General features: G+C 43.4%; 11 protein-coding genes across 12 annotated transcripts in view; 6 read left to right on the top strand and 5 right to left on the bottom strand.

Moving 5' to 3' along the window:
* Positions 1–3,798: 3,798 nt before the first annotated feature.
* il17c (interleukin 17c) lies at positions 3,799–4,992 on the top strand. The gene is made up of 3 exons (XM_083681121.1): positions 3,799–3,899; positions 4,132–4,379; positions 4,746–4,992. Exons 1-3 carry the CDS (start codon positions 3,891–3,893, stop codon positions 4,978–4,980), a joined length of 492 nt encoding a protein of 163 aa, XP_083537247.1. The 5' UTR covers positions 3,799–3,890; the 3' UTR covers positions 4,981–4,992.
* Positions 4,993–7,950: 2,958 nt separating this feature from the next.
* Positions 7,951–10,047, bottom strand: LOC310812517 (beta-1,3-galactosyltransferase 1-like). The gene is made up of 2 exons (XM_083681120.1): positions 10,009–10,047; positions 7,951–9,126 (listed from the first exon to the last, which is right to left on the bottom strand). The coding sequence occupies exons 1-2, from the start codon at positions 10,038–10,040 to the stop codon at positions 7,962–7,964; spliced, it is 1,197 nt and encodes a 398-aa protein (XP_083537246.1). The 5' UTR covers positions 10,041–10,047; the 3' UTR covers positions 7,951–7,961.
* Positions 10,048–14,547: 4,500 nt separating this feature from the next.
* Positions 14,548–18,189, bottom strand: LOC310812138 (voltage-gated potassium channel regulatory subunit KCNG4-like; the record flags this gene model as incomplete). Its single annotated transcript, XM_083680558.1, has 3 exons — positions 14,548–15,378; positions 16,786–17,007; positions 17,647–18,189. The coding sequence occupies 3 exons, from the start codon at positions 18,187–18,189 to the stop codon at positions 14,548–14,550; spliced, it is 1,596 nt and encodes a 531-aa protein (XP_083536684.1).
* A 9,307-nt stretch (positions 18,190–27,496) lies between these two features.
* On the top strand, positions 27,497–35,506 carry LOC310811933 (heat shock factor-binding protein 1). Its single transcript, XM_083680283.1, has 4 exons — positions 27,497–27,702; positions 33,009–33,075; positions 34,794–34,917; positions 35,104–35,506. Exons 1-3 carry the CDS (start codon positions 27,658–27,660, stop codon positions 34,913–34,915), a joined length of 234 nt encoding a protein of 77 aa, XP_083536409.1. The 5' UTR covers positions 27,497–27,657; the 3' UTR covers positions 34,916–34,917; positions 35,104–35,506.
* Positions 35,507–40,447: 4,941 nt separating this feature from the next.
* On the top strand, positions 40,448–52,312 carry kmt5b (lysine methyltransferase 5B). The gene is made up of 10 exons (XM_083680276.1): positions 40,448–40,561; positions 42,805–43,125; positions 43,427–43,574; positions 44,040–44,205; positions 44,308–44,417; positions 44,751–44,917; positions 46,821–46,840; positions 47,022–47,158; positions 47,298–47,497; positions 47,711–52,312. Exons 2-10 carry the CDS (start codon positions 42,933–42,935, stop codon positions 49,387–49,389), a joined length of 2,820 nt encoding a protein of 939 aa, XP_083536402.1. The 5' UTR covers positions 40,448–40,561; positions 42,805–42,932; the 3' UTR covers positions 49,390–52,312.
* Positions 52,313–56,726: 4,414 nt separating this feature from the next.
* Positions 56,727–72,603, top strand: LOC310811932 (tumor protein p53-inducible protein 11-like). 2 transcript variants are annotated; one of them, XM_083680281.1, is made up of 7 exons: positions 56,727–56,798; positions 66,492–66,650; positions 68,454–68,512; positions 68,792–68,840; positions 69,408–69,498; positions 70,827–70,928; positions 71,860–72,603. In XM_083680281.1, exons 2-7 carry the CDS (start codon positions 66,522–66,524, stop codon positions 71,994–71,996), a joined length of 567 nt encoding a protein of 188 aa, XP_083536407.1. In that variant the 5' UTR covers positions 56,727–56,798; positions 66,492–66,521; the 3' UTR covers positions 71,997–72,603. The 2 variants fall into 2 exon arrangements, with proteins under 2 accessions (XP_083536407.1, XP_083536408.1); XM_083680282.1 differs by lacking the exon at positions 56,727–56,798 and adding an exon at positions 57,632–57,678.
* Positions 72,604–74,482: 1,879 nt separating this feature from the next.
* On the top strand, positions 74,483–91,262 carry LOC310811930 (CD82 antigen-like). The gene is made up of 9 exons (XM_083680279.1): positions 74,483–74,572; positions 80,747–80,819; positions 81,637–81,709; positions 85,175–85,299; positions 85,691–85,765; positions 87,447–87,545; positions 88,598–88,783; positions 88,941–89,024; positions 89,425–91,262. Exons 2-9 carry the CDS (start codon positions 80,754–80,756, stop codon positions 89,500–89,502), a joined length of 786 nt encoding a protein of 261 aa, XP_083536405.1. The 5' UTR covers positions 74,483–74,572; positions 80,747–80,753; the 3' UTR covers positions 89,503–91,262.
* Positions 91,263–92,982: 1,720 nt separating this feature from the next.
* On the bottom strand, positions 92,983–96,527 carry LOC310811926 (uncharacterized protein). The gene is made up of 3 exons (XM_083680275.1): positions 93,553–96,527; positions 93,258–93,348; positions 92,983–93,133 (listed from the first exon to the last, which is right to left on the bottom strand). The coding sequence occupies exons 1-3, from the start codon at positions 96,517–96,519 to the stop codon at positions 92,988–92,990; spliced, it is 3,204 nt and encodes a 1,067-aa protein (XP_083536401.1). The 5' UTR covers positions 96,520–96,527; the 3' UTR covers positions 92,983–92,987.
* LOC310812137 (uncharacterized protein) lies at positions 96,524–99,407 on the bottom strand (the record flags this gene model as incomplete). Its single annotated transcript, XM_083680557.1, has 8 exons — positions 99,160–99,407; positions 98,878–98,957; positions 98,174–98,246; positions 97,883–97,998; positions 97,723–97,759; positions 97,258–97,595; positions 96,639–96,811; positions 96,524–96,594 (listed from the first exon to the last, which is right to left on the bottom strand). Exons 1-8 carry the CDS (start codon positions 99,175–99,177, stop codon positions 96,524–96,526), a joined length of 906 nt encoding a protein of 301 aa, XP_083536683.1. The 5' UTR covers positions 99,178–99,407.
* A 2,087-nt stretch (positions 99,408–101,494) lies between these two features.
* LOC310811928 (cytochrome P450 2M1-like) lies at positions 101,495–113,137 on the bottom strand. Its single transcript, XM_083680277.1, has 9 exons — positions 112,882–113,137; positions 109,166–109,328; positions 108,733–108,882; positions 106,687–106,847; positions 105,504–105,680; positions 104,937–105,078; positions 104,124–104,311; positions 103,872–104,013; positions 101,495–103,519 (listed from the first exon to the last, which is right to left on the bottom strand). Exons 1-9 carry the CDS (start codon positions 113,071–113,073, stop codon positions 103,329–103,331), a joined length of 1,506 nt encoding a protein of 501 aa, XP_083536403.1. The 5' UTR covers positions 113,074–113,137; the 3' UTR covers positions 101,495–103,328.
* Positions 113,138–117,399: 4,262 nt separating this feature from the next.
* clip3 (CAP-GLY domain containing linker protein 3) overlaps positions 117,400–123,596 on the top strand; it is a gene marked incomplete at both ends in the record, with an annotated part of 11,794 nt that continues 5,597 nt past the window's right edge. The window contains 4 exons of the mRNA XM_083680278.1: positions 117,400–117,532; positions 117,969–118,108; positions 121,832–121,925; positions 122,438–122,599. Of these exons, the coding sequence (XP_083536404.1) occupies positions 117,400–117,532; positions 117,969–118,108; positions 121,832–121,925; positions 122,438–122,599 (529 nt within the window). The remainder of the gene's footprint in view (positions 117,533–117,968; positions 118,109–121,831; positions 121,926–122,437; positions 122,600–123,596) is intronic.

Genomic DNA, 123,596 nt, shown 5'->3' with positions numbered 1-123,596 from the left:
GAGTTTCTCACACACTCTCTCACACAATACTGTTCATGTATCTTTGTCTAAATAAAGACGAGACACTCTTTTATACTGAAACCTGGTGAGGGGGAGGAGACTTTTACATTGTTGCATCACACCACAGCTATTGCTGCCAAGTTTTTTTTATAATGAAGGATTACAGAGGCTTGAAGAATGTGAGGGGTAGGGGTGCTGGATCGGCATATGGTGCTGGATCGGGATATGGTGCTGAGTAGGGGTCTGGTGCTGGATAGGGGTCTGGTGTTGGATTGGGCTCTAGTGTTGGATAGGGGTCTGCTGATGGGTAGGAATCTGGTGCTGGATAGGGATCTGGTGCTGGATGTGGGTCTTGTAGGGGTCTGTTGCTGGATTGGAGTCTGGTGCTGGATCGTGGTCTGGTGCTGGGTAGGAGTCTGTTGCTGGGTAGGGGTCTGGTGCTGGATAGGGGTCCGGTGCTGGGTAAGGGTCTGGTAGGGGTTTGGTGCTGGGTAGAGGTCCGGTGCTGGATAGGGGATGAGGTGGCAGCAACCAACCTCCTTTTGGAGTTTCTCACACACTCTCTCACACAATACTGTTCATGTATCTTTGTCTAAATAAAGACGAGACACTCTTTTATACTGAAACCTGGTAAGGGGGAGGAGACTTTTACATTGTTGCATCACACCACAGCTATTGCTGCCAAGTTTTTTTTACAATGAAGGATTACAGAGGCTTGAAGAATTTTGAGTTATGTTACCTTGAGATTCACTTCATACTGATTACAATGAAATAGGGTTAGACAGTGACAAGACAGGGGTGTAGGGGTGTTGGATTGGGCTCTGGTGTTGGATAGGGGTCTGCTGCTGGGTAGGGGTCTGGTGCTGGATAGGGGTCTAGTGCTTTATAGGGGTCTGGTGCTGGATCGGAGTCTGGTGCTGGGTAGGGGTCTGGTGCTGGGTAGGGGTCTGGTGCTGGCTAGGGGTCTCGTGCTGGATAGGGGTCTGATGCTGGGGAGTGGTCTGGTGCTGTATAGGGGTCTGGTGGTGGGTAGTGGTCTGGTAGGGGTCTGGTTCTGGGTAGGGGTCTGGTGCTGGGTAGGGATCTGGTGCTAGGTAGGGGTCTGGTGCTGGGTAGGGGCCTGGTGCTGGATAGGAGTCTGGTGCTGGGTAGAGGTCCGGTGCAGGATAGGGAATGGGGTGGCAACAGGAGGCTTCACAACAACCAACCTCCTTTTGGAGTTTCTCACACACTCTCTCACACAATACTGTTCATGTATCTTTGTCTAAATAAAGACGGGACACTCTTTTATACTGAAACCTGGTGAGGGGGAGGAGACTTTTACATTGTTGCATCACACCACAGCTATTGCTGCCAAGTTTTTTTTATAATGAAGGATTACAGAGGCTTGAAGAATGTGAGGGGTAGGGGTGCTGGATCGGCATATGGTGCTGGATCGGGATATGGTGCTGAGTAGGGGTCTGGTGCTGGATAGGGGTCTGGTGTTGGATTGGGCTCTAGTGTTGGATAGGGGTCTCCTGATGGGTAGGAATCTGGTGCTGGATAGGGATCTGGTGCTGGATGTGGGTCTTGTAGGGGTCTGTTGCTGGATTGGAGTCTGGTGCTGGATCGTGGTCTGGTGCTGGGTAGGGGTCTGGTGCTGGGTAGGGGTCTGGTGCTGGGTAGGGGTCCGGTGCTGGATAGGGCATGGGGTGGCAGCAGGAGGCTCACAACAACCAACCTCCTTTTTGACGTACTGTCTCACACAATGCTGTTCATGTGTCTGTGTTTAAATAAAGACAAGGCACTCTTTTATACCGAAACCAGATCAGGTGTGGGGGAGGAGACTTTTACATTGTTGCATCACACCACAGCCATTACAGAGGCTTAAAGAATTTTAAGTTATGTTACCTGAAGTAAAAGAGGAAGTCCATAGGTCAGGAAACTGCTGCCTGTTGAGATTGACTTAGTCATAGTGAAATAGGGTTAGACAGTGAATAGATACTGTACACAAACACACACACACACACACACACAAACTTGACACACACAACTTGGCAGTGCTTATTATCTATTAGGAGGGGAGAATCCATACCTATTGGTTGTACCAGAACTCAGGCCGCACCATTGGGTTTCCCCACCCAAAGAAGTCTTTGTTCATGGTTGATCTAATATCTCATATCACAGTTTCACCCCCCCCACTACCCTTTCAGCCCCTATCTTCTTCCCTCTCTCTCCCTCTCGTCTCTCTCCTGCTGTTTTTTTATTTGTATTATTCTGTTTTTCAGACCTCTTACTATCTATTCCCATTCATTCTATCCATGACTGTATTCTGTATTCCTTCTGTGTTTTGTTTGCTTGTATACTAAGATTTAGTGCATTATTGGACAGTGTCCTTGGGATCTCGAAAAGCGTTATAAAATGTAGCCTATCATTATTATTATCATCATTACTTTCACCCTTCAAGTTAATCAAGGAAATAATCCTTCTTTCAATAAACATAAGAATAATTACTAAGCCTTTATTTTACAACCTGGTATTAGGCAGGTACTTTGTCTACTTAATGTACTCAAGGTCAAAGGGTTGTACACATAGATTAATAAATGGGTGAACAAATATGAAAATGTGTATGGATGGATAGGGGTCTGGTGCTGGATAGGAGTCTGATAGGGGTCTGGTGTTGGATTGGGCTCTGATGTTGGATAGGGGTCTGCTGCTGGGTAGGAATTTGGTGCTGGATAGGGATCTGGTGCTGGATCTGGGTCTTGTAGAGGTCTGTTGCTGGATTGGAGTTTGGTGCTGGGTAGGGGTCTGGTAAGGGTCTGGTGCTGGATCGGAGTCTGGTAGGGGTCTGGTGCTGGATCGGAGTCTGGTGCTGGGTAGGGGTCTGGTGCTGGCTAGGGGTCTGGTGCTGGGTAGTGGTCTGGTGCTGCATTTCATTTATTTTGTCTATTCATGTGTCTACTGTATTTATTTAATTGTTTCTTCATTTATTTCTTCATGCATTCACACCGTCATCTACTTAATTCATAGCAACTTCATCTATTTAATTCACAGCAACAATCATCTCATAATATGAGGCCAAATCAAACAAATTATCCCGTTGTTAGGCACCTCCTAACCTACTGGTAGCAGTAGGTTCAAATCAACCATACGTATGATAAATGAATACAATCGTATGGTTGATTTGAACCTACTGCGCCTACTAGTATGTTAGGAAGCGCCTGCTGTTGACTTTACAACGGGATGATTGGGTTTTGATTTGGTCTATACTGAGATGATTGGGTTGTGATTTGGCTTATAATGAGATGATCGTTGCTGCATCTTCTGTCCAGATGGTCCGCTGCCCCGCGCAGCAAGGATGATATGTGTGTGATGTTTGTATTTATTTCCTTAGACATTTTCGTATTTCCACGCTCATGTATTTATTCATGTATGTATTTGTATGTATGTATGTATGTATGTATACAAGATGTACACTAATGTACAATTATTTATGTATTAACTTCTGTATTATTACGGTTGGTTTATCTCACGTAGCACCAAATCACGTTGTTCTCAGGCTTCCACTGGAGGTCTGGACAAATTTAGATTACCGATCAGACTTCAATTGAACTGTAGATTCGTTCAAGTAAGATATTTGATTGGTTGGTCGACCCCTTTGTAGCTACTTACATATACTTCCTGCAAAGGATTTTCGCCATGCTTTGCAAAACACGAGGTAAGGTCATCCTTTGGCTGCGACAGCGATCAAGGAAAAGGAAATCACTTATCTCGATTCCCAGCCCCCACCCGGATTTCCCCAGAGAGCACACCTGACTGTCAGGACTATATAATGAGTTTCGGTAAGATTATGGAGCATTGGGACATTGGCGCGACTTGTTTTATTCCTTCATAATAACTGTTCGGAGATGACACAGGTTAGTCTGCAACTTTTGAATTATGAAATATTATATGTGATATGACTGGGAAAGGTGACAATTGTTTACAGTTGTTAGGCCATTTATATTTTTTCTTATTTTAGAATAGAATTATTCACATTGCAAATGATCGATTTCATTGCATTATTTTGGCACTTTTGTTATTCGTAAATTGTTATTTGTGTCACACACAAAAAACGACTGAAGTAAACCCGTTTTGTCATGTTCTCAGATTTCGATCCTTTGCATCCTCGTTGCTCTGAGTTTTGCTCGCAGTTCCTCCCATAAGAGGTGTTTTAGCCAGAAGAACGTGAATATGCGGACTGGCAGATACATGAAAACTCCTTGGAGTCGTGTTGTGACGGCTCTGAGTCAGGACTTGAAGGTGAGACAGCGCTGGGAACGACAGACTTGCTCCAGCTTCAAACTCCAAACCTCAGCAGAGTATAACAACCGCTCACTGTCCCCCTGGCGGTACAGGTAAGGTAGGCCTACTACTATGGACAAAGATTGTTACCAAAATATAATTAATAGAACCGATATTACAATTCAACATTCCTGATGGGTGGCTAGCACTATAGAAATGTAATTCCAAAGATTTTCTGATGCTGAATTCCAAGTTGACCACTCAGGGTTAAGAATGATGGGGTAGTGTAAACAATCTGGCGAAATTCCACCCAGCCTATCAGAGGGCAAGATCAATATTACCATAATGCTTATATCTATCAAATCCTCTCAGAGCTACGCAACAGGAGTACAGGACTATAGAAGCCGATTTGGAATTCAGCTGCAGTCTCATGATGAGAATGCACTATATTGACTAGTTTGCCTGCTTGTCACTTGCAGAATAGATGAAAGAGAGGACAGGATTCCCTATCAGATCGCTGTTGCTGAGTGTCTGTGTGGGGGCTGCATCATCAATCAGCATGAAGATATGAGCTATAACTCAGTGCCTGTGTTTGTGACCGTGAGGATCCTGAGAAAGACTGTATGTCCAGACGACCCCCAGCAGTACCTGATCAAAGCAGACTCTATCACCATCCCTGTGGCCTGTACCTGTGTTTCACCCAGGAGCATCTGATCCGTCTGGAGGCAGGTGGACCTTATCCACATGAAATAGAAAACAGTTGAGTAGTGAGTTTTCTCACATAAAGTTGTGTTTGTTTTAGAACTCACCTTAACCAAAGCCTTCTATTTGGTTCCATTTATACACGGATGGTAACTCTAAATAGTAGAACACATCTATGCATATGGATGATGAAATGTAATGACATTTGTCGTAACTTCTTAATTCTTCAGATTTTAGAGTAAATTGAACATTAGATATGGGTGGATTGGCCAATTGAATTTGAATGGGACTAGTAGTAGGCCTAATTGGGGATATTGTGTATTTATTGAACTTTTTGATATATTTTAAAGGGGAAATCTGGGATTGGTACATGCATTTTTTGTCTTACCCCATCAGAACCCAATATATAAGCTTGTTTTACTCCATTGTTTGTAAACAATGTGATTGTAAACAAACACCGTATAGCTTCAAAACACGGTTAAAACTATCATTTTAATCTCATGGATGGTCAGTCTTTGCATCCTTTGCTCCGTCTATGAATTTGAGATGAACATTTCTGATGAACATTTCTCTAGCCCCTCTGCTGTTTACAAAACAAAAAATGGCTGGGAGATGACTTTGTTATTGTTTGAATGTCAGATTGCCCCTTTAAGAATGGCTTTGTGTTCTGTCTCCACCCAGTATAAACAGAGTGGTTGGTATTCCACCTACCATTTATCTCAATTGAGTGCTAAATTGCATATGGATGTTTGCCTTGCATTGACCTCTTGAAGCTAAGCAACAAATATAGGCTGTGTTTCTCATACACAGAAGCTTTCAGAGGCATATGTCTTATCTCATGATTCATGTCATGACTTCATTGTTGATTATGAACAAAACGATAAATCACCAGGAAGCAAGATGAGAGAAGTTGTGTTTGGCTTTATTCAGCTGCCTTGTCACAGGTGCAGGGTATGGTGTCAGGCCTGTCTCTTGTCTCCCCACTAGGTGTCGCTGCTGGACTGTATTAACAACACACTAAATTACAATTTCACAGCAGAAAAAAACACTTTTAAACAAAGGTCTTACCGTTATCAGTGTTCAACTAATGGAAAATTGCTTTATCTCCAACTACCATAACATAGATAGACTCTAATCCTGTAGCCTTTATGGGAATGAAAAAATAAGTTAAACAAAACGACATTGTTGTTGTGAAATGTGTTTGGCATTAATAAAGACTTCGGGAATCACTGCACACCAATCTCACTCTCATCTCTCATTGATATCTTTGGCACAAAGGTGAACCATTGTCCTGATTTTCTCCTCCCTGCAAATGTGTTCATTCAAGAGAGCACAAAGTAACTGTATAGCATGGTGTCCCTGATATGAAGGCTAGAGGTGTCCCTGTGTAGAAACAACCCAAGCCCGTTCCCTTAGCACTCCAGAGATCTGAAATAATGACAGTAGTATAAGTCATATGGTGGCAGCTAAACCTGACCCTATGTTAGGCTATGTGGATTTCTAACATCAGACTTACCTATCCAGACCTTTCAGATTCATTCGTTACATAGAAGAAGGTGCGAAGGCTTGTCATGTTTCCTTTTCAACAGATGAAAATGATCCTGACTTGCGAATTCCCTACACTTGACACTCCCTAGACACTTGTAGATTGGATAGAATCTTTTTGCCCTCTTGCTTTTACCTATCCAAGCCAATCAGATCTACCTAGTGCCTGGGGAGTAGTGTCTAGGGAGTACTGTCTAGGGAGTAGTGTCTAGGGAGTAGTATCTAGGGAGTAGTGTCTAGGGAGTAGTATCTAGGGAGTAGTGTCTAGGGAGTAGTGTCTAGGGAGTAGTATCTAGGGAGTAGTGTCTAGGGAGTAGTATCTAGGGAGTAGTGGCTAGGGAATGTTTCTACTGTATACAGGTTCCATGAGTCACAACTCAAATCAACTAGTTTGTTTTTTGACCTGAGACAATTTGTTTGGAAAAACACACAGACATTTTTACACATTTCCTTCATTTGTTGGCTCCTTCTTATAATAATCATTATTTTATTTTTTTTAAAGCCAGAAAAACAACAAATGGGGAGTGGTTTGTTTCAACAGAATAATTGCATAGTTACATAATTAATAATTACATAGTTACATTAACATATTAATTTCACTCAGCAAATATTCGCTTTGTTATTACTATAGTTATTTAGTAGCCAGCTTCAGCTACATGTTTGCTCTGTTTAGCTGAAGTTAACCATTGATTGAGTTTGTTTATTTATAGTGTAATAATTTATACTTTTTGTGGCTCTTCCAGAGAAGGATATTCTGTCAGAAAAAGGGGGACGTTTGTCTCATACTTATACTTGGGGTGTTGCCATGTCACATTTACTACAACAAACCGTTCAACCAAAGCAGGTAAAACCCTGCCTTTGAAAATGTAAGGATAGCAGAGATGTTATTATTCTCCTTAATTACAGACTTCTTTCTGACTTTCTAGCTTTAGACTGAGAGTGTCAAAATACTGTGTGCCCGGTTATTGTTTTTACAAATGTTGATTTTGCAACAAGAATTTATGAACATGACCGATAATACAACCATGGGTTTCAACTAAAACAGTAGCTAAATTCCCAATCTAGCCTCCCTTCCGTGGCCACCTAAAACAAACAATGCTTTATTTGCCATGAAATCAACTCATCACTCAATTGTTGCACACACCCTGCCCCATAACAACACACATACACTGCCATCCGGGGCAGTTCGGGGTTAAGTGCCTTGCTCAAGGGCACAACGGCAGTGGTAGCCACCTTAAATATGATGCCAGCAACCCTCCAGTTACCAGCTCACATCTGGCTCCCTCCTGTGGTGGGTATCGAACCAACAACGGGTAGAGAATCAGACCATAGCCCAAGCAGAGTTCATTCTCAAGGGCATCATGGGAAGCCCTCACAGTAGCAGGTTCTTTCTCTGTCCTTACATGTGCTTTATAATCAACAGTTAGAACCAGGTCTGTGCTGTATGATCAACAGTAAGGGCCAGGTTTATTTAACTCCCTCCAGACCCTAACCTGGTCTATGATGCTGTGTGTGGTGGTGGCTATAAGCCTAGAGTAGCTACATCGATTGTAAGGCACTGGGAAGACATTGAACAGGTTGCCACTTGGGGGATCAGTAGGACGGATGCCCAAATACATCATACACAAGCCCAGATAGACGTCCTCAATGTAGACGGCTTTAACCTGCCTGGATGCTTTCACTAGCTTGATGGGGAGGTCCAATGACAAGACATAGCCCAGTCCCAAAGCATAAGGTGGGTAGTATATCTCAGAAAACACCTCCCTTGGGAGATACCATTTGGAGTTGTGGTCCCGAAGAACCTTACCCCATTTGGCCACCAGTCCAGTCATGTAGTTCTGCTTTGGCGCACTGAGCAGCATGTTGACCAGGTTGTGCACATTGAGGAACATGTCTGAGTCTATCTTCATGGCGTAGGAGGCGTTGGGGCAGCGAGAGCTCAGCCACTCCAGCATCACCATGGTCTTGATGGTCAGGTTTTTGTAGCTGTCCTTGAAGTCACTCTGCAGCAGGTCCCGCTGCTCTCTGCTCTCCTGCAGCACCTCCTCCTGGACCTTCTCTCTGCCCTCTCCACTGGGCAGAGCTAGTAAGAAAAACAGACGCACCACTTTGCCCAGTACCATGTTCTCCTTGCCCCAAGTATTGCGGACAGCGTCTCGAGCTGCCCTGTTGTGGGGCGCCACTGGAACCATCAGAACCAGGAAGAGGTTCTTCTCCCGGCATTTCTCCTCCTCGTCCACCAGGAAGTGGTACCGATGCGGGTATTCAACATAGTAAGGTCCCGGTGACAAATAGGGGACAGGGGTGGGAATCAAAGCCTTTCCCTCTGTAGTCAGACTAATGGTCTGTAAAGTCGGGGTGGTGGTGGTTTCATTAATCAGACTAACGGTCTGTACAGTCAGGGTGGTGATGGTTTCATTATATGTTTCCCTAGCAGTTGATTGTATTGCAGTTTGATTGTATTCTTTCCACCATTTTGGGGCCCAGTCTTTAGCGAGTCCAGAGAGGTTGTTGCTATACAGGAGGAGTGTGGTGGCCATGAGGAGAAAAAGGAAACAGCAGCGATACTTCGACCAGCAACAGTACCTCTTGCTCTCCTGCTGTGTGCCCTGGCTGAGAGAGGAGAGGGGCAAACACAGTTTAGGATCCTTTTAAAGGTACAGTTCTCTCCGAATCAAAGTTGGGCAGATGTTTCCATGCCTCATAAGTGCTCTAGAAATAATTTCACTTACCACAGCATTTGTTGTACAGAATGAGCTTTTAGCCAAAACTGAAAATAATTTGAATAATTGGAGTCTTCTAATTTCATTCAGTGCACATCGAAACCATCTAAACATTTTACTCCTTTTAAGGTCTGAAAACATCTTGAAACAGATTCTGGAGTGGATAACCCCTTTCATGCATACATGTATTTGTCTAAGCACCTCTACCCCTTAGCACACACTTTTCTTTGGAAAGGCAAACAGTGTGATACCCTCATACCCAACCCAAGTTTCAGTTAACAGTCAACAACAAGAAATGTTTTACAGTCACATAACATTTAACAAACAGTATATTATTCAATATACAGTGTATTATTGACCATTACTGTTTCAAATGTCTAATTTGTTTGTTGTTGTTGTGGAGTTTATGTTTATTGCTGATATAAATCGAAATAATCTGTATCACTTGTATTTCCATAGCTGTCAATAACACTGATGTAATTCATTCCAGGTTCTACAACAGTGACAGCAGCAATACTAATTATAAGATATGATTTACTAATTAAATCAGAAACTAACAACATTCAGTCCAAAGCCAATGTTATGCCATGAAATCATGTAGACATACATGTATAAGTAAACACATATTTCAAGTCCTGGAGTGACATACATCTTTAGCCACAGGTGCTCTGAGGAAACTGTATAGAGTTCTCCCTAGCACTATCCCTGCTTTGAATTAAATATATAAAACTTGATATGAGTCACATGAGAGAGAAGAGAAACACACACATACCTTTCTCCTTTCTTAATGCTGTCCTCCAGCATGTTGAGATCTTGTAGGTAGATCTTGTACCCGACAGGTGCTCTTATTATGCCACACAATACCCACATCAGTAGTATGCCATGGGCAGGACTCCTCTACTGGCTGTACCTGCATTTCCCGTTTCCCTGCTTGTCCTCTATTTACAATGAAATGTACCCACTGCGTGTGTGTGTGTGTATTGAACTGTGTGTGTGGTAAGGAACAATACACCCGGGACCTGTACTTCCTGTAGATAACAGTGTATGCTGTAAGAGGACTACCTGATAACACATTGTGTTCCGCTTTATGATGTTAATTGTTTTAATATTAACTGTGTTACTATCTATATTATCTGTAAAGATACATAACAAGATGTTTTGTCTTCTGAGCTGAAGCTGGTCTTTTCAAATCTGCCATGATTTCATTCTTATGATGCAGCCTTTAACTCATACACAATGACATATCCATCACACATTACCATGAGAAACCAGTCAGTGACAACTAAAACGTTTCAAAATGAGTTGAGTTGGTTTACTGACTTCACTCCAGCCCACTAAGCCTTAAGAATAGATACACACCCAGCATGTGAGCAGCTCTTGATCATTAGATTTTCCTTCAGTAGCTTTGGAGATTTACATCCTCTTACGTAACCATGGGATTGTCTCAAGAGTTTCAGGGTATGGCCGTTGGGGCATGCAAATGATTCTATGTAACCATGGTGACCAGGTCGAGCCTACCTGTTATGAGGCCACCTCTTTGTTTGTTTCACTGTATCACAAGAGCTTGCCATTTTTTAAGAGGAGGATCTATTGCAGGTGGTTTTGTGTGTCTTCTTTGAGGCTGTGATCAAAAGCTTGTTCTACTGTCATCACATGTGTTTTGCTAGCACTTTGCTGGACATTGTACTCATTATTATTTCTATATATATGTGTGTGTGTGTGTGTGTGTGTGTGTGTGTGTGTGTGTGTGTGTGTGTGTGTGTGTGTGTGTGTGTGTGTGTGTGTGTGTGTGTGTGTGTGTGTTGCCTATGGGTTACAAAACAGAAGCCAAATATAAGGAATTGGTAGTACCACAGACATGTGGCACAAGTTGAAAGAATACTCATGTATTTGTATGTACTCATGAATACAAATGTATTTGTTGTAAGTCGCTTTGGATAAAGGCGTCTGCTAAATGCCATAAATGTAAATGTACTCAAAGCTTGAACACCACCCATTTGTTCTTAAAACCCTTGTCCTAACCACTAGGTCATATTCTATTACAATAGTCATGTTTTCTCTGAGGTCTTGTCCATACACTTACAGAAATGTGTCCACTCACAATGACCGATACTTCACTTGACTGACCATGACTTAAACCAGTTATTTGCTTGCCAAATGCAATTGCCCTTGTTTGACCAGTTCAGGGGACCTGCTGTTGATAAAACTGGAGGGAAAAGTTTGCAAAATTGCAGTGGAAATTCAAGAGATGCGACAGGATTTTTGTGGCTAATTCTCAGATTTTGTCTTAAGTGTTGATAGAATTGATAAATAAGACAGTAAACTGCTTCAATTGTAGTCTAGGAAACTTCTTAAGTAAGAGTAAAAAGTATCTTATTAAATAGTACTTAAGTAAAAGTAATTTGCGTTACTTGGCATTTAATATTTCACATCTATCTATCTATCTATCCTTCTCTCACCTAACCTTCTCTTATCTATCTAACGTTCTCCATCCATCCAACCAACCAATCATCCATCTAGCAACCAACAAACCAACCAACCAAACCATCTTTAAACTGTATCCGCTACCATAATAAGACTCTCACTTTCACTTTTCAACTACCCAGCAAATCGATCTATGTCGTCCAAACCATCTTTAAGCTTTTTCCACTACCAAAATACGACTTTGCAAAGTTTCTTCTCGAACTTATTTTTCTAGTTATTAGTGGGCTTGCTATAGCAAGTCCAACTATTGTTATTGCTCATACTTATTAGAGGGCTTACTTCAGCAAATCCAATTATTGTTTTTGCTCCTACTTATTAGTGGGCTTGCTATTCACACCAATCTAACCGTACAATATGCAGAGAGGTCTTCACCCTTCACTCATCTATCTATCTATCTATCTATCTATCTATCTATCTATACTGCAAGTTATGTCTATCTAATCATGCTTCATAGAACATGTACACAAAATAACCCATATAAGATCCAACAACAAAAACGATTTGGTTGCTCTAATGGCTTGATCAGCACTGGATGGGTTTGTGTACTGTTGCCATTACGTGCATCACGTCAACCTCACAAGTCAACCTGTGTACAATTTGTGTGTGTAGAGGCTACAGTATTAGAGCTTAAGCGATACTATTTGTGTAGAACATGTCTTAATACATATCAAATTGTAAACCTATGCACCTATATGTTGCGTTGCACATTGTCCCAATGAAAATAGAAAGGTAGCCCGACCGGCCGTTAGAGGGCACTATTTCATACCTTTTTTGCGTGTGTAGTCCGCTGAAGCATACATGACTGGTCCTTCAGCTGCAATCACACATTATTGACTTCAGCAGGTATCTGAAGTGGATCTCAACTTCTCCTACACTATTGGGACACCCTTCAAAATGGCTACACGAAAATGTATTTCTGGGTCAAGAGGATAGTGGTAGTGGTAATCTTTTTTGAGTAATGGGATGCACATATTACAATAATGTTGTAAATAAAGCCAAGAACTTTAACAGGAGTTTATCAGTATACATCATCATTCTATTTCTATGTGTGGTAACTGGTAGTGAAAAGGTGAAGTGAAAAGTTTTGGGACGCACCTCCAGTGTTCCTTTGACTGATCCACTGACAATCTTAAAGCATGTAGTTTTGTTTTAAAATTTTAATAGTCAATTAACAGTAAACATATATAAACCCTATATATTGTCTGGCAAATAACCTTGTTGAGACCAGGCTTTCCTAGTTCGAAAAGCCTGGTGAAATCCTATGCAGAAAGTAGCTACAAAGGGGTGGAAACCAGTTTGAAATTAATGACACCTCGCCACACGTAAAACCAATCAAATACCTAATGCCTTCAACTAGATTTTGTGTATAGAGCACAGTTGTGGAAAAAATCTAATTCCGTTTTTCCATCAGGTTTTCTTCAATTTTGCAAGACAGCATCTAGCAACAACTCTGCAAAATAGTCCTATTTGGTCAGAAAGGAGTCAACACGACACACATAACAACAAGCAATCATTTACAGGCATGTAGGGGAGGGTTCTTGGAATGTAACATCCAATGAAATTGCGAGCATATTCTACCATATGCATATTGTTCAATTCAATCCAAGCCAGATCGCTTCATCAATTCTGCAGTTATCCAAAGGTGAGAACAATGCGATTTGGAGGTATGGCTATGCGAGACTAGCTGGCAGGTTTATTGAGATAACTGCTGCTGGCATGAGCCTGCTCTGAAAGACAGGTACAAATACAGCATCTTTGCTTTTAATTTCCACACATGCACAGAGACCATTTTCTAAACTATTATTTACAAATATTCATGCTCATTTAGACAGCCATGAATTCCGTGTTTCCTAGGTTCACAACGTGGGTCCATTCTTGACATTAAATAATATTTGACTTCTCAACATTTTCTCAAGTGGTTGTCTTCAATTATTATTTTGTATATAAAAGATAGGCCTATACATATTTTGTATTTTCAAGATTATACAGAGGCCAACAGCCAAGAAGCAACTGATTGCATACCGATCCCGCCCCTAGAGTTCAATTACATAAATGTTCATGAAGCCTGACAAATAAATAAATAAAAATAGCACCATCAGTCCACAACTCATCTCAACGACACGTTCAAATGCAAAATCTCACTCCAGTACACTTCATTGGGCGACTCATTTTGTCTGAATCCCTGAATGACTTTCGTTGCATGATGACAAGTGGAACAAGTGAGCTGGATGGTTTCTAAGTTGCCCATTTCCAACACGACTCTGCCGCAAACTGCGCATATATACAGTATATATATATGTGTGTGTATATATATGTATGTATATAGAGATAGATAGATAGATAGATAGATAGATGGATAGATCAAATCTTACCTGCGAAAACAGCGTGGCAACCTGGACAGGTAATTGGTAAAAATATGAACGCAGTATGAAAGCGCCATCATTAAAGTCGTTAACTCATTGTCAGTCAATTGGCTGATGATGAGTGATCTATGATTCAGACCATGAGCATAAACATGAGAAACCAATGGACATTGACATTCAGCAATTTGAAAACCTCTAATAGCATGTCATTCATATGCAGTAGAGCAGTTTCTTCTGACCAGTGTTTGATTGATACTCCTTTTATGATTGATGCCTTGCACACAGTGTCATTGGGCAGCACATTGAGAGAGAACTGTATCCAGTGTGGTATCAGCTATGGTAGCTCAGTTGAATAGCCTACTCTTATCTGAGACTTAGCATATTAAGTCAATCAGTAAATTGTCTTGAAAAACTGTCTACTATTCTTAAATAAAGATGATGTATGAATGATGAGCAACTGTCAGTCAGAAGGCAGCGGCTGGTAGCGTGGGCCGGTGAATCTCATTGGACTCAAACGCCTCTAGACAGGGCCAGAGATTCTCTCCATCTCTCTCTCTGCTCTGCTCTGCCTCAGCAGCCAGAGCTGCGCCTCTCTCCTCCTTCCACACTCTCTCATTCTCCTGCTTCAGCTCCTGGTAGGAGCGAGAGAACACGTGGAAGATCGACGTGGCCGGGAACGCCATGATAAGGATGCCGCTCAGGATGCTGCTCAGCGCCACCACCTGGCCCGGAACGCTCCGTGGCACCATGTCGCCGTAGCCCACCGTCGTCATGGAGATGATGGCCCACCAATAGGAGGCGGGGATGCTGCTGAACCTGTGCTGGGGGGCGGTGGCAGCGTGGGGAGCCAGCTCACTCTCAGCCAGGTGGACCAGCGGGGAGAAGAGCACCACCGCAACGCAGACGAAGAGCAGCAGCAGGCCGAACTCGCGAATGCTGCGCTGCATGGTCAGCCCCAGGGTCTGTAAACCCAGAGAGTGACGCGCCAGACGCATCACGTACAGGATCCGCAACGCCCGCATCAGACGCAGGACCAGGCCGAGCTTATCCAGGTACCCCCTTCCCGTCCCGGCCCCTGCTTCTCTGTCCTCCAGGGCCTTGTCCTGGTCCTCTATGATGGCCAGTGATATGTAGTAGGGAAGGATTGCGATGGCATCAATGATGTTGAGGGGCTTCCGCAAGAAGTCTAGCTTGGTGCGAGAATGGAGGAACCGCAGCAGGAACTCAAAAGAGAACCAAGCTACACACACCGTCTCCACCACAAACATGTTCTGACACTTCTGGGAACACTCGCCCTAGAGAGAGGGAGAGAGAGAGAGAGAGAGAGAGAAACTAGAAAATCATGGAAATTTGGATTTGAGTAAACTATCCCTTTAACCCTAGCCTATTGGTGGGGGGCATCCACACACACACACACACACACACACACACAGACATAGTCTCCTAGCAAAACGTCAATGAAGAAACGTTAGTACAGCCACCGTAATAATCTTCATGTTACTGTAGCGGGAAATCTACAGGTTTCCACAAAGCACTAAAAAAAAAAAAAAAAAAAACTATAATAGCCAACGCAACCGACTTATGTGGCAGTAAGGCAGTATTAGGCATACATTTCAAGTGGTTATGGTCAGGGTTAGGGTTGGTCATTAACTGTGAGTGGTTAGGGTTAGAAAAAGCTTCAAAGTGCTTTGGGTAGGTGTAAGTTGTAGGGGGAAGGTATTAGCAAACATTTAGCCACAAGAATTAGGGTTAGGATAAAATTAACTTTGTGTGGTTAGGGTAAGAGTAAGTTGTCAGGGGAAGGTATTAGCAAACATTAGCATTACCAAAAACACTAAGAGGTGGTTTCCTGGACAGAGTTTAATTTAAATCCAGACTAAGCCTAATGCTACTTAAATTAATCCAGAGTAAAAAAAGTGGATTTCTGAAACAGCGCTTCATTTCTGATTACATAGTTTTGGACTATGGAGTCCCTGACTCAAAATTGTTAGTTAATTTGAAATAAACAGACCTTGAAGCTAACTATGTCGAAACATATTGAGAAAGATCTGCATGATTCTGCAACAGAAGCCAAGTAAAAGAAAACCTGAACTACACTTTGCATGAACTCAACACAGATGTAAAAGCAGATGAAGCCTTTTAATCTTGGACTAGATTGCACCTCTAAAATGGTTGCCCTATGTGGTGTTCATGGGTCATTTTCCAACATTGCCATGGAGTAACTACACTAATCTGAAGTTAAACCTGCCTCTGGTAAAGTCTAATTAAAGCACTCATTTGGTTCTGCATTAGCTCTAATTTTCATTCTGGAAATCAGATTTATTTAACTCTGATTATTGAACGTCTTGGACCATGTCTGAGAAATGCAATTTTAGTTAGTCCAGTTTAAAAGTGCAATTTAGTCTAGGATTAGGCTTAATCTGTGTTTTAGAAACCGCCCTAAAAGCACAAAGCACAACATTTCCCCAAAACAGACCTGAACCTGCAATGTTCAGGTTAAAAGTCTTGGTTATACGCTGTCCCCCAATTTACCACCTAGCAAAGCAATCTTCATTTTGTAGTCCTCTGTTGGTTGCTATTGCCTGACACATGCATGCACACACACTTAGCTGGTAACTATTATTGTGTGAAGGCACATGTATCCTCTAAGTGACTGGCCTTGCACACACACACATACCCTAGACACACACATACAAACTCACCCTGGTCTCCTCCTCACGTAGTTCGGGCATGGTGCTAATACACAGGCTGATGACAGTCACAGCCACCATGACCACAGAGAAGCAGGCGAAGACGATGCCTGCCCAGCCAGACTGAGGGTTGTCCACCACCTCTCTCAGCACGCTCATCAGCCTGCGGTAGCCCGACTCTGCCACCAGGGGGCTACTCTTCAGCTCCATCCTCGTCTGCCTCCACTCCGCCTCCTGCCATGCAATTTGATTGAATTAAAGATCCACTATAGGCAGTGAATACAGTAATTGAGGTAGGAGTTATAAAGAAGAGCTGGAGAGGACAGTTTACCTTCATTGTGATTAGGTTTCCAAAATTCCGGAAATGTTCAAGATGTAAACTTTCCATGGGAATTTTCAGGAATTTTTGGAATGTATGGGAATTTATGGCTTTTTTTCAAAACATTTTTTAACACTGATTGTATTTATCTTTGACCTTTTATTATACTTCGATTACAAATAAAAACAGGCTCCTTAAAACTTCATTTAGGTTAACATTTCAATAACAGAATATAATCACCCCCTCCCAAAACAGACCCATTCAATATAAAAAATAAGACAAAGTAGTAATTATCCTGAGGACACTACTGGTTCAGGATGAAGGCCAAATGACCAATAACATCATTGTCACATTGAACGTCCTTTATAATCAAGAGGGGAATTCATGTTTTCTATTTCACTTGTTTTCGTCTAGAAATGAAGTGGATAGGACTGTAACAAAAACAGTCATACAAACTGCCCAACTCCATTTACCATGTCCAGTTTAGATCATTATCTGATGATGTAACAATATATTATGACACAGGTGTAGGAGTAAAGTACCCAAATCTTTACCTTGCGTTCCTTCTCAGCCACCTCCTCCACGCGTGTGATCATCCGTCGCCGGCAGCAACGCTCCATGTGGGCGGGGTCTACCCCCCAGTAGTCGAGCTCGTCGTGCAGCGACACGGCACACAGCGAGCGCAGGAGGCGGAGCTTCCCCGCCGCCAGGAAGTTGAGGATGACTCGGAATGCGGCAGGGTTCCTGTCGAAGAAGAACTCGCGGCGTGCTTCGTCGTAGTCGTCGCATAGCCGAGCCATCTCCTCTGCACTACTGCACATGCTCAGACGGCCCAGCCGGGAGAGGGGGAACTCCTCTAGTGTGCTCCAGGGGAAGGTGTAACGGTTCCCCCCCACGTTGATGAGCACCTGGAGGGTGTGGTCAACCATGTGCAGGGCCTCTAGACCGTGGAGCAGCTGGGCACGTTGATAGTACACACCCTTGGTTGTCTCAGTCTCAGGTATCTCTGTGAACAAACGGTCAACACTGCTGTTGTCACTACTGAGAGAGTAGTTGGCGCCAAAGTCTGTGTTGGTATTGCTGATGATTGCTGGCATGGTGGCATCGGGGAGGGCAGGAGAAGGAAGGAGGAGGTGCAGGTGTCTCTGTTGGACTGGAGATCAGGAAGGGAACAAGGCAGCAGGCAGGCAGTGTGACCTGTTGGGATAGATATTAGAGAGTTCTGTTTCTCTATGTTCTCTTGTTTACCTCCCCTCCCGTTCCCAGGGTTGATCGGCGTAAACATGGACTAAAGGGAGTGTCCACCCTATTAGTGGACATGTGATATGGAGTGAATGAGTGCATATTTGTGAGAGGAGGAGATAATTGGAACACAATCCTTAGATACAGCCTCAGAGAGATGGCTCCCCTTTAGAGCTCCCTTGTTTGTCATGGTTGTGGCAACCAGCTGAATCCAAGTTTTCACGTCAAAAGAACATTTCACTTTTTGTTAGATATGGAATGGTACATTTGTTCAATAACATAACCTTTCAGTGTTAAGAATTATCATCATTCACCTTCCAGATGATTCCTATCGTATACAACTCATTACTGTAGGCTATTGTTATCACTATTTGTGATAGTAATAGTAAACATAGTAAACATAATCCGCTAGTTTGAAAGCCTATCATCATTTTGCCAGTTGGAAACATTATCATAACTAATATCCTGACCACGTGTCATGTTTCAAGTCGATTCCAAAACATTAGCTTGATTAAATTTGGATGCTTAAACCACAGTGAAAAATATGATACCTTGGGCCCTTCTACTATTTCAGTAACGTCCATAGATGGATGTAAACGTATGAACATGTATAGAAAGTAGTTTACCAAACTTCATTAAAAGAATTTTGACAGTTTTTGGTGATTATTCTGGGAGATATTGAAATTCTAGTATATGTTCCATCCCATGTTTTTGAAGCACTCCGAAAGAAATAAAGTGCTACTCTGGAGATTAATTTAAGAATAATTAGGCATAGTCCTGATTTAAATTAAACTCTATATGGCATATAAAGGAAATGTTGAATGCAGATATTTCACTTCTATAACCATTTTCATTTGTTTGAATGTTTTGTCTAACAGTATAAAGACAACCAACGTGAGACATTTAAACGTTTAAAGTGGTAATGAACAGCCAAAATGAGACATTTCAAACGTTTAAAGTGATAATAAACAGCCAAAGTGAGACATTTCAAAAGTTTAAAGTGATAATAAACAGACAAAATGAAACATTTCAAAAGTTTAAAGTGTTAATAAACAGCCAAAGTGAGACATTTCAAACGTTTAAAGTGTTAATAAACAGCCTACCACCGGTTTACCGTGATGCGTTGATGTTCTCTTATCTTTTGGGGAACACTGACTACCATCCAGACCTGTCACTTGTCCATCCTAGGCCTAAACATCCCCTGGACTCAAAGACTTTTCCAAACCTTGGAGAGAAATTTAAAACCGGGAAAGAAACTAGGTAGTTCACAGGAAATTGTAGATGGAAAATTCTACTCAGCTTGCTTGTCATAAGAGTGCTGTTAGCCGTGAGCGCACGGCGCCGGTGAAGTTTGCAGAGAGCTCTTTTTCAATAACAACCGCGCATCTTCCGTAACAGTCTACTGTAGGTTCGGCGTAGAAGGCTTTTGCAACTAATCTGATTTTTTTCATCATTTTTAATACCATTCCATTGGTTCGCTCTGGGGTTAGGGACAGGCGGAAACAGGAGCGCTTTGGAGGAGTTGGGAATAAAAGCGATTATCTAACGGTGGTGTCCTGGTGTCCTCCGAAAACCTGCTGTTGGGTCATCTCAACTCGCTGACTCGCTGCTGATGCACTCTTTCGCTCTCTGTCTCTCTCTCTCTCTTTCTCTCTCGCTCTCTATCTCTCTCTCTTTCTTTCTTTTCCCTCTCTCTCTCCCTTTCTCTGTCTTAGGTGGCTATTGGATGACGATTCCATCACAATTGGGCAAGTAAAGCCTTTGTTTTAATGCATGTAAAGTTAGTCGATTTAGACATCCAAACAGTGAGAGGATTAATAAAGCACAGAGGAAGCAAGGCCACAAACCCTTCTGTATCAATTTAATTTACATAAGAAGATATCTATCTTGCTGCAACCACTGATGTATGAACACATGCATGCGGACACGCGTGCACACACACACACACACACACACACCCACACCCACACACACACACACACACACACACATATGTAGGCCTACGTTTTCCACATACAGAGCCGGACTGAGCTGAGCCAATACTGTGCTGTGGGTATGCCTGGTTACACGTCCTGTAATGGTGCCAGAAAGGACAAAGTGACAAGACAGTATCAGATCTAGCGCAGAGTGTGGTTGGGGTCAGCCCCATAGTGTGGAACGTTTCATGCTGTCTTAATGCGTAATAATAAGTCAGTCAAATGGGACACAGAAGGACTGTATTTTAGTTATAACAGATAAGTCATTTTGAAGATTAGCAACACTTGAGGTAGGAGAGGTAGCTAGTTTTAGTGATAGATGTCAGGGGCGGCGAGAGCCCCTACACACACCTGATTGACAAGTGTTCTATCCCTCAATGTCAGGAAGACAAAGGAGATAGTCTTTCATTTCTGGAAAAATAAATCTGACTACACCCCTGAAGATTCCCAGTGGGGTGGTGGGAATCGTGACCTTGAAACATACGTTGACAATAACTTAAACTGGAACATGAACACAAAGAAAACCTACTTCAAATCAAACTAGCGTCTGTACTTCCTGTGGAAACTCAGACTCTTCCTGTTGACAGAGGCATTGTGTTAGTGTGATACAGTCAGTCCTCAACTTCATCTCTGTCGCTTGGCTACATGGACTCACAAAGCAAAACCTCAACATTTCATTCATTAATTTTAAGTCATTTATCAGACGCTTGTATCCAAAGTGACTTACAGTACATTTGTCTAAGTAAGGGAATCAACTATACAACAGTCATTGTAAGTAAAACCTTCGATAAGAAGAAGTGCCATTGGCAGTCACAGTGCTAGAGAAAGGAAGAAACTTTATTGAATTTAATTTTTTTCAACAAACTCCAGAGTATCGCCAGGCAGCCAGTCAGGATCTGGAGTGTGTATCAGAGGGCAATGTTTGAGAAATGAAAGAGCATCACAGCTGATAACAGCCATCCCCTGCAGACAAAACACCTTTAACAGGGCAGGAAGGATGGTTGGTTGCCTTTAAAACTCAAGACAAACCACTCCAGAAACTCCCAGCGCGATCCCCTTTTTAATCAGGGTCACTCAAGATAGGGCTTTAAAAAATAGGACTGAACAACTTTAACGCTGACACTATACGCTACACTTTTTTAATTGTACTTGCTGCTGTTTTAGACGTTTTACATGTTTGTTTGTTTTGTATGTTGTTTTACATGGTTGTGGTATTGGGAAGACACTTTTCATGTTTCTTGTGAATGTGACTAATAAATAACTCTTGACTCTTGTGTAGACGAGGACAAATGAGGGTGTGGATATACGTGTACATGTATGTATGTTTGTGTGTGTGCGTGTGTGTGTGTGGGGGAGGGTGGGGGAGGGGATGGGAGGGAGGAGGGTGGAGGGTGGAATAGTAATAAGTTGGCCTGTGATCCCAGAGCTGATGAATATCAGGATTAAACTGTTAATCCACGCAGACAAGAGATGATGCAAGCAGTCAACCACCAGGCATGATGGAACAGAATGAGACAGGAGCGGAAAGAACACTTGGAGATTTGACCACATGGATCGGTTCAAGAGGCTTGTGTCCACCTCAGGCAGACAGATCATACCTGTTGCACAGTGAAATGACAGATGGCTGTGTTTCTAGATGGAAGACCACTGATTTAGGGTCAGATGTTTTTTCATCCCAGCATTGGGGTTGGGAGAAGAATAATCACATGGTAGATATGTGGATAAGGGACAACTTGTACTGTTGAGCAGTGTTTACGTGAATAAGGATATGCTTATATGCTTATGGCTTCACACTCGTTCAGGATTGTACAAGGACAGCATTGGATGGAAGGGGAGAATGGTTTAGAATGCAATCTTATTTAGATGTTTACAGATCTTTTCATCCCCATTCTCTGGTAGCTTTCAGCTTAATAACATCACTTGTGCACCCTCATCATTTCCTTATTGGAGGTTAGCATAGTTTAGTGAAGCCTTTATAAAAAAAGGCAATTTAATCTGACTCCAGAGGGACTGCTCTACTCATGCCAAATTGGCAGGGGACCGATGCAACGGCTCAATTTATGAAAACATTTCCACTCTCTCAGTCTCTCCTGATTCAGCACAAACAGGTTGTTCCCCGACTTCACCAAGTACGTGTCAGTGCACGCTTTGTCCTGTCTCAATCCCAAATGGACGGTTTAAAAAGCAGAAACAAAAAAAAGCATGTACATGTACACATACACACACACGTACACACACACACACACACACACACACACACATACACACACACACACACATAATGGTTCATTATACTTCAGTGTAAACATAGCCTGTGTGTTAAGCATTGATTTCCCCTTCTCTTCTTCTCTCCACCCCTCCCCTCCCCTCTTCTCTTCTCTTCTCTTCTCTTTTCTTCTCTTCTCTTCTCTTCTCTTCTCTTCTCTTCTCTTCTCTTCTCCTTTCTTCTCCTCTCCTCTCCTCCCCTCTTCCCTTCTCTTCTCCCCTGCCACCCCCACCCTCTCCCCCCCTCTCCTCCCCTGTCCCCTACCACTGTGTCTCAGGTTCCCTGTAATGGGATGGAAGGAGGACACTCAGAAATCAGTCTCAGATGGTAAAGACAGGGGGTAATTTTACACCTGACAGCTAGGTTCTTCCTCTCCGCTCCTGCCCCTGACTCATCTTACCGAGGCCAGTTTGGTGAATGTTATCAGCAGAAGTTACCTACACCACTGTGATGCTACTGTTAACAGTTGAGACACACTATGTCTCTTTGAGGAAATTGCGTAGGTTTTATACTGCAGCATAAGCAGCCATCTCCTGAAGGTGACTGGGATCATTATTGGACCCTCACTGACACATATACTCCAGTAAAGACCAGTCTGTGTGTACATCGGCTGCATGGGAGGCTGGTGGAGGTACAAATCAGAGGCCTCATTGTAATGCATGTAATGGAAAGAGGAATGGTTCCTCTGATTTCCTCCGATTTCTCCCCTGATCGGCTGGCTCCTTGCTAAAGCCAATATGAATGTGAAATGGCTGATCTAGCCAAGTTGTGGTTATTGATCAGTGTGATTTGGTTATCGATCTATTCTGGGTTCTCCCAGCCTGATTAAGACATGACTGAGTGACTGACTCCCTGGACTCTAGCATTAGGGACCCCGCTGCCCAACAAGAGCCCTGTTTGAGTACTCTTAAATGGATCCTTCCTTCCTCCACGTGCCCTGATCGATGAAAGACATGCATTAGAATGCTTGTTTTGAACATCCAATCACATTGATCAGTAATCCCAAGCGAGTGAGGAATGAGAACAGGGCCATGGTCTCTGGTGAGATACCCGCTGATCTCCTGAAACCGTGGAATGATGAGGTCCTCAACATACAAAAGAGAATTAAATAAAAGTGGTCAAGCAATGATTGTCAGAATGCCAAGGAGAACCTCCAGACATGAGAGACAGTCATCACTGGTATGGGAGCCTTGAATTCTTTCATGTCTGGCATTCCCTAGGTAAGATATACATTGGATGTTGAAAGAATGGTTCTCATTCTTTTTTTATAGTGGAATATATATTTGTTATATAACTTATATGACTCTGATATGACTCATATTTAGCCTTTGTTCCCAGACCCCAAACATACCCCCTGATTGGCTCTCCATAACACATCCAGAAAGTAGAATCATTGGATTAAAGACTTATTGTAACACGTGTTTGATACCATTCCTCATGTCATTCCATGCATTATAATGAGCCCGTCCTCGGATTTCTACCTCCACCAGCCTCCCCTGATGTGTGTGTTTTGTAAAGGAGTGGATGTGAAGGATATATGGCTGTCGGACTGCATCTCTGTAGACAAGAACAGATGGCACCCCGCCCCTCCTACACACACAAAATGGAAATGTAATTACATCACAAGCTCTCCTCTCCCCCTGTGGAATGAAAGACAATTCCCTCATCCCTTGTATGTCGACGTAATCTCATGTTACTGTATTTACACCATACCGGAGATGAATAATCCTCAATTGTTACAAGCTTACCAGTACTGAGGGCTGTACTGCTGCGTAACCTATATTAGACTTGGGAAGCTTAGCGTCTCCAAAAATGAAGAAAAAAATAATTAGCCAAGATGAAAAAATTGCTCCTCAGATTGTGATCTACAGTCATTTCTCATTTGTCTCACTAATTACTTCTTGTCCGTCTTGCCCCCACTCCCATCCTCCCTGAGCTGTCGCAGTGCTCAGATTCCTACTGTACATTACTATGCACACTCACTGATCCACTGTAACCAGGGACATTGTCAATGGTGTCTTAGGTCAGCAGAGGGACTACAGTTTGAGTTGACTGATGACACCACAAAATGTTGATTTGATTTTCACTCATGGAGGCAAAGACACACAGAACCAGAAGAGAATAAAAGCGATTATGTAACGCTGGTGTCCTCCGAAAACCTACTGTTGGGTCATCTCAAGTCGCTGACTGGCTGCTGAGAAGAGGCACACAAAAAAAGGATTCTCCTGCTGATGCTCTCTCTCTCTTTCTTTCTTTTTTTTTTTCTCTCTCTCTCTCTCCCTCTCTCTTCCCTAAAGCACTGAGAAAGAGGATGCAAAGAGACAAACCCTTCTGTCTCAATTGAATTTACATAAGCAGATCTTATGTAAATTCTGAATTTACACACACACACACACACACACACATACACACTTTTTATTTCAAAGTGAATGCACACAGATGAAAATGAAGAAACTAAGACATCATTTCATACTTTTTCTTTTAGTTAAAAACATATTTTCATTGTCCATTTATCCTGTGAGAAAGAATGAGACAGGAAGCAAAGCAAGGAGAGGAGGCTCCCCACAATATTACATTAATAAGCAACAACATGGCATTACAAGAATATGAGGAATATGAATACTAGTACAATAACTCAAAATAGTGTATATACTGTAGAATTACCCTACACACGCTGTGCCTTGCATTGTGGCATATGGTCAACCAATAAAGGTAAAATATACAAACCAGATACAGCATTACATGAAAATCTAAGAAATACTTACAGTAGGTGTCCTCATTAGAGCCCGACCAATATTGGATTTTTGGTTCCAATACCGATGCTGATTTATGGGTGGCAAAATTCACAGATAACAGATATATCTGCCAATTATGGTGTTTTTTTTGTTTTTTTACATAATTCCTTTTTAGCACAGTTTTCATAGGAAAAACAAAAACATGCTCTTAATGTTGATTTGGCAAAAATCCAAATCTCAATAATGACCAGAAATTATCTCCATTGATAGAGCAACATTTATTTATTTTATGTGCAGTTACTTGCCAAATGAGAATTGCACATGCACACAGTGCACTGCATATTGTTATCAGTGATTTGCTGTTCAATCTAACTTGCTGTGACACAGTTTGATCATTGACTCAATTATTGTTGTTATATTCAGTTATATTTCATCTACAAAAATATACAAAAATGCACTGTGAAAAGTATTCTTAAAACATACTGTTAGAATACCCCCACCAACCACTGTAATTTCCACTAATTCCACTAGTTTATTCCAGCCCTCCCCAAGACAAACTTTATTGAAGTGGTAAATTCCACTCTCTTCACGAGAGTAAACATACAGTACGGTTGATTGGAACTACACACCCAAGCTGGTTGTGACAAAAGTTAGCTAGAATGTCTGACTCTGAAATTCATGGATACAAGCGAGCCATGTTAACTGGTGAAATAAATGATCGATAAATAATATCTTACTATGTTCTTATGCTGAAAGAACTCTCTTGTTCAGTAACATGCTTTTAGTTAGCAACTGTGCTACTGCAGTCCAAAGATCGTTACTAAAACTCTAGTAACAGGATATGCTTTTTTCATGAATGAAGTTTATTCATTCATAAAAACATATACACACGATAGACAGATCAATGCTGACCCAATACAAGTGGTATTTAACAGGCTGTCAAGCTATTTCAGTATCAGTTTTGCAGTTGTGATTTTCTATCTTCAAATCAACACTGTGAAGGCACTGTGAAGAGAGAGAGGGAGAGAGACTCAGAGAGAGAGAGAGAGAGAGACAGAGAGAGAGAGAGAGAGAGAGAGAGAGAGAGAGAGAGAGAGAGAGAGAGAGAGAGAGAGAGAGAGAGAGAGAGAGAGAGATCAATATCCCCCTCTAGTGGCAGGACAGCGGTACATCTGCTCAGGTGCTGCTGTATTTGGTTGTCAGGTGGCTGTCAGGTGGTTGTCAGGTAGCTGTCAGAAGGTTGCCATCAGTCACCTGTGATGTGGTGCTGTTTGGAGAGAGAGAGAGAGACAGACAGAGAGAGAGACAGGCACAGAGTTAGCAAAAAAAACAGCAACCCCAAACTCTGGGTAACCTTTACCGTCAACTACAAACAGAAAAGGATGTGGAGGATATTGATGAGCAGCACCAGGCAGGTATGTGTGGAGAAGCCATCTGTGTTCCTGATCGTGTAGACCTGCTGGCCCTGTGGAGCACAGAGCACTGCTCCTCCACACACCACAAGAGGCCATCAAGCCCAGCCAGGCCCATACGGCCTCCCTCATTGTCCAGTCCCAGTCCACTGTTCATCGCCCACCACAACTCATGGGACAACTCAACTTTGGTAGGCTGGACTTAGACACAGCTCTGTACATATAGAAAAGGGTTTCGCTATTGATCAATTTAAACTAAGTAAATGTAACAAATCTATGTCATGACTGAGCTCTTACAGTAACATTTGAGCTGAACGCAGAAGAGGAAATCTAGTAATGTGATTCATGATTGGTCAAATGGCTCCCACAATGATGGTGGTTGCTGCTAAATGCAGCCTGTGGGAAGTAACTCCAGGTCTGCACAGCGCTTCACTCTATAAACTGTGTGATCCTAGATCCCACGACTCGTAAATCTCAAGCACCCGAAATTCTTGAGCAAATCGGACAGATTGTATCCCCATCATGCAACAGCTATTGAAAGGCGCTCATCGGCGCTGGTCGGTAACTGCTCAACATTGATCCTCTCAAACATCGCCATCGTCTAAACCAAAAGCGAAAAAACATCGATCCTCTCAAACACTGCCATAGTCTGAATCAACATTGACCCTCTCAAACATCGCCATAGTCTAAACCAAAAGCGAAAAAAGAAGTTCCTGCGTAAAAGCTCGCGAGGTTTAGCCCACGCATGCTTCAGTGTTTACTGGCGCTGTGGCTTGTGTGTGTGTAGTCGCTGGTGGACCGTAGAGCTGTGCTCATTCATTATAATACCATATCTTGGTACAGTAGTCACTTTTTGAGCTCGAGCTTTCATAGAAGGAAACTTTCAGATTTGTCAGAGCCAAGAATAGTGCTACTTAATATTACTACTACTACAATGTCAGAGGCTGATCCGAAATCTGTACAGGACCTGACTGGGGTGGTGAGTCTGTAGCAACCAAATCATTTAGCTAGCTCATTTATCATTTAGCTAGCCAGCTAGCTGGGTAATGTTAGCAACCCAACAGTGCAACACTTGGCTGTGTTCGCAAATGAGCCAGGCGTTGCCAAGCTGAGGAAAGAACACACACGAGAGGGTGTGGAAATGGCGTGGTGTGAACACGGCTGTGCTGCGGTCAAAGACAGTGCTGAAGACCAGCTCAGTCGTCCTCAAACCATAATGTAGCCCTACACACCCTCTCGTGTGTTAATGGTTTCATACAACGGTTTTACATCGATAGCAAGAATTTTGACAACTAGAAAAGGAAGTTCCTGAAGAAACTTCGTTAGGCTTGCAAAGTGTTGATATGGCAGGGGATACAGTATAAAGTTGGATTGGACTGTCAAGTTTAATAGATGAGAGGAGTAGCGTTTTGAGTATGACCATATGCATGATGTATGCTGTTGATGTATCATCATGATCATGATGTAGGAACTGTATGCTCTTCGTTGGTAACAAATGTAAATTCATGCAACATTAAATGCTTATAGGTTTAAAAAGTCTGAATATTATCAAAAGTAAAGTATAGAAGTTCTTTAAGTTGGGTTAGTCTACACATTTTTAAAGTTTAATTGAGGTGTCACGGTTAAAACATTAAAGAGGAGATGCATTTCAAAATGTAGCATGTGCATTTCAAAAAATAGGAACCTAGCCGGAGCGGACCTGACAGCTGTGTGTATGGGGGGGTCCGAGGTTCCCCAATGTTGGCTGCCGAGGGGCGGTCTTAACGTTATACGATATCCGATTGTGATACCTTTATTGTGAGGTATATGTAAGGTCTGCTCGGGCTAATAAGAGCCCAATGGTTGGTAGATGGATGGATGAGACAGGTTAAGAATACATAGATAAATAACATTTGGAGGTTAATCAGTACGAGTTAGGTTGGTTGTATAGAAGGTTGGGTTCGTGGAGGGGTTAGAGAGTTGGATGAGTGGTTAAGAGTGGTACAGTAGTTGGTTGGTTGAGAGTGGTTTCAGTGGGGTAGCCAAGAGAGCATTATGGTGTAATCATTCTAAGAATGCGTTCTGCAGGTCTCCTGTTGTTTTTATTCAAGAGTTCTAAAAGTTCCATAGAAGTTGCAGTTTCAACATTGTATAGTTTAAAACGTAAAATGAGTTTCAACGCGAGTAAGACCTCACTGTACGTTTTAAAGTTGGATTGGTCTGAATACCTTAAAAGTTGTAGGCGTAGGAGTGGGAAAATTGGCATAAGAAGACTATCTAGGACTTTACATAAGTGTCAGAAGAAACCTTGTGGGCATACACAGTCTTGTTCTGGTTGTGGAAATAGTGTAAAGATGGTTTGGATTATAGATAGATTTGCTGAGTAGTTGAAAGAAAGTGAGATAGTAGGATGGACCAATACATAAAAGATGGTCAGAAGGTAGCATTTAGGCACATATGCATAGACAGATAGATAGATAGATAGATAGATAGATAGATAGATAGATAGATAGATAGATAGATAGATAGATAGATAGATAGATAGACCGATAGATAGACCGATAGATAGATAGATAGATAGATAGATATATGAAAGAGGCAGGGTTCTCCCCAAGTTAAATACACGCAACTGAAGTCGGACCTCTCTGCACGTTTTAAAGTTGGATCGGTTTGAATAGTTTAAAAGTTGTAGGAGGAGTAGCAGGTGGAAGAATTAGAATCATAACTAAAAAATAAAAAATAAACATTCTAGAAAAGACTTTGTGGGCTTGTGAAATCTTATTTTGGTAGTGGAAATAGATAGATTTCATGTTAGAAGGTGATATATAGATTTTAGGGCTGGGCAATATTGCCTAAATATCATATCACAGTATTTTCTAAATATATGACTGTATTGGACAGGCGTACATGTCTGTCATCGTAGCCATGAAGTCTGTTAATCATTCAGAGTAGAGGATGACATAAGAAGGGAAATTATATTTTTATTATATGTAATACAGATTGGCACAATCAGAGTTGCAGAATCTAGCTGTTGTATAAGTTACCTCAAAGAAAGTCTTTACAAAAGCCGCTTGGAGGACCATTTGGGCTGTCGCTGTAACCGTTCCACCGCACCACCACGGCTGTGTTAAGGCACCCGCGGGATTAGAGCAAACCACCACCATTGTTGCATTTCTTTTTTCTCCAGTTTTTTTTATGTTTTATTATTTGTGACTTGCTCCATAATTTTCGGTCACGTGTACCCCTAAACATTTATAGAATTCTGATGAAAAGCTAAGAATGTTGAAAGGCTGAGAATCTTAGCTTTCTAACCATGCCAAACCTGTGTCAGTAATGAGTGAGAAAGCCGGTTACAATGTGAGTATTACTTAACACAATATCGCATTCTACTCGCGTAGCGTGGAGAATCGCAATGGCTCAAATGAAGACAGGCATTTTTTGTCTGACAATAAGCAAATCACATAGCTAGCTGGCTGTGTTCATAGTTCAGCTAATGAATTTGTCAGCTTGATGTTTAGCTAAACGGTAATGCAAGACAGCCAGTTAGCTTGCCTATGACTTTACAGTTGCTATTGTAAGGAGCTTATGACAAACCCCGGGGAGTGTGGAGTTGCCACGAAACCAAGCCAAATAATAAATGAGAATCACAACCAAAGGAATGAGATCTCAATCTGAGTTTTATTGAACTTTGAAGGGAAAGGGGAGGGGGAGAGAGTCAGTGGTAGTTTTCAGGAAGTCCGTAATCCTGGAGAATTGTCATGGGTCAAGAGCTGGGGTCGGTACACGGGGAGATTCTCTTGCGGTCCGGGTCGGGTCTTTCAGCGGGGTAGTCAGACGGTCAGGTACGGTACACAGGCGGGTTCTCCTATTCAAACAAAGGTCAAAACGATGAATGGCACACAGCACGGTAACTTCACTTCACTTGCTACTCACTCTTTCCGGGTGGATTTCCCTTGCAGTACTCTCCGGGACTGAGTGCCGTGCCCCTCTTTGTAGCACGGCCTGTCAGCCCGGTGATTCCTATCAGGTGCGCTGGGATTCTCTCCCGGTACAGCTCGTTGAGCAGGAAGCCCCAATATGGGCATGGGTTGGAGCCAGCGTGCTGCCACATATCTGCCCTCTATGACCATACCCCTCCTTACTCCCAACCGGCTGCCACAAGCTATTAACTCCATCTCCAACATCCAGTAGTCCCCGGGGCCGTCTCCCATACAGCAACTCGAAGGGGGAGAAACCAGTGGAGAAACCAGCCTGTGGCACTTCTCGAATAGAAAACAGGACATACGGTAACAATTGATCCCAGTTTTTACCGTCGGCCTCCATCACCCTTTTGATCATGTGCTTTTAAGGTCTGGTTAAATCGTTCTACCAGAACGTCTGTCTGGGGATGGTACACCAATGTGCGCAGTTGGGTGATTTTCATTAGTTTGCACAGGTCCTTCATTATGCGGGACATAAATTGAGTGCCCTGATCCATTAGGATCTCATCGGGAAGTCCGACGTGTGAAAACAGCAGCAACAACTCACGTTGCCATGCCTTTCGTGGCCATGGTCCGTAGTGTGGAATAGCCTTTGGGTACCTGGTGGCGTAGTCTAGGATCACCAGGATATATTGGTGCCCCCTGTTGCTGCGGGGAAGTGGTCCCACCAGGTCCATGCCGATCCTACTAAACTTAACCGATATGGTGGGGAGGGGAATCGACGGGCTCCGTAGGTGCCGTCGTGGCGCCACCTGGTGGCAGTCCGGACAGCTGTGACAGTAGTCCTCAGCCGCCCTCTTCACTCCTTTGATGCGCTCCAGCATCTTCTCCACTCCGAGGTGGGCTCCCAGCAGGTGTGAGTGGGCTAGATGTAACACAGAGGGGACAAACTGGCGAGGCACTAACAGCAACTCCGGGAGCTGCGCGAATTCTGGTCGGACGAGCGTCACCAAACTCCCGGAATCCAGGAGCACCGTGGTGTACCTTCCCATTGGCCCGCACCGCCTCTGGCTCAGAGAGCAGGTTGGGTCTTTCAGCGGGGTAGTCAGACGGTCGAGGTTTAGTACACAGGCGGGTTCTCCTATTCAAACAAAGGTCAAAACGATGAATGGCACACAGCACGGTAACTTCACCGTCACGTCACGTCACTTGCTACTCACTCTCTCCGGGTGGATTTCCCTTGCGGTACTCTCCTGGGCTGAGTGCCGTGCCACTCTGCCCGGTGATTCCTCTCAGGTGCGCTGTGATTCTCTCCTGGAACAGCTCGTTGAGCAGGAAGCCCCAATATGTGCATGGGTTGGAGCCAGCGTGCTGCCACATATCTGCCCTCTATGACCATACCCCTCCTTACTCCCAACCGGCTGCCACAAGCTATCAACTCCATCTTGAACTGAAATCTCATTACACCTTATTTAAGGCATGAAAAATATATTTACATTATGATTTCGCTTTTAAAACAAAGTGAAATGGATTCCATTCTGTTGTAAGCAAGGGAAGGGAGAATACTGTCCCCTCCAAATATCCCCTTCACCAAGTCAACAAAAAACATCCCTTCAGCACAAAGGGTATCCCACAATTCATTGCAAGGCATTCAACACATCCGAAAAGGTGTTCGTGGTCACTGTTTCATACCTGTATATTGAGGTACCCAGACAGGTGTGAAACAGCCAACACAAACAGCAGTTTGGGCGAACCCTCGCTCAATCCCCTTCACTCAGGTAGGACCCTCTTCAGAAATGTCATCAAAATGTAACTGAAGTGCTCACTCGATGCAAGGGAGTACTTAAGGGAAGAGGATGTGTGAGTTTGGAATGGAATAGATCCCTAGTCTCCTCATATACCACAATGCACTATGATATTAGCTGTTAATAGCGTTACCCCAAAATGCTAAAAGCCCCACCTCTTGGTTTCATCCTCTTTGGTAACCTTTTCAGACAAGAAATCACTTATCCTGACTGTCACAGACCGATTGTAGTCCAATATTAGCGTCCACATCATGTAAGCTACCTGGCACTGGCAGCAGTTAGTTGGCCAGCTATCATCTACATCAGCATGACCTAAAGAGGTTTCTTGCATGCAAATCATGGTTGTTTCCATGGTGATGGTATCAGCTTTGGAATCAGCCCACATGTTTGTTCACCACCCTGTTGAGTAGGCATCGGAGGCAATCTTGACGCCTGCAAAGTTCAATCAAGATTTCACAGCTTTGTAACATGCTCCAAGACAAGAACTTGTCCGCCCACATCATTGCAAAAAAAAACAATCCCTAGCTAGTGTACATACTGTATGTTCTCAACAGTCTCCCTCTCTTTCTTACCCACTCCAGGTCCAGACGTTGCTGCAGCAGATGCAAGATAAATTCCAGACCATGTCGGACCAGATAATTGGGAGAAATATCCTTTTTTTGGGGGGGGGACGCTGGTAAAGGGGAACATCTCTGGAGACACCCAAACAAGCGTGCACCGCTCTAACACTGACATGACAATGCTGTCAAACTTGATCCCACAGTAATAAAATTGAGTAATGTTGTTTATTTCGCTTTCTCCATCATCCCAGAAACAGAGTGTGAAAAACTGCAGGTTAGAAGCTATGTTTGTCTCCAGATATTTCCAATGTCATGGTATTTGTTGATTGTCATGCAATCATTTTACCGGTGTATGCTTTTTTTAATTCTCTATTACATGGCATGATATAAAGTTTATAACCTGACAAAACATTTATACTGTACATATGGTATTCTGTATGTAATTAACACGTTCATTACATACAGAATACCATATGTGCAGTTTAAATGATAGCATAATGTATATACAGTACATAACCAGAGGTGGATAGAGTACTGGAAGTCTGTACTGTAAAAGTACTGTTACTTAGATTCAATTTATAAAAAAGCATCCGGTCAGAAAACTAGTGCTAGTTAAAAATGTAGTTTGGTATATGTGATCTATCTGCCACTGTCTCACCCCCAATCATCGTGCTATATCTGGACTCAAGCCCCTCCCCCCAAAACGCATGAGTATGATGCCATGCCATGGGAATGGCTTGGCTGGCAGAGTTGGAATCAACTGTCAATTGAGTATAATAACATTCAGTTTGCACTTGTATTACTGGGGATGTCAGTTATGCTAAAGTTCTTTTTAGTTTTAGTTTAATTTTTTGTGGCAGACCACTGAATTGCGTGATGAATACATAGATTTAAAAGGCTTAAAACAATAACAAACAAAAACAATATAGTACAATACACACAGATTAGGAGTTGGCATTCAAGAGTTATGTCATGTAGGGTAGGGGATAGCAGGTCTTCTGTGAAGTTGAGGTTGAGTTATAGTGAGTGGTGTGTTTCCCTGCCTTGTTTAAAAGTAGTTGTATATTTCTTGCAAAACACTGATGTCGAATCACACTGGACTAGTTTTAACACGTTTACCTGCCGTTATTGTTACAGGCCTAAAAACAGGAGGTAGGCTAAAAGAGGCTGGAATTATTACAACCGCAGTCCGTAAAAATTACTGGCATGGTTGATTTGCACAGGACCAAATTTGCAGAGATGCTATGGTACTGACAACGTTATTGTCAGAAAAAAATCTACAATGTAACTGAAGTGAATTGGTGAAAGTAAAAAAGTAATAACTTGAGGTAAGAGAAGAGCGTAAGAGAGTAAGAGCCCATAGGAAGGAACTAGAAGAGTACTAATTCCTCAAAACAATTACTTGAGTACATGTAACTTGTAGGGTGTTACTAACCACCTCTGTACATAAGATGACAAACACATATACATGATCAGGTACACACACACAGACAGAAGTCCATGTAAAGCCCAGCTTCTGTGAAAATATCAGAATATCAGTGTTGCATATCATATATATGTTTTTTTATGTCCCATGCACCAACCTCACCAAGTCAATTTCCTGTATGTGCAAGTATACTTGGCCAAATAAAAGAATTCTGTACAGTGGACAGGAGGGGCCAAACATCAGCCATGAAGGCAGATTGTCAAGATCAGAGACAAATGGTCTGAGAAATGTGCAGATATATGGATGGGGGACAGGGAGTATTTGGGATGGGGATGTTCTATGCATTGTTGTACTCCAAGCTTCTTCCTTGACAAGACCACTTGATGAGATGAGCACTCGCATTGACGATCTGGAGAAGAACATCGCTGACCTCATGACGCAGGCGGGTGTTGAACAGCTAGAGGGAGAGAACAAGGTCAAAGAGGACCAGGGCTCTGCTTAATGGTAATGATATTAACACTGCACACTTAGTCATTCTGAGTCCCATATCAACACCTACCCAATACTCCCTAGGCACTGTTGTAGGTCTCAAACAAAGGGAACGCATTATCAGAGTGCAGGCTAAAGGTAGCCTGGTTTAAAGGCTTTGTTTGGATCTCTGTTTTACATTGAATCTCTTTCCTTCCCTAGGTTGCCAAGTAACAGATGGTGGAGACCAAAAGGGCAGCATAGATCTTTCAATGTGTTGTATATTTTTGTCTTGTTTTTTTATTGTTATTTTAGATTTGCTGTTTATGTAACATGTTTTATATTTACAGTCATATTAACTCTTGTAATAATGATCACAGTCTTGAAGTGGACTTTCTTCTGTCTGTCTTGAATTGATATTTGACCTAACTTTTGAAATACTACCCAGATGGCTCATTCAGGTGCTAAGGCCAGTAACTGAATATGTTAACTTGCCGATTTAACATCAAGAATATTTCATCATGCATCGATGAACCACTATTGAATTTATTTCCTACAATAATGCGTGGTTTTGAGAATCAATGTACTGTACTTTGTCTTTACAATAAACCAGGGTTTGAATATTTGTGGACCTCCTCTATAACACTCAACAACATTGCATCCAGGTTTTCAAACAACTTCATATTTTTCTAGATGTGAGGCATGAACAGTATAATTGGAGATATCGGACAATATCTACTTAGATTTCCTTATCTCTATCTTGTAACACTACATCATTAGACTATCTATAAAACATGATTCTGCTCACAATTCTGTTTACATCTGACTTGTTATGTGATACACTTAAGCGCATTCCTATTTTGGTAGCTACCTGCCAAATGTGGGTGGACACATTTTGATCTCAATAAAATGTATTGTATCGATAGTTAAGGAAATTAAACGGGTATAGTGCACTTTAGGCGGCTGATAAAGCAAACATTTTGTGAAAGACTCGATAAAAAGGAGACCCCTGATGATGATCCCTAGGCAACTCTTGAAGTGCCTATTGTCCTCTATGAAATAATAACCACACACAAACAACCTTTTAAAAAGTCCACAGGTAGGCTTATACTATGGTCCCACCCAGGTGACATACTGATTTTGATCAATTCAGAGCCTTGAGTCAAATTTTACCTACTGTGACTAGGTTCAGTTGAAGTTTACTAGTAGGCACACAGTGGTGCACTCAAAAAGTGTTGTAATTTCTGAATGCTGAAACCAACAAATACCATCAAATAAAGGCTACGATTCTCTACTTTAACCTCATAGTAATGGTTTAAAATCCAAACTTTTGGACTGTAGAAGAAGAAAAAATGCTTCTCTGTCCCATTACTTACACCGGGCACTGTATATGTTGATATAGCCAGCAATGGGCATGGAATTAATTCACTAGGGGAGCCAGTAGTGATATATATTCGGATATATTTTGAGTAATCGTTAACTTTTTTATCAAAGCACCAAATTTGGCACAGGGTACATTTATGCACTTTAAAAAGATGTCGATCATAAGAATCCCTGGGGACCCTGCCACTATTTTACGATGAAAGGAATACATGGTGAGTGAAGTTGACACCTGACCAAATAATCACTCCTGCTAGGCTTATGAGCACAGAGTGAGGGACTGGGAACCAAGAAAGCAAACACGTAGATGCAATTCATTTAACATATATCATACTGTGCATCAGATTGCATCTAAAGCTACAGATATGTAACCATGTGTACTTCCACTATATGGGTCATTCCACAGAAATGGTGCAAATGTCTGTTTGAAAGAAATTGCATTCAAATATTCAGAATCTTCCAACACATACAGTATCTAATCAACAATATGTCAGTTATATTTACCTGCTAAAATAACAATTCTGAGTAATTCTTGTTATTAGATGTAATTATATTGTATTATATTAATATATCTATAATTATTAGAGACACCCCCCCTAAACATAGAGAAAAACATTTGACATGATTAACAATTTCTTTTTCACTATGTTGTTAGAGGTGATTTTAAATAAATGTAATTTTCATACATGATACACTAATTCTTTGGAATTTTCAAAACAATTAAGCCTCTTTTCATGGATTAAATCCCCATGTTTTCTTTGCTATCAATGCCTCCCGCCTCTTGGTTCCACTGTCTTTGGTTTTAGTGAGGGACCACTTTTTTGTGGATAAACTGGCCAGTAGATGGGGATAGTATTGGTTTTGGTGAGGTGCCATATTTTGTGATGGACCACTTTTAGTGACAGCTGGCTCCCGGGCTCCAGCTGGAAACTGAAGGCAGAGACACGTGCTAGTATTTACCATTTCCAGTATATCAATAAATCAATCCAATAATGTTCTTACCCGTCACATTGCACTGGAAATCGTCCTTTTGAGCCAAGTAGCAGGCGCCAAAATAAAAGGAAAAACGTGTCGGTAGGAGTGGCCAGATGTGACTGAGGGGCCAGTTTTAGTTTAGCCAGGAGAGGGCATTGGCTCCCGTCTCTAGCTAGATGCTAGTCTAACATTTGATCGTTTCTAACCTGTGTTTCCCTGCTATTTTCTAGGCTAGTCAGACCTCTAAACATTTAACAACAATGGTTTCTGAATTAGTATGAGCATTAGTGATATATTTCAGATGTTAAAGCCATGGTATTCAAAGTTGTCAGGGTTGTCGCAAATGTTTAATTTTAGGATTTGTGGCAGGTCCTACATCACTTTATGACTTGATGTATTTTTAAATTATCACAACTTTGCAACATTTTTATGAATTGTTATGAAAGCTGGTAATCAGATACCTTTAAGGGTTAGTGGAGGAGAGGACTGATCGTTATTTTTCTGGTTGATTTCAAACCAGCACTCAAGGTAAGATGAAAAGAGCTGATCATGGGCATAGGCAATAATGGGGGGGGGGTGACCGATAGGGGATCACTAGATGTAACACACAATACAACTACCCTCTGGTAGTATTCTAAGCATTCAGTATCCTAACTCAGAAAACAATCCCAATTCCTACTCAAAAGGCATTAAAGAAGATCCAGGTTCCTTTAGATATGCTCCTCCAATGCTTTTTGAGAAGGAAGTGAGTGGAGGGTGGAGGAGAGGATGCGAGGAATCAAGTTTCTAACTATTGGGAAAGGGCCCTAGTACAGTATATAACCATTGGTATTAGTGTATGTCATCTGCCCTATGACCTGGAGTAGTGCCCTCACCCAAAGACCATGGGTCCTTTCCACTCCCCTCGAATCCCTGTTTTACCCAGATGTAAGATGGCGGCCAGAAGTGAGGCGATTCCATTTGGTTGTAATATCCCTTTGGCACAAAGAGTATCCCACAATTCATTGTAATTTATTCAAGCCGCCTCTTCCTCCCACATTTTCAATGCAATTCAAATGTGTCTGGCAAGCACTGTACACATTTAAAGGAGCAGGTGTAAGTGTGTTGGAAATCTGCCATCTATGGCCACAGAGGCGAAATTCAGTTTGATGTTCCAAACAACAACATCCCTGTTGTATTTCCATTCTCCTAGAACACCCCTGACCAATTGTAAATAAAACAAGTGTCGCACCAACATTTTAGAAAGCGCTTTTCGGGACCAAAACAGTGTTGGTAAATATATCTAGAAAAGGCGTTCTGGACAGCAACTTCATTCTTTCAAATATGGCGTTGGTAAATAAAATATTTATTTCAAGGGGTCTCAGTCCCTGATAACTACAGAATAAACATCATCAACATAAGTCATTTAGAACCATTAAAAAGCTTGCATGTTACATATTGCACCTTTAAGTAGCTTAGTATATCTATTGTGAAGATAGATCTCTTAGCTAAGAATGTTATACAGTTAAAGCTTTGTATGGGAAGGTATTGGGACTGAGGGAGTTCCATTTTAAACCTCCCGGCGCCCCCCTCCCTGTTCACTTCCCTTTGCTCAGTAAGGGCTTACTCGTAGAAAACATCGCTGGAGGGCTCACTCAATGGGAGGGTTTAAGGGAAGGGGTTGTGTCAATTTGGAATGGAAGGGACCCCATGGTTTTGGTCAAAGAAGGTTGCTTGGTTTTTGGTATGGAAATCTAATTGTGACTCTGCACATACACATATGTAGTATGAGATCACTGAGAGAGTGTGAGTGTATGTCAGTTGATTCGATTGATTGTATGGCTAATAAAACAGTGTTTGTTTGTTTGTTTGTTTGTTTGTTTGTTAAGTTACAGCAGGTCGTAGCATCGATCAGACATCAAGAGAATAGAGGTTGAAGGGTGGGAGGAGTCGCTGTAGTTCAACACTGGACTCCAGGGTCTCCAATTACATTGCATAAGTGTTGTGTTGATCGCTGTTGGCCAAAAGAACAGGAGCAGACTGTGTACTGTCAGATACGAACAATCTGTGGGAAGAGACTAGAATACTGTTAGGGGTTAGTTGTTAATTTCACAGTAGTTGGCCAATGTTTAGGGCCATAATTGTCAGCTACATTGATATCACAAAATTATATATAGCAGGAATACACATGAACATATGTGCATAAATATAGATTAAACCTTAAAGGAACGAGCGTAGCTTCAGTTAATTTAATTGCTTCGACAGGTGCTCACTTTCTTGGTCCAGTCTATGTTCATAAGCCTAGCAAGAGTGATTATTTGGTCTGATTAAACAAATATATTATTGTTCAACTAGTTTATACCTCCAGGTGTCAACTACGTTCAACTTTCACCTTGTATTTCTGAAAAGGAATGGTTTGTAAAACAATGTTAGCCTACCGTTGGCGGCCATTTTGTAAGATGGCTGCCATAGGCCATATCTGTAGTGGATCTATATCTAAATCTTATAAATCTACTTTTGTGCCAGATGTAGTATTTTTATCAAAAAAGTGAACGATGTGTTAGCTTGCACCCCACTACAGGGACAAGCTGCTGAACTTACAGTAATTACCACCACCAACAAGTTACAAAACCCAGAACACACAACACACCCTGCATTATCTGGTATAACAACCGCTGGTATAATATTCCCTGACATGCTGCAGTGCGTGTACATTCCTGCAAAATAGAATTGGGGTACCCATAGATATACAACATCGTCTGTGTCTAGATGTGGTTGTGTTACTAGTTGGGTTGACATTTAAAAAGATGCCACTAGACAGCGAAACATTCTCCTACAACAGAAAAACTCCTTGTTGCCTGCTCAACAGGCTTCCTGCAGACTGACAACACTGGCTGCTGCTAACTTGGTCTATCTGTGTGAGTTTCACTGCAGAGCATAGATCCTATCGTTGTCGTTGAATTCTAAGGAAGCGCTTTAAGAGGTTTGTTTATGCAGCACTACTTTTGTGTACATCCGAGAATCTTTCCAAATCAAGAGCACTGCTATATATATATATCCAAACCACCCGTGTTAACTGAATTGCATGACAATAAGTTTGATAGATATGAAATGTTAAACTATTGCACTTGATTTGAGCGAAAAGACCAGAATGGCTGGAGTATTCATTGGATCTATTTTTTCTGGATGGCTGTGCTGCGCTCCTGTGCTAGCCGCCATCTTGAATTTTAATGTTAATTTCTGAAGAATTTTGTTTCCTCCGATATTTTCGTTTTAGAGTGCCGTGCCAATTCTGGATTGTTTTGAAGGACTAACTGTTTGTTTTTTTCTCAGAAGAAAACATTTAGTGAGTATTTACTGTATGTGTTTAGCTGGAATGGTAATTGTAAAACAATGAATTTGCCCACTTTCCCTACGGGTGAAAAATGTGTTCAGTTATCATCAGTAAAACTAGCAAGCAATAGTGTAGCCAGCCAGCTAGTTCTAGCAAGACCAGCGATGTTTTCGACAATGCAAACTGCGCTAGTCAGCTGGCTGAGAGAATATTTTGGTAACAATTAGTTAGCTAACGGCCTCTGCTAGCTAGCAATATAAGCTACCTGACAGCGGGTATGACTAATCACTGGAACGACAACATTCCGTGGAGTGTTTCACACTATACATTTAACGTTGTACCAAATGCATATATGCATTCGTCTTGAACGTATTGTACATATCGGAAGCTCTCAGTAAATAAGAAATACACTTAATGAATGTGAAACTTTCTTGTGGAACATTGCTAAACATGTTCACATAGTGAACGTTCCATTACATCCCAGCAATTAGACCGAACCCTAACTGCTAGTTAGATTAGCAACCATCATCCACGGGTGTCACTGTCAAGGCAGTCCAGTCCAATTGCTGAAATGGAATTGAACGTCCTAGTGATGGAACTGTATAAAAAATACACGTTTATTAAAGTTTTCTGCTTCTACATTATTTTCGTTAGGGAGCTGCAATGATATCAATAGGGTTTGTATGCATTTTACATTTACACAAGTTTGTTAGTTTTCATGGAACGTTGTTTTTCCAGGTATTAGTCAGACCCGTGAGGCCCTCGGAGTGTTGTTGTCTTGTCTGTTTTCAAACATAGCTAACAAAGAATGTTTGTCGGGAAATTCGAGATACACCTGGTAGTAAGGTTTGTTTACGATCTCTCTTTAAACATAACTAGCGGGTTGCTGTTTTTTTTATAACCACTACGTTGGCTTATTATTTGTAGCAAGCTTGTGTCGTTCGCTTTGCAACATGCGGGATAAACTTATATTGATAAGCGTTCTAGTACTAGCTAGCATGCTAACAAGTGCAAGCTAGCTGCTGCTGTTAGCTACGATCAACGTAATTAGCTAGCTGGTTAGCCGGCTAACCAGGTAGCTTGCTAACAGCTAGTTAGATTGGTTTGTGTGGGATGTAAGCATAACGTCGCTGAGTTGAGCAAATAATACCAATCGGGTTAGCTGCATAGCTAATAGTGCCAGCTAACTGTAACAAATTAGCTAGCTATTTGTAGCTAACAGTAGCTAACTACAGCCAATGTAACGTTACCGACAATGTTTAGTTAGCTAGTCGGTTTCCATTATAATAGATATCAGGCCTAGCTTGAGAAATGGCAAGCTTATCGGTGGTCTTCCGGGTTCCTCTACTAGCTAGATAGCTGTGCCGTAGAATTTGACAGACCATTCAACGACTCTCTGTCGTATTGTGAGTGATTGTTGTTTGTTGGCAATGTACATGTGATTGGCCATTCCATATTGATTGCCACGCCTGTCTTGTGGTCAATGACAACATCGGGTCTTTTATCGCCCCTCCGACCTAGCTTTTCCTCCGGTCTAACAGAACAGGCAAGGATGTCGCTAGCCACATCATTACTGTGTTGATGATCATCACTGATACCTGGGCTCGATGCGATCCGCTTTGTGTACGGCTAGCCAAGTCAGCTACTCGATCAACTCTGTGTCTATTAACTTACACAAACTTCCTTCCTATGTGTTCCTTCCTAAGATTTAGTATGTTGTGGTCGTTAGGTCACCTATTCTTCATCTCATCCAAATGTAGCAATGCACTTGAGCGGGCCAGAGCGACCTCCTGTTACCACAAGGGGCGCTGCAGGTCAACTTGATGCACACTTGCGTCCGAGTCTAGAAATCTGTTAAAGCTTTTCATGTCATAGAAACGACCCTCCTACCTATAGCGATTGGCAGTCTGTAGATACATTCGGAGTATGAAGTGGCATTTACATGTTTCCTCCCATTTCCACAAACATATTCATGTTAATTGCATTGTTGGCTGTCAGACATTTGATGTTGATATGGAGATTTAGATGATGTATGTTTATCTATGGCCCTGGCTCAAGTCTAGGATGAAGACATTGTTGCACATGAAGTGTGTGTGTGTGTGTGTGTGTGTGTGTGTGTGTGTGTCTGTGTGTGTGTGTGTGTGTGTGTGTGTGTGTGTGTGTGTGTGTGAGAAAGAACGAGAGTGGGAAAGAAACATGTCTGTGTTTGTGCAGGGTCACTAACAGGTTATTAACTACCACTCTGCCCATCACAGGAGACCAGCCCTACCCTCCAGCCCTACCCTCCAGCCCTACCCTCCAGCCCTAACCTCCAGCCTTCCCCACTGCAGAGCGCCCCCTCCACTCAGAGACTAAATGCACCTGGACCGGGGGGCTTGTGGGTATGAAGTGGCTGGGCGAATCCAAGAACATGGTATTAAATGGCAGACGACACGGAAGCAGCAGGTTCTCCAGTGAGCAGCAGCCCGTGAGCCAGAGCCAGACCCGCTCCCAGGCCCAGCAGCACCCCCAGGCCCAGCGCTCCTCCTCCCTGAGGCCCAGCAAGAGTCATCCCAGCAGCAGGAGATGTAGCCGCCGTGAGTGGACCTGCTGTACTGTACCTGCTCTGACATACACTGTAGTTAACTAGAGACTCTACTATACCTGACAGATATGCTGTAGTTAACTAGAGACTCCACCAATGATGTAGATTAGTTAAACAATCCTTTTCAGCAAACACTTCTCAGCATTTCCCCCTCATGTTTATCTTCTCTTGGCTGCATTCTCATTTTATATTTTTTGTGACAATGTTTTTACTACTCATTAAAGTAGCATTAGCCTAATTTTGTGTGTGTGTGTGTTTGCCCTCATGTCCTGATGTAGCTCTCATGTCCTCAGGGTTCGCTGCGGCCAGCCTGGAGGCAGAGAGGCGTTATGTACCCTCTTCAGGGATGACGGCCAAGGAGCTGTGTGAGAACGATGACATGACCACCAGCCTCATCCTCGACCCCTACTTGGGCTTCCAGACTCACAAGATGAACACCAGGTCTGTGGCCCCTCACCCTGGTCACGGGGCAGAGTAATACTGCTGAATCACAATAAAACCTGATGGGTGTAAGTGGTGTGGTTGGAAGCTGCATGTTGCCCACTGATTGGCTAGGTGTAATGCTGCTCACAGCCATCCATTACTCTAAAAACACACAAGTGTCTAGGCGGTAGAGGCTATGGATCGATTTGGAATTTAGCAATAGTTAGTGTAGTTCTTCAAAAACACTTTGTTGCTACATCATCAGGAAACTGAGGTCCTGTCCAGAAACAACCCCCAGCCCCTAGACACATGTATAGACCTAACATTATTTAATAGGTAACAAGAGGGTATTCGCTCCACAATGCTCCGGTATGCAAGGTGGCATGTTGGCCAGATCTACACTACAGTCAAGGTTTTAGGGGCTAGGGGGTGTTTCTGGACAGGGCCTGAATGTTTTTGCGTTGTACTCTGGTTCCATGACAGGTTTCGACCAATCAAGGGAAGGCAGGAGGAGTTGAAGGACATCATCGAGCGGTTCAAGAAGCATGACAACCTGGAGAAGGCCTTCAGAGCACTGACGTCCGGGGACTGGTCCCGACATCACTTCCTCCACAAGACCAAGGCCCAGGAGAGGCTCTTCAAACAGCATGTGAGATCTCACTACAACTCCTGTCTGTCTCTCTGTCGGTCCATCTGTCCGTCCTTAAATGACAACTCTAATTGGTGAATGTTTTTTTTCCCGGTGTAACAGGTGTTTGTGTATCTGCGGATGTTTGCCACCGACAGTGGATTTGAGATCCTCCCTTGCAATCGCTACTCTTCAGAGCAAAATGGAGCCAAGATCGTGGCAACGAAGGAGTGGTGAGGACCTGCTGCCTTTTTACCGCAAATCACATGACATCAACCTCTACAGTTAATTAGAATGGCTAGCCTACATATTGTCATCCAGAGTAATCCATTTGTCACTATATTCTATATTAATGTGTAAATATCAGCCGTCTCTGTCTTTTATCAACTGTGGCTCAAGCATTAATTTAGTTGTTATTTACCAGGGATGTATGCCACCCGAGTTATCTACATAGCTACATTGCCATCTGCTAATTTCCACTCTCAACCGTGGCTCAAGCTTGTCAGCCTCAATTATGTTTCAATTGTTTGGTTATCCCTCCATCATGTCTCTGTGCCCCTCTGCAGGAAGAGGAATGATAAGATTGAGTATCTGGTGGGCTGCATCGCCGAGCTGTCAGAGAGCGAGGAGAACATGTTGCTCCGACACGGGGAGAATGACTTCAGTGTCATGTACTCCACACGCAAGAACTGTGCTCAGCTGTGGCTTGGGCCTGCAGCCTTCATCAACCATGGTACAGAAGACAATCCAAATGATTCCCTATTCCCAGCCAGTTCTGTAGATTTGAGGATTAGATTGGTGTGAGCAATATGATAATCTCAGAATCCAGAATCTCATCTCTTGATTGCGATTCTGGCTGAAGGAAGTAAAAGTGGGGAGGGAAGTTGTCAGTAAACCAGCAAGTCCACACCTCTTTAAACTCTTCGCTGTAGCTCCATCTATGTCGCTCGTAATGACCACATTCCTACGCCCATTCCCTTGTTTACAACTCGATTTGCACGCATTGCACAAGTTAGCTGACGGGGTTTTTGTTGCCAGCATTACACTGGTGAGCACAGTGTGCATTCAATGATTTATTTGAAAAAAAAAAAAAATCTGGTTGAAGTCCTCGCCTCGCATTTTAGCACCTCCTCAACTCTGTACCGTTGGTGAAATTCACTGGATGCAACCGCCTCCCAGCCTCACCTAGACCATGGTGCACCTCCTCCTATCAGCCTCACCTAGACCATGGTGCACCTCCTCCCAGCCCCAACTAAACCATGGTGCACCTCTTCCCAGCCTCACCTAGACCATGGTGCACCTCCTCCCAGCCTCACCTCCTCCCAGCCCCAATTACACTACGGTGCACCTCCTCCCAGCCTCACCTCGACCATGGTGCACCTCCTCCCAGCCCCACCTAGACCATGGTGCACCTCCTCCCAGCCCCACCTAGACCATGGTGCACCTCCTGCCAGCCTCACCTAGACCATGGTGCACCTCCTCCCAGCCTCACCTAGACCATGGTGCACCTCCTCCTCCCTGCCTTACCTAGAACATGGGTGCTTCATCAGATTCCATTTAAATGGGACTTGCAGTATGGTTGGATCTCCATCTAGCACTCTGATTGGTTGGGTGGATCTGTCACTATATTGCTTACACAAGAGATTGTATATACTAGAGATATACCACTCGCTTGATTAACTATTGGTTTTGCGAGAGACAGGGAAGATGGCGCCAGTCCCACATGGAAATAAATGTATGACCAATTACCACACAGTTATACATTAGAAAGTTGTCGTGGGCGCTTAGTGGCGTAGCACACTAATGCGCATACCACATAATCGCAAGGTTCCTGGTTCAATTCCGACCCTTGACATATCTTGCATGTCATCCCTCCTCTCTCTCACCCATCCTTCCTGTCAACCTCTACTGTCTCTATCCCAATAAATCAGAAAATCCCTTAAAAACATATATAAAAAAAATAAAAAAGGTTGTCGTTGCTAGGTTTGCGTTGCTAGTATCGCAGCTTTCTCACGATTTTGTCCTGCCCTCCCATAGGCGACCTGTCTATGAAAACAGCGTTTGTCCTCCTTATTTCAAATAAACGCCCGAAGAGGCGTCGCCAAGATGGCGGTGGAGTGAACCTGCTTCCCTTAAAGAAGCTTTGCTTACACCATTGATGATGCATAAATACATGGTAACTACTTCGCCCAATGGATTCCTATGAGACATATGATTGGCACAGTGAATCCAGAAAATGCCTTTTAATATAACAGCATCCAACTGCAAACAGAAATGCTGCATAAATCCACATAAGAGACACCTTAGGCTGCTAACGAATTGGTAATCGTTATAGCCAGCAGAATAACATTGAACCTAGGTACGAATTACTCCGGAGAGGAGCTGTCAATCAAAAATGCGAGCGACAAGCCCGGACAATCCTATCTTGGCTTGAGAAATTGTGATTAGCAACACAGCTGCTACTTGTTTCTCTTTGACTAATTAAAGTTTTAGGAATTAGGGTAATTGTAGGAATTAAGTAGGTAACCTAACCAGAAATGATTTTGAAAATCAAAGTCACTTTACCGGGACTTTAAACATATGCTGTGCCCTCTGTGAGGAATATGAGATGCTAATCTTGTGTTTTGTACTTTCAGATTGCAGGCCCAATTGCAAGGTGAGTGTCATCACAAAGCTTTCATATGGAGTGATGTACTTCAGGTGAAATTATTTTTGTATAGATCCTCTTTCTCACCTGCACACTTCTTGTATTTTGTTTGAATTTAGTCACATGTTGTCGAATAACTATATAATGAAAGTGATACCATGTTGATGAAACATGTCTTCCTGTGTTGTAGTTTGTGTCGACGGGTCGTGACACTGCCTGTGTTAAGGTGCTGAGGGACATCGAACCCGGGGAGGAGATTTCATGTTACTACGGCGATGGATTCTTCGGGGAAAACAATGAGTTTTGTGAATGCTATACTTGTGAACGGTTCGTACGGTCTTCTCATCCGTTTTCTAATGACTAAAGTAATTTATTAAAAGTTATTTTATTTCTTTTTTGTCTGTTTTTCACATGGGGAAAAAAAGTATTCATTGATTTGTTTATCCCTTGTGTTTTTGTCTCACAGACGAGGCACTGGTGCTTTCAAGTCTAAAGCGGGTCTGCCTGCAGAGGTGCCAGTAATCAACAGCAAGTATGGGTTGAGAGAGACGGACAAGCGTCTGAACAGGCTGAAGAAGCTGGGGGAGGGCAGCCGCAGCTCGGACAGTCACTCTGTCGGCTCACACACAGACGGAGACTCTCAGGACATGCCAAAAACACACACATGTAAGATTCGGATACACATGGTTTCAGACCTGGGTCAAATACAGAGGTGCACTTGATTTAGCTTTGAGTTTGCACTTTCTGGCCTGTTCTGTTGGTTCCATTGTAAAGGCCAAAATGAATCAAGTGCCGTGTGCATTTGTACGTAAATTACACAAAGCATGTATTTGATAAAAGTCATACCTGACTTTGTTTTGTTTCCACTCTTATCTTCAGCTGTAAGGAAAAGGACTTCACCAGGCATGAAGTTCAGCAAAACCAGGACTCAAACCCGACAGTCTCTCTCGAGAGCTCTCACCTCTACCTCACCTTCTAAACAAAGTCATATGAACAATAACAGGGTACCAAAGAGACTAAGATCCAAACCCTCCAGGCCTTCGCTCACCAAAGTCCGCTTGCGGAGCCGTGGCAGTCGGGGAGGGGCAGAGGCCCCCAAGGTAGCATCGGCCCGGGGGGAGGTGGTGGGGGCCAGGCTGGGTCTCAGGGAGTCCAAGGGGGGGCCACCGCTGTGTAAGGGGGTCTCTGTGAAGAAGGATGCACCACAGGGACCAGGGGGTCAGGGGCTGGGCCAGCGGGGATGCCTTACCCGTCACGCTGCCAGAGAGAACACCACCGTACCGGGGGTGGCGCCTCCCGTCTGCCAGGGCAGCCAGGCTTGCACTTACAGAACTCGCAGGTCCACCAGGACCCTGGTCAAGGCCCAGGAGGCTGGCTGTGGTGTGAAGGTCAAAATAGAGCCTCTGGAAGGCCACAACCCGGCGGTCCCTGGCGGCATGGTCATTAAGACTGAACCATGCGACCTGGAAGAGTACCTCAACCACGGCTCGGTGCTGGAGACTGGCCGCTACACCAGGAGAGGAGAAGGAGCCTGCACCCGCCGTAGCCGGCTGACCCAGCCCGAACGGACGATAAAATGCGAGGACATCTCCTACGGTGAGCCGTACACGCCGGTGGCGCCTGCAGTCGCTCACGCCACCAACATGGCGGACTGTGGTAGCATGCTGCTGGGCCTCCCCGGCACCGAGCGGCACCGGCACCGGCACAGGGACTACAATGGGGTTGCTAACGGCAGCAAGCCTCTCCGCCGGGACAGGGACCGGGACCGGGACAGAGGCAGAGACAAGGGTAAGAGCAGCTGCCGCTCCTCACACTCACAGAGCAGTAAGGGGAAGAAGAAGAGGAGGATCACGCGCTACGACGCCCAGCTGATCCTGGAAAACAGCACGGGGATCCCCAAGCTCACGCTCCGCCGGCGGAGGGATAGCAGCAGCAGCAAGACCAACGAGCCCTGCGGCGGTGGTGAGGTCACCATGGGCACCGTCGCAAACACCCCCGCCACCATGGTCAACTCCTCCTCATCCTCCGCTTCCTCAACCTCTAAAATCAGTATCAAGTTCAGCAAGGACCACCATGATAAGGACAAAGGCAGCTCGTACCACGTGGCCAAGCTGAACGGGGGCTACGCCCCCCCCGGGAGCCACAGCTCGTCCACCAAGCTGAAGATACAGCTGAAGAGGGAGGAGGACGGGAGGAGGGTCACCCAGACACAAGCAGACCCTCTGGGCTACAATCGAGACATGGCCGGAGAGGTTCTGGAGACCAGGAACGGAGGAGGACACAGGACCCACCAAGTCCTGGACGAGTCTTCATCAGAAGAGGAGGAGGAGGAAGAGGAAGAAGAGGAGGAGGAGGAAGATGATGAGGAAGAGGAGGAGGAAGAGGATGATGACGATGATGATGATGACGAAGATGACTACTTTGACAATGAGTTTGAAGACGATTTCATTCCACTCCCGCCAGCTAAGCGGTTGCGTCTGATCCTGGGAAAAGACTCCATAGACATAGACATCTCTTCCAGGAGGAGAGAAGACCAGTCCCTGAGACTCAACGCGTGATCACACCCATAGATATACATGGTTTAGTCAACTCTGAGACTTAGAATTTTCATGGGGTCCAAATTGGCACCAAAGGTTTCATGACAACCGCATTCTAATCAGAATGTAAATGATAATGTTGCTGTCATGGAATGTTTGGTGCCAAGAATGGAGCGTAGTTGGCCAAACTCTGTATGTCTGTGGCTCTGTGCCTAATAAGCTCTGGAGTTCACTGACTCCCACCTTTACCTGTACATACACACATGACTCACTAATCAACTGTCCTGTTGATGTAAAACAAGTACAGTAATTTAAAAACAAAACAAAAAAGTTGCTGATAAAAATTAAAAAAAGAATCAAAATGAAAAGTTTTCTGTAAATTAAGTGAATGCACTTGTTCTGTTGTTTTTATTCCTAATGGACATTGTAGAAAGTGTACAGTATGGCCGGTGACTATCCCTATCTGTCCTATAGGCAGACTTTTATTGAACTTCTATTTTTATTTTTGTCTCACAGTACGCAGTTCTACATTCTGTTGGCAAACCCAGAGTTATTTTGTAAAGACAAAGATGTATGGGAATGTAGATCCGTTAACATTCTGATCAGTCAGTTCAGTTGGAAATATAAGTACCATGTTTCCATTGGCCAGTTTAATCCTGACTTGATATCCATGTGCTGAACTAGATTCTAAGTGCAAATTTCCCCATTGATATCAATGCATGATACATGCAGAAATCCAGGTTAAGAGCGGGGTTCTCAAGTTAGAGTTCGGCCCTAGTGCACACAGTCTTACCACTGGAATCACGTTAGATTTCTATTTCTGAATGTCATCCCCAGTATTCCATCTGCTTTTCTGTAGCTGCACGCTATGTGGCAAATTGTTGCTATTTGTAAGAGAATGTACAGTATGCCCTAGCTCCAAAAACTGCATCAAGTAAAAAGCACACAACTGTTGATGGCTCGATAAGTACTCTACACAGATAAAGGAGAAATAGACCCACGTTTTGGTAATTACAGTTCGATCTGGAGATACTCAAACTATGCCAATGGGAACATGGCACTTACAGGTAGTTCAAGCTTTCAAACACTAATCACTATAAAGGTCACTTCCAGGGTTCAGTAGCATATGTGTGTGTTGGGGTGGTCTGTATTTCTTTTCTTTTTTTCTTTCTTTTTTTAAATCATGTCATAATGAAGTAATTCATAAGAAAAGTAATGTACAGAGATACTGTCCCATGTTCTACAGAAGAATCAGTTGTTGTTAATCAAATCCTCTGCAACACCAATCAGTTACTGTGTTGTGGTCCTAGGGCAAGGTGAATGTGGCATCTCCTGACTGTGATTGAGATCAGATCAATGAGTTACTGACTTATAGATACACACACTAGAGGAGTAGCCAGGATCTGTAGTATGTGTTTGTTTTTGTTTGGTTGTTTGCTTTTCTGGTGCTATTCCAGTTGACCACCTACTAGTTTGAAAGGGTAGCCAACATGTAGTACTAGGTCATTGATAGAAAGACCATCATAGTGAGAGCAAACTTAAAATCCACAGTCTGTAAGGTGTGCATACCATCGAAGAGTGTTATGTTGCAATGATGTGAGGCAATTCTACTGATCAAATTAACATCTAGCGGCCATATTCTTCAAAATAAAGGGGTAATTTCACGATTTGGAATCTTACAGACAGTGGCTTTAAAAGCTCTAAGTACCAGTATTTTTAGAAAATGTTGGTTGGACATGGCCATTTAATCACCCACGAAGGCCATTGTCTTGGTCTGTTGCTGAATTCCAAATTGAACCCGATCCTCCTCTTTGCAGCCATTTCTGTGGATCTGAGAGGCTTGGATAGGCGGAAGCAATATGGTTACATTTCCTCCAGTCAGTCAAAGAACAAGATGATGCCTTTACCATATTATTTTTCTATATATATCCAATCATCTCAGTTATACAGTAGTGCTTTGGATGTTGGGACTAGGGGTTATTTGGAACTCTGTGCCTGCTGTCATTGATGCCATAATCCCAACCATTTGAAACACGGAAGCATTATCATCATATGGACATCATAGAGATTTTGCCAAATGATGCCAACTAAATTGGCCAATAATTTATCCCACAGCATTAGGTGCCTTAACTATGAACCTCCACGCATCACCATGTCCTGGACACAGGCTGATTTAGACCCTAACTTGGAATGTTGGTCAACAACAATGAATAGGCTACTCTATTTCTGGTTTTGCTCTAACTATACGACCCCCCCGTCTTTCTGTCCTTTTTTTGTTGAGTTGAAGTACTGAACTGCCAAATGGATCAAGGGAACAACTGGGATGAATGTTAACCCCCTGGTTATGTTCCAATATCCACTCTCGCGTACCACTTAGAATGGGGCCGGTCATGTATTGGCCATGCGGTCTATGTGGTCCACTGGTGTGTACGATGGAACATAGCCCTCCTTATTTCTGTTGTTCTGTACTGTTCATATCACCAGCAGCAGCTTATCACAGTTCTGAAGTGTGTCCCCTCAGTTGTGTGGACGTCACCAGGGTTTGAATTACCAATCGTCAAAATTATCTAAGTCGGACACCCCCCCAAGAGTAAATGTGTAATTCGAACCCTGGATGTCACCTTTCCATTCTACACTGTATGCTGTCCCAGACGTACTGTCTACTCTGTGTGTCTCTGTCATAGCCAGCTGTCCAGATGTTCCATCGATGACTTATATAAAATAAAAAAAAAGAAGAGAGAAGTGTGAAATGGTTGTGGTGGACATTTTAAAGATTTGCTGGGTTGTTATAGTGGGAAACACTTCAACAGAATTTGAAAAAGGGGCAGTGCTTCTATTGTCCAATATGTAGATTATGTGAACACACCTTGTACTTATTTAAACAGTTTTGAATACTTGAAAACATAAAGTTTCTTTGTGAGAATAAATTATTGTTTTTGTCTGTCCTGTTTTGAGGTGCATTGGCCAATGGAGTAGATACTTCAACCCCAATAAGCTCATTTTGTTTCATGTATGGACAATGTCCGGGAAAGGCATATTGAGCAGGCTTAACCCATACTAGTTGATTTGGGAGATGAACAGTAGTCCATGTGGCCTGATGTAGTCTTTTTATAACCTAACACTGATGTATTTTTCAGTAGGCTGCGATAGTTGCCTGGTTACAGCAGGCGGTTGATTTCATGTGTAGATGGTTGACCTGGTAGATTGCATAAGACCTTCCAGCCATTTTGGCAGTTTTATGCTGACTAACAAATAAACCGAATGTAATGGTCTTTTGCTTTTTTCCATTGTTAGGTACTGTTCCATGACGGACTGAAATAGAATTTTCCTCAGAAATGATATCTGAATAAATTCTATTTTAGCCGGTCATGCATGGTAAGTACTGATCTAATACAAGAAAATGCTTAATATGTTTTTGTAATTAAATCTACAGTGTATATGCAGTCCTTTGTGGAGAATATCAACTATTTGATGTGTTACTTCAATCTTACAGGCAAATTTTGATTTCTCACCTCTTCTCATCAAATCTCAATTTTGGCCTAAATGCATCCCTCCTTTTCCTTTCCTTGTGGTAATCACTGACTTGACATGACTTAACTGGTGAAAGCATTGCAGTAAAAGGCCTGCTTTGATCAATCCAATCACGTTCGACCAGTGATTAAACAAAGGAAGGATTTATTTATAGTATTTTTTGAACAAGGCCTTGGATTTCTAATGGTCTGAGGGGAAACCCCACCAGAGGGAGCTGTTTCTGTCCTCAGACTCACCATCTGCATGTCCTGTCGAGGAGAACAGACGTCCAGACCAATGGACAAGATCAACACCACAGACCAATCATCACTGCACTCCCTTACTGACCTATGTCACTTTTATCAGTGATAACTATTTATTGGTTTATTAAACCTTTATGTATACAGGGAAAACACAAATACAACACATAAAAAACAAATAAAACAGTAAAAATACAGAAATCAATACATCATATAAAACCACAACCACACCAATGCCCGCACCATGTCCTGTGACACATCTTTGCTGATGGCAGTGAGATGTGCCATCGGGACGTCCCCATACTGCCTCAAGTATTTCACCACAGCTTGGGCTACCAGCCCAATGGACCTCCTCCACGTCAGCACGCTTTCTGGCCTCCATCTTGGTCCTATCAGACTGTTGAGACTGCCTGTTCCCCATTGGCCCATCCTCTTGGAGGTGTTTCAGAGAGACCTCACCACCTCTGGGATGAGGTCATCATTGACCGAGCTCAGCAAGGTCTGTATGGTCATAGTGTGTGGTCCTGTGCCTCTTCTCCCTCTTGGGCCCACGCATGATGGAGGTAGGCAACTCAGCGAAGACAGGGAGGAGGATCAGGCTAGCAGTTGTCTCTGCTGCCAGGTGAAGCTCCTCAATGAACAGCTGCAGCCCCTCAGTGGTTGTCTTCATAGGAGGGAGAGAGAGAAAGAGAGTGGGGGGCAAGGGAAAGAGAGATACAGTAGATAATTAAATCAACTCAATGAAGGCCTTTCTGGCGTTCCTAGACAAGACAACAGGATGTTGTGATACATATCGTTCTGTAGAACTGCACTGACAGGCGCTGCTTTCTGCGGAGCTCCTGCTTCATCTTCTCCAGGTGGAGGCGCCTCTGTGCATTCCAGGCTGAATATAGACAGATATGCTATTGTAAATGTTACTGCTTACCCAACAGAAATAAAATCACTACCATTTTGTGATTCTCAGTGAATATGTATGTAGGCTTACTATGCGAAAATCCTTACCAGTTCAGCTAAGTAGCTGACCATAACTCAGATCTCTCTCTCTCTCTCTCTCTCTCCATGTGCATCATATCTGATTAACTGAAGAAATCTAGTTTCTAACTTTTTTAAAGTGAATGTTACTATCTCGGATTGAAGTGCAGCAAGCAGTTGACAATTATTTATTTCTGAACACCAAAGCTTATCTTACTCTTCCAGGAAGACCCTCCCAGCCATCAGCCAGTCTTTCATCTGGTGCAGGGAGATGTTGGACGGGACTTCGTAGGGTACGTATACATAATTTAGTTAAATTATGTATACGTATACATATATATGTATTTAATTTATAAATAATTTAGACCCTTGTAAATCATTGTAAACAATTTCCACCCAGCAGTGCTAAGTGCCAAACAGGATTCATAATCTGTTTTTATGCCTGGCAACATTACGCACCTGGGTGCAAACATTGTGCACCAAGTAGGCCTACAGTATATGGTGAGTAATTGTTGCCACTCGTCTGGTTAAAAGCGGAAACACCTGGGCTTTTCCTATTTCAAAGACCCTCATCCTGTCTTAGAAATTGTATGCGCAATGCAGACTATATATTCGGACTCCGATTCGTTATTACCGTTGCAGATTGGATGAGATCTAATCAATGGGCCTGCCACTCCGGGGGAGATGGAGTAATGGGCTGCGTCGCGAAGTAGAACTATAATGTTCTACCTGAAACCTTTTTTCCAGGATAGAACTTTCTCCTTCTTTTTTAAGTGTTCTGAAGACATTATCTGATTTCCAGTTTTTAAATTTCAATTCATGCTATTGTCCACCTTTGCATTTTGATGTGTTGCTGTATCACAACAAAAATATGCAAAGGGAAGGGTTAGGGTTGTATTGTAGACAATGAAAAATTGTCTAGATGAATCAACAACAGTCAGGATGTCCCACCTGTCCCCAACTGCACCGCTGGAGTGTCTGTTTCCATGGTGATGTCTCCTGTCACCTCTCCACATCTGACACCTTGCATCAAACTGTGAACACTGGTGAGGCTGTGCAGCTGTGACACTCCGCAAACAATCGTTTAGATTGGCATGTAAACATGGGAACTGAGAGGAACAAAGAGAAAGAGAATCTGCTGAGGTTGAAGAGTTTGCCATCACACACACACACACACACACACACACACACACACACACACACACACACACACACACACACACACACACACACAGAGGCAGACTTAGACTTACCATAACATAAACATAGGCAATTGCCTGGGGCCTCAGACAGGGCCTGATGTGAGTGTGAAATAATGTAGGTAAATTATAAAGCCCAACAATTCATCACGTTAGATCAGCCAACGCATGTGTTGCATCTGAATCAGAATCAGAATCAGAATTCTTTTATTTGGCCAAGTATATTTGCACATACATACAAAAAAAAAAGCTAATATTGTCAAGAAATCTACAAAATAGCAAAATATTAACAAAATAGCAATAACAAATTTACAAATGTACAAAATAGAACAATAAAACAATACATTTTGTAGGCTGCGCGAGGCTAAGGGGCTAAGTGGCAATGAGGCATATTACTAATGTCCTAAAAAACGTCGCCTAATATTCTCATCTTTGCTTGCTTGCCTTCATAGTTTTTTCACGCCTGCCATGTTGTCAGTGTCTCAATGTCTCACCTGCCAAGGCACGCCTCATTGCAGTGTAATCATCTGACCGAACCAGAACCCCAGATAGCCTACAAGATAGAATATCATAGCACATTACACAACTAAGGTTGCTGTAACTCATTTAACAATGAAGTATCGTGACCACAGCCTCCACAAATGCCGGCTCAAACATGTCCCCCCCCCCCAAACCCACCTACCACGCAACCGTTGTATGACAACTATCTTTCATAAATAATATGAAATGGCAATAATAAAAACAAGACATTATGGGAATAAACTGCGTAGGCCTACAATATAGACATTTAAATAAATTAATACTAATTATAGAATAAAATATTACAAAGAGCTGGCTTATTAAAAGCAAGGCTTTTATAAGACTCATGTTTCTGCTCAACGAAAGGTTGAAACATAACTTGATTATGCGATGTTAGTATCATTCAAGTCAAAAATATTGGTTTAATTTTGGTATTAAATTGACAAATCACGATAACAAAAATTAATGTTCTGAATTACATAATTCATGTTAGAATATTCTTAAAAATGCATGAAAACACTTGGAATGCAATGGTGACATACGTAATTAATCCATCATTAAGTTTAGATACCTCTTAAAACCACAATTAATAGAGGGGGAACACATATGACAAGGGAACACACACTGACACGACAACACACACGCACACGCACACACGCGCACACACGCACACACACACACACACACACACACACACACACACACCCTTTTGATGTACAACGACGTGCGGTTGTAGTTAAGGTAGCTAGAAGCCTTGAGGATGAGCTAGCTGTGTGACGCTACTCAGATTCATTGAAGCTGTCGTGTAGCCCTCTGAACACTTTGCGCGCGAAATCATCTACTAGTGCAGTTACGGTAAAGGCATGTTTTCTGCTGGATGTGTTTGGAAACTACAGGAGTGACATTTGGTGAGACGCAAACCGACTGTCTTGGATTCGTTAACCTGCTGTGTGACAAGTTCTCTCATAAGGTAAGAAACCAAATGAAACAGTTTTCAGAGAGAGACCGACTTTAGAAAGGAGTTATTGCGTGTCGTTTTAATGTCATAGTAATGGTATTAACACAATGCTGCTGGTCCCTCTTCAGATAATGACAAAACTATTTTATGAAAACGTAGGCTATTCAGGCAGCATGGTTTTCAAAGCTACTGCAGTAAGCATGGGGCGTGTATTGTCATTTACTCATGAACATATTTTCACTCCTGTTGCTTGCCTGTTTAATTGTGTTGATACCTGCTGGCTACTTCTCTTTTTAATTTATTTTGTACATTTTGCCTCTACTCTTTAACAGTATTTGAAAGATATTTTGTGTGTTGCCTGCTGTAGTTGTTTTCAGCTTGTTTTGCCTGCTTCCACCCACTGGGCATTACCAGCCTGGAGGCAGACAGCTCTGGCTAATGTGTCTGTCCACCCTCAGGATTCTGGACGGATGCCCACACATTTTAACATGTAACTTTCATTAGGCCGAGGCCTGCTCTAGTTGGACCAGAGCTCCAAATAACTAGATGACACACATCATTGATTTATCACCAATGCAATATTTGCGAATGTTTATTGTTTGGCAATAGGTGGCTTGTCTATTTTCCCTGAATAGTCAAGTTCGATGTTGCCTCTCTCTAGGGCCTAGGCTCTATGGAATGACCGGCTCAGGAGAGAGAAGTGAGAAAGGAATGGCTTGTGAATGTTCAGGAGAGAGAAGTGAGAAAGGACATCGGGTCGGACGGAGCGGAGTGCGCCCCTTCTGATGGAGAGTAGTAGCCTACTTTGGAACATGCTGAATGAGTTAGTTCACCTCACTGTGGCCAGTGGCGGCGCTCACTCTTGCACAAGTCAATGACTGTCTGAGAGACTGTGAGTGAAGGTTTAACGATCCCTCCTGTGCTGGGCCAGTTTATCACACCCAGCACTCTGTTATTATCATCTCAGCATTAAACTGCTGCCCATCTGGATGCACAACAGGCTACCAGAGAGACCTGGAGGCTAGGCTATCAGTAGAGTACAGTATCCCAATGGAGGCTAGGCTTATCAGTACAGTACAGTATCCTAATGGAGGCTAGGCTATCAGTACAGTAGAGTATCCTAATGGAGGCTAGGCTATCAGTACAGTAGAGTATCCTAATGGAGGCTAGGCTATCAGTACAGTACAGTATCCTAATGGAGGCTAGGCTTATCAGCACAATGTCCTAATGAAGGCTAGGCTATCAGTAGACAGTACAGTATCCTAATATACTGGTATTTACATATTCAGTACATGGTGAAATGGTAATTACACAGTAATAACTTATGAATTACTATTTTTTATTTTAACAGGCACCACTAAACAATAATACATTTTGGGGTCTGTGTCCCAAAACATTACTAGCTACATATCTGAATGTCAATTTCTATTGATCTCCAGTGTCTATACTATCCCTCTATGTGGTTATGAATCATTCCAATCATGGGTTTCATTGGTAAATGGGCTTGTTTAGCAGTAGTAGTGACGAGTGTGTCAATAATGCAAGTCAGAAAGGACATTCCGCAGAATATTACTGCACCATTTCATCAGTGTGTGGTTTCACCATCACCAGTGTGTGGTTTATTACACAGTATTTAAAGTGTGTCTGACATGATCATGACTGTTGACACAGTTATGATTGAATCACAAACTGATTGAAGCAGTTTAGAATACTGATGAAGTGTCGATGTGATGGACTAATGACAGCGTGTGAAATGTGTGACCTGTTTGTATTTCATCATGATGAGGTCATAATCGCAATTATTATGGCAGTCCCAGGGGAGGCTGAGTCACTCCCTTATTTACATTAATTAACAACCATTTGCTAATTAAACAGAAATAACTCTCCTGTCAGGGCTGGAACAGGAAAGTCATTGACAACAGTCTCCAGGTACATGACACCAGAAGTGCAGGATCCACAGACAGCAGGGGGACTTGACATGACAGGGAGCTCAGACAAGGTGCTGACAGGCCCTGTTCCTCCACAACCATATTGACAGAGACTGCTCAAGCTATTGTCATAATTCATAACACAGTTCAAGTCCATCTTGACAGCCTCAGCTTGTGTATTTAAGATTCACTTTCACAGCACAGTCCAGATCAAGGGGGTCTGGTGGAGGATGAAATCGGAGGACTGGCACATGTTTGATACCATTCCTCATTCTGTTCCATGCATTACAATGAGCTCGTCCTCCGATCTCTACCTCCACCAGCCTCCTCCCCGGTCCACATGTGGTGCTACTAGCTCCTCTAGTCTGACATTAGAGCCCGGCCATCTATTAAACAGCGCCTGTCCTGGAGTGTATAACAGCCAAGCTGTTCAGTGCAAACCCCTTCCAAGTCCAAAGCCATCAGTAATTAGAAAGCAGTTTGCTAAATGATTAGGAAAAACAACCTGTAAGTTCAATGTTGTTATGATTACAAATGACATCACAAGCTACTCTGGACACAAGTAGTAATCTGGCCTCTCCTGCCTTGAACCCTCACCTCACGCAGAGTGGTCCTCCACTGTTAATGGTGCTGTAATCAGGCTGTAAGGACTGGGCTACATTTTAAGTAGCTCATCAGCGTCGGTAATGTGTGTCAACGGCTGTATTCTGATGCCATCTAGGTAATGCATTTGGCTCTGTGTGGCACACAGTGGCACTCATCAAACCTGTAGCCTAGTGATGCCTGTTCAGTTGCCTAGTGTCCCCGTCACTCAGAACAGAGAGAGAAACGGAGAAAGAGCAGTAGATTGCGAGGAAAGGAGAGAAAGAGGTAGAGATGGAAGGAGGTAGAGAGAGAGTAGATAGGGAGGTAGAGAGAGAGAGGTGTTAGAGGGATAGTGGGGTTGAAAAAGAGAGGGAGAGAGGGGGGTTTAGAGTAGGTACATCCTTGCCTGCTATTCCTGTGTGCATTTACATCTCTGAAAACGGTCTGCTTCATTGGATGTGATCAGTGCCAGAACACCACTTTGATCAGGAAACAAATGATGCCTATTCCTCCCACCCCTCACCCTAATGAAGAGTCCTCTCAGAGTAGACCTGGCCCTCCACTGACTCCACTGCAGCTGATGGAACTGATGCATTCAAGGAGAGGAGTAGGCAACAGCACGGTTCAGGAGAGGAGGAGAGACAGGGGAGTAGATTAAATCTCTCTTGCACCTTGGAGCGAGGGAGGCACTCAACAACATGCTCAAGTCACCAAAGGAAAATTGGAAAACGTCAGTCATGTTAATCCATTTAGGCCAAGTGTCCTCCTGTGCATACAGTACATCCAGTCAAGGACAGGTCCCCAACCTTGCAAACATAATTGGATCCAGCTTTAGATCCCCATGAAAACTCGGGTTAGATGGTTACCAGATGATCTGATCTCACTTGCTAGATGCCAAGTGGACATCTCTCTGTTTCTAAGTGTTGACTGGGTTGATATAGCTTGTGTAGCTGGCTGCTTGACTCATTCCCTCCAGACAGTGAATGCAGAGGCAAATGAAGCCCCTGTGAAGACCTGACGGGGACTGGAGAATAAGTAGATACCAGATAGTGACTGACATCATCGACAGTATCTCTGCATACCACTGATAAAATATGCTGAAGATGATCTTTATGAGTTTTTCTGAACGTATTACTAATTAAGATATCAGTCCTCAGTAGTCAGTTGGGAGGTCTAGTCAAATGGGAGGTTTTTTAAATGTATTCATCAGTATTTAGTAAATGCACTGGTTGCTGGCCTGGAGATACAATTCTTATGCCACTTGTAGGTTTCTCTAAACGTTTCCTTATGAATGGAGTCGCAATCATCGACAAATGGACCACATGAATTATTGTGCTGCATTTACATTTACATTTTGACATTTAGTAGACGCCTTTATCCAAAGTGACTTACAACAAGTACATTTGTCTAAGTGAGTGTCATCTATGCATCAGTCATCATAAGAAAAACAAATTTATGCTAGGACCAGGGGCATTGGCAGTCTCAATGCTAGAAGCATTGGAGAATTACTAAAATGTTTTTAGTTTCTTTTTATTTACAGTAGAGAAACTGTACAGGGGGGTAGTGGGGATAAAGAGGTCTTTAGGAGGGACAGTCAAGATGTAGCCTAAAGAGATGGGTCTTCAGTCTACGGCGGAAGATAGGTAGTGACTCTGCAGTCCTGACAGCAGTGGGAAGATCGTTCCACCAGGACAGTGAAAAGCCGTGACGCCAGGACAGTGAAAAGCCGTGACAGAATAGTGCGACTGCTGCATCCACGTAGAGGCGGCGGTGCCAGGCGGCCAGCCGAGGTGGAAGAGCAGAGTGATCGGGCTGGGGTTTGGGGGCTGACCACTGTTTGCAAGTAGGGAGGGGCTGTTCCCTTTGCCACCCGGTAGGCGAGCACCAGAGTCTTGAATCTGATGCAAGCTGCTACCGGGAGCCAGTGAAGCGTGCAAAGGAGGGGGGTGACATGTGAGAATTTGGGGAGATTGAACACCAGACGGGCAGCAGCATTGGATGAGCTGCAGAGGTCTAATGGCTACAGAGGTCTAATGGCGTAGGCGGGGAGCCCAGCCAAGAATGTCTGGACCAAGAGTTGTGCTGCTTCTCTCGTGAGGAATGGATGTATCGGAAGAATATGCCTCTATGATGTAGAGGAAGAATATGCCTCTGTGATGTTCGCCGCACAGAATAAGTGGTTGTCAAGGATCACCCCAAGTGATGCTGCTAGTTCTTTGACATGTTGCCAGACCTATTGTTTGTCTTTAACTCCTTTTTAGTTGTTGAATACAGCTTTTAGTAATGCTTGATAGTCAGCCTATCAATTGCACAAAGCCTGCTGGCATGATATTTAAATGTCTTTCAGAGTGTCTTCTTTCCCCTGGCCCCCGGTTTCCTTAGCCTGACTGTAGAGCCATCTCTCTCTGTCTGCTGTGGTACAGTCCAGGACTAGCCCAATGTTGTCAGATGAATCACAAAGCTGCTGTCAGAATGGGGGTGCTTGGCAAACCTGTTATTCAGACCTGTGATGAAGACTCAGAGGAGGTGTGTGTGTGTGTGTGTGTGTGTGTGTGTGTGTGTGTGTGTGTGTGTGTGTGTGAGAGAGAGATTCTCAGCTTTTTTATTTGCTGTTTTTTGTGTACATATTCAGAAATTACAATACTTATTAGTCCCCTATTGTAGGGTACCCAAAAGTAATTGAACAATTGGCTTGACAGGTGTTTCTGGTAAACCAGGTGTGTTCTGTCACAAACATAGCCAAAACCTTAGGCTTGCCAAAATCAACAGTTTGTAACATCATTAAAAAGAAACAAAAGCACTGGTGAGCTCAGCAATTGCAAACGGGCTGGTAGGCCAAGGAAGAAGGCCACTTCTACAGTGGATGACCAAAGAATGCTCACCATGTAGCAGCTATTCTAAAAGTTTCAACAGGCTGCTTCTATGCGCCCTCTGACTCATCATCTTCATTATAATAATAGCTTATACTTTCCGGCTTTGGCCTACCTTGTAGATGTTCTTTGGCAGGCGTAATAATGATAATGCAGGCCAGCGAATAAATCCAATTGGGGAGTTATATTGCACTCAAAGCAACGCATCAAACAAAATAAATAATCCCCAAATAAATGAAAATAGGCCTTACAATGTTTCAAAACAAAAGGATAAATAAAGTATATCAAAAGGCTATATAATATCAATAAACAACGCAGGTCAAAAACTGCGTCTCTGGCGTCTTTCAGTTTGTCGCACATGTGAATCTAATTAGACTGACCCTGTGCCAGGTCCCAGGTACACTCATATAATATTTCACAGGAGCCCTATAGATGTCACTATTTACAAATTCGTATTAAAATATAAATGGCTCCAACACACCATAATTAAGAAAACCCCCAAAACAACTGACCCACAGATCAGGAACACTCTCCAGGAGGTAGGCATGAATGTGTCAGAGACTACCATCAGCAGAATACATCAACAGCCAAACTACACGCATCACTGCAAGGTACAAACCACTAGTTATCCCAAAAAGGATGCTTAGGTTACAGTTTGCTAAAAAGTACCTTAAAAGCCTGCAGAGGTCTGGAAAAAGGTATTGTGGACAGATAAGATGAATATTATCATGGACCAGAGTGATTGCAAGAGGATAGTTTAGAGAAAAAAGGATCTGCCAAAGATTTACAGCATACTACCTCATCTGTGAAAGATGGTGCAGTGGGTGTTAGTTTTGGGCATGTATAGCTGCCACTAGAAGTTGCTAATTTGTTTTAATTGATGATTATAACTGCTAACGGCAGCAGCAGAATGTATTCTGAAGATTACAGATACACCTTGTCTGCTTGAGTGCAAGCAAATGCCTCCAAATTCATTGGATAGCGCTTCATCATACAGTAAGACAATGACCCAAAACATACTGCCATAGCAACTAGGGAGTTTTTCAGGGCCAAAAAGTGGAAAGGTGGCCAAGTCAATCTTCAGATTTGAATCCAACTGAACATGCATTTCATTTCCTGATGATAAGATTTTTGGCAAAAAACCCCTCACAAACACCTGAAGATGGATGCAGTACAGGCCTGGTAGAGCATCACCAGAGAAGATACCCAGCATCTGGTGAGGTCAATGGGTCCCAGACTTCAGGCAGTTATTGTATGCAAAGGTTTGTCAACCAAATACAAAAATTAGGACATTTGATGAATCTGTCCCATTACTTTTGGGTACCCTAAAATAGGGGGACTATGCATAAAAAGTGAATGGTGAAACCAATATGTAAACAAATACCATCAGATAAAAGCAGAGAATCTCTACTTTAACCTCACAGTTAATTGTTCGATTATGTGGTATGCGCATTAGTGTGCTACGCCACTAAGCGCCTCAAGGCACTGTATTTTCTAGCAAGTAAGTCTGTCTGTCTGTCTGCCAGCCAGCGCTCATCCCTAAAAGCCTCCATTACCCAGGGCCAGGCTGTGTGTATAGGAGATGTGCAGGTCAATAGCTGCTTGATCAATAAGACTGAATCAATATGACTTCTGTTTGGCACAGAGAGATTACATGTGCTGTCTCTCTCTGTCTCCTCTACACAACATGTCTGTCTCCTCTACACAACATGTCTGTCTCCTCTACACAACATCTCTGTCTCCTCTACACAACATGTCTGTCTCCTACACAACATCTCTGTCCTCTACACAACATCTCTGTCTCCTCTACACAACATCTCTGTCCTCTACACAACATCTCTGTCTCCTCTACACAACATCTCTGTCCTCTACACAACATCTCTGTCTCCTCTACACAACATCTCTGTCTCCTCTACACAACATCTCTGTCCTCTACACAACATCTGTCTCCTACACAACATCTCTGTCTCCTACACAACATCTCTGTCCTCTACACAACATCTCTGTCTCCTACACAACATCTCTGTCTCCTCTACACAACATGTCTGTCTCCTCTACACAACATGTCTGTCTCCTCTACACAACATGTCTGTCCTCTACACAACATCTCTGTCTCCTCTACACAACATCTCCGTCTCCTCTACACAACATGTCTGTCTCCTACACAACATCTCTGTCCTCTACACAACATCTCTGTCTCCTCTACACAACATCTCCGTCTCCTCTACACAACATCTCCGTCTCCTCTACACAACATCTCTGTCCTCTACACAACATCTCTGTCTCTAACAGCATCCCCCAATGGTGGCCGTGGCACTTCCAGGACCATACCATATTCCACTATGTTCTACTATGACCATAGACCCCAGCCCCTGGCTGAGGCACAGACCTCTCCTGTGGAACAACAGATTCACCCCTGTTGTCCACCACTGGTACTCCAACACTGCTGTCTATCTACAGTATGACAGGCGTAAAAGAAATTCACTGTAAAACTAGGCTACCAAGTCATGCCAAGATTATTTGTGCTATTAGTAAATTGAAGCATGTTATAACACTTTTTAGGGATTACCGTCACCACACCTACGGGAAGGTCTTTTGTCCTCTCTGCAGAAATGAAAATAATCTGTGCTTTTTGGCAATAGGAAAAATGTTACAGTGTATTATCAACGATTTAGGTCTATCGCTGACAACCACATGCAGCTTTAACAAAAAGATAAGGGCGATATACAGTATTAATAATTTCATGTTTATTTTGACCATGGCAGTTTCATGGCTGTTATCGTTGTTGTTATCGTTACTATAACAACCATCAAAGCAATTGGGCTAATGAACGAGGTAAGTGCCCGTCAAAGGAAAGCCTGTGATATACTTGTGCTTTGATTAGCCGACCAAAATTGGTTAAATATATAGCCGGCCCACTTACAAACGCTGTAACATCAATGCATTTGATGACTTTAGAGTTCTCACAGCATGTGATGGGTGCCACGGGTAAGAGCCAAACTTATCTTTTGATCGGAGTTAAACGCACGTTGGGAACTTTTAGCAGGCCAAGCATCTATTCAACTCCACTGGCCAGGCTGTGCGTTGATGGTGTGCGAACAAACTGGCTGCTGCAGTTATTCTGGCTGTGACTCAGCCTCTCCGCTGGGTTGAGATGGTATTATTAGAGTGTTATCAGGTTGGCTAGCATGGGGCCCCTGCTGTGCATAGAACAACCCATTTGTATTCCATGTTAAGGGTGCTGTATCTAGAGCCTGGGGGGGCTGGGTGGCTGGGGGCCGTGGCTAGACAAGACCGGGCAGAAACCCATCCCACCTGGGACTGATGAATGACTGGGGTGAAGAGAGGCTGGGAGATTGGCTCCGAGTCCGAATACAATCTGCTCTGTAGGATGGAGGTTGAGGTTGTGTGTGTGCGCGTGTGTGTGTGTTGGTGTGAGAGACGACGGATTGATGGATAGATGGATGGATGAGCTCCCAGCCCCATGTAATATGCATGTCCCCTGAGTCTCTTTCCTGTCTCCCTCTCTCACCACTGACCTTTCTGTAGAGTGGGAACACTTGGTGGTAGCGGTAAGATCTAAGGATTTGATTCAGAGCAGCCAGAGCAGTCAGTCACGGTATGGCGGGGGGGGTCATTACAATATGTTTGTTCTCCATGGCTCCATCCCCGTTGCTTTCTCCCTACATTGAAGACGTCCTTCTAGACCTCCCTGCCCTAGGCAGCCATGTTGTCTTCAAAACCAGCGGGCGGTTAACGACCAGAATACTGCCTGCCTGTTTACACTGGGTCAAGGGGCTTGTTGAACCAGAGCAGGGTTACTAAGCAACGGGACCCTTATAAGGGCAACGCCTGGTTGATGGCGGAGGTGGGGATGTGACGTGGGCTGCTGAGTCCATCAATGAAGGCATGGGCTGCTGGGGACAGAAGGCCATGGGAGGGAGTGGGTCTAGATAGTACACCTGTGTGAAGTTGTGTGTCTGAGACAGAGAATTAGAGAGAGAGGGAAAGAGAGTGAGGATAAATGCAGGACTGAGATGGGGGGTTTTTCTTACTCATCTCACATCAGACTGACTTGATGTGGCCTGTGTTTGCATTCTAAACAGTAACCACAGCGACGGTGCAGGTGTTGAGTTTCTCTCAGGCTTATTATGGGTCAGTGTGGCACTGTCCCTCCAAAAACAAACAACCTAGCTACAGCCTGCTAGTTTTAACCCTTTAACCACAGGCCACAATAAAAAATAAATCTGTCTAATTGTCAAATAAATGAATGAATGAATCTCTCTCAAACTATGTTCTCTCTCGTATGTTGTGGTGTTTAGGAATCCGCCCCACCCTCACCCCTCTCTGCCATGACGACCGAGCATCCCCCGCCCCTGACGAAGAAACACAGCCAGACTGACCTGGTGAGCCGCCTCAAGACCCGCAAGATCCTCGGGGTGGGGGGCGAGGATGACGATGGGGAGGTACACAGGTCAAAAGTGAGGAACACACACACCTTTTTTACTCAACATCTATTCTACAGTCATCTTTCCCCTCTCCTCTGATGTTTATTTCCATATTTATTGCCTGAGATCTGATTCTCCAGAGCCGGGCCAAATTAAGTGATTCTTGGCAGTCAGATTAATCGTACGTGATGTACGGAGTTGATGCACTGTGTCTGACTCTGTCATCAATAAATGGCTGGAGCTGGAGAGCGAGGGAAACAGAGAGAGAGCTGGAAGTCTCTTTCAGAACTTTCAGAATTAGATCACTGCATGCTGATAGAAGGAAGCCAAAGCAAATATTGGATTTTGAGATACCCAGATGACTATTTGGCAGCTTGTGTGTCCAAATTCACACTCCAACTGTTCTAACTCTAACTGGACTGTTTGACAGTTAGAACAGCTAACTCTGTGTGTGTGTGTGTGTGTGTGTGTGTGTGTGTGTGTGTGTGTGTGTGTGTGTGTGTGTGTGTGTGTGTGTGTGTGTGTGTGCCTGCGTCTGCGTCTGCGTCTGCGTCTGTGTGTGCCTGCGTGCGTGCATGATCTCATACACAAACTATTACAATACAAGGTTGTACAAAGAGTTTATTATACACCAGAAAAACTACATAAAATGTTGGGTGAAATCAATTTTGTGTGTAAGCGCTGAGACAAAAGTTGTTTTTTTTCATATGGTTTGGTACTGCAATTCACTTGCTATATTTTGGAACTCTGTTATGGATACTTTGTCTTTATGTCTGCAAACTTGTATTACACATTTGCCTAATTTATGTCTCCTTAGTACAAATGAGCTAGACTCATGGAACAAATACGTGAAAAGATATATTGATATGCCCTTAATAGCGGCAAAGAAATGTATAGCAATTAACTGCAAATCAAATAACCCTCCTACATTATCTTTTTGGTTAAAGGAAATCGCAAGTAAATATCCCATTAGATAGAATCTATGATGACATCATGAGAGAATCTATGATGACATCATGCGATAGGATCTATTATGACATCGAAGGTAAACCTGAGGACAGCCTCATGTAGAGTTGATGGCTTCAAGGGCAAAATACATTTTATTTATATTTTCATTGTTTCTAGATGTTATTGACATGATATGACTAAAATTGTATTAGTCCCTGTGATTGTTTGTACTTGGGTTTTTCTTTTGTTTGTTTTTCTTTTGTTATTGTCCAGTTGGTTGGTTCTGGTTTGTCTTGGTTTGTTATTTTTGGAACACACAAACATTTAAAGGCCCAAGCCAGACAGTTTTGCTTCCCGGCTTGAAAAAAATATCCCAAGGAACGGATGCACTGAGTGGTGACGTTAGTCATTCACAGGGCTATTTTGGAAACATAGCTAGAAGTTATTCTTAATAAAATGTGTGGAAAGGTTGTTTGAAAAAAAGAAAAGAAAACAAAAAAGCCAGTGAAGGGGGTTCGGAGGGTTATATTTGACTTTACAGACATGCTAGCCTCGTCACATTTCAGAGCTCTGTCAAATGTCATACGTCACGGCACGTGGGAGGAGGCTACGCCACAGCAGGCTTCCAGTACATGAATCCCCAGCAGTTTGGTCTTGATGAAACAATGGACAGGGTGGCATGGCCTTTGTGCTTCTCTGACGCAACTATTCAAATCTTATCCCTTTAACTTTAGTTTCCAACTAGTATCAATTATGGTGAAGTGTGCTAGATTGGATATTGAATCGTGAACGGGCACTATAGGCATGATTACTGTATGTAACTGCTTGATGCTTGCATGAATGACTGTGTTTTCATTTTTTTAATGGTGTTTAATCTACATTTTACAGATAAGTCAAGTGCTTGGCAACCAGATGAAGTTTTCAGGGCGAGAGCCCATAGGCCTCAGGTAAGACACTGGGCAATGAGCAGGTTATTCATGTTCATTTACTGTTATTTTCACTAGCTCACAACAAGAGCACACATTTGAGCAGCAGACGTTGTGTCGAGATTCGAAATATATTTTCATTTTATACTGTCTGTCAGCCTTCGGATGTGGTTGCTGTACAATGGAAAAATACAGGAGAATTACGCAACAACTCATATTGACCTGAATCAATCAATCAATCCTCTCTTGAGATCAGGGGTGTTTTTAATGTCTGTATCTCTCCTGTGTGTCCTCTTCCAGGATATGGGTCCTCACCTCAGCTGTCCTGTTCACAACCACAGCCTTGATAGTAAGTGCTATAGAGTATGATCTCAATTGGACTTTGCTTGTCGCCTTTAGATACCCATTTCAGCCTTCTCTAGCTGGGGGCATTGACGTAATCAGTGATCTAACATAGCATTGCATTGCAGGGTTCTCCCCAGGATACTTGAACAGCGTGGCGCTGGATCGCATTATCAAAACCCCACTCGTGTTTAGTCGCGTCAAAATGCGCAAAGAACACCGATAAAACGCAGAATTCACAGAGGAACGTCATAGCGTTTTCGTTTTCGTTTTTAACAACAATGTCGTTAGGGTCAAAGATAGTTACTCAGTCATTACTAAGTATATAGTTTAATTTACCTTGAATTGTTTACAGCGTGGCGCCGGCAAGTTGACAGCGTGGCGCAGCGCCAGTCTGACGTTCTTTGAGGAGAACGCTGCATTGGTCAGACCAAGCATTCTGCAGCTTTGCTTTCACCCATCAAGTCATGCCACTGGGTTTGTTATAACCATGTCAGTATGGTTTGCTATAACCACGATTCTGCGGTGTGTGTGTGTGTGTGTCTGTGTGTCTGTCTGTGTGTGTCCTCCCCAGGCCCTGGTGTTCCCCAGTCAGCTCTATGAGTCTGTGTTTGAGCTGACGACCACCAGCACCTCCATTCGCCTTTATGGAGGAGCTCTACTCAGTAAGGCCTGCTTCCTATACATACAGTCCTTTCAGAAACTATTCAGACCCCTTCACTTTTTCCACATTTTGTTGTGTTATAGACTCAATTTAAAATGGATTAAATTAAGAGAATTTGAGATCAATCCACACACAATACTCCAGAATGACAAAGTGATTTGTCCCTATAAAAATAAAAATATTAATTCCAAAATTACATGAACTATTATCCTTGCATTAAGATGGACTCAATTCAACTTATTGAGTGATTTGTTGATGACATTTTGGAATTTTAGCTAATTTTAAGAGTGTCATAGCAAAGGGTCTGAATACTTATGTACATGAGGTATTTCAGTATTTCAATTTTAATAAATTAACTCAAACAGTTTGGATTTGAAATCAAACAATTACTATGGGGTCAAAGTAGAGATTCTCAGATTTAATTCAATGGTTTTTATTTTCAGATTGGATTGACCATATAGAAAGTTTTTTTAAACATACTATTTCAGGGCTCCAGAATTTGGTTGAGTGGGCAGGTTGAGCTGGTAAACAAATACTCAACTGGATAGAAAAGTATGCCAGGCGTCCCCTTGTTCAATTATACATCAAAACTCTTCAAGCCACAACAGAGACTTGCATTGAGAATAAATGATGTGACAGTACGCGAACACTTTCTGCCCTACCTCTGCTTCCGTTTGCATATTGCTTGGGTAGTTTGGTCCGAGCCAGATGAAAGCTTCAGAGCCATTAACAAGGATGTTGAAAGATGTTTCCAGACTGAAAAGGAAACCCAAACATGTCATATAGTATTTGAAAGACAGGTCTTTCTAGTCTTCCACTTGTTGTCATTATCTATGAGATGTATACTGTGTGTTAATATTGAGATATCAAGAGATTCACATGTACAGTAACAACATGTCATCTTCCACCAAAAGTCATTGTGTACCACTTGGAAACTGTTGTGATCTTGAATGCATCTCCTCTCATTCAAGTCACTGTGTTTGATACCATTCCTTATTCCATTCCATGCATTACAATGAGCCTGTTCTCCGATATCTATCTCCACCAGCCTCCCCTGATAGATGTAGCCCATATCATCTGAGCAGGCAGGGACAACTGACCAAGAGTGCACTGCTTGAGATTCCTATAATCGCTTTGTTCAGCAACAACTGCACTCTGCCCTAACTGCTCAGAATCCAAACTGGCCAGGCATCGGCTGAGAATGTAGGGGTGTCTGTATCTGCTATGATGTGACTCCTGTCCTCCAAATCAGATTCCAAATCTGGATAGTCGGAGGAGTTGGCTCAAACCCATCCAGATGTGGTCCAAGCTGAGTGTTTGTCTCCACAGGTATCTCCCTGATCCTGTGGAACGGCTTGTACACGCCAGAGAAGACTGTCCTCCAGTGGACCCTGCTGGCGGAGGCCTGCTACCTGGCCGTGCAGCTCCTAGGTGAGGGGTTCACCCCCTAACCCCTAGCCCCTACCCTCTAGCCCCTAACCCCTAGCTCCGAGCCCATAGGTCCTAACCCCTACCCTCTAGCCCCTAACCCCTACCCTCTAGGTTCTAACCCCTACCCTCTAGGTCCTAACCCCTACACTCTTGGTCCTAACCCCTACCCTCTAGGTCCTAACCCCTAGCCCCTTCCCTCTAGGTCCTAACCCCTAGCACCTAGCCCCTAACCCCTACCCTCTAGGTCCTAACCCCTACCCTCTAGGTCCTAACCCCTAGCCCCTACCCTCTAGGTCCTAACCCCTAGCCCCTAACCCCTACCCTCTAGGTCCTAATCCCTAGCCCCTACCCTCTAGGCATTTGTGTAGATAATAAAATATATGGTAGTAGGTCCATCTTGCCTTTCATAGGCTAGGTGGGACTTCCCCCTATTGCTTCCACCTATCCAGTTCTCTCAGATCTACAGGAGTGCAGAGGGGTAGAGGTTAGGGGCTTGGTTTGGTTCCTGGGTTGGAGAGGGCAGGCCAGGCCAGACTAGACTAGACTAGAATATCTCCTTCAACCTCGCCTCGCACGACCATAAGAGACATTTGGTACGGGATCTTACGTTAGAGAGACAGTATTTGTCACTATACTGTTCATCCTGAAGTGGAGGGCTGGATAGAGGAGCCTGGGAGTGCACTACTGCCCTCTAGTGGTCAAGTTGATCACACAGACTTTGATTGCACAGATTTAAAGTTATTGCAATGTGTGTCTTAATCCTTAATCCCTAAATCTTTTATGGTATTTATCTTGCTGTGTGACATTATTGGTGCAATTTGGCCTAAAATGGTGTGTGTGTGTGTGTGTGTCCGCTGTCTGTGTGTGTGCTCCTCCGCCGTGTGTGTGCGTGCGTGCGTGCGTGCGTGTGTGTGTGTGTGTGTTATTGCAGTAACCTCCATCACACTCTTGGAGGTGGACCTGCTGTCCAATGCTGCCATGCTCCTCCTCCTCAGTGAAGGCCTCTTCCTCCTCATCACCCTGCTGTACCACCACCAGCTGGGCCGCAGGACCAAGAAGAACCCCTAACCTCTATCGCCCCCTGCAGCCCAGCTGACACTAGTCTCCAGCCCCAGACATATACAGTACCCACATCACTCATAGTAGTCAGCAGAGCAAATCTTGGATTATGTAGTCTGTCAACATGCTCTGATAAACCCTGCTTCAGAGACCCCTCTGCCTCAGCTTCATCAAGGGGATGTGTGGATGGTGTAAGGTTGTGTTGTGTAGGACCCATCAACAGAGAGGAGACCAGACGAGGGAATGAAGAAGAAAGGCAATAGGCCACTTTACTTGGTATTCTACAGAAAAGAACAGGCAAGGACTTTGGAAAAATAATAAATGTCTAACCTAAGAACAGTGGATACTAGAAAATAGTCAAGGACATTCATTTAGGTCCTGCAGTGCATGACAAGTATCAAGCTACGACATAGAACACAGGAAAAACACACCTCTTATAGGGGGAGGTCCTTCATTAGAGATAGGTCACAGCACAGTGTCAATACTTGAGGAATGTGATTAAATGTTATTTTATGTGCCTATGGTAAATGTGTATAAATGTAAGACATATTATCAACTTTTGGACAGGAAACATTGTGTATGTATAGAAACAAATAAATGTATTATTTTCTGTGTTTTCCTTTGTTCCTTTGTGAATCTATTCCTGTTGGCCTGTAGAGGGCGCTGTATCTGCATGCCTACAAGGGCAGAGCCCTCGTCCATCTATTATTTTTTCTTCAATTTGTTTCCAGTGCCTTCACTTCTAAGACCCTCTGGATCACAAATATACCCCCAAAGCTGGTCAAAGTGATTTGCAAATAGGTGAAAGGACAGCGTCATGTCTGGTGGGTCCGATCTGTGACCTCTGTATATGTGAATGTACCACAGGAACAGATGGGGCCAGACCCTTCATCATACCTGCATCTATGTTTACACTCGGCAACAACCTCAGGCCCCAGGAGAACTGACATCAGGAGAGAGCCTGTGCGTGCGTGCGTGCGTGCGCACAAGTGCATGGAGTAAGGGAGGAAAGGGTGTGTTTTCAGCCAGCTTGGGCTGTGATGTGACGCCATCTTAAGTCAGTGTCACTATGAGGCGTTTGACAGGGCAGTGAGGTCATTGGCATACCAGACAGCTTTCTAACCGTCCCCCACCTCTGGTGAGCAAGACTACTTTATCAGTTCACTATCTAATCCTAGAACCTGAGGCTGTGTTATTCACACCATTGCATAATGGTGATAGCCAATGTAACAGACACAATTCTTCTCATCAGGTGAAATAAAAAAACAGGACACCTCTGTTTCACATTATCATACATCTATCTTAACATGAAGAACAATATAGACTATTGAGTGAGCTTACGTAGCCCTGTATCTGTGGTCTATGTGTACATGCACTCGTACATTTGAGGTGAAAGGACTATTGTATTGTGTCAAAGCCTGGCCTGGCCTGGGCCTGACCTCACTACTCTACCCCCTAGACAGGTCAATCAATACTGAACACCACTGAGCCTGGTGCCTGGCGGCACGCTCGTCGAAGGTTTAGGCAGGATCGGACAGCACAGCACTGACCTGCTATACTGGCTCTCAGTACTGGCTCTGTTTTATCACCTTTCAAGTTTATTTAGTTTTAAAGTGCATTTTCACCAAGGTCTCAACACACTGTACATCATATAAAAACCAAACACATTAACAAAACACATCGCGGCAATAAAAGCATACACGTACACAATCATCTGGAACGGGGGAAAGGCAGTGGGGAGGGGAGTTTTTAAGGGCAACCATGTGCAGCTCTAAAAAGGTGTCAGTCTTAAGCTTGAGGTTAGTCTTAAAAGTGGGAACTGTCGCTGGCCTAACAAGGGCAGGCAGGTTATTCCACATGGGTTCTATGTCATTTTCCAGAGTAGAGTATTCCCTCATACTTTGAGGAGCAGGTTACAACTCTCTGGCTTCCCACAACATACCTTATACTGACTCATGTCCATTGCATTTTAATATGAGAAGATAATGTTAATTTGATTTTAACCCCATCTGTGGTGAGTGACTTGGAAATGAACTGAGAGGGATGATGCTTACTACAGGATTCCCTCCCTGCATGGGAGATGTGGTCGTCATTTTCAGATAGTTGGGGCAGTTGCCCATTTATGATAGAGATTCAACCAAGAGTGGATGAAAAGTAACTTTGTTTCTGTTTGTGTTCTATGGGCTGAAGTGAATCAGACCCCATCCACTCCCCCAGGCTCTCCTGTTAGGTATTTAGACCTTGACTTTATTTCATGATGAAATAGTCAGCCCTGCGTTGAACCTACAATCAAATCTCGTTCAATACTGCATAAAACTTGCATCAGCTGTAATGTATTCTTTTGAATCAACTAATCAGCCTCACGACCATAATACAGCGCATGAGCGTCGGGCATGTAGGGGTTAACGCATCGCCGCTCGCTAATTCCCATATCTGCCACATGGTGGGGAACAGGAGATTCCCATGGTGTAAAACGTGTTGTTTAGACTCAACTTTGTTATTCTGTCCCTCGGCTCCGATACGTACGCACAGGACAGCGAAACAGTCTGTTTGACCAACTTCTCTCCTTCTAAACTTCGCAAAACGTAAGTAGGTGCACAGTGGCTTATTTTGATACGAGATTATTGATATTGTAAAACATTGATTTTGCTGAAGGTTTGTGAGTGGTTAGTTGTGTAGATGGAATGGCGCAAAAAGTTGGTGACAAGGTCAGAACTTGATGAGCTTTATGGAAAAGTATGAATTGCGGGATGGCTGCAGAATTGGTTATGAATAGAATTTGTTGTCTAACTTTTGAATGGTAAGGGGTTAGGACATGGTCATGGTTGTCTGTGAATGGTGAAGGGTTGCTGATGTGGCGTGTTTGGGGGAGGTTTACAGATATGAGTCTTATTGAAACTACGATCACCAACGTCAGTAATTGAGACCAGTTGTTATGCCATACTTACAGGTTGCCATACTCGACACTTTGTAACCATTTGTACTATTCCAAATCGGCACCTTTGACTACTGTAGATATTTTGTAACGAATTTATTCATACATCGTCCTATACCATGCTATATATGAAGAGGCACTCTCTAAATTCTAAAGTGTTTACAAATACTTAAAGTGTTGTATTTTTTTAACAATTAACATTCATGTTGAAGCCTAATCTGGAAATATTTTTCCATGTCATCATTTGGAGCAAGCATTTGACACCAAATTACTTCTCTTATTGTGGAAATATCACTTGTTTTCTATTACTGGATCTGGTTGCTACATTGTTTTCCTATATATTTACTTTGTTTTTATTGTTATTCCCTGTATAAAGTAGGCTACAGTATAATTTAATTAAAATACAATGGGGTTGAGAATATATTTGCATGTCCTAGTGCACTAGTTGTCTTTTATCCCGTTTTGGAGGGAGGGATGCCTAAAGCGGAATCCATCTGTTCAGACTCAGACCTGACTCTCTGTTTCCCTCTGGCAAATACACTATCTGTTCAACTGTTGATAGGGACTAACAATAGGAGACATGGACATTGACCTTGTGACTCAGTGGCCCATATCTCTCTCTCTCTCTCTCTCACACACACACATACACATAATATAATGTTCATTGCTGCAGTATGGAGGAGACATGCCAACTTGAGCAAAAAATGACGGAACATCAGCGCATAGTGTATGGCTGGTGTGGTAAGTAGTCTGGTGAAACAAAGAGACATGTTTTCACTGCTACATGTTCTTGCCTTGCAAAAAGCCGGACACTGCACTTGTAGTTATGTACATATCTGGAGCTCCAAGCACTTTTACACACTATTTTCTGTAAGAGAATAATATCAAGATATTCAATATTATCTCATCGTATCAAACCAACGCCTAATAAACAGCCACAATCAGTCCCCCAACGTGCATATGATATCAACCCAACATCAGTGGTGTGCTGTTCTCTCTGTATTGAGTTGTAGGGTGTTTAAAGGACCATGTCGACATGGTGTTATGCAATGATGGATGAGGGCAGCAGTGGTTGTGTAGCTGTGTGTCCTGTATGTAGGTCACTGCTCTGTGAGACTGGTGGGCATGGTGGCACGGTGGCATCACACACATTGGCCATTCTCCTGTTATGGGTGTGACAGCGCTGGCCTCCTGCTACATGGGTTGGGCTCTGCCTGTCCCTCAGTGTCACTACCTGGGACGGCCTCACCTCAGATCCTTCTTTCACTTTTGCTTTTGGAGATGTAGATCACCTTGACATGGTTTGGTTTTTATTCCCCCCTCCATTGATGTGGCCTTGATTACCTTAGCATATGCAAGACATTGATTTGTTTATTTGTTTGATGTTTAGTCCCTCAAAAGATTAGAAATCCTTTTTCCCAGGGAGACCTGGCCAAGACAGCCATGTTGTAGACCAACACTGAGGGTTGTTGAATGGTTCCATCAGTGTAAGTAGTTGAGTTAGCAGCTGTTGCACTCAACTCCTGCTACAGTTGGGTCTGTTCTATCGGCTGCAATTTAATTGATATTTGTCTTTGTACACCCACCAATTTTTGTCTGCACCTTTTGTCTACTGACAACAACATCATAGAAACAGTATTACAGTTGGACCGCATTATGTAACCCTGAGGCAGAGTTTGTAATACCTGACTGATGTGATAGGCGGTGGCTTCTGTCTCAGGAGTATGTAGAACCAGTGCATCTGGTTCAATGGCATTTCCCTCCCGGTCGTTATTGTTATTGTAACAAGTGAGCAGAAGTTGTTCTACCGGTGGGGACGCCGGATTGGTTTGACAACGGCAGGTTGTTATTTCTTCATATGGCGCTGATGAATCATTAAACTCAACTTAAACTTTAAACTCGAAACTCCTGTGACCTCCTGTGACATCAGTGAGTACTTCAAGGAAGTATTGAGGGAAGGGTGCATTTTAAAGTATTGGAACGGGGCTGCTGTTATCCCATCTCCCTGTAGTAACAGAGAAGAACATAGCAGCCCCTGTAACCTGAAACCTAGGCCTATATTAACCAAGGCCTATAGTAACCTAGGCCTATAGTGTAAACCTTATGGGTGAACTCTTGTGTTTAGATGTCCCCAGTAGTGGCACGAGGGGTCTCTGGGCTGCCTCCCTGTCACGCCCCCCACACCCCTCCTGCCTCACTGGTTGTCATAGGAACTTCCCAGCGAGGCTGAGGTGTAAATGAAGTGGTCTGGAGGCTGAGACAGGCTGGGCTGAACCGTCACGTTGAATGGATTACAGGCCAAGGACACGACTAGGCAGCACCCCCACACTGTACAACCCTCCTCCCCTCACACACACACACACACCCTCTTGCCTCACAGAGTGTAAGACACGGCCCTGCTTTGAGTGGCCACCAATACAATGGCAGCTTTCAGCCAGCCTTTCTCTGCTGGGACAAAGACAGAAACTTGACACACGGAGGACCTGTCCAGCCATACACTCTCCTCTCCCGACCACAATACATATCACACATGGCCTTTTCTCACTAAAGCACTTATGTTTGGGACCAACAGAGGCCCGGGGGCTCTTTTTAACGGTTTTAGGAAATGTAAGACTATCCTAGGCTTAGGAAACTGGAGGAGGTGTAGGTCTCAATGTGACTAAAGAGAGCTATAGAAACCAGGAGTATAGGGTAGGGAGTTGTCTGTGTGAGTGTGTGAGGGATGTGATAGGGGAGGTGGTGCGGGGAGGGGGGGTATGTGAACATGGGGCGTGTGTGTACACTGGCCAGAGCAGCTGAATGCTGATGAAGCTAAACTCTGCTCCTCAGTGGACTGGGTTAGCAGATAGCTCAAGCGTGTGCGTTAGCTCAATAGATGACCGCTCCATTAACAAGCCTGTTTTCAGCTTCATTAGAGAACTTAGAGGATGATGTCTGAGGACAGCCAAGGGCCTGTGAGACGCTGGAGAGTCCAACTGGTGTCAGATCTGTTCATAGTCCAGTCATTCTTAAATTCTAAATTGTTGCTTGAAATTGTAGATCGTAGATATATTAGTTCAAAGTTCTAAACACATTTGAAGTTATTTGTTTGATGTTTGGATGCATGACCAGTAGAGAGAGAGGAGGGTACAAAGGCTGGATTGTTGTCTATTTTCTCCCTCATCTCCTGTTTGGTTCTGAGTGGACCCAGTCTGCTGGTGCTGCCCGGTTGTGTGTGTGTGTGTGTGTTGGCCAGGGAGTTTGTAATGCTGCACATGACCCCAGTGTGTGTGTGTGTAGTGGGCAGGGTGTGTGTGTATAGAATGATGCTTTTGTTACTCTACAAGAAGTGCCAGTCGTCTTGTCCTAGGATTATGCCCCTTTCACATACAAAAGTGATTCCCCAATAATGCCTACTCCTAGCCCACAATGTGTAGGCACTTGCTACTTTCTGCTGACCCCGACAAATAGAAGACCCTTGTACCCTCTCTTGTGGAGTTCTTGTGTAATAGCCTCGTTTCACCCTTGTCCTTTGATCTGTGGCCGTACTGTAGATGACACACCTAGCAAAACAAATCCTGGAGCACAGCAGAAATGAACACTTCTCATGTTCCTTTATGTGTGCTGTTGGACTCATGAATATTTCAGAGAGCGCATTGTGACACACACACATCAGGTTGGCACAGAGAGACACAGATACCGGTCAGTTACATGCCTGCACACGCGCACACACACACGGACAGACAATTAGTTCTCACACTCAAGCCATACTCTGAACTTGACCCAGCACTTGCGCGCGCACACACACACACACATACACACACTAATACTCTTATGTCACACTTACTCCAATTTATTTGTCTCTTTTAAGGTCTGTTGCATCACTGAAGTCAAAATCTCTGCTGTGCCTGGTACAGCTCGAGACAGGAGAGGGGGAAAAAAAGCAACCAAAAAAGGAAGAGCTAGTCATATGATACATTGGCACTGCTCTGGCTTCATGGAGTATTTTATGGCTTTATAATAAAACATGTTTCATGAGGTATCTGGCACTGAGAAGAAGAGAGGTTATTTCAGGCCAAGCAGAAACGAGGAACAGTCACAGAGGCGTCAACACTAGACTGGTGCTTCTACTCATGTATCTTTGTAAACAAGTTGTGTTAATGTATCTAAGCTAGCAGTGGTATTGTCACGACCGCTACAGTAGTGTGCCACTGATGTGCCTTTGTGAGCTAATGTTTAGACGTGCTGTAAATGGTGACAGATGTCCTTCTGAACTCTGGCCTGGCCTCCGGGAGTTAGTCCACACTTTGTGTTTCAGGGACAGAAACCAGAAAGAAAGTTGTTAGTCCTTGCACTCATTTCTAAACCCTGTGTAAGGTCTTTATGTAGCCTGCTGAGCTGTCTGAAAGTGTCTAGTGTGTTATAGGTCTATGGACCCACGTTTGGCCAAAGCACTGACAGAGAGTCTTTATTCTCTGTTTTTATTGGACGATGGAGACTGAAACCTATGAGGACAGCCCTGGTCTGAATCAGTCGCTCACCAAGGGCTAGATAAACGTTAGATAATTTGATCACAATTTGGGGGAGAGGGGTGTTTTCCTCACACACACACACACACACACACACACACACACACACACACACACAAACAGCAGTAAAGTGGTCCAGTTTACATAATCATATTGGCCAATTGTACAATTGTATGTCTGTTAACCAGACCTGGGCAATGGTTTCAAATATTTGAAAAACTTGAGATGCGCTTGATTTAACTTGACACGCACAATAGGACCCTCATTACATTTATTGCATTAGTGATCCCTGTCCTCTGATTTCTACCTCTACCTCCACCTCCCCTGTTCTACACAATAAACGGCATGGGACATGGCCTCAGTCAAACACCACTGGACCACTTATTAGCTCTGAGAATGCGTGACCAAGTTTGATGTTGAAGTGAACTCGCATGAACAAAATGTGGTTCACCAATGTTAGCCCTGTGTAGCATCTCCAACTTGGTCTTTGTGATGGCTTTGGCTGGCATTGGCTCAGATCTGCACCGTTCACTGTCATGAATACTTTCCAACCGTCACTGGGCGGTGGAGCTGGGCCAACGTGGAACTGTAACCCAGTTACGCGCTACGAATGTGGGTCGCCGGTCCGACCCTCCCCCTGCACACACCATGGCAACGCTGCCGGAGGAACTATTGAGCCATGGATGTGTCTGCCATGGATTTATTGGACAGAAAGAGGCCATGACTACTGTAGAGAGACAGGGAGAGGGGGGCAGACAGAGGAAGGGATATAACATGTGCGTGTGTGTGTGGAAAGAAAGAAGGGGATATAAAGGGGAGGAATAAGGAGACAGAATGAAGAGATGAAGAGAGTGGGTGGGAGATCTTTGACCCCCCTCCCCCCCCCGCCCTGCCCTGCTCTACCCTGCTCTGCCCTGCCCTGCCCTGCCCTGCTCAGCTCAGCTCTGCTGGGAGAGATTGAGGTTGTGTTTGGCTGCTTGTGTGTCTGTAATCCTGAAGCTTGTCTCTCTAGTCCCTGTCATAGGCAGCTTAGCCAGTAGTTCTTGTGGTTCTAGTCAGTTGTCATCACTTATAGACATCACTCACCAACACACTCAGCCCCAAGCACATCCAGAGAGAGAGACACACACACACACACACACACACACACACACACACACACACACTGGTGCATGCTGACTAGATATCCACCACCTGTATCCTTTGATGTCAGATGTCTACATGGTCGACCACAACGGTGTAGAGTCTGGCCCGGGCTGGGGTTGGACCGTGTTTAGGTTCTAGAAGAATTGATGTTCTTCTTTTCTTGTCCCCAGGACGAGCATGATGGGGAAGGGCTGCATGACCGCCACCAAGTACTTCCTGTTCCTCTTCAACCTCATCTTCTTCGTGAGTATTTCATGTTTGTTAACCGTGCCAATGTTAGACCCACTACTGGGAATAAAAGTGAACCCACTTTGTTTTCCTGGCTTCGCCAACAAAAATGAAAATAAATCGACATAATACAGCTGTACAAAATGAGTGTGGGTGAGGTGGGAAACCCGAGAGGGCTTCCATCAAAGCCTCAGCCCTTAATTTAATAAAATAAAATAAAACACCAAACAATCTTTCTTTTGTTCTTTCTACTCTTATTCTCTACCCTCTTTCTCTCTCTCTCTCTCTCCCTTCACCCTCTCTCTGGTCTTCATTTTCATTCATCTGTCAATCTGTCTTTCTTTAGTATCCTCACAATTAACTGTTTACAACTACATCCCCCACCCCCCCTCTCTCACCGTCTTAATTACAGAGCAGATGAAGTGATTGCTGCCTAGTTACTCATCCGCTCAGTCCTAGCCCCCTCCCCCTCTTTCTCTCTCTCTCTTTCTTGCTTGCTGTGTGTGTGAGAGAAAGAGAGAGAATGATTGGTGCTGGTCCGTGGTTTTCTGGAACAGAATCTGCAACTGCTGAGCCACACACACACACACACACACACACACACACACACACACCATCTCCTCCTTCCATGCAGAGACATAAGCCAATCAGTCCCAGATGTTTGCATATGGAGGGAGCGGGGGTCGGGTCGGGGAGTTAGGACCTTGGAACAGCATGGATAGAGACTAGAGAGTACCCTGGAGACCAGGACTGATAGTAAAATAGTGTTGGGGCCTATCTTGTACCTCTGTATGTTGTCTGATGTTTTCCCCCTCTCTCTCCCCCCCTACAGCTGTTTGGAGCTCTGATCATGGGCTTTGGACTGTGGGTCCTCCTGGACAACCAAAGCTTCATGGCTGTCCTGCGTAAGTGCCCGTACCACTCTCACTGTGACTTTCTGGCTCTGGCTGATGATTATGGTGACCTGATGCTTCCACCATGTGTCATCGTCTTCATGCAGGGTTAAACACAACTGCTGGACAGATTCTCTCTCTCTCTCTTTCTCTCTCTCTTTCTCTCTCTCTGTCTGTCTGTGATTCTCATCTTGGCTTTGCATGCCTATTCCCAATCTGAACTCATTTAGTTTTTCAAACACCCTGACCCAGATCTGCATTCGTGAATATTCATGTATGCAGACACGTGTGTATGGTCTGTATGCATTATAGGCTCATCTCTCTCACACACACACGCACACGCACACCCATCTCTAGTCTCTCTCAACCCCTGGTTCAGACTCAACCATTGAGCACCCCCACCCCCCGCTCAGACCACGGCTAGCCAGGCTGAGCCAAGCCACTGGACCATATCACAGCCCTGTCCTCTCACTGAGACACAGAGACAGAGGGAGGGAGAGCGACAGGGAGAGACGGAGACCCAGAGAGAGGCCATTGTCCTCCGGGTCTGCGGCCCGTCCACAGGTGCCTTCTCTCCCAGACACTGGCCTCTTTCTGCTGCCGCATCAGCATGGATCACGTCACCCTGACGGACCAGCGCTCGCTCTCACTGACACATTAACATCACTGCTGTGGGTGTGTGTGGGGTGTGTGTGTGTGTGTTCTCCTGAGCGGGGCTCTATTAGGACTAGAGTGTTGTCATCAGACAAGGCCTAGTACAGTGCTGTGGTCTGGAACACCAAGTGTAAAAGTACAGTGGACAGCTCGGCTGTGTGTCCTACATCAATGAGCCCTATTGATTGGACAATGGCGCGTTTCTCTGCGTCCCTATTGGATTAAAAGATGATCAGAGTGTTTGGGTTTGAATCAATGGCCTACTTGGTACATGTGAAAGCAGGGGTGAGGTCAGCCAGGGGAGGTTGTGTGATGTAAAGGTTTATCTGAGGTCTGTGTAGCGGCGTACCTAGTGGGTTGAGTCATGTGATGGGTCATGAGTGTGAGGAGCAGTGGAAACAAAACGCATGTCAAATGAGTTGTTGGCTGGTACATGTTTTCCTATTAATCTATCAGTTAATTTGATGTGGAAATTTGAGATGTAAAAACTGAATTTCGGCTTCATTTTTCATCTCGCAATTTAATTTTGGTTTAACATGAAACCCAAGATGGTGCCTAAACAATGAGTGGTGAGTAATAGAGTGCTTTGAAATGATGGGCTCCAGATGAAAGGTGCTTGCCACTCCCATAGATGAAGACAGATGGGTACTTCGTGCTCGAACCAGGTACCGCCCTTGTGTTTGCTTGGTTTCATGTCACTTCCTCTTGCTTTAAAGGGCCAATCTGGGATTCAAACAACAAAGCGGTCACCCTGCCACCTTTTTAGGTAAACAGCTGAGGGATGGGGCTGGAGGAATGTAACCACTCTCAAATTCATAGACTCGAGACAATTCGAGCCATGGATGCAAGGACTGACCATCCATGACATCAAAATGCTAGTCTTAACCGTTTTAAACGTTTGAGTGATTTAGCAGATGCTCTTAATCCAGAGATTTGTACATTCTTCTAGAGTAAGTGAATCAACGATAACGTCTTATCTTATTAAGACTTTCTATAAGAATAAGTGTCACAAGCAGTTACAGTGCGAGAGAAATGGAATAAAACCATGTTTTGAAGCGATACATTGTTTGTTTACAATTACATTGTTGGATATTTTGGGTTCTGATGGGGTAAGACAGTTGAACTAAGCTCATGAGGCATTTATAAGTTATATTGTATAAGAATCAATGACTATAGGTCATTAATTTAAAAGTCCAAAATGGATGTATCAATCCCAGATTGCCCCTTTAACTTCATGTCCATGGTCTAGATAGAAGTGTGTGAGTGTGTGTCAGTGCATTGCAGAGTGGGTGTGTTTTCAAAGTGAACAATCTCTCCCTCTGTGTAAAATATTTTCTGTGGTGGACATATACCAACACTACACCAGGGTCATGTAGTTGTTTGCAGTGAGTCCCTAGTCACCCAGTTTGGAGACCCCCCCCCCCACACACACACACACACCCCTTTCCATCGTAGAGGAGTTTATCCCCTCTGGTTTTCTTTTTTTGGGGGTCCACCTACTAACAGCATGCCCTTATTCAGCAACCCCCAGAGGATATCCCAGAGTTCTTTGGGGCAGCTAGACATGACACCTGGGGGTTGTTTTATGGACTCCTAACTGTAGGCAGACATAGTAAGGTAATGGAAATAGTCTTGCAAACAGTGTTTTGTAGTTCAAGTAATCTGTGCGTGCGTGCGTGCGTGCGTGCGTGTCTGGCCTCCATGATGGCACTCTGTTCTCCGGGCCTCTTGAGTCTCACCAGGAATGATCTCGCTTTAGCAGGCCTCAGAATGTTGCCACGTACACCACACACACACACATACACACACACACACACACACACACACACACACACACACACACACACACATATACACACACACACACACACACTCCAGCAAGGCGGGGGCCTCACACACACTTAGCCCTTCTGCAATCTTAAACCTTCACACACACTCTTTGGAACCAAATGTGTTCAGTGTAACCTAGATCTCCTGTAGTCCAGGCCAGAGCAGAACTCTGGCAGCAGTTGAAGCTTTCTGTCAGACAGAGCTACAGCAGGAACTCTGCAGGCCAGCCCAGGGATGTCTTTGTCACACACACACACACACACACACACACAACATGACAGATCATGTTGGTGTGAGATCAGGTCATGGTTTATCTATAGTTACAGTACAGAATGCATGTTGCTTTATCGTAGCACATTGAACAGAAAACTGTCTTAACTCACTAACTGCCAAAGAATTCCGGAACATTCACCGCCTAGAGTGCCAAGTGTTTTATGTGGCATTTACCTAGCAACAATACTTTGATTGGCTACAAAAATGAAGCATCATAATTTATGCATTTTTGGTGAATAAAGTCACCCTTGGCACTCTAGAATGTTGACAATTTGGGTGACTTCATTCACCCTCGGCACTAAATGAATTAATAGGCGACAGAAAGGGAGTGCTCTGAACACCTAAATCAGTTTAAACAGTGAAGTGAATCCGTCACGTCTCTGTGTGTGTTACAATGTTAACATGTCTGTATAAGATGCTAGGCTGTGGCTATTCATAACACTACGATGCTAACCAGTCCATAGACAGTATTACATGCTAACATGCTAACCTGTCCATATGCAGTAGTACATGCTAACATGCTAACCTGTCCATATGCAGTAGTACATGCTAACCTGTCCATATGCAGTAGTACATGCTAACATGCTAACCTGTCCATATGCAGTAGTACATGCTAACCTGTCCATATGCACTATAACATGCTAACCTGTCCATAGACAGTAGAACATGCTAACCTGTCCATATACAGTAGAAAATACTAACCTGATATTGTCTCTGTAGAGGAATCTTCCACAGCGCTGAAGGTCGGTGCCTACATCCTGATTGGTGTGGGAGCTCTCTCCATGTTGATGGGCTTCCTGGGCTGTCTGGGCGCTATCTATGAGATCCGCTGTGTGCTAGGACTGGTGAGTTGTGTGTGTGTGTCTGTATCTGTGTCTGTCGGTCCGTCTGTCTGTGGTGGATATATTCAGTCAGTGGTTCATTGATGATGACCACAATGTACATTACCAGTCAAATGTTTGGACACAAACTTGCCAAGAGTGTGCAAAGCTGTCATCAAAGCAAAAGGTGGCTACTTTGAAGAATCTAAAATATAAAACATATTCTGGTTTGTTTAACACTTTTTTGTTTACTTACATAATTCCATATGTGTTCCTTCATAGTTTTGATGTCTTCAATATTAATCTACAATGTAGAAAATAATAAAAAATAAAGAAAAACCATTGACTGAGAAGGTGTGTCCAAACTTTTGACTGGTACTGTACATGTTTGACTCATCTCATTTTTCCTCCTTAGTACTTCACCTGTCTCCTGTTGACCCTTGTGGCCCAAGTGTCCGCCGGCGTGCTCATCTACTTCCAGAAAGACCTGGTGAGTCATGTCACTTCCTCTCACTCTTTCCCTGAGAATGTGTTCTGGGGTCTGTTTCCGAGTGTGTGATGTTTTGAAAAAGCGTATTGGTCAGAAGTCTGTCACGTAGAACGGGTGTGAGTGTGTTGGGTAGAGCTAGTACCTAGAACAGGTGTGAGTGTCTGCCATCTATAGCAAAGACTTTGTTTCTTGAGCTCTTGACTTTACATTTCTATCTGCAGTTCTGTGAATATTTCATCCCCTAGAATACACAGCAGATGACGCCTTCTGCTTTTTCACTGAAGTGTTTCCAGCATTGCTGGGACTTTCCAAATGTGTACTGCCTGTCAGAACAATGGAATGTGCATAATGCATTATCAGGTTCGTTTTGATCTGATTTTGTGATGGCAACACTGGCAAACCGAAAGGAGCATTCAAGGTGTGTGGTTTTCTAGTGCCCCCTGCTGTTCAGTCTTAAGCACATGCATACTGGTACACATGTTCAGTGCAGGGTAGTTGTGTGGTTGGTTATTACTGCCCAGAAGGGAAGCCTTGGCCGCTGAGACCCACAGGAAAGACTTGCCCAGGTGTCTGTCTGTCTGACTGTGTCTGCCTGCCTGTCTGTCTGTCTGTCTGTCTGTGAGGGGGCATTGAGGATACGGGTCTTGGAGAGGGGTCGCATGTCTGCTCTCTGGTACAGTTTTAACAATATACTCAATGTCTTTGTATGCATGAAATGGCTATGGGCTGTATTGTGAGTATCGAGTTTTAGCGCATTTTATTATATTTACCGGAATTTTGCCTCGTTTCCCCTCTCTGTAGTACCTCATAGACCTGCTCCATCAGCCCAAATCATGGTCTGACCTGCTGCAGAGTCTAGCAAAGCCAACCTCACCAATCTCTTCTGTTGTTTGGCTATGCGCCACCCAACAATAAAGTTTCAGATACACACACACACACACACACACACTCACACAGACTCACTTACTCACTCACTCACTCACTCACTACTCTCCCCCCCCCCCCCTTTCCCTCTGGGCCAGCCTCCTGTCTCCCTTAGGAGCCAAAGGGAAGCGTCCAAGCAGGAATTCAGCTCAGAGACCCACAGTATCCCTCCTTGAAAAATTGAAAGGCAGCCTTTGGTGGGAGCCTGCATACAGTCAGCCAGGGCCTTCTGCCAAATGGACATTCAAGGCTTGATGTTGCTTGGACTTGAGGAGATCTGCTTTTTCAATACCCAGAGCTCTGTTAAGCACTTCAACAAACAACCATGTCCAAAGCAGCTTAGCCTGCTAGTTTAGCCTGTAGGTTTGGAGGGCATGTTTTACCAACCATTAAACATATACTTCCTGTGGTTTTGCTCTTGTGTGTTTTACACACACACACACACACCTGGAATCACTTAGGGGAGCAGTAAAAGGCTCAGAGAGTCTGTATCTGTGCAAGCTCTTGATCCAATGGGTAAGGAAAGGAGGTCTAGAGGGCTCAGAGTTGATCGCTGAGGTCATAAAATCTGACCTTTACAAACAACTGTTCTATTGATTGTGTGTGTGTAGTTGGGAAAGGCATTGGGTCATAGGCTTTCCCCTTGTTTTGATAGCGGGTTAGCTAACCCCTCCTTTTCCTTGGTTGAGTTGAAAACCACTCCACCCACACTGACTGACTGACTGACCCTTTCTCTCCCTGCCCCTCTTTATTCCAGTTGAATAATGAAATGTCCAACATCGTGACCCAGATCCTGAACAAGTACCCTGGCAAGAACACCACCACAGAACAGGCCTGGGACTACATCCAGAAGACGGTGAGGAGAGGGGACAGCGCTAGGGTCACATGTTCCTCCCCATATCCTATATTTTACCAGTACTGTTGTTTTTCCCACTGATCTACACAGCTTACTGGACAGTTTCAAAGTGAAAAAAATATTTAATTATTTATAAAAAAAAATGTAAGACCTGTTTGCAAAAGTATACACCCTTGCTATGGCTCTCCTAAAATTAGCTCAAATGCAAATATTTCTTCACCAAGTTAGTCATTAAGTTGAATTGAGTCCATTTGAGTGCAAGGATAATAGCTCATGTGATTTTGGAATCCATCTTATATATCTTTGTCTTTCTAGGGTCCCTGATTTTAATAGTAATCAATTACACACTGTGTTCATTAGGCAGGCACTACTAACTCAGCAAATTTCTAAATGTTCTTTTGATCCTGACAAACTCCTCAGTCCCTGCCGGTGACAAGCATACCCATAACATGATGATGCAGCTACCACTATTCTTCACAAGTAAAGCTTTGAAGTAAAATGTAATGGTTTGAAGCAATTCCAATTATGGATTTGAAATGTTTTAGTTTTTTTCATTAAGTAATTCCTTCTGGCCACTGACTTATATAGACCAATTTTGTGACTGAGTGACTGAGATGATGTCCCATCGACTGTGCTCCCTCTCAGCCATTAAACTTTGTAGATTTTCGTAAGTCTCCCCAGGCCTCAGGGTAGCATTCCTGAGCAGTTTTGTTCCTCTCCATTCGCTCAGTTTGTAGTGACAACCTGATCAACAGAGTGTGTAATTGATTCCTATTCAAATGAGGGACCCTGCAAAGTAGTGGCTTGTCCTGCCTCTGGGATTGTAGGAGGCAGATATTGAGAACAAAACCTTACTAGGGGGTTTGGGGGGGGGGGAATCATGCTTTTACTACACGTTGTCCCTTGACTTCAACCTGTGCACATAAAACTGAATAAACATAATACAGCCCTCGAAGTAATCATTCTCACTTTCGCTAGAAGCCTCCTAGTTACTCCTTAGTTACTTCTTAGTCACTCAATCTCTCTCTCTCTCCCTCCCTCTCTCTCTCTAGATGGAGTGTTGTGGGTGGGCAGGACAGATGGACTGGCATGGTAACCCTGTCATCGTGAACAGCTCCCAGCTCCTGTTCCCCTGCTCTTGCCAGAACGTATCGCTGGTCGCAGACATTCAAACCGCCAACGTCTCCGACAGCGGCTTCTGTGAGGCACAGTCACCTGACTGGCCCGTCTACGACACCGTAAGAACTCCTCGACTGTGGTAGCACAGTACTTCACAGTAGCCATTCACTTCCAGTTGTCTGTTATATAGTCACTCAACCTCCCTCCCTCTCTCTGTCCCCCCCTTCTCCCCCCCCCCTTCTCTCCCCCCCCCCCCTCCCTCTCTCCCTCCCCCAGGGCTGTTCCTCCAGTGTGGAGTCGTGGCTCCTGACCAATGCTGGCGTTGTCCTGGGGATCTGTCTTGGCGTGGCTGTGATCGAGGTAACCCATGACCTCCCTCTGTTACAAACACGTGTTCCTCTGTCGTCATTATCCGTCTGAATGGAACCGCTTATCTAGATCATACCATATACATGTTCCTCCCCTTCAGCAAGTCAGCTGAATAGAGTCATTGTACCACTCACTTGCACAAGGAAGGAATAGTGTGTGAGTGTGTGTGTATGTATCCCTGCGGCAAGGTTTAGGTTGCTGGTGTAGGGTTGGCGTGACCTGTGGTCTAGTCAGCGTGGTTTTAGGCCTGCTAAGCTGGAGTGATCACAGTAGTGTCTAGTCTTTTGTATTGCTCTATTTCAACAAGTGATGTTTTCTATGAGCCAATGAAACAGTGAAGCCTCTAGATGTAGCAGTGCTGCTCATCTGATGTGTGTTGTGTTCCCTACAGCTGCTGGGTATGATCCTGTCCATGGGCCTGTGTAAGAGCATACACCAAGAGGACTACACCAAGGTGCCCAGATACTGAGGCTGAGGGAGGCAGTCACACACACACACACACACACACACATGCTCACACACACACATGCTCACACGCATGCTCATACACACGCATGCTCACACACACACACACACACACACACACACACACGCATGCTCACACACACACACACACACGCATGCTCACACACACACACACGCATGCTCACACACACACGCACACACGTGCATGCTCACACACGCACACGCGCATGCTCACACACATGCACACATGCGCATGCTCGCACACGCGCATGCTCACACACACGCATGCTCACACACACACGCTCACACACACACACACACACACACACGTGTGCCTGTTTTGGGAGGCACTAGTGTCTTTTCTGTCAGTCCAGTTTCCTTGCAGCACTTTAGAGAGGTTAGTTGTGGTACAGTATGTATGGGCTGATGTCCTCAGAGTGAATAGGAGAAGAGAGGGCTAAGAACAGTCAGAATAGAGAGTGAGGGAAATTATGGTGAGGAGAAGAGATTAGAGATTAGTATATCGCCTCCCTGCATTTTGGCTATAAAATCAATACACTTGAGGCATTGGACTAAAACCAATGCCTAGACCCTACAGTACTCTCTGTGCATTGATGTAGATGTGAGTGGATTGGATACATGTAGGTGTAATCTAGAATGGAACTTCCCCCTGGCCAGATATAGGTCAATATGGAGTGAACTACTACATTGTTTACACTTGTCCAATCCTCTCAGATCTCCAAGTGGCTATGGGGTAGGGACTAGTTGGGGTAGGGACTAGGGGTCCATTTGGGGTTGAGCATATGCTTTTTGGTTTGTAGTGAGTTGACCTGGCAAGTAGGGAAGGTATCGGACAACTGGAAAACCAACTGCATTATGATGTATTCTTTTCTGTAGTGTTTGAGTTTATGTGCATTTTGTTAGCTTTAGTACCATGTATATAATTTGTGAATATTAGTGAGCCTTTTTTTAAGTGCCCAGTCACTCTTTGTTTAAAAAAAAAAAAAGAAAAAAAAAAAGAAGATATTTGTTGATGTTTTCTTTTAATGTATGGAGTTTGGTTCAAGATTTATTTTTTACCAATAATGGTTTTTGAAAATAATTGGAATAATGAGATACTAAAGATGAACAATTGTGATACTTTCTCCCCAAAAGGTGTCTGTGCTTGAATCATGAACATTCCACATTGGCAAAGAAAGCCATCGTTTACAATTGTCTTTGATGACATGCAGAATGCTTTGTTATCTTATGAAATGGATGCTTATCAGATTGACTCAAAAGCTCCCTCGTTTATGAAGATAGCTTTCATTTAAATACTCAATATCTAATTTTCCTTAAGAAGACAAACACATTTGAGAAATGCAACATTTCTTTTAACAATATTTTAAATCAGGGATATAACCTTTGTCTGTGAGTAAACCGAAACAACTGAAGTTTTGTTCTGTTTTTAAACCTCCTTGTTTTTGGGGAAAAGATCCATCTTGGATATGAAATTGTTTTTGTATAGTAAGTCATTCTGAATGAAATCTATGTTTACTTTAACTCTGAATGAAGGTCTTTCTTTTGTTTTTTTATAACGTTCAAGAAAGATACCCTGATGTTTTTATTTGTATTGTATGTATGATAAACACTCCTTGACCCACCTCTAGTCATTTTTAAACCATTGGACTATATGTCTTGATAAACCTCAGTTTGGTAGCTGGATCATTTAAACTCTATTCCATTGATCTGTTGTATTTCGTCAATAAACATGGGAAAAACTGATTGAATGTGTGTTTGTTGTGATTGTCATAGTAGTTACCATGTCTTGTGTCATTGGTCCTGTCCACAAACAACCCATAGCACCCACTTCCTTGACACTTGTGTAGATCAGAAAGGAATGCATATTTTTAAGGGATTTTTAAGGGTTCCACTTGTTTAACATGTTTCCTGGTTTGGCCCTGACCTTAGCTGTAGTTGATTAGCCCAGACAGTTTTTAGTTACATATGTTGTGACCATACTGAGTAGTCATATTTTGGGCCCCAAAGGGCCCCATTCATTCTACAAATCTGTCTAAAACCCCTTGCAGACACTGGGGAAGGGGGGGGGGGGGTATTGGTGACAATTATTCAAATACATTTAACACATTTCCTCACTCTAGTTCAATCGGAGCAGGAGATAGGCTTGTTCAAAGTTTGGAATTTCAGTTGTTGTTATTATAGCACCCCCCTTGGGCCAATCAGTGTCATTTTGGAAATGCCGGATCTCTATGGCAACACGCATCATTCACCCAAGTGTCATCAAAATGATCTCAGTGGTTACCAAGATGTCGTGTGACATATCATAACACGAACATATTGTAGCGTACGGCGGGGGCAGAATAGCTTGTCCTAAGCAGGTATCGAACTCACAATCTTCCGTGTACAGACCGGCCACGCTAGCTACAGAGTCAACTATCTTGGTGTAGTTAGCGCGGCCGGTTTGTAAGCGGGAGGCCATGAGTTCGATGCCCGCTTAGGGAAAGCTATTCTACCCCGCGTTTGCTACAATATGAAGGACGGAGACAGGTCCCCTCCCCGATTTCATCATGTGGAACAATAAGACCGCAGTCTGACCCTATTGCGGCTATAGGCTACAGCAAGTGAACGTCCTTGTTACAATGTTTGAAACACCAGACGCATCGCTGCCAGCTGATGCTCATTGCGACACGAGTTCTGGAGAGATCATGTAGTATACCGACCGTGTCTGCTCGCAAACTGACGTATCTTTTGTTTTGGAGACAGTTTTTCGCAAACCAGCTGTCACAACAAACTTGCGCGTTGAGTTTCTTAGCTACATAGGCACACTGTGTTTTGCTTATCCATGGTTCAGAGTTGTTTAAATAGCCACTACTAACTTCAACTAACTTTAGCCACGGCTAACAAAAAAAACAATGGGAGTGAATGGTGGCAATTAGACAAAGTTTAAATTGCATGACCAAATCAACTCAAATGAACTTTCTGACTTAGTTGGTAGTCACTTTGAGGTGATTTGGCCACACGTATTCTACATAGTCTACTTGCCCCCATCACTCCAATTGTTTTTGTGTTAGCCGGGGCTAAAGTTAGCTGGTAGTTATATTGCCTAGCCTTGCTTATACTGTAACTGTCCAATCCTTTCAGATGTACACAAGTGTCTAAGGAGTGGAGCCTTGGCGTTGCTTCTGGACCATGTATCCCCCTCCTAACTGCAGTTACAGTGCAAAGCCACTTGAGGGAGCTAGCACTCTGATCTCAAACTCAGGAGGGTGAATGTCACAACATGATCAATTTTCTTTTAGAATGTGCTAGGCTATCTGCAGAATAAATGTTTTTTTCTTTCTAAAGCTGTTTGCTCTTTCACATTCACACTCCCAAATCAAAAATAATTAGCATGTTTGAAAAGAATTAAAGAAATAAGTGTTGCAATAAAGAATGGCAATGTAATAAATGCAATTATTTTTTATTATGTATAATCGGTGGTGATTATCATTAGTTTTTTCCAGGGAATGTGAATAGGCTGGTGAAGACTTTGGTGGCAGATCTCTTCATCCTGGTGAGGAGGGAAGGTTTGCGGCTCTTCTCTGTGGGTGGAGAGGAGGATGCAGGATCATCTCTCCCTTGAACTTTGAAAGACTCTGCAAAGAAAGGCAGATGGTATAGGTGTGCAGCTTGTCTCGTCAATTCAGTTGAATGTGCAAAATCTTTAATCAAAGTACATGAGTCATGTTTTCAATCTAGACTGAGCAGTGGTTTACTTACCTGTATAGTAGACAGTCGGGGAAGGGCTTTGAGGTTGGCACTTCATGGACTTGTGAGGACTGCAGTCCTTGTTGCCTACTTTCTTGGAGCCCTGAATGTTGAGAAAAGGTGCAATAATACCCATCTGGAAATGCCTTACATGTTGCAGTTTATCAATCCCAAGACACAATGCAATTATACAAACTAAAATACTCCACAAATATGAATATAAATATGTAATTGTGTATCAATTAATGAAAGACAAGCCAGTGTTATCGATGAACGTTTTGAAAGATCTATAGTATGTGTAATATACCTTTGCGTTGGTAAACCACATTTTCGGTGACTTCATGTCAGAGAATAATTTCCTCTTCCTCTGTTTCTTGACTGCCTGTGCTGCACCACATGCGCCGAGAAGCTCCTTTGTCAATAAGGCTACCAAAACATTGACAATTGCTGGATCTTCGGATGTCACCGCCATCTTAAGTCCTTCCTCGCTACCGAACTTTCGCACGAGCTCCTTGTGCACATTCCTGTGGATTTTATGGATCTTAAGACCCTGAGGATAGGCCTCAGTCTGTGGGAGGCCTGATACTGTACAGAACTCTGAGAGGACCCTCGCTGGGACGCCTCTGCACTTCTCACCTACATCTCTCTCAGATGTGGTGGGGAATATGTCTGTCAGAAGTTTGATGCATAGCAAATGTACCAAGCAGCTATAGTCATCCTTGTCCAAGTTTGGCATGACTTGGGAAGGGGAGGGGCCATGTTCGCTGATATCTGGAGTCACATGACGATACAGGGGAGAAACCCTTTTTGATAGGGTTAGGATCTCATCTGTACCGTTAGTATCCTCTACCAAATCTATCACTCCTTGAATGATATCGCTTATGGCCAAGCTGGTGCCTGACTCAAGGGAGGGTTTGGCTGCAGCTTTGATGAAACTTTCACTTGATCCAATTGACAGCGCATCCATCATTTGCCTTATCATTGCCTTGGAAAACACAGTTTCATCATCTTCTGACTCTGTCTGATGAATTTGTATCGGAATGACCATACAAGTAGAGGTGCTCTGGTCCCTCTGGGTTTGAAGATCAGAGACAGCCATCTCTCTTTCATCAGACTTTCCTGATGATGCTGGTCGCAGATCGCTAACAAAGCGGTGAACCAATTCCTCCGCAAATATATGGAGAAGCTGTGAGGACAACTTCCTGGATGCGACACATTGCTTCTGTCCCCATTGCAGTCTTGACAGAATTGAATCAGAGGCACTCCTACCTGCTGTCCATGTTAGGACATGTGGAGTGCCGTGGCTATCGCTAATAAGCTGGCTAACCTCATCTGCATATTCACTGCTGAAGACGTGGAGGGTCCCAGTGGAGATCAGGCTCTCTACCTCCGTAGCAACAGAGGGTGGTCCATTCGTCCGAGTTAGCTTCACACTTCGCACCACCTTCTCAGCTATTGCCCTGGCGGTTTTCCTGATTTTGTCAATCAGTGTACCTGACAGCGTGTCCTCAATGCCACATGAGTCCTGGATAATTGTTTGCCTTATAATAGGACATCCAGGATCTGGCATCTCATCAGGGATAGGAGTGCCTGGTAAGGTGACCTCCCATTCTGACCGTCTGGCCGTTGAGGAGGACCTTGAGTGGGAGGAGTGGGGGGAGGGCTCTCGTGCCTTCAGGACGTCAGCACCCCTACAGCTCAATGTGTCTGTATCCTCCATACCAGCAGCATCTTCCACACCAGCTGTGACACTGCTCTGGTCATTGATGAAGGCAGGTATTGAGTCATCACATTGGCTGGTTGACCTGTCTTGGTGAATTGTTCTCTGCTGTGTGAGAAACCCCTTCACTTTCCTCTGCACACTGTGGTACATACTGAGGGCAACAGTCCAGATCCTCTTCTCAGACACCTGAGCTCCAGTTTCACCAATCAAACTCAATGATGCGATGGGTTCACTGAGCTCCCGGAAGTCTGTCACGATGCTTTCAACAACATCAGTGGCAGTATCAGCAGGCAGGGAGTCTTCCCCCAGCATGCAAGAGGATTCAAACAGGACTTTGCTCACACCCTGGACAGATTTAGAATGAAACTCCTGACTAAAAAGTTTTTCGAGGCTCTGGGTGGAGAGAGAGCGGAAAGATGCAACATCTTTGTTAGATGTTGTGCTGCCATCTAGATTAAGGTGGGAATTTGGCACACAGTCATCCTGCAGAGTTTCTTCAGCTGGCGATGGTGACCTTGACATGTCTCCCAGACAAGAGAGGACTCCACCTACAAGCTGGGTGACCTCAAGTGACACATTTGATCTGCTTGGTCCCACAGTGGAGAAACACTGTTCCGTTGACATTTCATCCTCGTATGTCATTAGGATGGTTGAAATGACCTCTTTGGTGGAATTGGTCAGTAGAGGCTCATTTCCTACAATGTCTGGTTGAGCCCAGAGAAGTTTAGAGTCCTCACTGAGACCCCGTCGTAGGGTTACTTCAGCACTGCGGCCAGGCAGGTGGAGGTCACTCTTACTCACTTCCCTTTCCTGGTGTGACTGATGCACGCGACTCGTTGTATGTCCAGATGGCTCTAGACATTTCTTGCCAGAAATGTTCAGTATTTTGGTTTTCTGTTGATGGCCAAAGTCCTTTATTTTGTCATGGATTCTGTTATACAACCTCATAGAAGCAGACCAGATCCTTCTCTGGAGTGTCTGAGCATTTTTCTGCTCTCCCTCTGTGGGTTCTGCCATGACCTTTATGTCCGTAATAAAGACATCAACAATTCCAGACGCTGCAGAATCAGCACGCTCCTGGTTGGTAACAGCACTGGAGGCCTCATTTGGCGAAGCAACCTGTTCACTGTCAGACTTAACTAGGAATTCACTCACTGCGTGAGTGGCCTTTTTCCTAAATTCCTCACTTGCGACTTTTTGCAGGTAAAAGTTACAGGTGGAAGAATTGCTTTGTAAACTGAGGCTGCAGGTGGAACCATTTTTACTCCTATTTTGGCTTCTCTCGGATCTGCTCATCAGCTCGTCGAGATCTTCAAAAGAACCACCATGTAATGACAAAATCGTCATCTTCTCAGTAAGGGAATCCATCACATCACGATCACTCCCATCAAGTTGATCCTCCATTATTCCAGAGATGGTGGTCATAACTTGCCCTGTTAGACACCTGCTCTCTTGCTCCACTTCTGTCTCATCAGAGTGGGTGGTTTCCTCATCAGCCAAAGACTCTCTGGGGGTGATTGTCTTCAGGATGGCGGAGATCTCGCTCATCATCTCCTCAGGGGTCTGGGAGCGTGAGTCTTCCTCTCTTGCAGACGTCACTGGGGAGGTGTAACGTGAGGATCCACTCTGAATGGCCACTGATATGACCGATTCAATTTGTTTGGCCACACCAGCCATCATGGCAGCGGTCAGATTGGGAGAGGAGCTTCCAGATGAAGTCCTGGCAAGGTCGGTAAGTGACTGCTGCAGGCTGTTGTGGAGACAGGTGAAGAGGCTCTCCTCTGAGACACCTGAGAGAAGTCTAAGGGGGTCTCTCTGCACCTCAGACTGAGGGGTTGGGGTCCTTAAGCATAACACAGAAATCCTTACAGTTCAGACTTACATTTTTTAGATAGATTTATATGGTATGGGAGTGTTAGATTCATCGAATTTATTATTATGAATTACTTGGAAGCGATAATGGTAACAGTGTAACTAACTTATAATTTCCTAGGAATAACTTGGTTACTGGGTAATTCATTGTAACAAATACTAACAAGTGGCAATTGTCATTTTGGTTAAAAGTCGGTTAAAACATAACCAAGTACCCATTGTTACCAAGTAAATACATAGTAAATATCAAATCATTATGAGTGGTAGTAGGACTGTAAAATAAAGCGTTACCAGACTATGTATAGAAGTCTTGTGGAACTTATGTATAGCATATAAAACATCTAAATAGCTATCAACATCAAACACTTTATAAGCCCACAGTAACAAGTCTGCAAGGAAGAATATTTGTGAACTTACCTCAATCTTGTAGGCAGGGGCACATCACACCCACCGCGGCCAATCGTACGGTTCTCCTTACTGATGCTGTTTGTTCTACGGCTGCTGGTGGAGGACTTCCCACTACCGCTCCTCTTGGGAACCTCAGCCTCATCGAACCGAACCTCTCGAGAGTGGGAGTCAGCCTTGTGGCTTTTCCGGCTTGATGCTGATAAGGATCTCGTTGACGTTGGAGAGGTCGCATCATGCCTATTGACCCCCAGTACCTGGTAGAGGCCTGGCAGGATGAGCTTCATCACGGCCTCTGAGAGGAGCTGTAAGATCCTCAAACACAGGTTGGCAAGCTGTGCTTTTGTCTCCTGTATTCCACAAAGAAGATACAGTATTTTGAATGTACGTCTCTCAAGTGCCAACTGAACAAACAGTTACGTAACATAAAGCAAAGTAGTAATGATATTCTGAATTACATGTCAGCAGAAATCTTACCGGGTCAAAGTCGCCATCACGGATCGTGATCCACTGCCTGAAAACAAGATTGTAAGATTTGTAAGTGATAGTACACAAAGATGAACAGTCAATCAATCCAGTTTCAAATATGATCCTAGTGCCTAGAGGGATTGATGGTATCAAAGGAGAGAGAACATACTCCTCAGTTAGGTTCTGCAGGAAGTCGATAATCAGTGAATGATAGTCCTTCTGATCTCCATCACTGCTGGATCTCTGCTTTTCAGTGCCCATCGTACTGCTGAGACTCCTCTTCTCCTAATAGAAATTAATTGAACAAGAGTCACAGAGTTTGAATACATAAGCTACACACAAGCTACAAGCTAGAGCATATTGTTCTATGAACACATAACTATTCACATAATTATGTTCAATGATCACACTCATGGGATGAGGTGAATAATACCATGTGTAAAAGTCATGACAAACTAACCATGTCATTTACAGCTTCAGAGGGCAGGTCTTCCACCACGCAGACAGGCAGGTCAGGAGACTGGGACGGGCTGCTATGGTCATAAAGAGAGGAGAGTGACAGGTAAAAAAAGCAACTTAATCTCACAGTCTCATTCTAGGGGCTCCAACATGTGCAAAAGTGGGTCAAATAGATGAAATGACACATAATCCAATGGGAGTCTTGAATACTGCAACTAGCGTTTCCATGATATGCAAATGCAATTTTCACACTGTTAACTATAACTCTGGTTGGATAATCACAGTTTTCTTAAGCACTTTGTTAAAGACACAGTACAAAAAAAAATCATGCTGCAGAGTATTCTGAGTTGTTAGGTATGTTTTGCCCTGTTCAACACAATTTGATCCAGCAAATTGGGGCCCTATGACTGAGTTTATGTGTAATCAAATAACCGGTGGTTGAAACAGATTTGAGGAGTTGACTACTAGGACATTACATTTGGACTAATCCAATTGGCCAGGAGGTGAATGGTCTTACCTGATTGGTTGATGGCCTTACCTTACTGGTTAATGGCCTTATCTGACTGGTTAATGGCCTTACCTGACTGGTTAATGGCCTTATCTACTGGTTAATGGCCTTACCTGACTGGTCAATGGCCTTACCTGACTGGTTAATGGTCTTACCTAACTGGTTAATGGCCTTACCTATCTGGTTAATGGTCTTACCTGACTGTCTCTGTGTCAATGCTCTCCAGGATCATCTTCTCTTCAACAGGAGGTGCAGGAAGAGGGGATGAACTTTCAGGCTGCAATAACCAAAGACAATGTTGTTAAGGTTAAGCGTAGTCCTCGGGGTCTGATCTAAAGACAGTTTTAACACAGCTTTGATAAGCAGTTTCTACATGTTTCTAAGATGTCTGTTGTTAAGACACATATCACACCAATAAAAAGCTTCTTGAGAATAAGCTGCAGGGCATGATGGCATTCAGGTATAAAACATGTCCAAACCTTGTTAATGTCTTCCATGATGGGAGCTCCAAGTCATTCAAGTAGCCGTAGTACACAGAGAGCAAGTGAGCGCATCAAATGTTATTTTCTGACTGACATCCCAGGTTTCGTCTCTATATATAGTCTGCCGATGCTATGACGTCATCCGCTATGACATCACAAAGGCGCAAGACAGTTTTGACACAACCACGGAACCGGTCGGTTCACTCTCCGTGAACCTTGGGATAATTTCCTATGTAATTTGTAAACCCAAAACGAAATAACCAATAAAACGACTTGTTTATTCCATTTATTTATTCCAGCTTCCGACTGGTCGTCGATGGTGATTTTAAGCCGTTTTTTCATGTTGCTTTTGTATTCATTTTGTATGAATGTATCAAATGAAAATACAATTAAACGGTATTAAACAGTATGAAAGGAACTTTTTCAGGATTAAATGTGTGGGATACATTGAGCCCTTAAGTCCTTCAAACCAAATCCACTTAGAGCAAAATGTGTCCCCGGTTCGGTTGGCGAATACGTGCTGGAGCCCCAAGCAGGGGCATGGGTGTGGGGTGAGGCCAGGGGCAGGGGTGTGGGGTGAGGGCAGTGGCAAGGGTGTGGGGTGAGGGCAGGGACGGACTGGGAAAACAAAACGGCCCTGGACTTTCAGCCGACGGGGAGTCGCTCGCGTCGCTCACCGGTGCCGCAGCCCACAGATCGGCCACCGGCCCACGGCCCACGGCCCACAGATCGACCGTGCTCCAGATGGCCAGTCCGTTTCTGGGTGAGGCCGAGGTTGGACGAGTCAGGTCGGATGGGAGAGGGGGAGGTGAGGGATGAAGGGCGAGGAAGAGAGAGGAGAGGAATGTGAGATGTCAGGCGATGGGAGGCTGACACGAGAGAGAGGTTGGGGTAAGCATTTTGAGAAGGATACAAGGAAATACTAATGAGACACAGTGTGATTCTGTTCGGAGACCATGCATGTACACTTTCCCACCGCCTGAGGGCAGCCTAGTTTCTCGTATTGAACTCTGACGGAAAGACGGGGCTGATACCATCCTACTAAGTGTCGACCCAAACTGAACAACCTGTCCATGTTAACACCAGCTCATGATGAGGATGGAAAGTACCAGTGAGTTTTATGAGTTTTGCATCTTGTTAACTCTTGTTTACATACGGAGTGTCCCTACTGGTGCCTCTGGCCGACCCAGCCGAGGCGCTCCGTCACATGAAATAAGTTAGTGACTTAAGGGTGCATGAAATACATTAACATTAACACTTTACCCCAGGGGTGCCCAATACGTCGATTACGATCGACCGGTCGATCGCGAGAGTAGTGCGGGTCGATCGCGTCACATACGACGGACATTTGTGCTTCAGCACGGTACGAGGCAATTGAGCCAGTGTGAGTGCGCCACTTGATTGACGTACAATGCGGCCAGTCTGAGATCGCTTCTCTTCTACGGGTCACGTGTCACCATGCATTCGCGGTTAAACGCGCTACCTACTGCAAAACTCCAGCGAGCTAAGTGACCTAGTTAGCCTTCCAATTTATATATACTCAAGAAGGGATATAAAAATGAGTGGGGGAGCTGGACCAAGTAAGAAGCCAAAAACTTACCACAAAAAGTGTGGGCACCCCTGGTGTAGAGAAACACCAAGGGAATGGTGACACCTGCAACCATTGTCCCCTTGGTAGCCCCATTTTCTTTCAGATGTTGTATTGAAGAGTGACATAAATAAACTATTCTCACTTTAACTCTTCACTCTATATAAATCATTATCATTTGAAGGTGAAGTAGTGAATTAACACTGAGAACAGTCAGATTTGTTTGCACTATTTTCACAGAATAACCATTACAGTGCCATCTAGTGGACATCATCACACTGTATAATAGCACATTAGACACACAACTTCAATACTTATACCTTTGGACAGGGCAACCTGCAGATTAACCAGAAATACATGACATAGTAAAAAGAAGCAAAACTCCAAGCCACAGCTTCAAAATACGTCAGCCATAGAGAACTGATATTCTATACTGGCCAATACAATCTTCTAAAGTAGGGGTTTGGAGGGTTCATGGGTGATTTTTGACCATTGTTTTGAAATCATTGTGCCCTTATTATCAGGTAAGACTTTGGTCCAAATCAGATTTGGGGTTTGAATTGTATTCAATCTTATAAGAATCCCATAAAATTAAAATGGCCAATTTGGGTACAATCATTTTGCTTATTTCTCAGGGATGAAACTACATTGCCCTCCATAAGTATTGGAAAGAGGAAGCATTATGTCTTCTTTTAGCTCTTTACTCAAACAGTTTGGATTTGAAATCAAACAATACATATGAGGTTAAAGTAGTGATTCTCAGCTTTAATTCAATGTTTTCTTTTTTTAATTACAAAATTAGAATTAGAATTACAGTTAAAGGTGATTATCCAAGACAAATTAGAATTACAATCCCTCCCCTATTTCAATCAACATTCACAAAACACACGAGTGCTCACATAAAACACACACTAAGCACAAACAACACGCATAAACACCTCTTATCCCCGTAATCCACTTATTACCCACTTCAGTTGACCACCTCTGGGTTACTGGATACACAGGCTCCCTCAACTTGAACACCCTTAATCCCTTGATCCAACACGGCCAATCACTATTGGTACCCTCGACTGTACGAGGACTGGCAGGTCCAATCTCTTCGGTATCCTCAATCACCCTGATCCCCCCCAGCCAGTCCTGATACGCCCAAGGCCCAACAGGTACAACCACTGTTGTACTTCGCCTAGGAAGAGCACTGTGTGTACCATGTCTGACACCACTGAAGTCTTGCTGGAGACGGTCTATCATGAGGAAATATCAGACAGTGTATTTCCTGAGTGTAGATCATAGTTATTGATCAAACAGCCCCTGGAGAAACTCCTGACAACAAGATTCAATCATTTCTCAAAGCTAATTCCCTGAGCGTGACATTAATTTGTTTTTTACATCTATTAGTATTACATTTACGTCAGAAAGTGCCTTACGATAATTATCAAATTCAGCATATTATAACATCTTGGTGTAAGAATTCAATTGACGGTACATCGATATTTGGCCATAGCTCCAGGTGACAACCTCAATAATCAGTTTTCTTGATACATCTTCATAAAATATGTGGAAGATTGGGATAATTGATCAACTGATTATTAATGCTATATTCATACTTTCAATTAATAATATATTGGATACTGATCATTTGACCTTCATACATATGTATAGTGAATTTTTGACTTGAGACTCATGTTTACTTTTTCTGGCTACTGTTATTGCAATAACACATTCCTGAGCATATGTAGAGGTGAAAGGTTACATCTTCTGAGTATATGGAGAGACGAAAGGTTACATCTGGTTTAAAGATTGAGAGGTGAAAAGTTGGGAACAACAGGTGATTTGGGGGATAAAAAGGCTGCCGACAGAGGAGATCTTTGAATTTTTCTCTGCCCTGAGTCGTGTGGAGAGTATTTCTCTCTGTGCATATGATTTCTGTCAACTTGGCATAAAATGAGCTCTGAATTACCTTTGGTTTCTTGATTACAGAATATGTAGTATGCTAGATTGTGACTGACCAAAAGAACTCAAGTTTGGAGTGTTTTCCTCAAATAAATAACATACCCTCCACACTCAAGGCAAAACAGGTTCACCATGAATATGACAAAGTAGAAATATTGTAGTAGTAGTATAAGTATGCCTCATCAAATGGCATACAAGGGCATATACATGTACATGATATTACAAAGATGTGTTGCATTTACATTTTACATTTATGGCATTTAACAGACACCTTTATCCACAGCAACTTACAACAAATACATTTGTTTAAGTAAGACCATGTTTCCAGGTCTTTAGTGTAACAATGCCGGGTAGTGTACAGGTGCAGTGACCAACATTTCTAAGCGTCATTCTTAAAATCGAATCATTAAACAAGTCAAGCCATTAATGCAGACCGGAATTTTTTGTTGTTGTAATATCAACCTTATTAAGAATTTAAAAGGATTATACCTGAGGATCATAGTCAGGTATTAATATGCAGCTCATTACCCCTCTTTAGTTAGGGTTAGGGTTAAAAAGAGAGTTGGTAAGTTACTGTATGGTAAACAACCCCCTATGAACAAGCCTTCATGCTCAGCCTATGAGGTGGTCACTTCTCGGCCCTCAGTGTGATGTAGCAGTTGTAGACGGCTGGCAAGCGGCCAAAACTGCTGCAGGAGGGGTTGATATCGATCTCTTCTAGAGGCTTAGTGCCACTGAAGACGAAGCGCTGGAGGAGGGCGGTGAAGAGGAGGAAGAGTTCCATCCTGGCCAGAGCCTCTCCCAGACACACCCGCTTCCCTGGGAGCCAAGAGAGGGGAGATAGATCCCAATAAGCGGTGAGCCCAACCAAGAAACACTGGCATTTCGCCCAGTTACAGTTTCCTCAGTGGGTCTCTCATCTTTAGCCGCTACTCTTTCATTAAGCCTTTGGTGTGTAATAATACCGTTATCAATGATGTAATAACTGTATAATGAAAATATAAGGCTTAATTGAAAGAGTAGGGGCTAAAGATGAGAAGCACATTGAGAAATCTTTGACTTGGCGAAATGCCAGTTTTTCCTTGTCTGGGACCTGTTTGATACAGTTCTTGAAGACAGAAGATTTAAAACAATGCTAAACTTTAGCTAAGATAATGTTGTAGCATGTTACCCAATCCAAAAGCAAGGAATCCGGAATTTTTCTTAAAGCGTCCGTCTTCATCCAGGAAGTTCTCCGGGTCATACTCCTCAGGGTTTTTAAACAGGTCAGGGTCAATGCGCACAGAGGACAGCAGAGGAAGGACCATGGTACCCTGCATGAATGACAGACAGCATTCACAACCTGCTCTAAAACATGTCAATAGGCAGGAAAAAATAAATGATTACTTTTTATCCTGTCAACATATAATACAGAACTGATCACCTCAGGGATGAGGTAGTTGTGGAACACTGTGTCTTTCATGACTTTGTGCGGGACAGAAGTGGGGCTGAGGTCCATGAATCTCTGGACTTCGTGGATGACAGCGTCCGTGTAGGGCATGTTAGGTCTGTCATCAATCGAAGGGATTCGACTTGAGCCAATCACCATGTCTATCTCCTTGTGAACGTTCTCTGAAGCAGGTAAAGTCATACCATTAGGATTCACTGGAGGGTGGTGTGTTTGGTTACTCTCTCATGGCATTAAAGGAACACCGATTTTTTACCTCAAAATAGTTGTCCTTATCACCTTAAGAATGTGTTGGCATGTGAAAATGGTTTCCAAATGCGTTATGTAGATTAAAATCTAGGTATCACTAGCCTGAGTGACGTATTTGGGGGTAATGACATGGTTCTGAAAACTAGGAGGGGCTTTAGGGAGGAGTGAGCTTACCATTCCCGAATAAGCTACGAATAAGCTACTGTCTGTATTTCTATCTTAGACACACCTCTGTGGCAGCTGGGAGCCAGTTAACTATCCATTTAAAGTTCAATGTATTGTGTTACACTGACATTTGCTGGTTTTGTACAGACAACTTGAACAAGATCACAACCAGGGTCAATTCAGTAGATGAAGTGAAATTCCATTTCAAGACATGAGAAGTGTAATTTACTTTTACAGTATTCAATTAATCTATTTTTGAATTATGGATTCTTGAATTGAAATTCAAATTAATCTCTTGAATTGATTAAAATGAAATGAAATGAAATGGACCCCTAATCTTGAGCACTACAGATTTGGGAAGCCTGGGTAGGCTACCTTGGATGTGAGGGTATTTTATCATCATTAGAAGGGCTTGTCTTATGGTTGAAGATGTGGTCTCTGTGCCGGCAGAAAACAGGTTCCAAACAGTAGCCAGCAGGTTGTCATAGTTGAATTCTGATTTGGGCAGATGTTTCTCCTGGAAGAGGTAACATCATGCATTAGGAACACAATGCATTTTTTGCATTTTAGCCAATTTTAAGAGTACCATAGCAAAGGGTCTAAATACTTATATATATGAGGTATTTCTGTATTTCGATTTGAATAAATTTACTGAAATCTCTAAAAACCTGTTTTCGCTTTATCATTCTGGAGTATTGTGTATGGATTGATGGCAAATTCTCTTAATTTAATCCATTTTAAATTTAGTCTATAACAACAAAATGTGGAAAAGGTGAAGGGGTCTGAATACTTTCCGAAGGCACTGTATCACAAATCTCAATATGAGCCTCTCCCTTAACTGCACCGCATAACTGCCAACTAGACAATATTCAGGTGGACATTCAAGACACATTTTCTCATAATACGTGGAGGTTTAACATCCAATATGAAGGTCCTTTTTACCTCCAACATTTTAATCAGGAAGGTGTCAATGTAGTCATTAGGGTTAGAGGTGTCCAGGTCCTTCAGCCGTCGATCTGCTTCCTCTCGTATATAACTTCTGACCTTCTCTAAGGTCGCAAACATCTCCAGGTGTCTGCCCGGAAAGCATCCAACGATATTGGGGAACATGTTGTACAACTGGAAAGGGACCAGTATTGAGGTTAATCCATCAGTCATCATAAGAAAAGGTAATCTATGCTAGGACCAGGGGCTATTGGCAGTCACAATGCTAGAAGAAGGAAGAATTACTTTATTTATTTTTTTAATGTTTAAATTTATTTATTTACAGGAGAGAAAATTGTACAGGGGGGTTGTGGGGATGAAGAGGTCTTTAGGAGGGACAGTTAAGATGTAGCCTGAAGAGATGGGTCTTCAATCTACGGCGGAAGATAGGTAGTGACTCTGCAGTCATGACAGCAGTGGGAAGCCCGTTCCACCAGCGGGGCGCCAGGACAGTGAAAAGCTGTGACCGAGTAGCGCAGCTGATGCAACCACGTAGAGGCACCAGTGCCAGGCGGCCAGCCGAGGTGGAAGAGCGGAGTGATCGGGCAGGGGTTTGGGGGCTGACCATTGCAAAACGATATATAATCAAAAGGATATACCTCAGATTATAAGGATTTTGACTTTGGGTCTAAATGTTTTTTTCCTTTTTTTTACAAAATTGCTTATTTCTGAATTTAGAACATGGATTTTCTGCTTAAAATGTATTTGAACATAATATTAATGTCCCAATACTTTTGGCGACATGAAATTTCTAAATGGTGAAACTAATATTTACACAAATACCCCAAAATAAAAGCTAAGAATCTATACTTTAACCTCATAATAATTGTTTGATTTCAAATCCAAATTTTTGGAGTATAGAGCCAAAAGAAGAAAAAATGTTTCACTGTTCCAATAATTACTGGGCACTACATATAAAACAGGTCACGCTTATTGACAGTCCTCTATACAGGAACCCATGAGATTAAATGTATTGCTGAAATATAACCTGATGGTGGAGCTACATGCAATCTGCAGCAAATGTTTTGACCGTGTCACAGTGTAGCACAACTTTTATAGACCCGAATAGTAGTACTGTATAATGATTCCATAATGGATATTAATCTGACTGCACATGAGAAAGTCATTTGGGTTACTGTACCATTCCCACAGGACTGCTTAGAATTCCAAAGTAGTCATCAATAGCCTTGTAGAGCAGCTGGAACGCTGGATCGTTGTATTCAAACCTGTGGCCAAAGACGATGGAGCAGATGACGTTGGAGACGGAATTACACAGTAGCACTTTGGGGTTGATAGCAGAGTCTGGGAGAGAGATGGCAGACACATACACACATACATTTATGAGTAATACATCTGATAGTGGTGTCGCCGAGGGCGAGTCTAGTATGGCCTTTCCCCGGCCTGAGCACCACTCCCAGGGTTACCCAGTTAGGCACAACAGAATTGGCCCGAGGTTCACGAGGTGGAGTCCTGATACGGGGGAGAAGCAGGGAGTTGAGGCTTCAGGGGACTCTGATGCTAGAGAAGGCACCCTTGAGGAATCACCACGCCCTAAGAGACGCCGCAGTATGGGAACTATACCGCCACTGATGGAGGTTGAGGTCACTCAGACCGGGCCTAATAATCTGGTACAAGCGGTTAAGAAAAGGAGGGCATCAACAAAGGGAGTGAAGAGGACCTCTGGTACCCGGGAGATGGCGCCAAAGGCTACGGACACCGCTACGATAGCCATCAAGCGTGAGTTAAGGCCACGACGACACAGTGGACTAATCTATACTGCTTGTTCTGGAACCGAGTCGGCCGACATTTTAACACTCTGTCTGAAACCCATTATTATGATAATCTTAGCTATGCTGCAATGCTTTAAACCATTATTAAAGATCTAATCCTGCATTTAAAGCAACAGATTTCTGAATTTAATGTTTTTTTTTATTTTTTATTATTCCATCCCATTATAAGTCTTTTACCTCCTCCTGGTGACATAAGATGTTATAGATTACTGTGCATATTTCATCATAGGATCTGAATGGTTATATCTAGCCCATTATTACCTCCTTTGGGTAAATTGTACTTACCGATAAATATTTTATCCGCAACCACACCAACTGGCACTCATGTAAGATTAGAGCAGTCGTTAACCATAGAGATTACCCACTTCTGTGTACGGTTTTAGGGGTGAGTTTTCAGTACAACTGAAGTGGGTGAAGGAAGTCAATGGAGGAACTATGGGACGTTTAGACTGTTAACAGCGGAGTGAATCTAATCGACACCAACCTACACAGGACCTTTTAGTAGCTTATAGGGTAAGACCCTGCAGGCTGAGGTCCATACCTGTTGAATAGAGGGTTGGTCCGGGGCTCCTGTGCAGGGCCTGAATTGCCGGGAGACAGTGGTTCTAATTATTCTACATACCATAATACATCCAGAGTATACAAAGTACAAAGATAGTTTCTAACTTTAAAAGGTCCAATTCTTGTACTCTGAAGATCCACTGTTTGATCCTTTATTACTGATCACTTTGAAATGTATTGTATATCAAATATGTGTATATTAACTTTTCAAGTTAATTAAGTAGTTGTTATGGGCTGTTTTTTCTTTTTTTTTCTCATACAATTTGGGTCGCAATTTTGGGTCGCAATACTTGAATATAAAATTATTTTTACTCAGGTCTGCACAGTGCACAAAAAACTTTATTTCACGTGTTTTCAACAAATGACACCCTTTATAGATCAACTTGGTGTGAAAAGCTTTCAGAAGATAAGTAAATAAGTAATAATAAGGTGAACCCAAGTCCAGAGTCCCCCGAGTTTATGTCCCAGTTCTCAGCCTCACTATTTTCAATAAGAATGCTTATCTGTCCTGGAATTTGGCCCCAGACTCCCAGAGTAATAGGCAGGTCCTGCAAGATGGCTTTAACATGCTTTTCTTTGCAAGAAACCATTTACCTCCACATGCTTCTTCAATTCACAAAATACTGGAGCTTACAGTAAACAGGGCAAACAATGAACTCTGACTGGGCAAACATACCCATCAGGGCCAGGAGTTAATCCTGACTACACCAGGACCTAACCAGTAAAAACTCTGGGCCCTACCTTTTAAATACAAAGCCTTTTTTATATGTTTCAGTATATATTACACATTCTATGTATTTCAGGCCTATTCAAGTGACCAATACAAAGTACAGTACCTCCACTTTCTTTAAAGGCAGCCACCAAACTCTTGGCCTCCTCTTGGATCCTCTCCTCGATGCTTCTGCGCCCCATTCCAAAGTTCTTCAAGGTACTAAAGGAGAACCTGCGAAGGTCCTTCCATCTCTGACCACTACTCACCAGCACCCCTAGTGTAACGAGTGGAACAGAGGTACAGAGAAAGAGAACATAACAGTTCTGTTAGGTTGTGTTAGGTGTGTAACATGTTGTTACGTTGTACTTTAGTAAGTGCATTATAATGGTGTTGAGTGGCTTTTGTTATACCACAATTAGCATTACCCAGCCATTAACCTAATGTCTAATAAAGGTAATTGTTGATCAAATCGCCACGTGTTCCATCTTAATGTACATGAAAGAGTATTTTTCAATGGATAGTGTGTATCGCTTTCTGTCAACATTCATTTCACCCACCATATCCGTGTGTGACTCTCATGAGCATGGGATAGTTGGCTCTGCCGCTGAACTCCTCTCCTTGGTTTACAAATGCTTCCTTCAGGCTCTGATAACCAGACACCACCACAACAGGAGTAGTGCCCAGCCAAACAGTAAAGACTGAGCCGTACTTCTTACTGAGCTGAGGGGGGAAAAGGAAAGAAAACATATCCAATAAAAACATCTACACTCACCGGCCACTTTATTAGGTACACCTTGCTAGTACCGGGTTGGACCCCCTTTTGCCTTCAGAACTGCCTTAATTCTTTGTGGCATAGACTCAACAAGGTGCTCAGGTCCTCAGAGATTTTGGTCCATATTGACATGATAGCATCACGCAGTTGCTACAGATTTGTCGGCTGCACATCCATGATGCGAATCTCCCGTTCCACCACATCCCAAAGGAGCTCTATTGGATTGAGATCTGGTGACTGTGGAGGCCAGTGAACTCATTGTCATGTTCAAGAAACCAGTTTGAGATGATGTGACCTTTGTGACATAGCACGTTATCCTACTGGAAGTAGCCATCGGAAGATGGGTACACTGTGGTCAAAAAAGGGATGGACATGGTCAGCAACAATACTTAGGTAGGCTGAGGCATTTAAACGATGCTCAATTGGTAATAAGGGGCCCAAAGTGTGCCAAGAAAATATCCCCCACACCATTACACCACCACCACCAACCTTTGAGTTACTGTTGCCTTTCTATCATCTCGAACCAGTCTGGCCATTCTCCTCTGACCTCTGGCATCAACAAGGCATTTTCGCCCAGAGAACTGCCGCTCACTGGATATTTTCTCTTTTTCTGACCATTCTCTGTAAACCCTAGAGATGGTTGTGCGTGAAAATCCCAGTAGATCAGCAGTTTCTGAAATACTCAGACCAGCCCGCCTGGCACCAACAACCATGCCACGTTCAAAGTCACTTAAATCACCTTTCTTCTCCATTCTGATGCTCGGTTTGAACTTCAGCAGGTCGTCTTGACCATGTCTACATGCCTAAATGCATTGAGTTGCTGCCATGTGATTGGCTGATTAGATATTTGCGTTAACAAGCAGTTGAACAGGTGTACCTAATAAAGTGGCCGGTGAGTGTTGTTAGAAATTATTTTTATAAAAACAGTTTATTATTGCTATAATAAAAATACATTACTGCAGTGTGCTAAATTTACTAATGTGATGGCCTGTTGATAAATGAGCGATGGATCAAGCATTAGTCCCATAGTACGTTGGATTAATACATGGAGAGGTTAACGCTAACAATGCAACGCATTGTGAACACAGCTGCTAAGATCATTGGTGCCCCACTCCCTTCCCTGCAAGAGACTTACTCCACCCGCCTCACCCGCAAAGCTACCTCGATTGTGAGCGACGCAAGCCACCCCGCACACAGTCTGTTCAGCCTCCTGCCTTCTGGAAGAAGGTATAGGAGCCTCCGTGCCCACACCACCAGACTCACGAAAAGCTTCATACCCCAAGCTGTCAGGAAGCTAAATTCTCTCCCCTCACTTCCCCCAGCCACATCCTCCAAGCTGTCAAGAAGCTGAAACCACCACCCCCCCTCCCAACCCTTCAGCCCCCCCCCCCAAAAAAAAACACTACGGACCCTGGACAATCCACTATTCTATTGCTACAATGCACTATTGCACTATTATTATTATTTTTTTATACAGAATACACAGTATTTGGCTGCTACTTACTGTCTTTACTGACTGCTCTTTTTGCACTGTTTAAATTATTTTTATTGAATGTTTTACTTTTAGTATGTGTTATCTGTTGTGCCTGGGCACTTTATCTGTCTCACCGTGGGAGAGTGAGAAACGTCCTCTCGATTCCTTTGTATGTCTTGACATGTGAAGAATTGACAATAAAGCCACTTTGACTTTGACTTTGACTTTGACTTTAAGCCAGGTCATCAAGAAAGATGTTGCAACACACGCTTACACAAAGAGCTATTGTGGAATAGTACCAGGCTAGGAAGGACAGGCTAGGGAGGACATACCAGAGTAGGTATCTTATCTCTTACAGGGTGCTGACAAGTCTAAACCATGGTTCCTCCCCAACCAAATAGCCAATCACAATCATTTTGTATACTGTAAATACTTTGTTTGACTGTTTGAATGCATCCATTTTTGGAAGGTTGGTTACAGATTAACAGCTTGCTGACTGTGATTTTCTTCGCCAAAAGTGGTCCTTGTACAAGCCTAGAATTCTGACATATAAATAAATAGCTACAAGTAAGAAGTAGTTTGTCTTCTCCTTCAAATAAAGAACACGTTTTCTCACAGTGTACTAGAATAGGGATGTTTTCGATGTGTATAACTGAAATACAGTGTAATGGCAAAAAATGTATTTGTACTATCTTATATGAAATGTGTTGTGACCTAATGTACTTTGTTATTTTTAATTATGTGACTGAGGAAGAACCAAAACCGACTTCTCCTTCTCTCATACAATAGACAGCATGTGACCTTGGAACTAGAGGGCTGCATTGGGATTGACACAAAACAGACACAAAATCAATGCATCTCTATTATTGTGCGGGCAGAAATTCTCAGAGTTTTGCGGACACGGGCGGGAGTGGACATACACACTGCGGGAGCGGGCGGGAGTGTAACAAGCACCCTGCGGTCGCGGGCGGTAATGGTCAGAAATTCAGTGAGAGCGGGCGGGAGCGGGATGAAGAAAACAGTCCCGCGCAGGGCTCGACTTGGCACACTCCTAACTGCAGGCCAAACTCTCAACTGAGACCAAACATCGTTTATTGTTGTTCACTGAAAGATTTCCATCACAACAGCTAGTGAATTATTATTATTATTATTATTATCATCATTATCATTATCATTATTATTATTATTATTATTATTATTATTATTATTATTATTATTATTATTATTATTATTATTATTATGTATACAAGAAACTGAAATCAGTGAAGGCCTAAGGGCGCATACTGGACGATCAGAACATGTCGTGGAGTAGAGTGGCTCCATATAGTACAGACCTTCAGAAGTAGAACATTCTCCAACTGTTAATGTATGTCAGCTGTACGGGGAAAAAACTGATAGCTTCGTATTTTGTATCTGTTATCCAACAGTGTGTGAGCCCACTAGGTGATTAATTAGCTCGAAACACGAAATGTACTTTACTCTCACCACACGCTATCATCAACTGATTTTTCCTGGGTCACCTCGTTTACACACATCAGTTCAATGTAGTTAACCTGGGGGTTCGAGGGTCAGGGAGTGTTGTGGAGGGGGGCACAGGACAGAGTGCAATTTAATACAAACACTCACTACCTAGAGTGCCAAGTGTTTTATGTATTTACCTAGCGACAATACTGTAGCGAACGGCGGGGCAGAGCAGCTCGCCTTAAGCGTGTCCACGTGAGAGACTTGTATAGTGAAGCGTGAGGGCACGCTCTCCCGAACGGAGGGGATAGTGTAACGACCCTGTGTAAGGCCCGTTAGCAGCTCCGCCAAGTGAGTTAACTCTCTTGGTGTTGTGGCTAGCGCGGCCGGTTTGTAAGCGGAAGGTTGCGAGTTCGATACCCGCTTAAAGCAAGCTGCTCTACCCCGCCGTTCGCTACAATACTTTGGCTACAAAATGAAGTATCATAAGTTATGCATTTTTGGTAAATATTTTGGTGAAAGTCACCCTAGGCACTCTATGAGTTGATACAATTAGAATCACTGACCTCCAGGTAGTACTTGTACGGTGCTTTCACATCTAGTCGTAACAGGTTACCGAGCAGTGGAAGTGGTGCTGGACCCGGTGGCAAACGATCAAACTTTCTTTGTTTTCCCCGACTCTTCCAGAGTAAAATAATAACCACTACACCCATTATTATGGATATAATATTAGACTGTAAGAAGTGTAGCAAATCCATCTCTGTGCGCAGTCCGAGTCCGACTTTGGAATCAAATCTGTGTGTTTGGCTGTGTGGAATCCTCTACCACAATAACTGAAAAAGTATTTTCACCTCTCTCTCTTTTCACCTTTTCTTTACCAAATATTGCTTACGTAGTTTCATCTAGCCATACCTCCAGCCTGGTCTCATTGTTCATTGGTCTCCAAGAGTTCCCGTTTAGGATACAGTTTAAGTCTATTCGGATTTCTTCAAAATAAAAGCGCCCATGTTAAACTCAATTTAGCATTTAATACTTTAACGCCCAGAGTTGCATATAGAACACCATGGCAGTGTTTTAAAGCTCACACATTGTTCATATTGTTAGCACTTTCGGGTCTTTTCGAAGACGCATTCTGTCACGAATTTGGAAGCAACCACTTTCTAGGGAAAATAGGGGCGTAGGTCACTCGAAATATAACCACAACAAGCATCTCAAGCATCTCTAGCAGCTAATACACACACACACACACACACACACACACAAAATAACAACAATATTTTACAAAAATGAAATCAATTAAAAGAAAGTACTACTTACACCTCTACTGAGGCCTACATGTACTTCTCAAATATACCGATATTGAAATAAAAACATAACTGCTGTATTCATTGTTTTCTATGTGTATAGCCACACAAACTATTCACTGGTAGACCTTGTGAATTCAAAACATAGAGCGCAATTCAATCGAATCCGCATTACTGCACTTTGAGTTGTAGAACAGGCTATGTGTGATGAAGCTTGATTGGTTGTTTTTGAGTGACTGCTTGTAGTGGTGTCTGCGCATGTTTCCAGCCTTGACGCAGGCAGGCTCATAGAGAAGACCTTCACGGCAGCAGCATCCTCCGCTCCATCACTGTTCTCTCCTCTGGCTGGACCACAACATACCCATCGTGAAGAAAAGCTTGACATAACCCAATAAAGGCTTGTTTTCAGGTAGGATGAATATCAGACGTTGAATATCAACGACTCATTCGTTTTATGTCGCTTAAGTAATTGATTTATTTCTGTTGCTGTTTCAGTAGGTGCGTGTTTGGTTGTGGATAGAGCCAGCCTACAAAGATGGAGATGATGTGAAATGCTTTTGGCTGAATTCTCACGAGGCGTGCTGATGTCTTTTTCGTGCATTATACCAGAAAAGCAAAATACACGGGCAGAGATGATGTGTGCCTGATGATGTGATCAAATAAATAGCTGCACATAGTCCTACAGCTGTAGCCTACATCTCAGTTTGTTTCTCATTGTTTGTCAATAGGGCGTTTTTTTCTCCCGTTCGCTTTACACGCCCTCTCCTACGCAAGTCACGAATTCGCCTAGCCACACACGTTGTAAAACAATGTAATAAACACACTTGACCTTATCGCTTTGATGACCAAAATGCTTGGCTATTTTGAATTAGTCGAAAACAGCTCTGGCGTGTTGTTTTTGCTAAATGGTAGAGGCCGTGTGTTCCTTGGGTAGGCATGCCTGAATGGTCTCAGAGCATTTTAAAAATACGATTAATTCCATTGCAAAAGAGATTTAGCACGAATATTTATCAGGAGAGGTGATATGTTATGAACAATTATTGAATCTATGTGCACCTGTTCTTGGCCACTTTTGTGTCGTGGGTCTGTTCGCCTTGAGTTTTTATGCATCTTGTTGAGTCATATGAGTGCTGCTGAATAATAATTTGTCACCCATCACTGAATACATAACATCTTTTTCAACTAATTATACATAAACCTAACAGTATCAGTGGACATGCTTTGAACGAAACAGATTATTCAGTATCTGTCTCTGTTTACACATGGGCCTGAGAACCAGTAAGGGAAAGGGACACAGGGGGAACCCCATTGGCCAAAAGCTAATCTATATTTTATAATTGTACGAGGTAGAATTTGATCAATTTAAAATTCTGTTTTGTTTTGATTTTCCTGTCTTACCTGAGTATAATGTTGCCTCAGGCTGCCTTCCCACAGGACCCATGGTAGGATCTACCTATTATACTGTCTTGTACACACATCCTATTTTTTATCCTATCATATTGCACTATAGACAACAATAGACAAGCAGATCGTTGTAGACATGTTATAAGCATCAAAGAAGGTCTACTTCATGAAATGGGTACATAAACACCAGACTTACACTGGCTTGTGGGTAATTTAACATGGTCAGCTGCTCCTAAATGGATACAGGCTGTTTCACCTGGCGTAGTGTTCCATAGTCAGACATAATGAAGGGTACCCTCAATATGATGCAACTAAGAGAAACAGGAAACTCTAAGACCATTATATAGAGGTCAGGATTATAGCTTGGTTGGCTAGTTCTGCTGTCTGTGTCACTGTAGATCACAGTCAGTATTCTACCCAACTCCCTGTTTGACCCCTGAGTGCAAGTGACAATGAACTGGTAGATAGATAGCACAGCTGATGAATGGGATAAGACGCTTTTAATGATGGTCTCTCTCTCTCTCTCTCTCTCTCTCTCTTTCTCTCTCTCTCTCTCTCTCTCTCTCTCTCTCTCTTGCTAGCTCTCTTTCGCAAGGGTCTTTTCACATATGTTTTTCACATATCATCTGTGTATTAAATTACTTTGCTGGGTAATAAGTTTCAGGGCCGGATCTGTTTTAGGTACATCGTGATACAGCCTTCAGAGACATGAAAGACCAGTGAATCATTAGTTTGACATTGATGACAGACTTGTTCTCATTTGAATGTAGAGAAAACAACTCCCATCTCCACTGTGCCTTCCGTTCAATGTCGTCTAAGCTTGATTTTATGATAGCTCTGCACTGATAGTGGCTAGTTGAATGTTTAATATTTAGCCTTTTAAAGCATTTCGTCCCATGTTCATCAACACATAGTTTGGTTTCCAAGGTCCTAGTTGAGGATTTCTCTACTCTAGTCCTGGGTGGCTGCACATTTCTGCCCCATCATGTGAGCCCAACTGATTTAAATAATCACAGGGCAGGATGATTAGTTGATTATATGAAACCAGGTGTGTTTTGCCGGTCTAGAAAGGGGAAGTGTAGTCCCATGGGTCTGCCACAGAGGACAGAGCTTGAACATCGGAGGTCCTGTCAAGGCCATATTAATATAATAGGCCAAAGGGACCATTTTGTTGTATGTGCATGATACTACATGAAGGTGTTTCTCAATCATGTATTCTCCCCTGCTCCGCACTCCCATCCTCGGAGTGATTGTATACATATATAACGGAGCAAAATAAAAATTTCACATGCCAGCAGTACAGCACACCTACTTACCATACTGCTATCATTACTACTACTATCAAGGCTTTAGAAAGCTACTCATCATTTTTCAAAGTCTCAGGCTATGGCAACATTAACAGCAACATAACGAGTATCTGTCCGTTAACATTATCAGTGACGAGAGCGACGAAAATGACATTATACCGCTCGAAATCTGGAACATTTTGGATCAAATGGAGGGGTCCTGAACACTTTCATCGTTGCTTCGTTCCACATGAGTTTGGACTCAGGAACTACCTTCAGTGCTCAGATTTGCGTGCTCGGAACATGGAAGTATGCACATTAAGAAATGTGACATACTAATAGTATAGGTTTTACACAGATGTTTTAGTCAGCTCAGCACCCCAGATATTGCTTATGCTTAACCTTTATTTATCCAGGAAGTCCAATATAGTAAGTGAGATATAAGTGCTGCTGTGCACACAGTATGCATACAGTCCTAAGAGTCAGGATGAATGTGCAAGATCTGCTGCATTAACAACAGGGATGATAGAGCTCAGCCTATTAGCAGCTTAATAATTAGCATTCACTGAGATGGTATGATGGAGTCCACCCTGTCTCTTGTCAGTAAGTGCAGATATCAGTGAGTCACTGCTGACGTTCCCCACAGTCCAGAACTAAACATAGAGTCTGCCTCAGGAGGGTGTGTGTGGAGGACACTGTCGGCTTGCCAGAGAGGCTGCCATGGGAACAAGCCTCTCAAAGGGAGTTATTTCCCATAGCTTCGGGCTGGTCACAGAGTATTGGTTCAGATTCACCACCATCTCCCCAAAATGCTCACTCCCCCTCATGGACTTAAATGTATTAGATTGGTGTTAGGATTGGCTTCCACCACATGTGTCTAACATCAATCTTTTCCTTCTAAATCCATGATGGGGAGCACACTTTGGGGGATGAGTGGTAGAGAATCTGACCAACTATGACAGCTGAACTGTGACATGTTTGTGGTCATCGATGTTGAAGAACCTATCATTGGAGCTGTTTGTCTTGAAGTGCCTCCAAAAGAAATGTGTTTTTCCTCCATCTTGTGTCCAGGCCGGCAACGTCCAGCAGAATGACTAAAGAGGAGACTGGTGAGATGGAGGAGGAGGCCCAGCCTGCCTCAGAGTACCAAAGCCCAGTCCATGAGCCTCGGAAGAGGCCCATGGTCCACCCCTCCGCCCAGGCCCCGCTCCCCAAAGACTATGGTGAGTCCTAGGGTCCTAGGTACTCAGGCTGGAGGCCCTTTTGTTTATCTTACCATCTCAACTCCCAGAGTTCTGGGCTTTGGGTCATCAGCACTGTTGCCTCTATCCTCAAATACCCTTTCACCAAGTACAGACAACTTCCTGATTAAAACAATATCGAGGATTCATAGAAAGATAATGAACAGACCTGTATATGTTTATATATATATTTTAAATCAATAATGACATTTTGGGAGCATACTTATGGTAACCTGATGAGAAATATATTCCAAAAAGACTTTTGAGTAAACCACTCCTTTTAATTGTTCACATTTAGTCACTATGCTGTAAAAAAAAAAAAAAAAAAAAAAAAAAAAAGAGATAGAGATGCAAATTTATCACTGAGTTGATGGAAGAAACTCATTTATTTATTTATATTTATTCCCTAACATTCCAGCGTTCACATTCTTTGACCCCAACGACCCTGCTTGCCTGGAGATCCTGCTGGATCAGCGTACCACGATCCCTGAGCTGTTTGCCATCATCCGCCAATGGGTCCCTCAGGTCCAGCACAAGATCGACATTATTGGAAACGAGGTGAGTGTCTAGGGGGACTCACCCATTCCCAAATGCACCTGTGGATGTACTGTACAAGCAATGTAGTAATAGGGCCACCTTGCCCTCTGATAGGCCAGATGGAAGTGACACATCCACACATGACCAACAGTTAGACAGCATTAGATAGGGTAATATGTATTCAGTTATACAGTATTACATAGGGTAATATGTATTCAGTTAGACAGCATTAGATAGGGTAATATGTATTCAGTTATACAGTATTAGATAGGGTAATATGTATTCAGTTATACAGTATTAGATAGGGTAATATGTATTCAGTTATACAGTATTAGATAGGGTACTATGTATTAAAACAGTTATACAGTATTAGATAGGGTACTATGAACCAGAAATCCTTCAGGAACAGTCAACAGTCATCAGTATAAGAAAACATGGCAAACAGTCAATGTTTTTAAACACTGACTTTATTTGTACACATACCAAAACGTAGTTGAATCCTTTACAGTGTGTAGTCAGCTTTTCAACAGCCGCATGCGACCCTCCCTGTCACCACATGGTGCAGTTGCAGCAGGGGAAGAGAAATCCATGGATCTGTGCTCAGCTTGTTCTCGTGCTTACGGAGCACTGCCAACGAAACTGGGCAGAAGAATCGAGTTTCCTGATCCCTGGAAACAGGGTGGTGCTATTGTGTTGTTCTTCTTAGTGCTTGCTGTGCCGGACTCCTGTGGGTTGGTACTGGTCGGACCCAGCAGAGGTACTTTGTTATTTTTGGTCACTGTCCTGTAGGAGATAACACACTTCTTCACGGGTGACAACACAAGCTCTCTCTCTCTCTCCTCCAACGGTAACCTTGTTTCAACCAGAAACTCTTGCTCTTTGGTAACAGAGGAAAGTCATACCACTTCTAGGGCTAGTTTCTTGGACACTGCACTCTCCACAGAGTCTCTATTGAAGTGCATTTTAGTCCAGGACATAAAGTAGGGTTCCCCAATGATTATTGGCTTCCCTAATGAGAATAAGTTGATGCAAACCGATGCTTTCATTGATTCACGTATTGTTTATGTTTCATTTGGAGACATGAGTTACAAATTGGCCTGTTCACTTCTATCGTAAAGCGTCTTTGGGTCTTAGAAAAGCGCTGTATAAATTCGATGTATTATTGACCTAATCTGTGTCCTAATCTGTGGAAAGCACCCTTTATGTTTATGTCTATGTTTATAAAATGGAGGCAGGCTTGAAGGACCAACAATGACTGACATGTGACCGTGGGAGCAGGGGTTTGCCTGCCAGAAAGGCGATAGTGAGGAGTGAATAAGGAATACAAAAAGACTTTGACGCCCTTCTTGTTTAATTTGCCACCTTGTTTGGGAATAAGGGAAGGTCTGTCCCATAAAGATACACAAACACACACACACATGCGCACTCACACCCACCCACAGCTCTCTCTCTCTCTCTCTCTCTCTCTCTCTCTCTCTTTCTCTCTCTCTCTCTCACTCACTCACTCACACACACTCTTTTTGTCAGCCTCCCACCAATGCTGATGTTATTGTCAGGATTGATCCTGAGGTCAGCCTCAGTCCCTGGTTGTCCCCAGAGACGGCATCATGCCTGTGATAGATGGCAGAGATAATAAGGCCTTTCCATTACCTGGACGGGTTCTGGACTAAGATGCACACCAAACCAGGCCAGCCCTTCAGATCCAGTATGGCCAGAGAATGACTCCAGTCATTCCACTCCACTACCTCAGTAAAGCACCCCTGCTCTTAGGCAAGCAGGCTACTGCTTGTCTTTGAAATGTTGAGAGTGTCTAGAACTGTGGGCTCTGTTTTAAAGTAAGCTCACCAGTTCTGGACTGTATTGAAATAAAGTAGATGTACAGTAATTCAACTCAAATGCAGTCCAGGGGTAATTGTTCCAGCTTAGTACGAGCACGCCTCGTTGAATTAATACCTGAGTGAATACCTGCACTGGACCATAGAAAATTAAGATATTCAAGGCTCAATCACTTAAAAAAAAAAGAAAAAAAGCAGTGTACACAGCCCCCTAAGCTTTGTGTACAAATTCCCACCAAAAAGGTGCTAACCCCCAAATGTGGTCCTCTGTGGCTCAGTTGGTAGAGCATGGTGCTAACAACGCTTAGGTCGTGGGTTTGATTCCTGCTGGGACCATATATACTGAAATGTACGCACTCACTGCAACGTAAGTCGCTTTGGATAAAAGCGTCAGCTAAATGGCATGTATAAATCATTTTACACCAGGCTCATGTGACATTTAAAGGATTGAATCATTGGAATTGGAATTCCTGGTCAAATGTGAAAGTATGGTATGCACTAAGCCCCCGTGAGAGTTAGAGTTAGTGTCGAGTTAGGTACATGGAGTTGCACTGAATAGACCTGTCTCTGTGTCTCTGAATGAGCAGGCCGTTGGAGGAGAGAGAGAGAGAGCTTGTGTTGTCACCTGTGATTGACACCAGCCAATAATGAGCTACCCTGTGGTAGTCGTCTTCTTCGGTATGGATCCTTTTCTACTTGTCACTCGATGGTTAACTGTCAAAGCTGGCTTGAGCGGAGCTCGTTTAGGGGAGTTTGAGTTCTTTTCAAGATTGTGTTAAGTCTGGACAAAATCCGGTGAAGGTCCGGCAGGGAGTCTGCTTATTGAGTAAGCCAGCACTACAACCTAAGAGGATAAAGCTTTATTAGCTACATAAATGTTGCCTTGGGATCATTTCATGAGATTTTTCTTCAAACCACTTATAACACATTGCACATTTGCTGAATCAATTACAAACACTGACCCACATGAACTATGTGACATTCTTTCATGTCAGTTATTGATTTAGGCCGTATAGCCATTCCCTTGACACAGACTAGGATCCATCACTCGACAGCGGATGACAAATGCGCTCTTACCGATGGACATTCAAACCAAACAGACATTTAACACACTGATTTTCCATTCATTTAACTTCAGAGTATTTTCAACAGAGGTGCCTCTGTGAAGAAGTGCCACGCTGTGGAAATGAAGAGGGACTGATTCATGACTCATCAGGACGCAGCTCTCACCTTCCCCGTCATTAGATATATCTGGTGTCATCTGTGCTAATTGGGTGTCAATGGCTCATCCTGCTTATAGGGCCACACAGGAAACATCCATGAGAGATTATGGGATAGAGAGGGTTAGGCTGCTGTCCTACTGAGGGGCTGTGGTACCGGGACCGGCTGGCTGAAGGGTTCATAGTTAGCAATGAAGACAGCTGATAGGCCGATATCCGATATATTGAATATCGTCATAGGAACATTATTGTGATATTATTCTCTTACAGTTTGTAATTGTGCTTAAAACTCCAGTAATGTGAATAACTACAATTGCGGTGTCCCGCTTTTTGCAAGGCAAAGCACATCTAGCGGTGAAAACAACACCAGCCATAACAACTCTATGTGCTGCAGTTCAGTCACTTTGCTTACGCTGGCATGTCTCCACCATACTTCAGCAATGAACAATATTATTTTACATTTTATATGTATATATATATATATACGCTAGCATGGGGGTTGCAAACCTCTCTGTACATGTCTCAACCCACTCTCCTCTGTCTTGCCCCCTCTCTCTCTCTCTCTCTCTCTCTCTCTCTCTCTCTCTCTTAGTCTCTTTCTCTCTCTCTCTCTCTCTCTCTCTCTCTCTCTCTCTTAGTCTCTTTCTCTCTCTCTCAATCCACTAAACTGTCCTCGTCTCCTCTTACAGATCTTGAAGCGTGGTTGTCATGTCAACGACCGTGACGGACTGACAGACATGACGCTGCTCCACTACAGCTGCAAAGCAGGGGCGCATGGAGTCGGTGAGACCACAGATATCATATTACATTCAATATTATTGTTCTTATCATTCCGTGGGTGAGACTCTCATTAACCTGCACTCAACCTTCATTCCAACTGATTCCAGTCTGAGCGGATCCTCATTGAACATTAATGAGAACACGATGACTTTTCTGGCTGTAATCACAAGATAAAAAATAGCCTCGATTCCATTTCATTTCTGTCCACTCAGGAAGTGAAATGCCACCTTCTCAATTCTTCTCAACTTCAATTCACTTCCCAATTGAAATTGATGGATTTATGGCGCTTGGTGGCGTAGCACACTAATGCAAGGTTCTTGGTTCGATTCTGACTCTTGACGTATCTTGCATGTCATCCATCCTCTCTCTTGCCAATCTACTGTCTCTATCTCAATAAAGCAGAAACGCCCTAAAAAAACATGTTTTTAAAAAGAAATTGATGGATTTAAATGGATTCGACCCCCAACCCCACACTTACAGGATGTTGTCCTCTTTGTTTGCTTTCCCCCCTCCAGGGGACCCCGCCTCTGCCCTCAGGCTGTCCCACCAGCTCATCACCCTGGGCGCTGACGTGAGTCTGCGTAGCCGCTGGACCAACATGAACGCCCTGCACTACGCAGCCTACTTCGACGTACCGGAGCTGATCCGCGTCCTCCTCAAGGCCTCCAAACCTAAAGGTGAGGAGCAACAACGCTAGTGGGTCTACCGGAACCTGTGTCCCAAAAGTGCAAACCCTGCTTCCCACACGCACACTCTCACTCACTCATTTGCACACGCACACACACACACACATGCACACACACACACACACACACACACACACTTCCGCAGCTTTTAAGACACAATTAGCGTCATGCTCCTGTAGCCTTATGACAAGCCATAGGTATCTCTGAGGCCTTCCCATCCCACTATGGATAAACCAGCGCTGCCCAGCCCCTCCTACCATTGATCCAAGGACATTTCATTAACCCTACCATTGATTTCTCATCTCTCCACTACACTGACCAGTGATTAGGGCATTTTGTCTCAAGTCGAGTCCCAAGACAATCTACTGGTTACTATTGAATATAGACTGGAGAATGCAGCTGGGCAATTAGAAAGTAGATATTTGACTATCAGGCAGCAGAGGAAGTCTGTCCCCTGGGTCCAGCCTTGTGGTCTGAGCCAAGAACTGAGTTTTCCATCAGCTCTTGTAGTGTTTTACCCTTTTATATGTCAGCCAGTCTGAAGCAGTAGACAAAGCATTAACATCTCCATGTCATACCAATCTGTATGTTTATTGGTTTGATAGTTCTTGTCACACTTAACTTGATCACTCACAGTCACAGGGTTAGGGTTAGGTTCCAAATGGTTGGCCTGATTAGCCTGTTTCCAGTCTAAATCTTACATGGATGATGTTACTGCTGACAGCAGCAGCAGAATGTATTCTGAAGTGTACAGAAACATCTTGTCTACTCGAGTATAAGCTAATGCCTCATTGGATGGCGCTTCATCATACAGTAAGACAATGACACCAAACATACTGTGGTAGCAACTAGGGAGTTTTTCAGGGCCAAAAAGCGGAACGTTCTTAAGTGGCCAAGTCAATCTTCAAATTTAAATCCAAGATTTTAGGCATAAAGACCTCAAAACAAACAATAACTGAAGATGGATGCAGTACAGGCCTGGCAGAGC

Source organism: Argentina silus (genome assembly GCF_951799395.1).
Source record: "Argentina silus genome assembly, chromosome: 11".
Classification (NCBI taxonomy): domain Eukaryota; kingdom Metazoa; phylum Chordata; class Actinopteri; order Argentiniformes; family Argentinidae; genus Argentina; species Argentina silus.
Note: the sequence above shows the minus strand (reverse complement) of the source record. Positions and strands in the feature narration are given on the sequence as shown.

Coding starts and splice junctions, on each gene's coding strand:
- LOC310812517 (XM_083681120.1), bottom strand. CDS start 10,040: ATGCTGGAGGACAGCATTAAGAAAGGAGAAAG. Junction 9,127..10,008: donor AGCATTAAGAAAGGAGAAAG/GTATGTGTGTGT, acceptor CTCCTCTCTCAG/CCAGGGCACACAGCAGGAGA.
- il17c (XM_083681121.1), top strand. Junction 4,380..4,745: donor CTGTCCCCCTGGCGGTACAG/GTAAGGTAGGCC, acceptor TGTCACTTGCAG/AATAGATGAAAGAGAGGACA.
- LOC310811932 (XM_083680281.1), top strand. CDS start 66,522: ATGACGACCGAGCATCCCCCGCCCCTGACGAAGAAACACAGCCAGACT. Junction 68,513..68,791: donor CGAGAGCCCATAGGCCTCAG/GTAAGACACTGG, acceptor GTCCTCTTCCAG/GATATGGGTCCTCACCTCAG. Junction 70,929..71,859: donor CCTGGCCGTGCAGCTCCTAG/GTGAGGGGTTCA, acceptor GTGTTATTGCAG/TAACCTCCATCACACTCTTG.
- LOC310811926 (XM_083680275.1), bottom strand. CDS start 96,519: ATGATGAGCGAGATCTCCGCCATCCTGAAGACAATCACCCCCAGAGAG. Junction 93,349..93,552: donor TGTGGTTTACCAACGCAAAG/GTATATTACACA, acceptor CTCAACATTCAG/GGCTCCAAGAAAGTAGGCAA. Junction 93,134..93,257: donor CCCGACTGTCTACTATACAG/GTAAGTAAACCA, acceptor CTTTCTTTGCAG/AGTCTTTCAAAGTTCAAGGG.
- kmt5b (XM_083680276.1), top strand. CDS start 42,933: ATGAAGTGGCTGGGCGAATCCAAGAACATGGTATTAAATGGCAGACGA. Junction 43,126..43,426: donor CAGCAGGAGATGTAGCCGCC/GTGAGTGGACCT, acceptor TCATGTCCTCAG/GGTTCGCTGCGGCCAGCCTG. Junction 47,159..47,297: donor GAATGCTATACTTGTGAACG/GTTCGTACGGTC, acceptor TTTGTCTCACAG/ACGAGGCACTGGTGCTTTCA.
- LOC310811928 (XM_083680277.1), bottom strand. CDS start 113,073: ATGGATTTGCTACACTTCTTACAGTCTAATATTATATCCATAATAATG. Junction 109,329..112,881: donor CGTACAAGTACTACCTGGAG/GTCAGTGATTCT, acceptor TTCCCCCCTCAG/CTCAGTAAGAAGTACGGCTC. Junction 106,848..108,732: donor TGCCTTTAAAGAAAGTGGAG/GTACTGTACTTT, acceptor TCTCTCTCCCAG/ACTCTGCTATCAACCCCAAA.
- LOC310811930 (XM_083680279.1), top strand. CDS start 80,754: ATGATGGGGAAGGGCTGCATGACCGCCACCAAGTACTTCCTGTTCCTC. Junction 87,546..88,597: donor GGGACTACATCCAGAAGACG/GTGAGGAGAGGG, acceptor CTCTCTCTCTAG/ATGGAGTGTTGTGGGTGGGC. Junction 89,025..89,424: donor TTGGCGTGGCTGTGATCGAG/GTAACCCATGAC, acceptor TGTTCCCTACAG/CTGCTGGGTATGATCCTGTC.
- LOC310811933 (XM_083680283.1), top strand. CDS start 27,658: ATGTCAGAGGCTGATCCGAAATCTGTACAGGACCTGACTGGGGTG. Junction 27,703..33,008: donor TACAGGACCTGACTGGGGTG/GTGAGTCTGTAG, acceptor TACCCACTCCAG/GTCCAGACGTTGCTGCAGCA. Junction 33,076..34,793: donor GGACCAGATAATTGGGAGAA/ATATCCTTTTTT, acceptor TGACAAGACCAC/TTGATGAGATGAGCACTCGC.